Below are 144179 nucleotides of genomic sequence, written 5' to 3'. Positions count from 1 at the left end.
CTTCACGGACATGTTCCTGACATCATCATGTAACTGCACCCACGCTGAGCGTGTGTCCTAATTTGCGGACACTGTCCGGTTCCCCAACATTTTAAAAGAACTTATTCAGACAATCCAAATTATTTAACAGTAAATATTCAGCATTGCACATGTCCCAGACAATGACCCTGGCTTTCCACATACTTTTTGTAACTTTTTGAACCTTTTTGGGTGTTCGATCTGTTCGCGAAGCGCACCCCTCCACCCCTATAAAAGGCCACACCCCAGAGCTGATCTTCATTGTACTTCTGGCTAATGCAGATTGACTTTTGCTGCCTTTGCTTTTCTTGCTGAGATTATCTCATCAACCCTGATGGCATCCATGGCTGCTGTTGCTACATCTGCCTCAGTACTACCCCCAAATCCTCCACCACCACCACCTCCCCAAGGGCCTGCAGAGGGGAACACGCGTGAGGATGTAGAGAACGAGGATGAAGAGGATGAAGAGAATGAGGTCGAGGAACTCCCTAATACCAGCACTCGCCGGGAGTCTTGGGTGTGGCGGTTGTTTACCGTTCATGATAACGTACCAAAAGGATGTGCGAACAAGGTCACCTGCAACCAGTGCAAAATGATGCTGAGTTGTGTGAGACGTGGTTCGTACAGCTTTGGTACGACATCCATGAAGCGACACCTAACGTTGTTCCACAGTGCGGACATTCGCAAGGTTGTACTTTGTGATAAATGTAGTAGGTTGAGTTCCTCTACAGCATCCTCCATTTCTGCTCCTCTCACCACAAGAGACACTCCTGTGGGAGAGCGCATCCCTCCAGCTGCTTCACAGGCCATTCGCGATGCTGTTTACCCTTACCTTTTGAGGGTCTCAATTTTGTGTATGTACTACGACGCAGTACTCTGCAGGGGGGAGAGTCTTCGAAGTGCTTTCAAGACTACAGTCACGGAGCACCAGAAGACCTGCTACCTACCTAAGTAAGGCCCACCCTACATCTTCCTCTCTCCACCTGCCCTTTCTTATCCCCGTGGTTGGTGTCCCTTTCTTACCCTCCTTTCCCCTCCTCTCCTAGTGTGTTGTGTGTAAAAAAACAAAAGAAATATAAAACAACAAAAATCCAACAAAAAAGGCTCTTTTCAGAGCCGCCTTTCACAGTTTAAAAATAGAAGTGGCAAATGAACAGTGCAGGGCCCTGTGCATTTTTTGGAAGTCCGCGGACAGTCCTAGGACATATACAATTTTAGGGTGCTGCCCTAGGAAAACCAAAGCACTTTTCTCTGGTAGGCAGTGGTGGCTCTGAAAAGAGTATTTTGGCGGTGTTTTTGTGTGTTTGAAAAACTTGAAATTGTCAACATCTACTTCAAAATAGCATGTGCTGCAAACTCTCATCTCAGAACAGGTTATCATGCCATGTTATTTCTGGAGAGGAGCACCTGCTACCTTTTTTGAAATATTTGGAAGGAACTTGGGGTTGGTCACCCTGAGTTACCTGGGGGCAACCAAACGTGGACTCCCTGCTCACTGTGCTCAGAGAGGCACAGCTTCACCTCACTGATGAGGCCCAACAAGGCTGAAACACGTGTATGGGGTTGCTGTTGGTACTCTTGTTCAGAGAGGAATTGCCATAGCATTTCGGTGCTGGACTGCTCATGTGGGCGGGACAAAGACTGATATGCAAATGGGTATTTCCCATCTGTGAAAGGTACAGTGAGCAAAAAGCGTGTGCTGCAAACTCTCATCTCAGAACAGGTTATCGTGCCATGTTCTTTCTGGAGAGGAGCGCCTGCTACCTTTTTGGAAATACTTCAAAATAGATGACTATAATTCCAAAAAAGGTTGCAATGCATTTTCTCAGAAAAATCTGATTGCCAGCATAAGTAAGATGGACTCCATCTCTGCGAAAAATATATGTGCTGCGAAACATAATATTTTCATTGAGAAAAGAGGACATGCCAACATCTCTTAGAAAGGCACAAACAGTCTTATTGACATTGCGCCTCGCTTTCTCCATTTGTGGACCAAATAAAGAAGAACGCAGCCACATTTGTCTTTGTGCAATACGAGAAAAAATTACTTGGGAATTTGGAAACATGTCCATGACCTTCTCAAGTCCTTCTTTCATTGCAAATTGCAAAGAAATTCCAGACACATGTCCTAAACTGTTCCTTCCACAATGAAATATAATTATGTCTGGATGATGCTCTGTCTCTAAAGTAGCACAGAGAGGTACCAAGTCAAGCCACTTCATTCCACGCACTCCATGCCAGTGCACTTCCACATGAGGAAATCCAAGATCTGCAGCTACTCCACAGCGTTCTGCATGCACCTCCAACCAATGTATCCATGAATCTCCCAAAATCCAGATAATCTGTTTTCGGAAACACACAGCCATACCTATCTGTTCTTCTCTCAGGAAAAAGACGTTCTGACAAAATCTCCCCTTACACAACACACCCAGTAAACTTTACTGACCAATCCGTTCCTCCGCTCATTCTCATTTGCATGCCTCTCCACCCTAAAATCCATGTTTGTAATACGCATGTCCGCAGACTACCGCCATGTCCGCGGAGATATCGAAAATCTGAGCGTGATGAATGTACATTTAAATAGTGTGCCCCATTTCCCCTTTGAGGTGGGCTCTGAAAAGAGCCTTTTTTTGTTTTTATTGCAGATGCCTGACAGACACCTGTTGTTTTGTATTTTTTGGGGGGTTTTTTCTTCTTACTTTACAACTAAAATCTTCACATAACCTTCTCCAAAGCAACCCGTACATTCCAAAACAGCGTGGCATTTCCCAAAAAAGATAAAGAAAGGCCATCTTCTTCAAAATAAACTGCATTACGCGAATCAATATTCTCATTATTACAAAAAAACATACCAGCTCTAAGCATGAACGCACACATGCCTCTATTGATTGCACACCTAGCAATGTTTTGCTGAGGACAAAAAACAGAACTATTGTCCCATATTGCCCTAGGTAGTAATCCAGAAAAAATTACTTTCGCATTTGGAAGGATGTTCATTACTGCTTGAACCAACTGTTCCAAATATGCCAACAAGGTAGGGGCACTGACGTAGCCCAAATGGAAAGCACCTTAGTGCATAACTACCAGATGGGGACTGTTCATCCTGCGCATATTTTCGCAGTCTTGCAGAATTCGCTCTACATTGCAATCAGGCACAGCGCTCCACACCACCTCCACTCCTTGAACATCGACATTTTTTGCCACATGCCTGCATTGAGCATAGTGCTGTAAACCATGGACAAACATATCTCCGAGCACCAACACCCTGACTTTCTCCACCTCTGCCATCTTCACTACACACACTCACTTCCTACACAAATCCACAACATCAACATCTGATTGGCCGATCCCCACAGTCCCCTTTCCATACTGGATTTGCTGGAAAACCCCAGATGTGGCACGCAGTACCCGCAGACAGCCGCGGTGTCCACGCGGCACGTAACACTTAGCCAGCCCTTCTACCCTTTCCACATCACTCTCGATGCTATTCCCTCATTGGATACAGCTAAGCAGTCACACAACCATCCACCAATCACATCCAAGACCTCTACATCTAACTCCATCATCAGAGTTCCGCACTTCAAATGTACTGTTGATCACTCTGAGTACAAGTCTCATATCATTGGAAAGCACCTACTACAAAAACTACTCTACAAGTCCACAAGATTTCTACTTACAGCTGCATTCATATCCACATGCATGAATGCAAACTACAGGTATGCATATTTTATTCACAGTACATGTACAAGTGTTATGAATCCATATAAAAAAGTAATGCCACTAAACCTGCATAGCCTATACATACATGCCAACCTTCCCAATTTAAGTGCGAGACTCCCAATTTTTTAGTGAAAAATCGCTCAATATTTTACTGTCTCCCACATAACCTATACATACATGCCAACCCTCCCGATTTAGGCATGAAACCCCCGATTTTTCATTGAAAAATCACACTATTTTTGACTGTCTCCCGCCTAAATGAATGCTAATCCCAATGCAATCCTATGAGAAAAATAAATGTTCCCGATTGCTGTGGTGAAATCTCCCTCTCAGGTGCTCCCAATTTTTCCCATCTACTATAATCAACTGTCACTTCCAAACCTGTCTGCTATCTACAACACACCTTTAAAAAACCAAGTGAATTTCATGCACTTAAAATTCTACTCATTTGCAAAGCATGTTGAACTAACATATTGTAAATAAAATATAAAGGCTGCACATAGTCAAATGAGATTCATGCATATACTATGTTCAGATATCAAACAAGAATGCTACCACAAAAACATAAAAATCAACGTCTACATTAACATCAGTGCTATAATCACTCGTAGACTTACATAAAGTTAGACAAACATTGCAATATCTAAAAGACAGTAATGAATACGACAAAGAAATAAATATTGAAGAAAACTTAAGGGAAACAACTGAAATAATTCAAGTGTCACCAGAAACTGGTCAATTTGTACTTCTAGATCCTGCTACAGTATCCAATATTTTAGACCATTATACAATTCATCCATTACACTCTAATGACACCATAGATGATGCACTAGAAACGTACCAAATGCGACAAACCAAACGATCACCAATCAGCATATGGGAAAAAAGTATAGAAGCACGTGCTTTTCCTCTACTCTTTCCTACTGGCAAAGGAGGAAGGTACGATGATAGATCCACTCAGATAACAGCATCAGAATACCACTCGTTACGAATGTATTCTGAAGATCCCAGATTTAGACAAAATGTGGAATACATATTCCACCTACTCTTTGAAAGTGAACTAGCAACGCTATGTTATGGAGTGGCACACATATTGAATTCTGGAACCCACTTTCAAAATATGTCAGCTACGCAATTAATACCAAAAGTGCAAGAAAAAGATGAGGTTTTACAATCAAGCATTACAAATATGTTAGCAAACATGCGTGGTACAAAAGAGTACTGGTTCCGACGTCACAGAGATGTACGTTGTATGATAAGAAACCTTGGCCCACCCACTTGGTTTGTTACATTAAGTTGTGCAGAATATGCATGGGAAGATTTACATGATTTCCTACGCATATCAAACAAAAACAAAACAAACATAGATATACTAACACCTGGAGAACTTTTCTCTCTAGATCCTGTAAATGTTTCAAGATATTTCCATCATCGTTTCATTGCTATGCTACAGTTTATTTGTAATAAAACTGTTCCTCCCATCGGAGAAGTGCAACACTTCTTTTGGAGAAAAGAATATCAAGCCAGATCCACATGCTTTTATGGATTAAAGATGCTCCTAAATTTGGTCAACACAGTGATTCCACTGTTTTACAGTTTATCGAAAAATATATCACTTGTGAAATTCCATCGAAAGCAACAAATAGTGATCTTCATGCACACATTGTACAATTTCAAAGACACAAATCTGGCAAATATTGTCGTTGCAAATACAAAAACAAATGGAAATACTACACCAAATGCCGCTTTGGTTTTCCTAGACCAGTTACAGTAACAGGTGAAGTGAACAACTTCATGTCTTCATTTAGACATAGGGCCTCATTACAACCCTGGCGGAGTGGGTTTACGCCAGCGTTATTCGCGGCGGACCCGTCCGCCCTACTACGAGTTCCCGTAGCGCCATGGAGCGTTTTCCGCCTGGTTTTTCCGGGCGGAGAAATCCATGGCGCTACGGGACCTTGTTGTTAATTACGCCACCGTATTTTACGGTGGCGTAATTAACGCCTTCCCCACTCCCATTATACCCTATGGGGCAAAAATGGGAATGGGGAAGGGTAAAATGGGGGATGGGGATTTACCGCCCCGCCAAGGTCGGAATGGGGCGGAAAATCCGCCAACCCCCATGGCGCTATCGGCAGCTTTCCGCCGTGCTCCATGGTGCATTTTGCACCGCGATTTCCGCCAGGGTCATAATGAGGGCCATAGTGTTAAAGGTAAATCACCTAAGAACACGTATTACATAAAAAGAACAGAAGAATCAAAATATATCACTGATTACAATGCAATCATTGCCCTCTTATGGAATGCAAACATAGATATGCAGTACATTGCAGACAATTCCACTGCAGTTGCACGATATGTTACAGCCTACTTAACAAAAGCAGAAAAAACAGAGCTTCAAGACCCCTGAAATGACCTATCATCAGAAAAAACACTATATCAGAAATTGTGCATCTTAGGCATAAAAATGCTCTCTCATAGAGAATGTGGCTCCTATGAAGCTGCAGATCTTTTAACCAGTACTGCTTTGTATGGAAAATTTGAAAATGTAGTATGGCTAAGTCTTGGTCCTGCTAAATCTAGAAAAAGAGTTCTCAAATCATATGAGGACATAGAAACAATAGCCAAAAATGACCCCAACAGCCAAGACATTTTGAAAAACAATGTACTAGACACATACTACCCGAACAGGAGTACAACTTTGGAAACCATGTGTCTATACCACATAGCCCAAAACTTCACATACAAAAATAATATAAAACCCGATGAAAAAAAAGGTAGATATAGAGTGACAGATTGTGAAGGCAGCTTAGTGAAACTTACCAAATGAAGCTTAATTAATCATATCAAATTGTCATTAAAAACTCCTCAACAGAAAGAACTATATTACATGTCTCTGCTACAACTTTTTAAACCATGGAGAAAAGAAAGAAGAAGAGATACTAGAAAACAATGACTCCTATGAAGACACTTTCAAAGCAAATGAAAGCACTATCACTGATATAAACTTTACGCAGTACAAAACAATGTTGCCCAATGAACAGCAACACAAAGAAGAACTCCAGGCCCAACTAGATAAGGACACTGCCGACAGTAGTCAACCTTCTGTAACAGGAAGTCAAGAACCACTTGGACAGCCACTAATAGCAAATGAGGCAGAATTAGCTATGACAGAAGTAGAGAACACCATGTGTCACTATGAAGAAGATACAGAAGACTTAACTGTACTACAATCAAAACTGAACAAAGAGCAGTGCACTATTTTTCAAGAAGTAACAAAAGAAATTGCACATGGTTTGAAACATGAAAATAAAGAATGTACCTGCCAAAATTTAAAAAAAAACCTATACTACTATATGTCAGTGGTGAAGCTGGTTCAGGCAAAACATTCTTAATCAAAATCATCAGCAAGTTCTTTCAACAATTGACAAACAACAAACTGTCAGCTGTTGTAACTGCCCCACAGGTTTAGCTGCCTACAACATAGGTGGTGTCACTTTACACCGGTTACTACTCCTTCCAGTAAAACACCAAAACAAATTCAATATTACAAACTTTCTACAGAAGCTGCAATGGAACTCCACAGAGTGTTAAAACAAATGAAAATGCTACTAATAGATGAAGTGAGCATGGTCTCCAACCTAATGTTTGCTTTGATTCACCTCAGATTGCAAGAAGTACTTAAAACAAACTCCGAAGAGCTTGTTGGAGGAAAACACATTATTGTTTTCAGAGATCTTCTTCAATTGACACCAGTGAAAGGTGAACCTATTTTTAAAACCTTAGGACACAAACTCTGCCGTAAAACTGTTGGCAGCATAAGAAATGTCAACCTTTGGCAACATTTCCAATGCAGAGAATTAACAGAAAACATGCGCCAATCTGCAGACCTCACTTACGCCAACGTTTTAAAAAGCATTAGAGTTGGTGTACTATCTCAAGAAGCATAATAAATATTAGAAACCCGGCACATCCATACACTTTATGGCCATAACTCATATGCTACTGATGTTATGGAACAATTAGTGCACGAAAATGTCAATTGTATGTCCTTAATGCCAACTCTTGCAAGCTGTTCCAAATTCAATGAAACAATGTTGAAAAAAGAAATGCAACCAATAATTGAAATGTGCTACACAGACAAACTGGACCTACATGGTATGACACTACCCATGTCTCAACAAGCCACAACAAGAGTAAATATCATAGACAATTCTATCTCCAACACAGCTGCTTTGGAGAAAATATTAAAATTATCCTTAAACTGTAGAGTAATGCTTAAACGTAACCTTGATGTGGAGCAAGGACTAGTTAATGGAGCACTGGGTACAATTGTTGGCTTTCAAACTTACCCACGTGACAACAACATTCAGTTTGTCAATATTCTCTTTGACAAACTTTCAGAAGTAAAAAGGAACGGGCGCTCAACAGCTCGATTCCTTCTCTTCAAAGACATTTATGTAAGCAGAGAACGATTTTCTCTAACTCTAGCATACTCAGTCACCATTCATAAATCACAAGGTTTTACCCTAGACAAAGCATTGATAGATATTGATAACACAGTCTTTAAAGAAGGCATGAGCTACGTAGCACTATCACGCTTACGTACACTTGACGCTCTATTTTTAATCAACTTTGATGCAAGTAAAGTAAATGCTGATATTCCTTGCATTTTGGAATACAATAGACTGCGTTCAGTATACACCCCCATCTAAAAACATATCCTGTTCCACAAAAAGGAAAACTTTGTAAAAGTAAACTAATTAAAACAGAAATGCAACAGGATCTGACTGCAAATCCGCCAAAGAGAATAAAATAAGCTAATACTTCTTCAATTACCACAACCAAAGAAGAACCTATTACTGAAAGTAACTCAGGTACTTCTTCCAAGAAGCAACACACACTCCAAAAAAATGACTTGGACACCGAACTATCTGGTCGATTCAAATTTTCAAACATAACTGTTTATATGTAGCAATGAATATTCTATTTCAATTGCCACCAATTGTTGACAACATTTACCTGCACAGTACAGACCAATTGTGTTTGCAAATGTTGGTACTTCATAGAAACGCAAAAAACAATCCTGACAACATGTATAGTGTTCATGGAATAAGACAAGAATTGGACTACTGTGCTGGAATGGTGAAATTCACTATAAATTCACAAGACGATCCACAAGAATTTCTAATGTACTTACTACAAGTACTGGAAAACAAAAACATACCTATAAATGAAATTTTCCAGATTTCATACATGTGGAAACATACATGCACTCTCTGCAACAATGTGACACAGGAACAAATCCCTAATGAGCGCTTCATGTATGTATCCATACCTAATTGTGAATCCGTTCCATTTCAGCAACTTGTACAATATGCAAACCATGGTAGATTATGTACTACCTGCAATTCAGATAATCGCTTCACCTTACTAATACAAACACATAGTAAATATGTAATACTAATGCTTCTAGGTTACAATGAAGATGGTACCAAAAACAACTGCAAGTTGACTGGATTCACACATGGTCAAGTATCACTTGGTAAGAAAGCCTTCACAACAATAGGTATAATCTACCACGCAGGAACCACAACCAATTCAGGTCACTACACTGCATATATAAAAAAGAAATGTGGATGGTTCGAATGTAATGATAGTACCATTACTCGAAAGCAGAGATTATCAGCAATTCTTACAAACGCTTAATTAATCTTCTGAAAACCAAAATTTAATAACTAATCTTTACTTAAACATTAACTAAACTTCCATTAAAAAACTATAAACTGTTAGACTACGCCAACAGGTATCTAACTGCCCCAAGATTCTATAACAACCAAACAGATAAATCAATACCACTAAATTATAACAAGAAATAAACAGTTAGAATATGCCAACAGGTATCTAACTGCCCCAAGATTTTGCAACAACCAAGTAGATAAATCAATACCACTAAATTATAACAAAAAACAGACAGTTAGAATATGCCAACAGATATCTAACTGCTCCAAAAATCTGCAACAAGCCAACAGATAGAACATTAGCCAGAAACAACAAGTGAACACTGAAAACAAACAAATAGACTGTAGCATAACAAAAAAAGTTTTTTTTTAATTCAACATGGATTTTTTTTTCCACAGACCCAATGATTTCAAAAACAAACACAGAAACTGAGCAAATTGCACAGTACACTGGTTTGTAAACTACTAAATATGAGGGTCGAAAAAAACCTGAAATGTCTATTATGCAATGTAATAAGTCTTTATAAAATACATACACTAACATGCTCTTTTCTTTTATCACAGAAATTGAAAAAGAATATGTGCTCCAGTTACCCAACTCATGAAAAAATATATCCAATCTCAAAAAATCAAACAGTAAGTATGTTCTAATAGAACGCATACATACTGCTGCATAACAGAACCATTGAAGAAAACATCTAACCGTACACCACAATGCAAAATGTTCACTTCCATTGATATGTTATACTACAGTGCTTGTTAGCAAACTCTACAATCTTAATGACAAGAAGTAGCCAAAACTTAACATACAAACTATACAAATCAAACAGTACAGAAACTGTAGATTTGCAAACATTTGATAGATATTCGATTCTATGGGTGTGATCTATGGGTGTGATATGCTGCGGTGGTTGTGGCCGTGCCTAGAGTCTTGGGTGTATGGCCTACAGCCTACGGCCTGCGGCCATGCACCCAAGACTCTAGGCCCTGGCAACAAACGTCGCAGCATATCACACCCACAGATCACACCCATAGAATCAAACATTTTAACTGTCTATATGGGCCCACCCATATCACACTTTCTGCAAAGTTTCATGAGAATTCATCCAGGGAGAGCGAAGTTATAAGCCACCCATGTTGGCTTATAACTTCAGTGCATATAACTTCAGTCTTGGGTGCATGGCCTTTGGCCATGCACCCAAGACTCTAGGTCCTGCTCACAACCACCACAGCATATCACACCCATGGTGGTTTATAACTTCAGTACTTATAACTTCGGTCTTGGGTGCATGGCCGAAGACTCTAGGCCCTGCCTACAACCACCACAGCATACCACACCCATGGTAACTTATAACTTCGGTGGTTATAACTTCGGTCTTGGGTGCATGGCCTTTGGCCATGCACCCAAGACTCTAGACTCTAGGCCCTGGCCACAACCACCGCAGCATATCACACCCATAGAATCAAACATTTTGACTGTCTATATGGGCCCACCCATATCACACTTTCTGCAAAGTTTCGTGAGAATTCATCCAGGGAGAGCGAAGTTATAAGCCACCCATGTTGGCTTATAACTTCAGTGCATATAACTTCTGCCTTGGGTGCATGGCCTTTGGCCATGCACCCAAGACTCTAGGTCCTGGCCACAACCACCGCAGCATATCACACCCATGGTGGCTTATAACTTCAGTACTTATAACTTCGGTTTTGGGTGCATGGCCTTCGGCCCGGTCATGCACCCAAGATTCTAGGCCCTGCCCACAACCACCGCAGAATACCACACCCATGGTGACTTATAACTTCAGTGCTTATAACTTCGGTCTTGGGTGCATGGCATTTGGCCATGCACCCAAGACTCTAGGCCCTGGCCACAACCACTGCAGCATATCACACCCATAGAATCAAACATTTTAACTGCGGCATATGGTCAATTTTTATGTCCGCTGACACTGCGCGTGTACCTAGAACAGTTTCAACTTGCCTGCGGACAGCACGGACGGGAATACTATCCTTAGGACACCCCTCATTTTCAGTAATTACTAACATCCCGGACAGTGCGGGCATGGCGAATACTTCAGTAGCACCTGCCACCTAAGCAAATACAGTATTTGACCCATCTCTTACTCCCCAAACCTCCCCAAGCACTCTTGCACACCAAAACATTTACTCCCCAAAACTGCATTTCACCTCTGTTCACTGCCACGCTGTCGGCGGATCCAAGATGGCGGGCGCATCGGAACAATCTGATGCACATCATGCCTCACTCCAGCCAATCGGCGGACACGTTGCGTGTCCGTGGACATGACGCGAGCCGATTAGCCAATCAGTGCCCTGCCCACGGAGCGAACAGGGATGTGTGTCCGCAGAGCGGACATATGATATGATATGATATGATATGGTATTTGTAACGCGCCTATACACAAGTGTTTCAAGGCGCGAGATAGATATCACTAATTTTTTTAGACCTACTTTTTGATCATTTAAAAAAAAATACTAGACAGATTTTCACCAAATTAACAAAAGCATGCTTTTGAGACCAATCCGCTGCTCCTGCTGCAAATTTGGTGAAAATCCATCCAGCGGTTTGGGCTGTAGGCGTGCGCAAAGTTTTTCCCCATTCACTCTATGGGAAAAAAATTAATTTTGGGACCCCCCTATAACTTTGCCCCCCCTGGACCAAACCTCACCAAACTTTGCAAAGAAATCCAGAGTGGGCCATATACTTTCTTTGCAGTTTCGTGAGGATTCGTCCAGAGAGAGCGAAGTTATAAGCTGCCTAAAAAGTGCTGTTCCTAATGGATTAGCAAGTTAACCATAACTACACGGCCACTACTGTGGCCGTGTAATATACATGTATTACACAAATAAAATATATATAATGTATTTTGTGTAAGACCTCACTCACATCCATACAATAGCATACTTACCGTAACGTTGCAGCATATACGACTAGATGTTTTTTAGGTAACACAAGTGATGTGTATTGGTACACTGTGACTGTGACCTGACTTTCACACGTATTGGGGTCTTATCTCACAGACACAATCAAGTCTTAGATATACACAACGGTGCAAACGTATGTATTTAATTGCAGCTATAATCCCGTGATGTCACTACAGGATAATGTCGAATTTCTCAAATCTAGATGAAGCACAGGAAATGGCCGTCAAACTATGGGTATTCTAGGCATGATTAAATGTTATCACTTATTTGGAGAGATGTATATTGTATATGGGGTAATGGGGCACTGCACAATTTAACACATAGCAATGTGATACATGGATTTAGCAATGGTCCTTTAGAGAAGTAGCTTACCGGTTAACGCATGAGTGGTGCACTTACATTGTATAGCAGTAAATACATATAACAAGAGACATCGGAGTAACAATGAGGAATTCGCTAAATGATTAAAAGCAAGCAGTAATGTAAGGTATGGGTGCTAGGACCGATTCAGATGGTCAAAAAACAAATAGTGTGGCACTTTCCTAATATTATTCACACTGTTTAAAGATGGCGGTACTGTTAAACAACCCTAACAGTGGATACCGCTAGAGCGGTACGTGGCCATGGCAAACAGTGTCAGCATTGCAGGATTGCCATGACAACGTATATACAAAAGAGCAAGCACGGCCGCGGAATCCCGCAAGGACAGAGCCAACGCGTGTGATAGAGAACACAGTTACGGTAAGCTACAACCAGAGATAACAGTAGACAAACTCACTTATGAACATTGCATCTTTTTTGAGCATCGCACCTTAACTAACACTTGCGAATGGACGAGGGGCTTTCATGTTTAGTGAATTAATGTGACGGCAGTTGGACATTTAGCTAACATATCGATGACACTTAATTAAGTCGACATCTAATATTACTGGCCTTAGAGATAATAGGGTAGATTGGATCTAACGAGGGAATGTGGCATTCGCCATGGGCACCATGAAATCGGAAATGATGTGCCTTCTAGATGCCGGTTATTAGAATGCTATCTGGCTACCTGTTGCAGCATCAATATAACGGAGACAGTCAACAATTCAGATGCCAACTGCTAGAAACCATAAAGCTCAAGAGTTTAAGTAGTAATATGTCTCTTTTATTTGTAGTTATGAAGGGATTTGACCCATGAATTACAGAGCATGAGTATTCAAACAAAACAATGAAATATGGTAAGGTACTTTAAACAAGTAAGAACAAATTAAGAATATTGACACAAAGTTTACTACAAACCAACTCAGTGTTCTGATGGTATATCTGTTCTTTTATTTTTCCCTCTCTTTCAATCCCCACCAATCCTTCCCAACACCCATCCACAATCTCTGTCAATCAAATGAAAATACGCTGGTACCATTACTATATGGATGTATGCACTTCATCTATATATACTAATCAATGAATGTGAATACTTTTGTATAATCTGAACCGAAAAAACATTTTTTGTTCTCATTATTATTTTTTTCTGTGTTGATTTTGTTGTGATCGCTGTAAAATATCTTTTTGTAATCCTTATTGGGTGATACCAATGTTGTTTGATGTAGATTTTGCCCTGATTTCATAAATGCAACTCTGCCAAAAAACGTGTCATCAGGAAGGGCACCATTTATAATGAGATGAAATAAAGATTTCGACATTCAACCATTCTGGCGCAGTTCTCCGGGAGTTTCCTTTTCTGCTCTGATACAAGGGTGACAAGGTTATACAAGGCTGGAAGAGTAGAAATACAGCTTTGGGGTAACTACTTGAAACAAGAAGGTGTACATGAAGCTCGGGAAAGGAGATGTGTACGTGTTAAAAGACTTATCTTTAATCTGTGGAATTGTACTGTTAAGGTAGAGAGAGAGAAGCAGTCTGGAAGCCAATACAGATTTTGTGGTAGCTGCAAGACAGATAGGAACGGCTAAGAGGCTGCCCGTTCTCATGATATAAGAAAGAAGAGTGCCTTGACTACCTGTAGAGGTGGAGGAGTCTTGTTTAAATTGCCTAAAATACTTTATAAGTATCAAGTTGTAGCAGACGTAGTAGAACTGTGGTTGTCTATAATTTTGTTAGAACATTATTATATGAATATCGTAGAAGCAGTAGTAGACTATGGGGCAAAGGTGCCTGCTCTCACGGTGTAATTGGCAGAAGGGAGTTGCTAAGAAGAGAGCAATCCCTCAGGAGAAGCATCCTGACATATTGTATTCAAGACGCTGCAGAAATTACAAGAAGAGGAGTTGTCATTAAGCAGAAGTGGTACTTTTATTCTGAACTCTATCCATTCTTTCCTGAAAGAAGGTTATCCAGGAATACCTTTAGTGCTGTTCTCTTTGTGGAACTTGGAATTCGAATATTTTCATCAAACAAAGAAGGAACTGTTACCAGTCCATTTTTGTTTGAATGAACTTGGGTTTGTTTCGAACTTTTCAAGAATTGATTTAAGACTTTCTCTTTCCTTGGGAGAAATTTACTTTGGACATTCCCGGGGAACATGATCTTCCCAGGACAAGTAGAATTCATCCAAGACACTTGTTATTTGGTAGTCTTTTATTTATGTTGTTTATGATTTGTTTTGACTATTCTGTTTTGTGTGAAGGCCATATTTTGCATGCTAGGTGATTTTCCCTTAGATCCTAGACTAGGTAGAGAATTCCCTGGTAGAGTAGGCTTAGTTAGGGTTTGTTTTCTTTTCTTTGTTAAAATAAAATGTCGAATACTGATAAAACGAGCAGTTGTCCGCCTCGCACTACTGACCCCTCACAATATGTTCCGAATCAACAGTAAAGGATATTTGTCTTTAAGTGTTACTTTATTGAGACCTCTGGAATCCAAACACGGGTCAACTCCATAGTATCGTTTTTGGCAACGAAGAATAACAATGCGCCTCCTGGCGCTCCGGACATTATCAAACTATCCCATAGATTGTTGTTAAGATAGGCACGTAATGAGGCTTTCTCATTCTCATATGCACTGTACTTATGACAGAAAGGAATCATGCTTCCAGGACTATGTTTATTGCACAATCCTCCGTTGTTATCTCTTGATCGTTAATAATCCAAGCAGTGGGTGGTGAAGTCAAGGTAGAGACTTGAATGCACTGTTCCAATCATAACAACAGGGTTTCAGCTTACCCATTCATGTAAGGAGTGTGATACTTAAGCCACGCTATACCCAGTATCACAGGATAATGCACAACAATTATGAGCTCAAATACTAGGGTTTCCTGGTGAGCGGCTACAATCATCACCAATGGTTCGGTATAATGAGTGAGCGGACCAGAAAGCAAGGGGCGGCCGTTGACTCTTTCTACAGTGGCCACTACGCTCCTAAGTACAGGAATCAAATCATGTTGATGGGCCAAGTCTTGGTGCATACATATCTTGCTGTTCCTGAATCAACAAAAGCAGGAACTTTCCATTTATCTGTGCCTAGATTGTTAGTAATCTCTACTAGAGGGACTATGAGATAATTACCAGATTAATCTGACTGTACTACCACGAAAATGGACCAGTAATGGACAATCGTACCTCTGGTCACCTTAGGATTGAGTGTTGTCATTTCCTGACCTCCCGGGTGTGGCACTAGGATAGCTGTGTACCAAATGATCCCTGGAGCCACAATACCTGCATTGACTCATTTGTACCAGTTTCAGGAGTACTTTCCTGTCTGTTGGAGGAAAAGGGTGGTGTGAAGGGTGATCTGTTACAGGTTTTTGCTCTCTCTGCCCCATGTTCATATATACAAAATTCAAGTTGCAAAACCAATGTAATCATTTTGTGTAGGAAAGCCAGTCTGGGAGCCAGGGCCAACTTATCCTTGAGCTCCTCCGAAAGTCCTCTTCAGAATAAGGAATATTGGACATCCACTGGCCATGTTGTTTCCGCAACTAATGCCTTAAACCTGGTTTCGTAAGACAAGGTGTCCTGTGGGCCTTGGCAACACTCAAGCAGGGTTTCTTGGGCAGAATAAGTGTGGTGGGGCCGTCCAAACATCCCTTTAAGTGCTGCCACAAACCCATTGAAGTAATCCAAAAGCGGACTTTTAGAATTAAAAAATGGTGTAGTGCATGAGAGAGAACTCTTAGTCATTTGTTGATTAATAACTGACCTTGCTTCTATTGGCAGGATGGCCTAGAGGTCTAAAGTTAAACTGGAACTTGCAGGAACCCATAAATTGTTGTGAACCTCATGTATTGCAATCATATGCTCCAATGCCAAGAGTGGCGGTGCAGGTTCATTATGTGTCAGCAGCCACTGTGTAACTGTCTTTTGTAAGGTGCCATTCTCCATCATGAGGGCTTGGACCTCAATGGTTAACCCTTGTACTGCGGTGACCAAATCCTGAAATGGATCTATTGCTGACTGAGTACGTTGGCACCTCAATCTATCAGCGACAGGCCTTACCTTTTCACGATGCTGGGGACCAGAGTGTGTGATGTAAGGTCTGTCCCTGCCTGAAGCCATTAGGAACTGAGTATAGGTGAAACACTCAAAAAAGAATGGCCCCAGTGGATGAAGGCTCAGATCTTGGACATTATGTTTGAGGAGAAAGCTGGAGTAAGAATTACATACAAGGTAAATGGATGGAGAAGACGAAGTCCAAGCAAACTGTAGCAAAATCCACCTGAAAGAAGAAGGCGGATGGGAAAAATGCTAGAAACAAAATAGGAGTAATCTAGGAAGGGCAGAAGAGAGGCGCTAGGAGCATGAATGTCTACTCAGGAAGAAGAGGGTTGAGACACAAAGTACTAGATCCATTGTAAAGCTTTTTTCTGGGTACGCATCTACATTGTGCGGCTGTGATGCAGCATCCAGCGGCATGCCGGTGCCATCTTGGAATGGGCTGGCGCACGCTGCAACAGAGATAGAGCTAGCATCGGCGGTGCAGAACCTGGAAAGTTGGTTCCACAAACTGCTGGAAAATTAATGTGGACTTCTGTGTCATTCTTTCATCACAAAGAGTATCCGCATTGACAACTTTCTTTTTCTTCTTACTCTTAGATTTCTTTTTTCCTCGGTTGGAGTAATTCTTCTGCAGTAGAATCGACCAGTATTGTACTATTTATCTTACACAAGAATTTCGTAGAATTACAGTTCTTGTTTAATGATGTGGATTTCATTTTTAATAAATCTTTGGCTGAGTTGGAGCACACCACCTCTTTACCTCTTTTGCTTTGGCAAAATGTAGAGTAGTTCTATTTCTCTGGAGAGATTAAATCCGAATCAGTTGTACGACTGCCCACCAATATTTCAGTTGTCTTAGCCTCTTCTATTCGCACTCTGATTTGCTTGGTAGGGGAGGGAGAAACCTTTTCATTATTTCTTCCATCTTGATTTTTGAAGGTTGATTGGGTTAAGACCCTTAACGCATCTACAACTTCTCTAAGCAATTTCAGAGACCTTGTTTGAGTGATCTTGCTTTGAGCCATGAAAAATCCTTCTATAAAGCACATTTTTTATGTATTCTTGTGAGCATGAATTTGTGATCTCTATGGTTATCTTTAATATTTTTGTATGGCTGGGAATTTAAGGCAACGTTAAGGGCATATAATGACGATGATCCCAAATTTCTCTGATGTTGGGAGGCATCAATTAAGTGAGGCTAAAAAAGAGGTGGCAGAGTAGATTGGTAATATGGTCTTGAGTCTTCACCTTTAGATTCTGGAAACAGGTTAGGAGACCTCTTAAGAGAGGCTGCTGCATCTGAGAGCATAGAGTTCACATAATATCTCGGTTCCTTAAAATATTTTCTCGAGGTAGTAGAATCATTAAGAAACATCTCAATTATTTCTGTGTCCTCAATTTCCTGATTCTACCTAAGTGTTTTGCCTACAGACAAAGTGGCCTCAGTAGGATTTTCAATAGTTGCCTCCTGACCAGAACTCAATGCTTCACCCTGCGCTGGTAATGATGTATCGATAACATCTTTTTTTTAAAATGTCATTTTGGTCGAGGCATTTGCAGAGGTTAGCACTTTTTTGGCAGGGAGGATGAGAATGTGGCATATAGGCGAACCAGAGTCACAGAAAGGATCACTGAGGAGGGCTTATATCAGGAAGCTGAAGAGGCAGAATAGAAGCAGTTTAGAAGGACTAGCTTTGTACAAAGATCATATATCATGGCTTTCATTACTGTCAGTGAAGGATTAGGAAAATGAATAACAAAATGATATAGTACTCACCCTATTAGAGCACTAATTTTCACTTTTTCTGTGTCTCCAAAATACTTAACTTTTCCCTCTCCACAAGGTTTTGCGATATCAACTGCAGGGACCTGTTGCTACGGACTGTAGCTGACAGCACTTGCCGTAGCCGCAACTTCCGGGCATCCTTCCCCGCTGGTGCAGGTTTTTGAAAGCCTGCTCATCCCCCTCAGAGTGCCACCTTGATCTCGGGTCGTCCAAAAACAATTCCTCGTAGAGAAAAGAGTCAGTGCAAAAAGACTGCACTTGCAATAGCGCACTTCTGGGCCACAATATCTCTGTGTCATATCAGATTGTTTGCCACCTTCTGGCTAAAGGGACGTGCCTGGAAAAACCTCAATTCCACCATGGTAAACTAGGTCCTGCTAGATGAGTCATACCCACAATCCATTCCTGACTGCCAGGCAAACTTTGGCACATTTGAATCAGGGCTTGGATTCCCTTTAAATCTACTTCACGCCTTTCACCATTCCATCAAGTGTTGTGGTTCACCACTGAACTAAGCGTGATCAGGTAAAGTACTAAAAGAGCAGAATTCCAGTGGGGCGGGGCATATTCTGCAGAAGCTCTCACCGTATGCAAGCTACAACGAAAATGATAAAACAGCTCAGGACAGATAGACTAAGTTGCTTTTTCCGTTTTCTTCTTTCGCATTCTCTTTACTTTGTGCATTTTCATCCAGTTCTCTTTACATTGCCATTGGCAATGGCTTTTTATTTGTTGATCCTATACTTAATACTGTGGCTGAGTGGGCACAGCAATGTTAATACTGTGCCTATATTGGTGGTTATAGTCATTCTCTGTTCTTTGTGCATTTCTTCTCTACATTGTACGCTAATGGAATGTGTTTATCGTTTTAACATATGCTTCATTTTGTTGCTACACTGTGGGTGGTTAATGACTCTTCATCTTTGCAACATCAGACTGGTAGATTGTGCCCTGATGAAGGACCTCTGTGGTCTGCAATGCTTTGGCCACAGCCATCTGTCCTGAGACAATAAAGGGCATTGATCACTTGTCTCAAATTCGTAAATATATATGCTGTGTTCAACCTTATGACTCACTATTGTACCCACAACATTCAGTACCGTTTCACCACTGAAGGTGGGTAGGGTGTGCTTCCCTCACTGCAGGCCTAAATAAACTATAACGTTGTGTAAACAGCTATTCTTACATTAGGTAACTTTGCTGTGCCCACTCACCACACAAATACTCAAAAAGAGCTATTTTCTATTCTTAACAAACATCCACACCCTAACACTCTAGGCTCACTGGCTTGCCCTTCCCTAGAGTTGTGTGAATCTCTGCCAGACTTCTTTGAGAAAACGCTTCAATCTTTTAGAGCTTCTATTATAATGCATATTCTGGCATGCCCCTGTGATGTATATTCAGCGACCTCTAAGTAACCTGCCCAGGCTTAATTCCCTTGCCACAGTCAATCCTGAAGATCGGGGGTATTGCCTTAATAAACTTAAATTTGCCTCCACTTAGACCCTTGCACTATTACGGTGTTTAAGCCATGTATTGTTCCAATTTGTAAAAACCTATTGCCTATTAATAATTCTTCTTTGATATGAGGCTCTGTACTGGTGGCCCTTAAAAAGGCCATTATCCGTCTGATTTGCAAGAAGCCTACATTGGAGCTTAATGTGCTGGTCAGCAATAGGACGATTTCACTTTAGACAGCCCCAGATCAACTGCTGGAATCCGGGGTTACTGTAGCAAAACAGAAAAGTCAGGGTTGCAAGCTTTTGAATTAATCATGTTTGGTCACACACCAAAATGGGTAGTCCAAAACATACTGCTAGGCCACATCCCTGCTGAAGGAAACCAAAAGCAATGATGGTGCAGAGGTCTGCCTAGAGAAATCCCAGAGAAATCACAGAGGTTGCGATTCATTCAAACCCTTCCAGACTCTTCCTCCCCTCTCCTCCTCACTCTCTCCACACAGCTCTAGGGTGCCCCCTTTTATACTTCAGTCCTGCTGGTAATTGGGTTTCTGAAGGCTACCATGGAGACACGTGATTGGCCTAGCCATGTGTTCGGAATGGGCCAGATGTCCCATGGTATCCCCATATGTAGCTAATAGTGTTGGCATTATGATTTTGAACTCCTGGCTTCACGGCTTGAGGACTGCAAATGTTGATATTCACATTTGCAGTTGTGGTGCATGCTAACATCCCTTCTCTCGCTCCACGGCTGGATGCCACAATCTCAATCTCTGCCCATGAATCATAGGTGCCCTGGCAAATCTGAACCAATGACGTCTGTCTCTTTCCTAAGAATTGAGGGGTTATGATTGGCCATAATAGCAAGGTCGTAGAGGCACTGTGGGATCCCAAGTATAGCTCTTCCATGGTTGTCTTCACTTAATTGGTGGCATTCCCTGACACCCAGAGTCCTTCTCACTCTACTTTCCGGCCCCAACAATGGTGCTCCATCACAGATGCCACACCCTGCCATAGTAGGAGGTGTAGTAGGTGCTGGCAGTGGGCTCTGGTGCAGCACAGATATTGCTCCACTAGGATAGGATAGTCTCGGGAGGATAGCTCAGGGGCAACACACTTCCCAGGGGCAAGACGACACAGAGCACAACAGGTACCCTTAGAAACCTCTGGGTATTATCATATCATAGTGATAACCATTTCCTACATGGCTGTACTTGGAATATAAAGTGACTTTTTTTACTCTGGTGAAGGCAGCCTAATGGCTATACTCAAACCGGGCCAGTACACCTCATGTGGCGGAGAGCACGGGAAATCTTCGGTGCAAAGAGGATGCTCAAAGCATCAGCGAGTATCCAAGATGCAGTCAGGCTTGATGCCGGTATAGGGTAGGTAGAATCTGTGGTTCAGAAGACACGTATTCTATGCATCACCCCTAAGTGCTACCTGGCAACTCAGCATGAACATATACTGTCGTGAGATTGTCTCCCATCAAGTGGCTGTTAATAAGATAGCAATAGACGTCCAGCACATTGGCGAGGCGGATATTTGATCAATGCCAAGATGCAGCCATGCTAATGGACGACCCGAGTGGCCAGCCTCACTAGAGACACTGCAGTAAGGTGTGGTATGGAGGAATGGGCGAAGGAGCAAAAGCAGCATCTGGACTTGCAGATTAGAAGAGTGGCACAAAATAAAAGGAAAGGAATATTGCTTGTCTGGTGGGTGCTGACCAACCTCGCCAATTCTCCATTCGAACTTCGGTCTACATGGAATGCACAGCAAGGCAAAGTACCTTGATAGCTATAATAGTTGTGCTCAAAGCTGGGCAATGCCTCTGAGGGTTATGGGGCGAACTCAAGATGAATGGCAACTGCATGAATGTTGTCTATTAGGGGGCTGTTAAGATATCAGTCAAAAAGAAAAGCAAAAGGAAGGCATAAAGCAGTGTCAAGTGGCTGTGATAATGCACGCTTCCGGTCTCTGTGAGAGAATAGGCGCCCCACCAGATACCTTATTTCAGTTAATAATGCATGGCTCACAATCCATTGGCTAAAAAAATGTAAAATGAAAATTAAACATGTTGTTACATAATAGCCAAAGGGGTTGTGAAATAAAAGTAAAAGAGCACCGTTTGCCTTGGATGAGGATGTGCCATTTAACAGGAAATGTGGTTATTGTGCCTGCCTTCACCAGTTACTTTACAAGAATTTTTTGCCTAGACGAAAATGAATTAGGTTATAATGCCTGACTGAGCAGTATGAATCAACTTAGAAAAAAGCCTGTACAAAATTAATTAAAGAAAATTAACAAATAAATAAAAGAATCAACTTTCAACCCAGGACACCCCGCGCACTTTGTGGACAGGTCATGCTTCCCCAGGCATGAAGACCGATGTTGAAAAGCAACGATACACCTAGTGACTATATGCTAGTGCATTCCTTGCACAGCTGCTTTGGCTGTATCTTCAAAATAGCTGTGATAGGTGCCAAATAAACAACCATATTGTTTGACAAAAAGAGTGATATGTCCACATTTCACTGTGAAGTACAATATGAAGAGACACTTTATATCTCTTTTTGGTTTTACATTTTCCATGATGGGTTGTCCTTGCTCACTGATCCTCTTCAGTGTTGTCTGGCCACTTCAGCGGGGGATGCCACCCATTAGCTGAGTGGCAGGCCCCTCCCTCGTCTAAGTGGCAGGCAGCATAATCCCCTGTGTGCTTTATTTACACATGGACTATGCTTCCTGCCTCTCTGGACATCTGACCCGCCACATGAACATGCCAACTGACAGGAGAGGATTTCTCCCCTCTCAGTCGTGGGGTCTACAGGGGAGGGCCATCCATTCCTCCAAAATGGTGCGGCTTGCGTGGAGCATATATGCAGGTAAGGTAAGGTAAGTGTTTTTTAATGTAATGTGTATGTATTTATGCATTTATGGATTGTAGGCATGTCTGTTAGTGTGTTTGTTTTTATGAATGCATGCATACAAGGAGTTGCATGAAGGATGTGTGAATGAGCGGATGAAAGTCTTGTTTGTGTGCGTGTTTGTGGGTCAACCCCCAGCCCCAAATTTAGTGGATCTTCTCAGCAGGGCCCCTAAATTATGGTTAATTGCTGCAGGGGGCATGGCATTTTTATTTCTGTTACCCTTGATGCACAGTACCATGCATCAAGGGTACAGCAAACATGATAAGTGAAGTTTTATTGCGTGGCTATCTAGCGAGGTATTAACGCTTATGTTTGCTTTGCCCTTGATGTAGTTACTATGCATCAAGTGTAAAGCAATCATAATAAGTGTAGTCACTGGCCTACATTCAATGTAGGGCAATCTAGCCAGGTCTGTGAGCCAGTAACTGTGCATCAAGGGTAAAGCAAACATGATAATCGTTATTAAGTGAATAGACTGACCTACATTAATAGTGCCCATCTGCATTTACTTTCTTAATGTGGCATGACATGTTTTACTTGCATTCAAGGGTAAAGCATTCATGATCATTGTTATTACATGTCAATCACAAAACCTCAGAAACCACTGAGGAAAAAAACTGGTCACTCTATTCGAGTAATTAACCTCTTCAATAGTATTCAAAAAGAATTCTGTACTTCAGGATACAGAGATATATTTTTACTGTACAGATAAAATAAACATCAACATCTTCCAAAACTGAAAAACCATATATTGTATTCATTTACATACAAATTTTAAGCTTCAATGAAAAAATTCGTATGGAGTGAATTTCCTCATTCACTGCATATGATGTTCACAGTTTTATACAATAGGTTGTATGGAGGAATATTTCTCAAAGATTTTTTTGGATGACACCTAGTCAACATAATACAGTAACATTTGTGTGTTGATCCCTCTTAATGCCACTTCATCTGTCTAGCTAGATATAATGGATACAATCAACACATTACACAACGCGTTTCTGGGTTCACAGACCCCTTCTTCAGGTGCAGCTGTTACTGATGACTTGAAACTGTTAAAGAAACAACAAGTAAACAAGTATAACTACTTGATACTACTAAGAATGAACACTCATTAATAAATCACAGTAATGTATTGAATTTACCAACCTTGCTGGACAGTATGACCCAATTCCAGGATAGATACGTTGAGCATTGCTGTAGGAAAAGGTCCTCCCTAATATGTAAAATATATCAAGTTTTCCCAATGTCATTTCCTGTGCAGTCAACTCACAGAAATTCAACATTCTGATTTATACTATCAATTGAGCCAACAGATTGGAAAAAAGGAATTGTTTTTGCCTACTTGTTCGACTTCAAATAAGTCCAATTGATCACGCTTGTATCAACTTAAATGTGCTTTTCCCCATCTGGCGAATCTGAAATTAATGTAGAACCCACTTCAAAATAAAGAAATGTCCACTGATACTTGTCACTAGATTCTAATATGAAGTGTATGCCCGATACACTAGGGTAAAGCATGCATGATAATTGTTATTGCATGGCTAGCTTGGACTATGGTGTCAGCGTGCATTTAGTTTCTTACTTTGGAATGACATGTTACTACTAGACTGGCTTACATTGATGGCTCAGTCTAGCCATATATTCTTTGTGTGTCATTGCAGTTTTTTGCATCAAGTTTTGTACACTGTCCTATCCTGGTATAGCCAACCTGGATATACTTTCTTTCTGTGACATAGCATTTTTCACTGGCTAGGAGTCCTTAAATGGTAAAATATGGCAATCACTATTAGGATCCATACTCGCAAGCTGGTTTTCAAAAAGTATAGTATCTGCTGGGAAATTAATAATTTCTTTCTTGAAGTAAATGGATACAAAGCAATCATTGAGCATAGGTAGTTGCATTGGTGGTAGGTACATACAAGGGAGGGATGAAAAATGTGAGAAAGTGCACAGAAATCACTGTTGGAGATAGTAGGATGTGTGGTGGAAGAAGCTATTGGGTTGGGGAAAGAGTTGTGTTGCCTGATTTGTACTTATGATCAGTCAGGCTCATTATGCTACAACACTTGCTAAGTTGTGTCCCATGGTTCCCGTGTTCCAGTAAGAGGCAAGGGGGGTCTGTAGAGTTCTGCTGGATCTCATTGAGCACTGGAGGTCACCACATACTTGGGTGCACCATGAGATGGACAGGTAGGAGCCTATACTCACCTTGACCCACCTTCCTTCCTTTGTATGGGGGATACAGTTATGTTGGTATCATGCACCTAGAATGCACCTGCTACCAAAATTACCCTTCAACTGAACATGATTTTTTTGTGAGAACGCACAGTATACAAATAACCGCTTCACTAATCGGAAAGTAAAATACAGTAGATGATTGACAGGATGATCTTTCTGATAGGTTTTCATTAGGCCTGTGAGACAATGAAAGTTCGTTGAGAAAGACCTACGAGTGCTGCAAGACATATTGGGATGCAAGAGTAGGACTTCTGCTAACGCCCGAGAGCGTGTGTGAAGGTAAAAATGTCTCAGCATTCCTAATCTATAATTATTGCTATTTTTGGCGGTTATGTTATGTTTTTAGTTTACAGAGTGCATGCTTATCAACAAACCACCTGTTAGCAATATTGAAAGATAACTGACGGAAGCAGTAGCGCACGTAGTTGGTCGAGTTTACTGTAACTCTACTGAAAGTGAGTAGTGCAGGGTTATGCTTTAAAATGAGAATTACAAGTTCCAGAATCCTCTAACTCCCTGAGGGACAGTGGCAAGGCATTGCACAAATGCGGGGCTGGGTACCACCATGCCCTGCCTCCGCACGTTTCATCTTACATCTAGGCGCATAGAGATGACTGTGTTATAGTGAATACCAAAGGCCCTGGTTGTTGCTTGCTCTATGGCATGACTCAGAAAGAGTTTTCAATGGGGTGAAAAACGCTTTGTAAATCTGGCCCAGAATGCTTTAAACTCATTTTAATGATACTGGCCACCTCAATATACGATTTAGGCAGGGACTACGAAGTGCACAGAGTTTGCATAGCCCAATCGGAACAGAACGGAAATATAACAAAATGTCGCCACCAGGATTCCTGACTGGCAGAAATTCAGATCTTTTTTTCAATCCCCCCAACCCCCCCTTAGACCACATATATATGTTGTGGGGGTATCGGATATAATACAAATACGGGAGAGCTTCAGGAGGTCTCCCCCCCACATATGTATGTGGTGTAAAGAGGGTTGAAAAACAAAAAAAACAAAAAAAGAGTCGCCTTTATCCGTTGTCGGACTTCTGGGGGGGTCGCAGTAATCACATAGATCCGACAGAACAAGTGCAAACCCTTCTGATGTCCTGTTTTCAGAGATGTTTTAATCTGCAGAACAATTATGTACATGGAGCAACATTATTAAAATGTAGTTTATATTCCAGATAACGATGTTAAAAAAAAGTGTGGAGGGATCTCTTAATTGCTACCCTAATTAATGAAATGATGGCATACACACTGGAAGTTTGGCAGAAGTGCTCAGGTATTGACTATGTAAAAAAATAATATTTAACAATATGCAAAGTTTGCCCTTTGTGGTCGTTCCTTAGAATATTAACAACACATTATGGTCGACAGATGTCAACATATTTAATCTTTTGTGACAAATCACCAGGTTCGTTATTTTTCTCACATGTTGACGCTAGGATCAATAGTATGATACGTGCCACGGTGTCCACGTTGGAGCTCATAAGGGTTCTTTGTAACCTGGTACTAATGAACTAACTTATTAACGGATGTTTCTTTTCCACCAACTGAAGAAAACGTGCGTCTTAATGAGCTGTTTGGGTTTACAATCATGACCTCAGTTGGTGGGTTTGGGAGCAGACGCTAATTATGAATGTGATAACATTGTAATTTCGAAAATGTCAAGGAGACATCTTATTAAGCCAAGATGGAAACAGCCAACTCTATAAGATTAATTCTATTGCAGCAGAAGTTTACATATTTCAAGTTTATGTTTTATTTTTTTTAAAGTGTCCACAGGGTATATGAAATGTATGGCAGTGCTTTACATGAAAGGCAGCCAACCCAATACCTCCAACTCCACAAACACACAACATTTGCAAACAAAGAAATGCAAAGCTAGGCATTGACTAAGTCTGCAGTCTTGGCTGTTGTATGGTAAAAACATGTTGTGAGTTCATGCACACTGGCACACTTAGGAAGAAATAGCACATGTCAATGGGAAAGGAGACAAGAGTGTGGGGAGTGGTGCGGGGGGGGCGACTGGATGCAAGAGTGGGGATTGATGAATGAATCAGAGAGAGGGAGGAGTAATTATGAGGATAGATGGCTGTGCAGGGGTATAGTGCTAGAGTCCTGAAAGAATGGTTTTGAAGATGGGTGCATGTAGAAAGAAAGGTTTGACACTGTGTTAGTCCAGTTCACACAATATCCACATTTCTATCCTATTATTGGAGTAACACTAAAATGATATCCTGATGTGATGCAGCGCCTTTCAAAGTCCCACAGACCTCTTCATCAGATTGTGTACACAGAATAAAACGAGCAGCAACATCTCCATACTGTACATTCCTTTAACAGAGAAACAACAGAAGAAAATCTTTATTGGCTGGTGGAAGAGAATGTATTAAATGCAGTCCTCAGACACCCCGCTACACCTACAGAATAATAAATAAGCAATCAGATCAGAGATATAATGGTGCACATTGAAAAACAATTCACAGTTCTAGCAATAATAAGAAATTACATTTTGAACAAGCAGGAGTTACTCACATAAGAAACTTGTTATCTAAGCATAGTGCTCCAAACATTTGGTCTTACACACTTAAGATTGCCATTATTACTGTTTTGTGTCCTCAGCCAGTCCCTTAGGGGGTCAGAACCATAGTGCCCCTCAGCTCTTGGTGGTATTGCAGGTTTGTCATCTAGCACTGTTGATGTGGTGGCCTTGATGGTCCAAGGTTCACAATTAGCCATAGTGTATAATACATCATTCTACTGAGTTGAGCTTTAATGCTCTTCTGTTTGTGGTATTCTATAGACCACCTTTCAAAACAATACCCAAAAGGTCCTCTAGTATGCACCCATCTTGTGTGCAGTATTGTCCACTGGTGTCTCTGTTTTGTATTGAAAGATGACGTCTCTATGTAGGGTAATTCTTTGAATTAATTTATTTGCGGTTGTACTTCCCTTGTACATGTACTATTTGGCTCTGATGGGTTCCTATGGCAGAATCTGTGCAGTGGTGTTGCAGGTTTTGCATCTCCTAACTTGCACGGGTATGTACATGTGATGTTTGTTATTGATCTGGTGGAAAAGCCCTTTTGGTCAAGGATTGAGCTAGATTTTCCTGTCGCTTGTATGCAATTAGGCAAGTTACTTTTAAAAGGTCTCTAATCCCAACATTCCGTGTCAATGTGTCTGTCTGAGTGACTCTTTTGCAAAGACGGATTTATGGAGTGTGGCTATTTGATTGTCTGTTGTCTACATGTAGGAACATATACATTGGTTCCGGATGGTCTGGCTGTAGATAGCTTGCCTGGCCTGGATGGAAATATTTCCTGTGCAGGGGTTCATGTCTGTGGGTTTTTTGAAGACAGAGGTTTCTTGGTGGCCATTCCTTAAAAATGTAATAGTGGCACATCTAGGAAGTGATGGCAGGTAGCAGTCTTGCAGTGCTGTTGGAGAGAGTTGAGGTCTGAATCCTGTGCTTATTGTGTGGCGCAGGCTCTGCAGTTTATTGCTATGGTCTGCAGACTTTTCGTGTGCTAAGTGCTCCATGGATTGACTTCGGAGCCTTTTAGCGTCATAAACGGAAGCAAGCGCGTAGGCGCGCTTATCTGGGAAGTGGCGGCAAGTAGCAGTCTTACACTGTGCGGATCAGAGGAGAGAGGTGAGATGTAAAAGGCAATCCTTGCCTGATATATTTTTACATTGTGGTGAGTGTGCATACATTGTGCTACCTTTCTTGCCTGAAGGATATCAACGATGCCCAATAATTAGAAAACAAAAGGCGGGCATATAACCTATGAAAAGCAAAAGGCATGCATGGGTACTTGAACGAATTAACAATAATGTGCCCCAGAGAGTTGCCTGAAATAGTGTCATGCAACACAATGGGAACCCATGAAAGACACAGTGTTAAATGTATAATTACTGCCTTTCTTCATGCAGAAGCAGAGTCACCCTTTCTTGGTGCAGAATATATTAAAAACACGGTTACGGCTGAGATAAATGTTATTTCTCCGTCTCCTAGGGGAAATATTGAACAGGATTGTTCAAATTTGGAAGATATTGAAGATAACTCTCTATTGGAACCATCTTTTTAATTACATGAGAGCATAGCTGCAGTGGGTGAGATACCAGTTCCACCAAATATAACCAACAAGGCTGGTGTAGAGATGAGCGTCTGATGAGCTAACAAGGGATCAGAATAACAGACCTTCTGCTTCCCCAAACCTTTTTCGATGATCAGACTCAGTGGAAGAATTGGTGGTAGGGGACTCAATAATGGAACCCTTTGTAGAAATACAATCCCTTATGACCCCCATCCAATTAGCAATGACAATTTTACTAAAATGATGTGGTAAAATTCATGAAAATATAAAAAAAACTGTGATACCCCTAAATACTGAATCTGCCCTCTGCCACACCTGAAGGCTTAAATGCCTTAACTAACAATGGGAGAGGAAGACCAGTAAACATTTTGTCAATTTCAGCAAGTGTTGCCGAAAATGTCAACTATAACCCGCCTATGCTCTTATTGGTAGATGCTAATTCGGCAGTATCTGAGTCCTCTGAGTTCTTTCTATCCCAAAAACAGAGAAGATTAGCACAGAGACAGCAGATGAGCCGCAATACTAAAAAGCTAATTCCAGTAAATCAGGAAACTGCTGCCGTCAATAAACCATCACACCCTACAGAAAAACCTTTTTAAAATAGCGAAAAAAAGGAGAGTCGTAAAAAGAAATGTCAGCCCAAGAATGCTGGAACATTAACTACTTTCCTTTTAAATGAGCATAAATCTGATATCAGCACCGAACTTGAAGTCGAAGTAGAGAAACTTGGGCGGGGGAGGGGGGAATATTATTGAAGCTAACTGTTATTAGCATTGAGTATTGCTCAACCCCTGAGTGCGCTAAATCTGATGCAAAAGTGACATGGATAGTGGGCCCTGAGAACAAAAAGGATATTAAAGGAATGGTGCGGTCAGAAATATTATTGTTACTATGTTTCCGCCATGTGTTTTTAACCATAAGTCGATCGATCGTAAAAACATTTCCTATGCACCTTACCAGAGTTTTCGGCTCTTGAACACAAGCAAAATCAGGTAGCAGGGCGCGGCCATTTTGTGATAATCTTATCACTTGCTGCATCGCCCTGGGTGACCTGCCTTTGCGGCACTAAATCATATCCCCCGCCCCTGAGCCTGACAACACTAGACGCGTACCGCCCATTTCACAACGCCAAAGCATGTCTCGTGTCAACATTCTCTGCGCTTCAGCTAATGACGTGTCGCCATGAAAATGGCCGGACGCCTCTTTCTTCAATAAGTATAAACAGACCGTTTCACAACACACAACAGCAGATTTTCTATTCCATTCCTCTCACTGTATTTCTTTGCGTATTCTGTGACTCTTTTCTGTGCTCTGGTCAGCTACCTTCGTTGCTTGTAGCCCGTGTGAACAGATACCAGTACATCGCTATAAATTATTTTCATTTGTTTACCAAACAATGGCAACAATAATACCCTACCAGTACGAGCCGAAGTATTCCGAGGAGGAATTACTGGAAAGAGAAAAATGCGGAAACGATGGGGCTTCGGACAACAGTTGGGAGGACAATTCAACAGATGAAGAGCCTGGGCCTAGTCACATTGACAGCGTCTCCACCTGGTGTACCTGCAATCGGTGCGCGCTAATGCCAACCGAGGAGGAGAACTGCTGCTGCCGAGAAAACTCTGGATGCTTGTCCTACATATCGGAAGGCAGGACATGGCCACAACGAGTTACCGAGGTGACAGTTTTTGATGGTGCTTATGCACAAACTTTGCGCAACAGTTCGCCCTCGTAATCCAGGTAACAAGTAAGTATACTCTGGTCGTGATGTCAATTAGGCCACTACTATTTCATGGTTGTCTCCTATATTCTTGTAACTTCAATATATCATTGTCATATCAATTTAGTCTTGTAATTTTCTAGTAATAGTCATATAAAAGTCGTTCAATATTGTGCAGTGTCTAGTTAGCATTTGTTCTGGCAAAAATGCCATTGGAAACAAGAATTGTTATTGACAACTAAGCTTTAATACACTTATCTTGGTCATTTAAAAACAGTTTGTATCTTTCTCTTTCACAGGTGGTACCGGCTGGTGGCCTATCGTTCTTTTACATGGTGGCTTCATGGGAGGCTTGGACACCGCGTTCGACGAGTAATACCCGCCTGTGTCGTTGGTGGCATTAGAGAAACTTTCCCCAGTGATAGCGGTCAGTACAGGGGATTTTCCCTCGCTGTGCTGCAACCAGACCTTTACAATGCATAGTAGTTTTGTGCCATCAAAATAAGAAACAAAATAAGACACAACATATTTTTTATCAATGGTTGTTTCAGTTTTTAAGTGAATGAAGTGTGTCTCCATTCAGCAGTGTTCTGGTGCCTTGTCTGCACGACCCAGGCCCATCCATCCCCCCTGCACTATAAAAGGCAGTTTGCACCAGTGGATGTGCACAGCCAAGGGGTGCTGTCAGGGGCGCGAACGGCCAAGGTGCCAAAGACCATGTACACTTCAAAGCTATCTTTCGCGCAGGGGTCATTGTTCACATGGCCTCCTCAGACCCTGTGTCTCCAGGCAGGCTCTCCTTCAAGCAGGCCACGCCCCTGCAATCCACATAAGTGTGTCTCCAATCAGCAGTGTTCCGGTGCCTTGTCTGCACGCCCCAGGCCCATCCATCACCCCTCCACTATCAAAGGCAGTTCGCATCAGTGGATGTGCGCAGCCAAGGGGTGCTGTCAGGGGCACAAACGGCCAAGGTGCCAAAGACCATGTACACTTCAAAGCTATCTTTCGTACAGGGGTCATTGTTCACATGGCCTCCTCAGACCCTGTGTCTCCAGGCAGGCCCCCCTTGAAGCAGGCCGCACCCCTGCAATCCACATAATACCACAACATATACATGTCATTAATTCACAAACACACCCCTTTTTGTAATTCTTTATAAACCACTTGATATTTATCATGAGAACATCTTTGAGCACTGCAATTCAACTCATGAACGTGCTACCTGAGAACCCTGGTGACCGATGCTAATCTGCTCGTCGTCGTGCTATCTGTGAACTTCTGAGACCGCTTCGAGTCAACTCGTAAAGTGCTACCTGTGAACATCTCCCTGTTCTCCTGCCACTAACTACTCTGCTTGCTGAATCTAACTGTTTGTTGGTCAAGGTAAGGGCATGTATCCTAACCATAACTCCTTAATTTGTAAATTTCTATCTATTTTGAAGTAACGTACTCAGTAGTGCTATGTTCATTGGTCTCATTGCTATTGACTTGAGTTTTTTTGTTATGTTATCGATATATCAATTTTCATCAGTGTCAATTGGCATCTAATTGCCTCCTTCGCGGACCGTGTCTATAATATAAGCATGTTTCCTTTTCATGCACGATAGTACATTCAAGGGACGAGTAACATGTTCTGATTTTCGTCACATCAATGAATTGTTTGTGAAAATTATCCTTTAATACAACTGCCCACGCTGCACTGGTTTTGCTGTGGTGCCCAAAAGAAAGCGTGCATTGAACAATGTATGGTCTAATTCCTTCTTTCTCACATTTTTATGCAAAATAAATTTCGAATATTGTTGACCTTTATTTTGCAGAATTTACAAAAATGCCTGCAGGTTTGATTTTCGGTTGCCCTTCAAAGACCCATGACAAATCTGAAGGCACTACAATGCATGTATTTCCTTAAAACTGTAGATCGAATAAGAGAATGGGTCAGATATTGCGGATATCCACCGGCAGAGCTTGAAAGTAGAGTCAAAAAAGTCTTGGAGGACAAGAGGGGTGATCGATACCGCATCTGCAGCCTGCACTTTACCCCGAATATGTAAGACACATTCATGTACACAAAGAAGAATCAACTGAGAACGACTCAAAAATTGCTCCCAAATGCTATTCCGACTTTATTCGTTCACATGCCACCACAGGTGAGTCATGCTTCCGGATTTAGCTTTAGGCCTTGCGGTAGTGTGCAGGTAACCAAATGGATTGATTGGTATTTTAGGTGTAAATGTCACTTATAATACTTTCGATATTTATATGATTGTATAGCTTTTTAAAGAATGACCATTTTGCTAAACATCAGTCCTTGTTTTTAGAACACTCATTGAAAATTGATTTATGGGCACAGATAACTATGCTATATTATGCATTTACATAAGCATAATTTTCTCGTATTCAGTCTCCTTACATGCCATTTTTTAATATTAGCATTTCTAAATCAAATAATACTTTCCCTTTACAACTCCATGACTATCCACCGAATATGAAGCATCAAGATTCAACATCCATGTCTTGCCTGGAGTCATCAACCACTTTGAGAGCGTATCAGGTAATCTTACTTACATATTCTGTTCCAGAATTGTTTTATGCATGGAATTTGAGATAATCTGATCATATTTACGTATCGTGTCATTCGTTTACACAATGATTCATTCGTGGTTTGCTATTGATATGTACCTTTGTCCACGTCCCAATGTGTGTGTTCAATTTCCAATATTTTCATCCTTATTAATTCAAGTACTGTATTTTAGGGAGATGCTGAAGCATCCACTACAATTACATTATCCCTTGTAGTTGATCCAGAGCCAGAGGTATGCGTACTGACAGTTACATCGAATCAGATTATCTGATCATATTTACGTATCGTGTCATTCGTTTTTACAATGTTTCATTCGTGGTTTGCTATTGATATAAACCTTTGTCGTCTTTTCAAAGTGTGTGTTCAGTTTCCAATATTTTAATCCATACTAATGCAAGTACTGTGTTTCAGGGAGATGCTGGAGCGTCCTCTACAATTACAACATCCCTTGTAGTTGATGCAGATGTATGGATGTTGACAGTTCCATCGATTGAGATAATCTGATAATATTTAGATATCGTGTAATTCTTTTATACAATGGTTCATTTGTGGTTTGCTATTTATATGTACCTTTGTCGCCTTTCAAAAGTGTGTGTTCAATTTCCGATATTTTCATCCTTGTTAATGCAAGTACTGTGTTTCAGGGAGATGCTGAAGTGTCCACTACAATTACAACATCCCTTGTATTTAATCCGGATGTATGGGTACTGACAGTCCCATCGAACGAGATAATCTGATCATATTTACATATCGTGTAATTGTTTTACCCAATGTTTCATTTGTGGTTTGCTATTGATATGTACCTTTGTCATCGCCCCAAAGTGTTTGTTCATTTTCCAGTATTTTACTCCATACTAATGCAAGTACTGTGTTTCAGGGAGTTGCTTGAGCGTCCTCTACAATTACATCCTCCCTTGTAGTCGATCCGGAGCCAGACCTTGTAGTCGATCCGGAGCCAGAGGTACTGATAAAACCCTCTAATGAAAGAAAGTCGGTCTAATTTTACGTGTAATGCAAATGACTTATTTAGAATGGATACTCTTTTCTAGGGATGTTTACAAGATCAGTATATTGAATGGGAGGCATGCAGATCCGAGTCAGTACACCAGCTTGCTGATGGTGATGTTAGAGTAAAGAAGGTTTTAAACAAAAAAAAAAAATAAGGTTAGTTATAAACAGTTTATATTTTTAGCAATTGTTTTGTGCTGAGGCCTTCATTATATGCTTTTTTAATGTAAATTGTACGATATTGTATGTTGGATTGACAATGAACATCCCTTTTCCTATCTGTCCTGTAGTTGCCCGATGGAGTACGGACTATGCAGACACAGACAGGTGTCACAAATGAGAGATGCTGCTTGCCAATCTGTTTTCACCATGGAGGAACTATTAATTGAGGTGCAGCGTGTTCAGAGTCGAGATACCTTTTACAATGGCCAGAAAATGAATTTAATGTGACCGGCGAATCCAGCAAAGTGTTTTTGGACCATTGCTACAATGCGACTGCTCCTCCAGATGAAGATGAAACTGAATGTATAGAAGATAGTTTTACATTACTCGCAGAGCACTTGACACAAAAGACACCCGCCAAAAAGATGCCCCCCAAAAAGCAGTCGATATTGATGTTTTCTCCTATCCATGGTCAAGTAACAGATGTTGAAATGACAGAGACTGAAGCATCAACACTATCGACCGACGAACTAGACAAAGATATCAACTATAGTATGTCCAGTTTGGCTGATATGTCCACAACGGTTCAGTCTGAAACAACAGTGATGCAGGATGACAGTGTAATAAAAGAGGCCAAATACATAGTATTTGACAGCAGCTTGATGGAGATTGTAAAGATGTTGAAATGTGTGCATTCAGTGAATGGGGATGTATGTGGGAATCCATTGGTGAATATGACTCATCTAACACAAGGAAGTAACCTCAAAATACATGCCACCTCTCAAAAGTTACATAAAACATTTTCATGGTCCGCTCAAACGATGTTGGGGAAACTGCCAGCTGGCAATCTACTGTGTGCAGCAGCTTTACTTTTCAGTCGCTCTAGGAAGTTATCCAGTTTCTTTCAGTTTGTGGGACTCCATTTCATTTCTAAAACGCAGTACTACAAATACCAACGTGATTATCTATTCCCTGCCATTAGAGAAGCTTGGAACATTGAACATTTGTCTATTCAAAGTACATTCTCCGACAAACGGTTCAGGCTAGCCGGCGATTGACAGTGTGACAGCCCCGGATTTTCTGCTAAGTACTGCACATACCATTTTCAGGACATGGAAAGTAAGAAAATATTGAGTTCGGGGGTCGTGCAGGTGTCCGAATGTAAATCCTCAGTGGCCATGGATAAACTTGGTTTTATAAAATCACAGGAATATCTACAATCAAAGGGATTGCAAATCGACCTCATAGCCACAGACAGACACGTTTCAATAGCCAAGACAATGAGAGAGCAGTTTCCAACTATTAAACATCAATTTGATGTATGGCATGTTGCCAAATCAATCAATAAAAAAATCTCAGCTGAGGGAAAAAAAAATGTTTGGAAAGTATTTCACAGTGGTCCCAGTCTTTCAGCAACCATCTTTGGTGGAGCTCCAAAACATGTGATGGGTCTGTGCAAATTCTACTGGAAAAATGGTGGTCACTAATGCACCACTGTTCCAACATTCACCACTGGACAGAAAACCACCATTTCCACCAATGTGAACATGGCCCTTTGTCCCCAGAGCAGGCACGGAAGAAGAAGTGTTTGATTCCATCTACACCTCCACACAAAGACCTTGAGAAGATTGTGTTTTATAAAACTCTATTAAGAAATCTGAAGGGACTCACAGAATTCTGTCACCCAGGAGATTTGGAGGTGTTCCACAATATGTGCCTAAAGTACAGGCCAAAGAGATTGCATTTCGGCATCGGAGGCATGAAATATAGGACATTACTATCGGTATTAGCGCATAACGAGAATGTAGGCCGTGAACAATCTAGGACTACAGGAAACCTAGGGATGCTTCGCTACACTATGGCCTTTACGAAAAGACGCAAGTAATGGGTGGTCAAACCAGTATATGAGGAAATGGAATTCGATTTTGTGAAATATCTTATTATTAATGTCGTAGAGATGCATACTCATGGAACTGCGCGCAAATCTGTTCGGAGCACACATACATTGTCACAAAACATTGCCAACGTGCCATGTCCACCCAAGCAGAGCTCGTTTAACAGTTCAAATCCCGGTACAAATGACTACCATCTGTTTTTATTTTTGCCAAAATTTTTTTTTTTATAAAGTGTCCAAATAAATGAAATCTATCCTCTTAGTCCTTTTAAAAAAAAAAATTGTACAATTATTACGATTGACATACAATGTAACAGTGCTTTCACATTTCACAGTTTAGTTGAGCTACTGTGGGACCTTCATTTATCGTGTTAGTGCCAGATGGATAACAGTGTGTAAGAATCTTTGGGTTTTGGCAGTTGCCTTGCCATACATAGCCCCAAACAGCTGAATATTTGCTCGTCACACAAAAGGGATGAGACCTAGGCTACATAAGCTAATAGGCACGCAAGAAGTACTGACTGTGAAAACATGCCATGGGGTAGGAGGCCGTGACATAAGCAGAGGTGGGCCTATTACTAGACACACTTTGACTCTGTTTTTGTGTTTAATCGACTATAATTTTGGAGTAGGGCGCATTCTGTCATTGGCAAGTTTCCCCTACCCCTCAGCAGCGCCACGAACAGCGAGCAGTGACAGCCCCCAATTTTTTCCTCCAGGGCCCGTGCCTCAAAATTCAAGTTCTCATGGATGCGTTGACACAGGATGTTGCAAACTACGAATGTATGTTCATTGTGAGTGAAGGTCACCAGCTTAGAATTTTTGCTTGGGAGCTGGGGAGGCCCACACGTCGCACACACAGTATAAGGTTCTATTGTTTTTTGACCTTGAGAGACATGGACCATTCCGAAAGGGATTGAATTGAAGGAGGGGTGTAATAAGGTAATATATGATAAGGTTGTCCATTCCAAAACTGGACCTAGTTACATGTAAGTTCATTTTATGAAAAATCGTTGACACGAACAGAGTCTGCATTGTGGTCTGCATTACGCCGAGAGAATGGAAATGCTGAATATAATGTAAGTTTCTCTTTAGACGATTTTATACCAGAACTAGTCCAAATACGAATAGCTGACCGTTATTGCTGGGTTACATTGGCCCTCATTACAACACCGGCGCTAAACCATGGCGCTATTAGCACTTTGGTTGCTGCCGGTATTGTAACGAGTCCGCCATGGTGAAATGGGGAAGTACCACCCCATTCTAAGGTTGGCGGGGCGGTACTTCCCCATTTCAACATGGCCGTTTCCCATTCCCATTTTTGCCCCATAGGGCATAATGGGAATGGGGAAAGGCGGTAATTACGGTACCGCAAATTGCGGTACCGTAATTATCGCCAGGGTCCCTTTGCGGGTCCCTGCAATAACGGCTGGTTCCAGCCGCCGTTATGGGAATTGGGCGCTAAGGGATTACCGGTACAGGTACCTTTACCGGTACCGGTAATCCCTTAGCGCCAGGGTTGTAATGACCCCCATTGTACTTGTTCGTTCTGTGTGGCATATTGCAATGATGTGCTGGTACAACCTTTGTGTACTGGTCTTTCTACCGGGCACATGGGCAGGCCAGCATCGACACACATGTAGACCACCACTCGTTTCCCCCTGGTTCAACACTAATAAATCATTACATTATGTGTGCACCTCAAATTGTTGCCTCAGTTTACGCATTACGTTTAGAGGTAAACATACTCCATTGCACTACCCTTGGAAGCAAAAGCAAATAGCGAAGTACTTTGATATTCCACCTTGTATTCTCTCGGTTAACATTGTGTCACCTCTGCACTAATAGATAAAATGATTAATTGTAATAAAGATCGGCTACTGAGACACATTTCTATTTTTATGTTTTGCAAACAGGTACATCCTGCCATTCTGCGATTGTCATCTATTCCAGACCCCAACCCACGGATTCTTCAACCGCCAGCTGCAGCTACATGTAAATCACTGGATTTACTTGACTATTTTTTGGGACGATCGACAAGGGCCAATATGCCCTTACGCTGTACCAGCGATTAGGAGTAACCTAACAGCCTTTACGGTTGTCTAGTGCCAAGTTGATGCACCAGCCTTGCAAATCACTGTGCAACCAAAGTGCTTCATTTACCCAAAACGAACACCCTGTGTACCAAAAAGGAACAGCGCGTGACTCACAATAAACATTTGCGGATTTGCGGATCGAGAGCAAAGAAAAAAGTCCCATTTTGATTGAATATGTCAGACACCAAATGTTCTCAAAACATGTAATGTGACATAAATGTACTTTACCAATTGTTCAGTCTTGCTGTTTCCTTTTAAAGTACAGTTTCATATTCCTAATTGTGACGCGCTGTGCTGTGAGACATGTGTGTTGTTTTTCGGGTTCTGCGGCAAGTCGCGTAGGTGACGACTGTGCTCGTTTGGCTACGCTGCCCAGGAACGTCAGGGAGAGAGGTGGAGAATATCAATGATTTGGTTATGTCAGGCTCAGGGGCGGGGGTATGATTTAGTGCTGCAAAGGCAGGTCACCCAGGTCACCCAGGGCGATGCGGCAAGTGATAAGATTATCACAAGATGGCCGCACCCTGCTGCCTGATTTCATTTGTGTTCAAGAGATGAAAACTCTGGTAAGGTGCATAGGAAATATTTGTACGATCGATCGACTGATGGTTAAAAACATATGGCCGAACCATAGGGACAATAATATGTCTGACCACACCATTCCTTTAAGGCCGAAGAAGACAGCAAGACATGTAGTATGAAACAACTACATTTACTAAATAGAGACTAAAGGGTCAACCGCTCGGACGTGCTGTATTTATTACAACAGATTCACCCTCTACAGGTTCTGAAGTCCGATGACTGAGTTCGTTGAATCACTTCAGTGTGCAAACTCGAATGTCACTGCAGCAGTAGTGATACAGCCGCTATGATTCGGGAGAATTGTGACAACATATTAAGGATGGGTGTTGAGTTGGAAATTGATGAGGATGCACATGATCCTTTTGACCTTAATAGTGGCATCACGCTTTTAAGAAGTGGCTTATGTCCTACTAGTGAGAAAGAGATAATGACTGCTGGAGGTGCATCATTGGAAGAAGTAAAATGAGTACTAAAGTGGTTCACGATTTCACTACCTACATTAGAGCTATCGATAATGTCTTGGAACACCAGGGGGTATAGCCGTCTTCTTGGTGCTAAGAAATCGTTGAAACTGCTGCTTGAAAACCACATTTTCATGTTGCAGGAATGTTGGTTACTATACAAATGGTATATAGATGGTGATCAGGTTTTTCAGACTTTGGCAAAGAAGGGGGAATGTGGTAGACCCTTTGGGGGCATGTTGGTTGATATATGGGTTTTTTATTCTGTCCAAAGATGAAATATTTCACAATGTGAGGATAACATTGAAGCAGTTGAGGTGGGAGGGCTGGGCCCAGAAGGAAGTGGGAGGTTGTTAGTGCTAAATATCTACGACCCGCCGGGCGGCGCACTAACTAAGGCTATATTTGACTATCTGAGATACTGACGAATTGGATTATGGGGGACAATGGCGATTACGTATTACTTGAGGGCGACATAAATGCCTGCTGTGTTTGTGACTATGAATACGAGGAGACGATGGCAGTGCAAAGGAAAAGTACCATGCTACAGAATACTCCAAATGAACAGGGAAGAGCTTGGATCAGTTTCTTAAATTAATGGGAGTTAAGAATGTTAAATGGCCGCATATGGAAGATTTCCCAGGGCAATATAAGTGGGCTCTTGGTGACAAGAAAGCTACGTTCGAATTCTTTTGTGTGAATTGTGATTTATTACATTTAGTTAAAAGGATGTCTATCCAGTCTGATAACCCTAGTGATCACGCTACGCTCTCAATTTCCATTGCCAATGGTAAGGTGTGTTGTGCTCAGGAGAAAATAGGAGCTGTAAATGTTAATCATGTGGGAAATTGTATTTCCTGGTCAAATGAGGACCTTAGGAGAGCCTGTAGGTTTATGGGTGACCTTGGCCTGGAGATATATCAACAATTAGAATCTCTAGATATGAATGAGATAGAGAACTGTCAGAGGATATTTTCTATTGTAGTAGCATTACATGGAGTGATAAGTTTAGAATGCAAAGTAAAAAAAAGGCAATGATGTATGATAAGACTATTAGAGACCATAAGAGACACACGCACAGAGACATTCGTCATGTCAAATCGAGTATAATAGATGCTACTGGTGCCCACCTAATTATTACGATAATAAAAAACAAATATAAAAATGTAGTTAGAAATGCAGCATGGCAAAAGATGGTCAGCACTCTAAAATCACGGGATACCAAAGGCATATGGCAACTTTTGGGGGAAGCTAAAGGAAACAAATAGAAGAATCTTAAATTCAACAAATGGTGTAAATATTTAAGACTAAACTTCCAGCATGTTGAAGGCATTAAAATAATTGAACGTAATCTCGTAACATATGCTGCTACTGTGCAAATAGAATGAGATGAAATAATATGGAAGATTGGGCAATTAAAAGCATTGAAAGCACCAGGTCCCAATGGTCTAGCCAGTGTTGTTTTAAAGAAAGACCCTGAAAGGTGGACTACAATTATTGAGATTCTGTTCCGAAAGGTACTTCAAGAAGGAAATATACCCAGGTCATGGAGAACGGCAATCCTGGTGCCTATTTATATGAAGGGCGCCCGTAGTGATCATGGGAACTATAGACTTTTTTCTATGCTGGATATAACAGGGGAAATGTTTGCATCATTTGTACAGGATAAACCCTATCAATGGGTTGATACAGGACAACTCCTAGATAGGTTCCAAACATGCTTTAGGGAAGGGTCTACAACAATGGATAATCTGAGATTAATGGATCTATCAAATGAAAGAGCAAGGGTGAAATAGAATCTGGGGCTTTATGCTCTTTTTATAGATTTTTGAACAGCCTTTGACTCGATAACCAGAGTCGTACTCTGGCAAAAACGTGTATCTTAATGATTTCCAGACTATATTCAGCATTTTTTTTAAATTACTATGTAGCAACATCACTGTGCAGGTAAGGTTGGATGGCGTTGGGATCAGCGACAGGCCCTGTATTGACCAGTAGGGGGATTGTTGTGTACTCCGTACACCAAGTACGCATGCGCGGGCAGCCACGGGGCTCGCGCATGCGCATTAGTTTAATAAAGGCGGTGCCCGGCAGTTCGCGCCGGAGACCGGAGCCATCACACGTCTCCGGCGTGTAGTCCTTGCATGCATGGGTGCGTGTGATTGTGTGCGTGTGTAACGGCTGGAGGCCGACTCCAGCACATACAAAATTGGCGACGAGGCGGGATCGGACCTGTTCTTCCCGTTTCCGACGACACCGGCGAAACGAAGCACAACTCCGCAGTCGCGGACCCGCTCTAACAGTTGGCGGCCATTATGAGTGCTCACTTACGACGACACACGCAGTGGTTGCGGCTCGTGCGCCATCTGCCCGCTGGAAGCAGTTGCAGTAATTTTTGGACACTTCACAGCCCAGCTGAACCAGGGCTGTGACATCAAAAGGAAAAAAAAAAGAGGCAGAAGAGCCAACAGGTAAACTCTGCCACAGTTGGGAGTTGGATCATCCGTCAGCCTGCCAAGACAATACAGTGAGTACCTATCGTGATGGGTGAAGAAACCGATGATGAGGGCGCCGTTGCCCCAATACCCCGCAGAGTGCGCACCACTTTGGCTCCCATGCCCGAATTTGATACTACGGGGCCCCCATTTAAACTTGGCCCAAAATGGCTCACATGGGTCAAAAGACTGGAAATGATGTTCAGAGCCTCAGGGGAGACTGAAGACGAAGCAAAGATCGCCATCATGATGTACTCTGCAGGCACTGAAGTCCAGAAAGTATATGACTCCCTTGACATTCCTGTGGCAACGTATGACGCTGTCAAGCAAGCACTTCGGGATCACTTCCTACCATTGGCCAATGTTGACTTCGACAGGTTTGTCATGGGGGCAGAAAAACAACGAAGCGAAGAGTCACTGGACCAGTTTTGTGCCCGTTTGAGACACCTAGCGAGCTCCTGCAGGTGGGTCAATGAAGAGGAAATGGTCCGCAACCAACTGCTGCAAGGTTGCTGCTCAGGAAAACTGAGGAGACAAGTCCTGAGGGAACCAGGGCTGACCCTCTGGCAAATCCTGGACATGGGAAGAGTGTATGAGCTGGCGGAGGCCAGAGGATCGAAAATGGACGCGGCCACACATTCCAAGAATGAGGAGGAGGCTCTAGCAGTCGGACGGTTCACACCTGGGAAGGCCAGATGGACACCGAAGAAGGGTGAAGGACCCACGACTTCAGGTACACCTCAGTCGTGCTCCTACTGTGGATATGACCTCCCACACAGGGGCGAAAGCTCAGCCAAATCACGAACATGCGGCAGGTGTGGGATACCGGGGCATTACGCAAGGATGTGTAGGGCCGCCATGCCCGTAGCAGCAAGCAGAGGACCAGAGAGGGCCGGTAGAGGAGGCGCTTGCACGGCAAGGGGCATATCCTCCCTTGAACAGGACGTGCACGGCCTAAACATTGCCGAAGAAGAGGAAGAAGAGGAGGAAGAAGTTTTCTTCATTTCCAGCATTGCAAATGTCCCCGGCACCAGACGAAGGCCCATATGTACTGTGGACATTGGAGAGATTCCCACCCCAGTCCTCATTGACACGGGAGCTTCAGTCTGTGTACTGGCGGACAGACATTACAACGCACTGGCAGGCCCACCCACCCTGTCGCCCTCCAAAGCCCAGATATACACTTTTGGTGAAGATACCCCGCTACCCATCCAAGTGGTATTTGCAGCCCCAGTGACCCATGGTCAAAACAGCATCAAAGCGAGGTTTTTTGTAACCAACGTCAGTCCGCACTCTCTTTTAAGCTGCGCAGCATCTGAAGCACTCGACCTGGTTCATTTCACGTTTGCTGTATATCACACAGATCTGGACAGCCTGCTGACACGCTTTGAGAAGCTCTTCAGGGGCATAGGGAAACTGAAGGCGGAGCCACTGAGGCTCCACATTGACGAGTCAGTCAGACCAACAGCGCTGAAACATCGTCGCATACCGTTTCATCTGAGGGCTCAGGTGGAAAAGGAGCTACAAGACCTGGTGGAACGAGATATCATTGAAAAGATGGAAGGGCCCAACCCGTGGGTCTCTCCCATTGTAGTGGCTCCAAAGCCCAAACAGCCTGGGGCTGTATGCATTTGGGTGGACATGAGACTTCCAAATCTAGCCATAAAAAGAGAACGTCATCTTACTCCCACTCTGGACGACATCGTTGGTGAACTTCAGGGTGCGAAATTCTTTTCGAAACTAGACCTGAGAGCGGGTTATCACCAGTTGGAGCTCCACCCTGAGTCTAGATATATTACAACCTTTACTACACACGAAGGACTGTACCAATATAAAAGGCTCAGTTTTGGAATTTCCTCGCCGGCAGAAGTCTTCCAAAATGCCATCTGGGGGGCTCTGTCCGGACTAAAAGGAGTAATAAACATGTCAGACAACATCCTAGTCTTTGCCAAATCTGAAGCTGAGCACATCAAGCGCCTGGAAAACACTTTTCAAAGGCTCCACAACCTTGGCCTGACGCTGCACCAAGAAAAGTGCGAATTCCTGAAGGACAGCCTGGAATTTTTTGGATTTGTCTTCCATGCGGGAGGCATATCCCCTGACCCTGAGAAGGTGAGAGACATTCGAGAAGCGTCACCTCCCACGTCCCCGGCAGAAGTCCGCAGTTTCTTAGGGATGGTGAACTTCTGTGGGCGGTTTATTCGAGACTTAGCATCTCTCTCCGAACCCCTGAGAGCACTCACGAGGAACAAAGTGGCATGGACGTGGACCGGCAAGGAACAGAGAGCATTCACGGCCATCAAGGACGCCCTGTCTGAACAAGACACCATGGCGTATTTCAACCCAGCCCGGGAGTCCGAAATCATAGTGGACGCCAGTCCAGTGGGACTTGGGGCGGTTCTCGTGCAGGCGGATCGACAGGGATCCATTCGACCCGTTGCATACGCCAGCAAGGCTCTGACAGACACAGAGAGAAGATATTCCCAAATTGAACGCGAAGCCCTCGCAATACTATGGGGCTGTAAACATTTTAGATTATATATTCTGGGGAAACCAGTTGTTGTGGTAACGGACCACAAACCCCACCTACCCATCCTGGCTGGCGCTTCGTCCAAACCGCCACCTCGGATAGAGAGGTGGATGCTATCCCTCATGGAGTACGGGGTGAAACTGGTATACCGCCCAGGCACGCACAACCCTGCAGACTATTTGTCTCGCCACCCCGGCACAGGAAGACCCAGAGACACTACGGAGGTTGCAAACTGTACGGACACCATTCACATGGTTGTTGAGTCGGCGCTTCCCATTGCTTTGACAAGACAGGAAATTGCCAGCGAATCGAACTCGGACGAGGCGTTTCTGAGAGTAAAGGGGGCGGTAGCCACAGGAGCATGGCGGGAACTCCTTCTGAATAATGCCCGAAGAAACGCAGAAACGCAAAGGGACCTACAATTGCTCTGGGGCGCACGACACAAGCTGTCCGTGACTGCCGATGGTCTCCTGCTGAGAGGGCACCGGATTGTGATCCCCAGGTCACTCGTGCCGAAGGTCCTTCAGTTGGCGCACAACAGACACCAAGGGATGACCAGAATGAAGGCACGTCTCAGACTCAAAGTGTGGTTCCCTGAATCGGAAAAGAAAGTGGAAGAGTATGTAAGGGCCTGCATCCCGTGCCAAGCAACGAGCCCGGCGGAGAAGGGACCCCCGATTCAGTCCATGGCAAGGAGCGATTCACCCTGGGGAACAGAACATGCCGACTTTGGCTCAACCGGAAGAGGACTACACTTCCTAGCAGTGACTGACCAATGGTCCCGATATCCAGAGGTGGAACTGGTCGAGTCCCAGGCCACCGATCACACCACCCTGGCCTTGGACAAGATATTTGCTACCCATGGTTTTCCCCTTGAGTTATGTTCGGACAACGGGTCACCTTTCCAAGGACAATCATTTGCTCGATACTGCGAAGAGAGAGGCATAAAACACCGAAAGGTCACCCCACTTTGGCCAAGAGCCAATGGAGAAGTGGAGCGCTTCATGCGGACACTAAACAAGGTGTTTCGCATATCTGAAAATGGTGTGGAAGACCTCCGACGGAATTTGGTTGAATTCCTCCGGGAGTATCGCACAACACTGCATCGATCAACTGGAATAGCACCGGCTGAGGCACTTTTCAAGAGGATCCCAAGGGGACTCATACCGGAGTCAGAGGGGAGACAACCAGGAGTGATCGACAATGACCAAGTACAACTAGAAAGGTCATGGAGGAATGAAAATGAAACAGCGCGGAGGAGACTGCCAGAAAAACAGATTGCGGTTGGGGATACCGTGTTGGTACGAAATAGAAGAGCAGAAGGGAAGCTGTCGACAACGTATGAGACCCAACCACTGGGAGTAACACACGTGAAAGGTACAATGGTCACCGCCGCCAATGCCAGAGGAACTGTCACCAGAAACGTGTAGTTTTTCAAGCGCATCAAGGCCGCGAGTGACGAGGAAACAGCCGAACAAGTCCCGGAACAAGGGGAAGAAACAAGGGTGGAAGAAGCCACCCCAACTGCAGATCATGAGACATCGGAGGCCCCTAGTGACGGGGCAACCCGGTACCCGAGCAGGGCCGGACGACGACTTCCCCAGAGGTTCAGAGACTTCATCATGGACCCTGCACCATAGGTGGGAAAGGTGTCGTTGCAAATCCGAAGAAGGAACCAGGTTGTACTTCTGCAGTCCGTTGTTAATTGTTAGTGTTTCTGCAATGAAGTGTTAATTGTTTATTTCCGGGGAAAAGGAGGGATGTTGTGTACTGCGTACACCAAGTACGCATGCGCGGGCAGCCACGGGGCTCGCGCATGCGCATTAGTTTAATAAAGGCGGTGCCCAGCAGTTCACGCCGGAGACCGGAGCCATCACACGTCTCCGGCGTGTAGTCCTTGCATGCATGGGTGCGTGTGATTGTGTGCGTGTGTAACGGCTGGAGGCCGACTCCAGCACATACAAAAGGGATCAGGCAGGGTTATGTCCTGGCCCCCCTTGCTCTTCAATTTGTACTTAGCAGATTTACCCAAATGTCTGAATGCGGTCTCGAATTGTCTGCCAAACTTTGACGCCTAGAATATTATGGGCCTCATTACGAGCATGGAGGTAATCAAAAAAGGAAGGCGGAATGGTAATACCAGCATCGAGTACCAGTCCGGGCCATTACGAGCCATAAAACCCGGCATTACCCCACCGCCTGTACCGTGCCCCTTCTTACCGGCATGCGCGCGTCCACACACCCATCGTGGCAGCAATACCGGGATGCCGCTAACAGGAGGACATCACAAGTAACGCAGGCATGCACCTACCGGCATCCCGGATGGCGTTAAATAGGGCCTGGATGATGGCGGTACTACAGGCATTGCAGATCACCCGTAAATAGCAACCTGCTGTGTACCCAACTGCCACAGGTGCACACAATCACCAGAGGTGGAGGCAATCGAGCCTGTCCAAGCACAAAAGCAGCACACCCACACACCACAACCCTTCCTACACCAAAATGAACCCACTTGCTGTTGTAATCCTGGGACTGGAGGACATGCCTGCACTGCTACACCAGCAACAACAACAACAACAACAGGCAGCACAGAGGAGACACAGGAGGAGGAGGAGAAGGAGGGTGAGACAGGCCCAGCAAGTCTCACCAGTGCAGCCAGTGATACCACATAGGCAGCCACCAATCCCTCGCATCAGAGCCAGTCCATTCATCTTAACCCCTGTGCATATCCACACCCTGTACCAGTTGGTCCGGGACACCATCACCACCATAGTGGACATGATACACGATGACATCATCAGCCTGATAGAAATTCGCACTGCCATCCCCCCTCTACTGAAGGTAGTGTCTGTGCTCCACTTCCTGGCCACAGGCACTACCAGCACACAGTGGGCCAGCGGCATGGCATATCACAACCACTCTTTTCACGCATGCTGACCCAAGTGCTGGATGCCCTCCTGAAGCACGCAAGCATCCACATATCCCTACCACGGACTGGCCAGGAGCTTGCTGACACTAAAGTTGGCTTCCATGCACTGGCAGGCATGCCCAATTGCGTCGGTGCCCTCGACTGCACCCATGTAGAATTGGTGGTCCCTCATGCCATTGAGGTGGTGTACCGCAATCATAAGCAATACCACTCTATCAATGTGCAGATGTTATGTGACTCCAGCAAGATCATCACACATTGATGCCATGGTGCTGCGTAACTCCTCGCTACCCCGCTACATGGAGCGACATGCTGGATGACGTGCCTGGCTGCTCGGTAAATTGCCTGACAGGTCCATGGCAGTGCAGTGGGGGGTGAGATTGTTGGGGGGATGCATACTCCACCTGGGTGAGAATAGGGTGGATGCCTACTCTACCTGGGTGAGATTGGGGGGATGCATACTCCAGCTGGGTGTGATTGGGGGAATGCATACTCCACCTGGGTGAGATTGGGGTGGATGCATACTCCACCTGGGTGAGATTGGGGGGGCATAATCCACCTAGGTGAGATTGGGGGGGGGATGCATACTCCACCTGGGTGAGATTGGGGGGATGCATACTCCACCTGGGTGAGATTGGGTGGTGAGTAGACAATGCACATACAGCAAAACACTGTTGCACTGAACATCCGAACCTGAAAATGACACATCAATGCCATACATAAGACCAGTGCTGCACAGCAATGACAATATGCCAGAGGTACAAGCAGGCCACCATGGGAATGTCAAGCGATGGATGACAAAACATGATTACACCTGTGTCAATGCCGCTAGTGGGAATACATACAGAGCAATATACATCGACAATATGGGTGGAAAAACATTGTTACGCATCTACAGTACATCTGCATCAGCATGCAAGTGAACACCCTGCATCATCTGGACAACGCAATCCACACCAGCAGACCATAATACAGCACACATTGCGTCAAATGAACCTGTGTGTATACATCCAGGACATGTGCATGTCAACACCAAATAGCTGCAGAGCCATGGCAGTGATTTCTAAAGGTGTCAGGCCAGATATTGACTTACACATACCTCATTGTGCTCACATGCAGGTGATGGTGGCTATTCCTTGAAGCCGTGGCTACTTACCCCTGTACGGAACCCGCAGAACAGGCACGAAGAGGAGGGCAATCGGGTTCATACCCATACCCGTGTTGTGATTGAGCAGACCTTTGGCCTGTTGAAGGCACGGTTCCGCTGCCTCAGCAGGTCTGGTGTAGCACTCCTTTACGGGCCTGAGAAGGTGGCTGTGAACCCGCTGTGAGAAACGCAAATCACCATGGTCTGTGCCATGCTGCACAACATGTGCATCCGGCGAAACGTACCACTGCCACCTGACATTGACCTGCATGCACTGGGTGAGGATGACGATGATGATGGAGGAGATGCAGCACCCCTGCCAGTTCACGATGCACAAGATGGCCGTGCTGTGCACCAATCACTGATTGACGATTTCTTCTGAACCACAGGGATGCTGATGGTTCTGTGTTAGTACTACACTAGGCACTGGGATTGTGTGCATATGGACACAGGATGTGTGGGGAGTTGGGCACTGTGCACTGTCATGAATTGAATAAACACACACACATGAAATGATCAATGTCCACTCATGCTAAGATTTTGAACACAACGGGTGTACTGGATATTTAACATTATTGAACTTGAACCCTCCTCCTCACACACACCCTTCCCTTCCCCCAAACCCAACATCCCCAACACCACCTCCTGCCTCCCCCCACCCCCAACACCCCTAACACTACTTCCCCCCTCCCCCCAAAACCCCCTACACCACCTCCCCCCTCACCCATTGTCATCCCACACATGATGTGCCAATCATGATTTTCCCCAGGTGCCAGTGAGCACATGCAGGGTGGACCTGCTAATTGCAGCCTCTCTTTGGGTCTGGGGGCAGCATGTCTGTGTGGCGTGCGCTGTGCCTGGTCATGCGCACAGGGCTTGCGGGAGTCGAGCTGGCAGGTGTGGTGGATGGGGTAGAGGTGGATGCCTGTGCGACCGTCGGTGCAGGTTGTTGCTGCTGCAAATGTTCAACAATCCTGCCAAGGTCCTGTGTTACTGCAGCTAAACTGTCTCAGATGACCATGGTGATGGTGTTCATGGCTATGATGTTAGCCACATTTGCTTTGCGTTTCTCACAGCGGGTCCCCCTCTGCCACATACTGCCGGACCAGCTCGATCATGCCATCCTGGCGGGCCTCAACCCTCTTCAAGCAGGCCTCCATGCTAGTGGTGGCTGTGGAGGTGGACGGTGCAGTGGCAGGGTGGGCCAATGCTGGACTGTCCTCTGATGTGGATGACAGATGTGGACTCCCCAGTACTACGGCATGTTCTTGCATGGGGCTGACTGTTGTGCCCTGTGTGGAGTGCAGGGGGGTGGGCTGGGGGCTTGGGGCATGAGGACATGCCACATGGAGGTTGTTGTCCATGTCTAAATATTCCTCGGCGTGGCCCTCCACATCGCTGAGGGGGGCAGTGGCAGCCACCTCCCCTATGGAACTGGTGGCAGCAGACTGCCTGTGCAACAGTTGACAACTCTGTTGTGGCTGTGTCGTCGGCTGGTGTCTCACATGTTATCTCCTTCTCTGCTGGCCTGCCCTGTACTGCTGGTGCTGGCCTGTGTTGCAGTCTGGGCATTGGTGTCGCCACGGAGGTAGAAGGTCCAGTGCCTTCTTGACTGGCCCTGGATCCCTTGGAGGATGTTGTGGCCTTTGGGGCAGGCTCCTGGCCTTCACTTCTGCATCTGTGCCTGTGGGAGAACAAGAGATGCAGGGCATCAGTGATGGTGGTACGTGCAAGATGTATGATTTGGTGCTGTTCAGTAGTTCACGTTTCATGCATTGCATTCTTGTACGTGTGACGCACAGGGTAGTTGCAATGGTGGTGGGCCATATTGGCATATGTCGTGGACTCTCCTTTCTGGACTGATGTGTACTATGTGGCATACCGTTGTATTGCAGTTTGCGTGATGTGTGACATGTGATTTCTTCCTGTGTGTTGGGTGTCTGTTGGTAATGGGATTGCCATGCCGCATGCATATCATTGAGACAGGGTTTGGGCCACCATCTGGACATGGATCTGTATATGTGTGTATGATGGACCATGCATTGACTTGGTTCACTTTAACATCTGTTGTGCTACGTCATGCTTTGGTTCTCTGTGGTTTGTGGGGATACTCACCTCCATCTGCCGATGATGGCGCACCCATCTCCATATCTCCGAAGCCCTCGATAGATTCCATATTGATCGTGGTGCTACATGTCTCCTCCCATCGTGACAGTTTGGTGGGTGAGTGGTCCCCGCTGCCTGTTGCCATGGCCTCCCTGCGGTTGGCAGACAGTATGTTGCGAACCCGGAGACGTAGATCGTCCCACCTTTTTTTGCAGTCCTTCACCGTGCAGGTGGTGGTGCCAACCACAGTACCTTCCTTGCCACCTCCTCCCATATTTCTTTTTTGTGCAGTTGGGCTGCATGCTTTAGGTAATTGGCAAAGACCACATTGGCATGGGCTACCAGCGTGTCCACTAGCATATTCAGCTCCTCATCCGAGAAGCGCTTCTTGCTCATGCAGGTGGTGGACATTCGAGTAGCCTTGGACATTATTGCTTGATTGGGCCTGCTCTCCACTCTGTGCCAGTGCTGTGTTCGGAGGGGGTATCAGCGGGTTCTGTGATGGCGCTATCGGAGGTTTGGAGGGTCTTTAGCAGCATGGCAGTGCAGCCATTACCGGCATGGGCGTTCGCGTCCTCGCGCTCTCATAATCAGCCGCTATTTGCGGTGTTGAGAGAACACGTTCGCGCTAATAACACCATGCCAGTAATGACTGTGTTTTTACCGCGATTGTCGTAATGAGGCCCTATGTGTCTGTCATGCACTGATGACCTTATGATTCTCGACCACATGTTCTCTGGCTTTGCAAGATCCGCCAGGGAAATGTGGAGGTATGCAGAAGAGAATCACTTGATCATCAACAGGGGAAATATGCAAAATGTTATTTACAAGTGGGAGGATCTCGAGACCAAGATTGGTGGTCACTGGTGGAGACAGTGATCATGCCAACTGTTGCAAGTATTTGGTAGTCGAAATCAGCATGAGACAGGATTTTCTCACTGTATTGCTGCAAGGCGGAGAAAGACGATTCAAGTAACAGCACTAGTGGCCAAATTTACTAAAAGAATAGGGGGGTTAAACCTAGTGGGCGCTATTCGCCTATATAAGCAGTGCTTCTGCCCAGCCATTTTGTATGTCTTGGAAAGCTTATTTTTGTATGATATGACATGGTTACAAGAGGCAGAGGGTAGTTTCTGGAAAACTCTGTTGGGTCTACAACAGTGGGTTCCCATGGAGATACTGCGACTCAAATTGGGTCTTATCTCTCTGGAAGCTACTCTTATGCTGAAGCGAGGCATTAAGGCTGTGACAAACCCAACAGGCCCTCTGTTGTGCTGGCTAGGATTGGAAAGGAAATCCAGTGGGTGTGCAGCAGTTCATGCCAAGTCTATCATCAAATTATTTGAAACTATATGTTGGCGACCTGAATGGGATGCAAATAACTAAAGTAATTTTGACCACTTAGCGACATTGAAATCATATTCGCATGTTACAGCAATGATGTACCATTAATAAAAAGCCCCAATCATATTTGCTATTATGTCCTTCCCACGGGTGCAAACGTTTATACTTTTAATGCAAATACATCTCCTCCCATTATCAACTATAACTGGCCCAGCTTTGAAGTTACCGCCTGACAAAAGGAACTGTTGTTTATGTCAGAAGCAAAATATCCCTGAAACGGCCAAACATGTGCTGGCCGAATGCAGTGTAATGGACGCTATTTATATACGCCATTTGGGAACTTTTGTACATGCGCTAGATTCCATCAAAGGCACCTTTTTGGACTTGTTGTCTAAATTCTAAAAATAATAGAATGCACCTCACACTTTATAAGGTCTGTTTGAGTGTGACACCCTAAGTTGGTTTAAAATTAGTTACATGTGTTTAAATGCACTAAACTGAATTTTAAGCATTTGTTATGAAATTTAAGATTTTAGATGATTTTATGGTACATAAATGAATGAATATTAATGTGATTGGTATGGAAAGCTAATACTTAATTGTTTATGTGAATGTTATGAATTAAGGATTTGTGTTTTAAGGAATGTTATTGTATTTATACTGTGTTTAATGTATGTGAAATGTTCTGATGAACTATACCATATTAAATGGAGAAAAATCATAGTGGCATCCAGGACGTGTATGCTCTTCTTGGAGTATTCCATGTTGACCTTAACTCAGTGGTGTAAGGTATTTTGCAATTCATGGAATTTGTTAATGGAGGTTGAGGTCCGTCATGAAAGGTTTTGAAAATTGACCTGCCATTATTTTGCCCGTGTCCATTCCCAGCTTTTGTAGATGTGTTACCATGGAAGAAAGAAACATTTGTGTGAGTCTGAACCCTGTAAGGTCTGTGGTTGCCTTGATTGTGATGTCCATCTGGCTAGTGTTCTTTTGCAGGAATCTCTGGCAGTCAGCTATTCTGTCTTCATATGGAGAATTGGAATAAAGTGAGAAGGCTTGGATAGGAATCTATTTGGTGGTTTGGATTCTAGCTCACAACTCGTCCTGTCTGTCACTAGAGATGTTCAAATGGATTCCATATATCTAAATATGGCTTCAGGTAAAGAATTGACCCCAGAGATGATCTGGATGCCTGACATTTATTTTGTCTGTGCCATTGTGAGCATACAAAATATTGCAGGGTTTGGATTGGTTGGTGTCAGATGTTGGAGCTCTTCTTCAATACTGCTTGCCTGGATGTGTTAATGTGTCCTATATATGTGTTGTACTCCATGGTAGGATCATCATGGAGATCTAGGTAATAATGTATGTCAATAGGTTGTCTGTTTGCCTGCCTTTTTGATTTCTATGTTGTCTGTGACCACAAAAGCACCACCCTTGTCTCTGGGTTTTATTATGATGTCATTGTTTGTTTGGCATGTTCTTATTACCCTTCTCTCTTGGGAAGTAAGGATCTGTTTAGTTATCTCTTGTTTGTTGATAGCTCCGATCTTCCATGTTTTCTGAGACTGTTGATGTAGGTTTCAAGTTCCAGGCTGCGTCCAATTGGAGGTGTCCAGTTTCAACATTTTTTTTATGCTGTCATAATCTGCGGCAGAACTTTGTTTCTTGTTCTGCACAAGGAAATATTCCCTGAGACCTTAACATAGTATGTAGTCTTCAATTGCTCAGCAAAGTGGATTTTTTCCTGGCTGTGGCAGGTCATCAGCTCCTTGAAGTATAGGGAATGCTCAACATGCTTAAGTCCATTCTGGAAGAGGTTGCTAACTGATAGTTTATATGTGGGGAAGTATCCCATTGGGTATTAGTGTTGGCGCTGTACGGTTTCAAGTCAGGGAGTGTTCTGAGACTTCTCTGTCCATGAAAAGAAACTTTCTTTGTTTCCTATGCTTAAGAATTACTAGATGAGTATCTGCTCTTTGATAGTTCTGACCAGAAGTGCAATTCCACAAGATCATGATCCGATGAGACATGAAGCATACATATGCAAGGTTAGGAAATGCAAAACCTGCCAATACATCTGCATCTCTGCCATAACAACCCTGAAGAATACAACAGCACCTATATGAGGGACATACAACTGCAACACATTCAGTATTTGTATACCTCATTAAATCCATGAAATGTCCTCAAGGACTTTCCAGGAATGATATCAAATAATGAATCTACATAGATACACTGTCTTGTACTGCAAAACAGAAACACCAATGATCAACACTTCACACAGGATGCAGACACACTGCAGGACCTGTCGGTGATGGGGTTGCAATGTGGCCTCTTCAATACCACACACAGAAGAATGTGGGAGCAAAAATACTTGAAAATGCTCAACCTAGGGTACAGAGATCTGAACATATATATATATATGATTAATGGACACTATGACCAACATTGACCCTGGTGCCATCAGGTAAACCTCATGAACAGTGACAGGTGACAAAGCTGCCAGAACCGCCAATTGCTGTGGGACACTATTGTGCAGAACCATTAATAGAATGGGTGAGGACACATGGCACCAACAACAACACTGTTAGATATCTAAGCTCAAAATGATTGCCACAATTTCTTGAGAAAGAGACATTTTGAGGTAACAATGGACATTACAACTTGAAGACATTGTGAAACACTTTTTGATTACCCAAATAATATGCAAGCTAGTAAACATTAATAACTGAACACTACCTGTTGCACAGAGGATGACAAACATGGACACTTTACTATGACTTGATGTTTCAGTGTACAGAGTGGTGCAAACTGTCATTCCTATTTGTAACTAGGCATTGAATTCACCGCAATTAATTGCAGTGGTTGAGCTGCCAGGGAGAAATAGACAAACATTGCTTTTGGAAAAACTGTAAAGTTGTGTGTAGTAATAAAATGTTCTTGCCTACCTTTTGGATTCTGAGTGAGATAAATGCAAACAGCACATCATCCTTTCTGGTCATGGGTTTTAAATCTTTTATTTTAAGATTCCCCTATTGTGCTGGAATGTTTTTCCAAATTAACTGGTTCTCACTTTCAGGTAACTTGCACTAAATTTCACAAACACATAACGGGCAATTCTCTTAACCTCCTTTTCATCTCAAACTCTCTCTCATCAACTAACGCTAATCTTAAGCCATCTCTTTTGGACCACTCCATTGTATCCAGCACTGTTATCTTTCCACCCTCTAACCTTTCCTTCCCACCTACCACTCCCATTTCCAAGAGAAAATTGAAACCCTCTGCTATTCCTCCCTTCCTCTGTGACCTTCAACTCTTACTCTCTTCATTCTCTCCTTATTCTTCCTCCACTGACATTGCTTTCTCCACCTTCCAGACCCTACTCTTCTTACTTCTCACTCCTAACTTTCACCCCTAAATCCCAGCATCCTTAACATTGGGTCTCCCCATTCAAATGCGGTCTACACACTGACATGTGATGAGTCCTGCTCAGATGGAGACACTCCTATTGTCATGAGGACCTGCAACGATACCACTCTGTCCTTGATTAGGTCAAGTCTTCTCTTGATAGTGCTAAAAGGGATTTCTACCTTTCTCTCATTGAAAAACACTCCAACCGGCCTGGTTGACTCCACAGCACCCTAAACTCATCCTTTTTCCTCCTAAACCCACAACTATTAACTCTACTATTTCAGCTAGTGACCTTGCTGAATAATTCGCTTCCAAAATTAGGGAATCTACCCTCACCCTCTATCATTTTCTATCACACACTTCAGTCATTCATACCAACACCGAGGACGTCATTGCACTGCTGATGTAAGCTAACCACTCCTGTGCCCCATCAGAACCTCTTGTACCACAGCTTGTCAGACCTATTGCCCCTCTAGTGACCTGTCACCTCACTGATCTCTTCAACTTGTCCTTTGACTCTGCCTGTTTTCGATATAATTTCAAAACAACCATGATCATCCCTCTCCTGAAAAAGCAAGGTGCTGATATAAACCTGCTGACCAACCTTCGACTTGTGTCACTTCTTACTCACTACTCTAAGGTGTTGGAAAGAGTTGTATTAAACTGCCTTAGTAACATTTTTGACATGCACAATCTTTGTGATTCCCTGCAAGCTGTTTCCACTCCTGCCACTCTACTGAAACTGTGCCGATGAACATCTACAACATTATTGCATCTGCTAAACATTACAACATATCCTGTATCCTAATCCTCCTTGACTTATCTGCTGCGTTTGATACCATCAATCATGCTGATCTCCCCAATACTCTCTCAATGCTTGTTATTCATAATCAAGAACTTGACTGGATCGAGTCATACCTGGCACCTCATTAATTCTCTGTTTCCTGGAACAGCAACTCCTATTAACTCACTCCTTTTAATGTTGGTTTTCTGCAAGGCTCTGTGTTATGTCCCCTCTTTTTTACACTGTACACATCTGCTCTCGGGGCACTCATCTCCTCCTTAGAATTCACATAGTAACTCTGCAGATGACACCCAAATATGTTTCTCCTTTCGTGAAATCTCAACTGACCTATCTCGAAAAATCACTGACTTTCTCTCTGCTAGTTAACACTGGATGGCCTCACACTCTCTTATGTTGAACACCTCCAAAATAGATGTGTTTTTTGTTTTTGTTTGTTTATTTTGGTTTATTTCAAACCTTTAACAATTAGTCGTTAGACAAATGACATTTACAAAGACAACAAAGAAAAGAGAAAGAAAAACTAGTTGACCAATACTCTCTCTCCCCCTAACATCTTATACAATATTTAAAATCTAAACATTTCCTAATATATTACACATATAATAATGTACATAAGCCGTACCAAAATGAAAAGATTGAAAAAGGTAAACCGAAAAGTTAAAAGAAAGTTCAAGAAAAGGAAAGGGGATTCAACAATAAACATATTACAGTCATGAACAGTAAACAAAAATCATACCAACCCCATTATCTATTCAGACTTCCAGTACACAGCAATAACCTTCTTCTTCCCAACCCAAGGTTAGCATTGACTCTCCAGTGGTAGTCCATTAAGGTATTTTATTATCGCAAAAATGACCAAGTAACTTTCTCCCTTCAGAAAATGTAACCACCAATCATCAATCCCCAAAGTTGGTGCAGACTAAATTATATGGCCCAAGAACACTTTGCGCAGATCGGTCCATCCTACACAAGTCAGTAAGTGCTTTAAAAATGCCGGTTCTTCAGATTACAGACTGAATCTACAGTGCCACAAACCCTCCCCCATTTGTTTCCGGGCCACTACAATTTCACGGATAGGATATAACTTTAAGTGCATTCTCAAGAAGCACCCACGAACGAAAGGGCAGGGGAACATCCTCAAATATTTTGGCACTTCCTTTAATGACTTGCATTCCAAGATATAGGGCCTCATTACACGGTAGGCGGTGTAAATTACCGGCACTGCCTTGGAGGAAAGGGGAATTACCGCCCTATTCCAAGGTTGGCGGGGCGGTAATTCCCCCTTCCTCCATTGCCCTTCCCCATTCCCATTTTTGCCCCATAGGGCATAATGGGAATGGGGAAGGTGCTAATTACGGTACCGCAAATTGCGGTACCGTAATTAGCACCCTGGTCCCTTTGTGGGTCCCTACTTTAACGGCTGGTGTAGACCAGCCGTTAATGTTGGGTCCCGCAGAGGGACCTCGTAGTAAGGCGGTAACGGTTAATGGTCACCGGTACCATTACCGGTGCCCGTTGACCCTTACCGCCTTCCGTGTAATGAGGCCCATAGTCTTTCATAAGACTTAACTTATTCCTTCTTACTTGAAAGAAACCATTTATTTTTTATCAATGCCGGATTGGCCACTAAAGATTCAACAGAACAATCAAACTGTGTCAAACAATAAATGTACTTGGTCTTCAATGCACCAAGGAGACCCACATCTGCCCCTCCTCGATGCCTCCCAAAATAGATAACTGGGGAACCGACCAAGCTTATAAGGACTTTCGATACACAGAAAGGGATTTCCACAGGGAAACTGCATACAGAGATGAGAGGCCAAATTCAAAATGGACATAAGCTATCGGCAAACCCCTAGGTAAGCCCAAATTTCTTTTTGAAAATGCCCCCTCCAAGATTTCCCAGAGTTGCCATCTAAGATTTAAACCGGTTTCCACTCCGTAGGATAGGATTGGGATTACTTTATGGTTTTAAAATATAATCAGAGGTTGCATAGAGAATTTACCAAATCGCTGTTGGAGAAGCAGACCTTGGGCTGTGAGATTTTTAAGATTTATTTGTAAATGATTTGCCCAAGGAGTTGCCGCGACACTCTGATTAACACGGACTCCTACATAGATAATGGAGTTTACAAGTTCCAGCGGATGTTGGTTTCTGAAACTTTTGCCATCTGTTTCCCCCATTAAATTCCCAATTTTAGATTTTTTCGCAATAACTTGCAAGTCATTAAGGGACATGTACGCCTGCAGAGCATCCAAGACACTGGAGACCTATTGAAGTTCTATCAGTCAACAACAAGTCATCCGCATAGATCATCCATGAGTGTGGTGTCCTATTAATTCTCAGGTGGAAGCCCTGTACAATCCTCTGTGTCTCCACTATATCAGAGATATAGAGGTTGAAGAGACTAGGGGCCAATGCACAACCCTCGATTAGCCCCAATCTCCCTAGATAACACTCCCTGGCTATCCAAGCGGACCGGCATGATAGAATCTGAATAGAGTGCTCCCATAGGTTCCAACAGCTCCTCAGGGCAATTCCAGCCCCGGAGCTTCGACCATAAGCGCTCCTGACTCACGCTGTCTAAAGCTTGCTCTAGATCCACAAAGGTGACATATAGCTTATACTTGCCCCTAATGGCCTGGAGTTTTAGGTGGTTCAGTAGAAACATATTCAATCCTGTACCAATACCTCTGACAAAACCTGTCTGTCTGGGATCTTGATGTTCTGAGTCATTAGCCCATCTTGACAGACGTTTTAAAAAGATAAACGCAAAAAAAATCCCAGACTGTCAAGAAAGGCTATGTGTCATGAACCACCGGACACGTCCCTTCTAGACTTTGTGGTCCCTGACCCATAGGGGACTGAACTCAGCAGTACTCCCAACATAGCAGCTGAATGTGAAACGCTGTTTGCCAGTCTCCGCGTTGTACGCTCTGCGTTCTACAAAGCAGACACGCCCCCGCAGCCTTGCTCATCTCAACGCTACCGCTTGCAGTAGTCAGACGTGTGCTGCCGTAGTTCGTACAGCGATTTCCACTGATTCCTGGTTCCCGGTCCCCTAATTTTCCCCCTCCTTCATCCTCCCCTTTTTGTCCTCACCTTGCATTACTGGGTTTCCTTTGCACTCGCCTTCCGAGTGCGCTCCTCGCCATTTCCTGGACTTTTTTCCCGGACATATGAACGCTCCCTGGAGATGGAACACGAACAGCACGCTGGAAACCGAGGACCCACGCACAGGGTTATACAAGACCCGAACGGTGCAAAAGAAGACTTCATCGAAGAACTCGAACAAACAACACAGACAGGTGAGAAGGGGGGAAACCTGTGACACTATGGGCCGGTAGTTAACCGGATCGGTTCTTTCCCCCTCTTGAAAATATGGACAATTATGGCCCTCTTACAAGTGGACGGTATATGTTTCCCCTGCAGAATCTTACAAAAGAGGGTGTAAGCTAATTCTGACCATTGATCAGGAGCCTTCTTCAACTCATAATTTGAAAGTCCGTCCGGATAAGGGGCCCTGGACATGGAAAGTTTCAGAATAGTCTCTCAGCCTTCAGATTTTTGCAGCTTCCAGCCCCATTCCCTTTTTCTCCCTAGATGTTGTGGCATGGGTTTAATTGTCTTGTTATTGTTATTGTTATTGTTATTGTGCTTATACCGTGCCAAAGCCCATAGGCATCCAGGCGCCGAGAGAAACAGAGTACAGTGAGCAAAAAGAATACCGCAGGGGTTTACTCTAATTAAAAAGATGCGTTTTTAATTGTTTTCGAAGGCAAGAAGATCTGTTGTCTAGCGCAGGGATGCAGTCAATGCATTCCATGCCTTAGCTCCCTGGGTGTAAAAGGTTCTTCCAGAGCCTCGAGAGCGTTTCACCCGGTGCTGTACCAAAAGATAGCCTTCAGCCGACCTGAGGTTTTTTTTAGACTGATAAATGCTAATGACATCCTTAAGGTAAGCAGGAGCACTACCAAAGATGCATTTATGGCATATAGTTATCAATTTAAATTGAATTTTGCTTTCCACAGGAAGCCAATGCACTTTTTTTCTAGCTGCAGTAGTGGGTTCTGAGCGCTTCATTTGAAAAATGATGCGAATAGCTTTGTTTTGTATTTTTTGTAACTCCTGGATTTCTGCTTTACCTGCACCGCCTAGAAGTGCGTTGCAGCAATCTACACGTGGTAAGATGACAGCTCTCACGAGTTTAATACGGTTTTCAACCGAGACTAGTGGTGCAACTTGTCTGAGCACTTTAAGATGATAATTAGTGCTGGTGGTAATGGCTGCAACATGTGCTTCACAGTCTAAACTGTTTTCCATGAATGTGCCCAAGGTTTTTACTTTCTGCACGGTGTTAATGAAAGTACCATCTTCCTAAAACCAGTATACTCCTGGCCCAACTTGATTTGTGCCTGACGTGGGCCAAAGATCATGAGCTCCGTCTTTGTAGCGTTCAGACACAGCCAGTTAGTGGACATCCACTGTTTTATCAGTTGATAAACCGCATTTACTGTAAGTTGATCCGTGTCATAATCGCCAGTAATGTTGAGAACTGCAAGTCATCGGCATATTTACAAAAAAAGGTCTGGAAAAGATCTAATTCGTAACAGAGAGGAAAAATATAGATGTTAAATAACAGTGGGGAAAGACATGCCCCCTGGGGCACTCCACACGTTATGATTTGTGACCCAGAGGAACTGTCCCCCCAATGCACCTGTAACCTCCAGGAATGCTCTCAACCAGGCTATGGCATTATCGGAGAGGCCCCCAGCAGTCTGCATTCTGTCAAGCAAGATTTTGTGGTCTAGCAAGTCGAAGGCTGCTGATAAATCCAACAACATCAGCAGCCCTGACTTGCTATCTTCCAGTGTAGAAAGCATATATGTCTGCAGGTCCAGAAGGGCACTCTCTGTGCCATGATGGCCTCTGAACCCTGACAGCTTAACATGTAAGATGCCAGCCATCTGGACGTGGGCCTGTAGCTGGATAGTTGCTATCTTGTCTATTAGCTTAAGGAAGAACAGGGTGATGGTGATTGGCCTTAGGTTTGCTGCGTCAGAGGGATCAAGGCCCACTTTTTTTAGCAGCAGTGAAACTGCTACATTCTTTATTGATTGAGGAATGACACCTGTTCGAAAGGAGGCATTTGCAAATCTACAAAGAAAAGGCGCGAAAAGTTCCTTATGTTCCAAAATGAGTTTGGATGGAAGCAGTTCGCCAGGGCAATTAGTGGGGTGCATAGACTTAAGGATTTTCAAAATATCAGCAGCAGTAGACTCTCTAAAGGTAAAACCTGCAGCAGAACCTGATCGAGTATCCCTGCTAGATGTAGAAGCTGGCTGAGTTTGTGGCAATTCTATACAAGTATGATGTGTCTCGGTAAGTACTGGAATAGGCATTTGTGTAGGCGACAGGGCTGCTAGTGCTTCTAGTTTAATTTTGTCTTGGGCTTTTAATAGTTTGTCTGCGAAAGCCTTCTGTACCCGTTCGCAGTCATCATCTGTCGGTTTTATAGGAAGACAACAAGCAGTGGGTTTCTCCCAGGATCTAAAAAGGCGAAAGAGTTCCTTTGTCTCATCTCCAGCTAAGCTAATTTGGTTGTTGTAAAAGGTTTTCTTAGCCTCAACAATTTCTGCTTTATACTGTTTCTCTTTCTGTTTCCAATCTAACAGATTAGTAGTGGATCTATCTTTGTGCCAGGTGTGTTCGGCCTGCCTTTTGCTCGCTCTGAGTTCTGCCAGTGAAGGGGAGAACCATTTGTGGCGATTTGGTAAATCTCTAACCAGTTTGTCTTTCATTGGTGCAAATTTATCGAGCATTTCAGTAATCTCCTGATTATAGTTATTTATAAGCATCTCCGGATCATCAGAGTCTTATCCATAAGGAGTAGGTCAAAGTGTTCCATCCATTGTTGTTCACAAACAGAGAGTTATGTAGAGCTGCCTGGGGCATTCCCACCTTGCTGATCTATTCCCAGTGAATCTAGAATGTTCTTTTATTTAAGATTGCCAGCATATTCGCCCCATCCTCTTTCATACAACGGCCCTCATTCCGAGTAGGGCGGCAAGGGATACCGGACACCTGTAAGGAGACCGGTGCTGGTAATCCCTTACCGCCATACTATGAGGTCCCTTAGCGGGTCCCTTCTTAACGCCTGGTCTGACCAGGCGTTAAGGACAGGACCAGGTAAGGGACCAGGGCGCAAATAACGGGCTTGGCATACGCGGGCCCATTATTTGTGCCCTCCCCATTCCCATTGAGCCCTTTTGGGGCTCAATGGGAATGGGGAATGGTTTGGTGAATGGGGACTTACCAGTCCCGCCAAGGTCGGACTAGACCGGTAAGTCCCCATTGCACCAAACCGGACACGGTACCGTTATTGGTGGCGGTCATGGCGCAAATAGCGCCATGACTACCACCAACCTCGGAATGAGGGCCAATGTGCTCTAAAACTTTTCAACCAGTTTTTGTTTTGCTGCTGGCGTTTTCTTTTCCTGGCTACACGACTAATCAGAGGGAGGTCTCTCAAAGCCTTCAAATCAGCTCTATACTTTTTGCGTTCAGCAACTAATATGTTGCTGAATTTATGCTTCCGGAGAAAATATGGTCTAGGTCCTGATCTCTGGACCAGGGTGTATTCAGCCAATAGCTGGACATTATTTAAAGACCCCTCGTTAGTCTCCACTCTCAATTGCATCAGAGAGGAGATTTCCAACACATTCCATCTAGGGATCATTAGCGCGAAAAGAGTTATGTCAAGAGCCCATTCTTTATTGGATCATGGAATACCAGGGGCTTTGTCCATCTTATGAATGATGATGTTATGGACTAGTTGCAATATGATGTTCTTTTGTTGCAAGGAACGTGGTTGTGTGAGACCCCATCTGTGAAAGTTACATCCCATTTTTGAACCCAGCAGTAAAAGGTTGCATCGATGGAATCTTCTGATGCAAACTTTGGCCGTGAATGTCGGGTGAAAAGGCAGACTCATTCAGGGAGGGTTCTCTAGAATCTGATGTTGAGTCCTGCAGGATAGCCGACACTGGCAAGGACCTCCCTATATCTGCAATCACCAGAACCTCGTCATCCAAGAACGAGGGATTACCCCCTGTGCCCCCCCACATCTTTCCCGGACCGTAGGATACTTCCATCTTCTTCCCCGGGGTCCAACCCTTCCCTTTGATCCACAGCTCACCTTGTTTTCTTGGAAAGTGTGCTCTCCATCCTGCTTTCAGCACAGGGGCGCATTGATTGATGCAGGCTCGTTGCTGCCTAGTTACTTCACTGGCAAGAGTCCGACAGGTAAGTATAATGAGTCTTTTGAACAGTTCTCTAACTTCGTTCCTTTCCTTCCTTAGATGATGGCCTGCGTCCCAGGATGGCGACATGCTGCTGAGATGAGTAGCGCTGAAGGTGAGTGAGAGCACGATGCGCGATGTGACCCTTTTCGTATTTGTATTGAACTGAGTTCTTTTTCTGTGTCTTTTAGGTGCCGCAACGTTTTCAGCGTGGATGCCGGTTATGAAGAAGAAATGCGGTGAGTAAGCGCGGTATGCAGCGCCTCTAGATGTTTCCACGCTAACCTGGAGTGTCTTTTCCCTCTTGCAGATGGATAGAAGTTCCAGAGACAGAGTTCCCCCAGACCGGCTGGGATTCAGGTAAGCGTTTGAAGCTCGTACAGTCTTTAAAAATAAGCTAAGATTTGCTGAATGCTTACTAATGCCTTTTTTTCTGTTCTTTTCCTTTTTCCTTAGGAAGCGGCGTGCCGGGATGGGAATGACACCGCCGAAGATGCCCGCAGAACAGAAGGAGTGATGAATGATGGGCAGAAGCGCTGCAAGGTAAGGCTGTTCCTAACGGTGTTCTTGTTCTTGCAGGAGCTGAGGGCAGAAGAAAGATGCAGGCCTACTGGAGACCGATCCGGACACGGTGAGTGTCACGCTGCAGGGGCAGGAAACGCAAAGCACATTTCTCAGCCTGGGCATGGCTTAAATAGTCTCTGGGTATCCCAGGTGTCTCTGGGCTGAACCACACCCAAAAGAGTAGATTACACATGCAGTTCTGGGAACCAAAAGATGTTGGGGATCCATCATGTCCCCATCAATGCACTATAAGTCCAATCCCCAATGTTATCCTATGGGAGTAAGTGAGTCTGGTGCCACAAGCGCCAAGTCTGACTCCAAGTGGGTCTTTGGAGGGATGGAGAGTCCCTTGGGGGCCATGTAGGTGAACGTGGCCTGGCTCCAGCCTGACATCTTGGAGGGCTGGGGACATGAGGGGCAGGAATCATGACATTGAGCTAGATAATTATGTGTGTCCAGTTAGCTTTACTACTCAAAGATGCTTGAATGACGGTGATGTCCTGTGACAGACGGAAGGTCAACATGGAGCTGGATAGAGGTTTTGGAGTTGCCAATGTTCCCTCTTCAGTATTCATAAAGTTTTTGTCCATCACATTGTTCACAGCCTCAGATCTAAGCTCCTCCCGGGATGGAGATTCATCTACCATTAACACAGTCTTCTGGCAAGTTCCCAATGAAATTGATCCAGGCGCTGCCACACCCCGCTCACTCAGGCTCCTGGCAAAATACACCATGATCTCCTTAAGCAAAGGGGTGGGGCTGCTGCCCCATCAAGTCCCTACCCACTCGCCTGTTAGGCAGGTTAGATGTCAAAGTTCCTAGACTTGCCCTAAAGATCTCACCCGTCGAATGTGGAGGGGACTCATCCCTCAACTCTGCAGTGAGCATTTCCTCATCAGTGATTTCCAAACCTAACGGCATAACCCGGGAAGCCATAGAACCCCAACACCGAAAATGCTGTTTGATAGTAGTTCCCCGTATAATGGTGTTACAGCATGCCATCAAAGGGATGGGTATAGGTGTGAGTGTTGATGCAAACGGACATGGGGCTGCCATCTGCAAGGGGGGTGAAGTGCAGGATGGCACGCCCAGGCAGGACATGGCAAGCAATGGTGCTGATGAAACAGCAGTCTCAGCTTTGGAACGCGTTTCAAATCAGGTGCGACCGCACAGCGTATCCCCAGCTGACTCAGTCATGACCGTGCAGCGAGGTGCTGATTCTTCTCTGTGTCAGCCATTCTCTTGGCATGAACTGCTGTAAACTGCTTTTAATCAGCTTACTCTGCTTTGCTCTGCAGTACAGAGGATTTTTAACTCCTCCTTCAATAGATATGAAAAACAGACTGCTGGCAAAGTCTGTAGCACAGTACCAACGCCACTCGATCCTCCTGTAAACTGCTTTTACTCAGCTTACTCGGCTTCTCTCCATGGTACAGAGGGTTTTTAACCCTGTCTTCTCCAGTAGATAGGAAAAACAGACTGCTGGCAAATTCTGTAGCACAGCATCAATGCCACTCGATCCTCCTGTAAACTGCTTTTACTCAGTTTACTGCGCTATCGTTTCGTGGTACAGAGGTTTTTTAACCCCTCCTTCTCCAGTAGATAGGAAAAACAGACTGCTGGCAAAGTCTGTAGCTGTCATGCGCTACACTCGGATTCCCTCTTGGCGGCTATGGTGCTCCTGGAAATATTGCCGCCATTAGAATGTGCCGCTGTCTTCCCTTTCCTTCCTGGTTGCACATTCTAGTCTTTTTCTATTTACTGTCCTGTGTCCGTATTTAGCCACGCCCCGTTCTGCAGTTTGGCGCGTTGCAACCCCTTAGCTTTTGCCTCTGGGTTAACACGCTAGTTTATGCTCTCTTTCCTCCTGCCTTTTCATGGTTTCTCACAGTTTTCCTCCTACGGGTCCCAGCCCGCTCTCTCTCGCTTGCTCAGTTCCCGCTTCTGCCTTATTTTCTTTGCTCCGGTGTTGTCCTTGGTTCCCTACCTTACCCCCTTCTGTTTCCTATCTCTCTCTCCTTTGGGCTCGCCGCCCCCTCGGCTCTCTCTGCCACTTCGATTTCCCTGTTGTCTGCGCTCCGTGGGGCTGATTCTTTATGTCCAGCCCTGCGGCGCTGCTTGCTCCTGCCTTTGCTCCACCGTCCGGTTCCGGCTTTGTGGGACTTTCTGCTCCCGCACTTGGCTGCATCCCTTCGGTCAGCTGTTCCACTTTATCCAGTTGGCGCTTGTGGAGAAAGAGTGCCTTTGACGTTTATCCATCCTTTTTCCATCTGGACTCATACCGCTGTATTCCTTCCTTCTTCATACGAACCTCTTGATGACAACATCCTGGGTCTTGGGAACTGGATCCAACTCGAACAGACTCCCCGGGTGAAGCGTAACATCTCTTGGATTATTAGAGAGGTTTTTTCAGCTTCAAGCTTTTTCCTCTCACTGGCGCTCTCGGAAGGGGGTCCTTTGTTTGTCTTGTTTACCAAGGCGGCAGAGTGGCTTCTTTCCATGGGAGGCTGTATCTCCTCAGTAAAAAGAAACATAAAGGTCGGAGAAAGAAGAACAGACCACAGGATTCTACACCCGAAGACACAGGTAGAAACCTTGGCATCATCTACAACTCTTCACACACATTCTCTATCTCCAGCTCTAAAACTGCAATGGTGGCTCACCTCAACCTCCCAAATATCAGGAACATCAGGCATCTCTTCCCTTCAAAACCAATAAGCATCTTCTAAACACTCTTGTCTTCTCTAAACTGGCTACTGTGCCAGTTTCCTCTTTGGTCTTCCAAACTATGCATTCAGTCCACTTGACAAGATTATTAACTTGGCTACCAGTACTCTGTTTGAACTCCCTCTCTTCACCTCTACTTCGTCCTATTGCCAGAAGGCTGTCTTGCTAACTATGGAAAACAGGAAAACAGGGTCAAATTCAAATTGATACTACTAGTGCATAAATCTAGCCACAGCAAGGCACCACCACATCTATCATCATCTATTAACCCCTACATCCCCTCTTGAAGCTTTTGCTCTGCCTCCTCCACTACACTTGTGGCACCTCACTCACTCTGATTCCTCTCACTTCTGCTCTTTCACTCATCTTGTTCTGCTTACTTGGAACTCCTTCTTCTCTCCAATTTGAAACAGTCCACGTCAATGTATTCAAAAGCAAATTGAAAGCCCACCTCCTCTTGACAAACCTCTCCAGCCTTACTACTTAATCCTTGCCTCATCGCTAACCGGAGTCTTCTCTCTCTTCCCCCCCCCCCCACACCAGCTCTTACTAGTTTGAGGTCACAGCTCATGCTTAGCTGGCTATATTGTCTATCCGCTGACACTTACTTGTCCTATGTTTGTCCACCATATTGTTCTCAGTATATGTCCAATATACCTATTTTCAAAACCTGTCATCATGCCACTCAATCTCTCACAATTATAAGAGGCTCTCTGCCTCCTATTTATTTGCTATATAACCTTTTGTGTGCTCCTTTGTGACCAAAACAGCTTGTTTCTATGTATGTATGCACATACATAAATAACTTATACTTTCCTAGCACTAGAATTATGAATTATTTTGTAATGTGCGCCATTCAGCCTGTCCCCTTCCATAATGTATTGCTCTGTAGATATGGTTGGTGTCCAGGGACTGTATTCCATGCACATTCTTCCTGCAACCAATGGATTTTAAGTAAATGTTTGCCCCAAATTATTTCCATGTAAAAGTAATATCCAACAGTGATTTTGTATGCTTGTATTATTCTGTGACTGCTATCTGATGAAGAAGTCCATTGGACATTGAAAGCTAATGTGTTGTACTATCCAGCAATTACATTTTCATTGGATTTTGTGTGACAGCAGGTGAATGAATAAAGGATTGAGGGCATGTGATGGCAGGAGGCTATATGGATGCATACATGCATAAGTGTGATATGGTTGAATGGATTATTGAATGATCATATAGGGATGGATAACCGAGTGTGAGGGTGGGAGGATCCCTGAGAATGTGAGGATGGATGATTTAAGGACTATGAGGGCAGTAGTCTGAAGCCCACAGGAAGGAACAGTGCATCATGTTACCTCATGGTTCATTGTTCAGCAGCAATGATGCTTGAGTATGCTGGAAACAGGCTTGGCACGGACATATGGACAGTCTGGGACATGACCCAATTTGTGAAGGTCTTTCAGCTTCAGTCCAACATTCCAGTGTTCACACTTTGGATTTGAGGCGAGAGAGATGGGGTTGCTTCCGCTGCTCGTTCCAATAGCCGCCCTGGCATAGGATGTACACAGTCAACACTGTTGTCTCCAACATTCACAGTGCCAAACACAGATTTTGCCAGTGAGGGCAAGGGGCTCCTTAAAGCAGTGGTCGAAGTGGGTGGGAGGGGTCGGGAGCAGTGCTCCTCTACTTCTTTTAATTAAGTTTTACCGTTCCTTTACTTTTATTTTTAAAAGACACAGCTCCAGAATTGTTTTGTTTTAAAACCTGCTGGGAAGACTGCTCTTTGTGACTCGAACCTCCTGCCTGACTCTGCTTGAGTCTTTCTACAAGCTCTGTACTGGTGGGTGGACCCACAGTACAAACACTGCCTGCACCGCGGAGAGGCCGCAGAGTGACGGAGAGTGACAGTCCTGCACGTGCTGCGAAGACTGCTCTTTGTGATTTTAACCTCCTGCCTGACTCTGCTTGAGTCTTTCTACTAGCTCTGTACTGCTGGGTGGACCCACAGTACAAACACTGCCTGCAACCGTGGAGCGGCCGCGGAGTGACAGAGATTGACAGTCCTGCACCTGCTGGGAAGACTGCTCTTTGTGACTTGAACCTCCTGCCTGACTCTGTTTGAATCTTTCTACTAGCTCTGTACTGGTGGGTAGACCCACAGTACAAACACTGCCTGAAACCGCGGAGCGACCGCGGAGTGACGGAGAGTGATAGTCCTGCAGTCCTGGCAGGCAGGGCTTGCAGGGTTACAATGCGCCTCACTCCCATCTCTCCGGCCCAAGAAGAGGGCAAAGGAGGCCATCTGAGAAGTGCCCGCCCATGAGTAACAACGGATTAAAAGATGATGGAAGAAAGCACAAAACCAAAAAATGGCCACCAACCAACATGAACACTGAGAGGTAAAACTTTGATTCCTGCACTAGAATTAGATCCCAATTTGTCATTGACACTAATCTGCGTAGATCTGCATTCGATGCTGGGTGAATCCCCGGTTGGTGTGGCAGCTTTTGAGGATTCAGAGGCGTCTGCAGCCCGCGTCTGCCCGGCCTTGCCTGATCCGAGTCCCCAGCCTCTGCGTTCTCCTCTGTTGTTCCCAGAAGGGGGGCCGCTGTGTGGAGCGGCAGGCGGGGCCTCTTCGAGCACAGAGCCGGGAGCAGGCTTGAGGCGCAGCAACGTGGCAGGGACTGCGCCCCCGGGTCCCCGGTCTCAGCGTTCTGCTCCGTCGTTCCCTGAGGGGGGCCGCGGTGTGGAGCGGCAGGCGGGGCCCCTTCGAGTACAGAGCCGGGAGCAGGCTCGGGGTGCAGTGATGTGGCAGGGAGTGCGCCCCCGGAGGGGTCACCACCAGGATGGCTAGCACTGGGGGGCCCGGGCCCAGACACCTGAAAGAAATGAGCCTGCAAATGCCACCAGGGATGCCCAGAAAGCCAGATTGCTGCAATTGCATACCCCGGTGCTGCTGCCGGACGAGTACTTGGTCCTGCCCCTTTCACAATCCTTAACCATCAAGGCGCTGGTACATACAGAGCATGCGGCAGTGGCAGAACCTGAAAGGCAGCCACGACAGACTATTCAACCATTGGGTTCAGCCACTTCAAACTTGGATGAGAACACCACAAAGAAAGACACTTTGAACAAAAAAAAGCGACAAAGAAATCCAGACTTTATAGGGTCTGAGGATTACAAAAAAAGACTGCCTCTACCTACCAAAGGGTTGAGCAGGGAAAACAAACTACAGAACCAGAGACTTAAAATAGGCATCCAAGCAGCACCAGAGAGCAAATGATTGGCACCCCAAACTGCAAAAAAGAGTAACAGAGCCCTTGACAGACGCAAAAGCCTAAGAGATGTTTTCAATATTAGACCTTACGCAAAAAACCTTCGTAGAGAGGAACTTACTGACGCAGAAATCCTTGAGGCACTTTATGAATTTTTGCCTTTCTCAAAACAACAACGAATCGAGGGCGATTCAAAACATACCAATGTGCCATCTAACAAAGACAGAGAAAAAATAACTCAGACATCCAATACATCAGATCAACCTAGAGACAGTCTGCCCAGTCTCCCTATTTTGCCTCCCACCACCACAGTGACCGATGAGACGCCAACAATGCAAATAGGGCTGCCTTCATTGCAGCTTGGTGCAAATCCAGTACCATAAAGACGCCAAAACAAGTGGCAACTACTAGGACGTCAGCCGATGTTTTGAAGGAAATGCCTCTGGAACATGAGAAACCTGCTACTTCAGAGGCTCCATTTGTGCCGGACAAACTCATGAGAGATCGAGCTGAAATTTTCCAACCGCGCAGAGAACATGGTATGATAGGGGGAGCTGGAGTTAACTAGCCTTTGCAAAAAAATAGATCACAAAGGAGTGGAAGCCCGACGCACGACAAAGTGAACCTTCAGAGACCATGCCGTGAACATGTCCCCTGGGACCTCCTAAACGTGGCCGCAAACTGATGAAACTTGCTGGAACCACATAGAACATCCAGCTCTCAATGGCCAGCATCTTCTCCACTCTGGATTGACTCACCTTTGAAAGGTGGACACCATCTCCCTACAGATCCAAACCAGGGGGCTACTCCGACAAAGAAATCGGACATTCTCTCGCTAATGTCGACTGTAACGATTGCGTTAGCACCGTTTATGAAGCAGTCAGTGATGCCTTGATCTATACAGGCCATGATGCATGGCAAGCCCATCGTTTGGAGGCCTACATCATGTCCTTGGGCAACAAAGAAAAAAGACTGCCTCCGACTCAGGAGCCGCCATTAAAGCAGAAACCAGTGTTACAGGAACAACCCACATCACCTGTGACCACTAAAGTGGTAGTGTCTCAAACAACAACGATGATCGACCTAACAGTGGGCCCTAAAGGAAAATCTCCCCTTAGAAATGAAAAGAAAAATCTGAAAAAACCAGAGAGGTTCATGAAGACCAACGTGCTGGAACCAGTCTTTATACTTAATCGGCCCCTCAAGGACCCTCTTAAAGAAACAAGAAAAATGGCAAATCAAACTCGTGCAGGGGGGATGATATGTGCTCTAGAAGAAATCATAACGGTGGATACAACTACAGTTTCTTCAAACTCACCAATAACAATGGACCAATTTTTAAAGAACGACGACCTGATGAACATGAGTCTACACCTTGATGACAAATCGACCTCGGAAGAGAGGGCTGTAAAGGAGCACAGGCCGCCCCAGGAACAAGTTAGACAGACCAAAACTCTTGTCCGAAATAAGGTGCGTGAGGAAGAAAAAGCAAACCACTCTCAAGAAGATAAAGAAAGAAAACCAAAAGGGAGAGAGAATGGAAACAACACGCTTGGACACCTCGCAGAATGATTTTGTAAACCAAGGGCTTCGAGGGAGAACAAAACCACACAAAAACCTAGGGACAACACGAGACATTAGCACGTGAGACCTCCAAAGCCACTCTCGTCGCACAGAGACAATAAAAATAGTTCTAAAACTTATAGGGCCTCATTATGAGTCAGGCGTTAAGGGGTTTACGGCGCCGTAAACGGCGCTGACCCTTAACGCCTGATTACAAGGTCCCTTAGCGCCATGGTGAGTTTAACGCCTGCTTTTTGCAGGCGTTAAAATCCATGGCGCTAAGTGACCTTGGAGATAATTACGGCACCGTAATTTACGGTGGCGTAATTATCTCCTTCCCCACTCCCATTATGCCTATGGGGCAAAAATGGGAATGGGGAAGGGTAAATGGGAAATGGGGATTTACCGCCCCACTCACCTTGGAATGGGGCGGTAAATCCGCCAACCACCATGGCGTAAACATAGTTTACGCCATGGCGGTAAAGGTACGACCCAGGCGGTAACTTACCGCCTGGGTCGTAATGAGGCACATAGAGTGTCATCTAATCGCCGGAATCTCCATAACAGTCCAGCAAAGATTCATTACATGTCAAAAACGGAAATCTACAATAAGGTCTCTAAGAAAAAGGACGCCACTAGATGGATTCTAAAGTTGGAGCAAGTCGAGGAAAATGACGATGAAGTCATCCTCAATCGAAGATCAGTGCTAGCCTTATTTAGCTATATTCCAAACCTGCAACGCCTAAAATCAGAGGATCTACTCACCGTGGACCTGAGCCAAAGAAATGAGGAAGCCTTAGCACACTTGTACAACGCACATCGTCAACAGTAAAACACCAACTAAGAGAGGAAACTAAAAGCCTACTAAAAATGGGCTACGATCTCACTGAATCCACCAGAGTGATGAACACAGTCAACTTTACAGCTTTAAGCCAAGAAAATGATCAACATATACGCGATCGTAAAAGAACGTTGGAGGCCCAAAACAAGTTTTTTACAGTAAACAAAAAAAACAGTGCTCCTAGGAAAGCAAGAGAACGTCGCAGGATGGAATATTCAAAGTCCATTTCTAAAGGGCGAAGCAGAAGCGTCACTCCACTACCCGACAAAAACAGGGTAAGCAGTGTGAAGAGCCATAAACGGGCCCCTTCTCCTGTCCATCGAGAAACTAAAAGAACACCCAGTCAAGTCACACTTGGAAAACAGGATACTGGCGAAAACCTTGCCAAAAAATTCTCTACACAAAGCCTGTGGTCCTGGCTACCGAAAGCCTTGTCGACGCAGCAAAAAAGATAGCATTCCCGATTACTGAGCATAGCAAACAAGTGAACACAATCCCAAACAAGTAAACGAAGCAAATTAGGCTATGCTCATGGAACACAAGGGGCCACGCACATTTGACAGCTCTGAGCGACATAAAATTGGGTGATTATGACATCCTATGCCTACAAGAGACCTGGCTGATAGAGCGTCCATCATTAGACGGTTATGAAATCTTCTTATCTCCAGCAAAAAAGGGACCCTTGGGCCGCCCCTCATCGGGAATATTGACGGCCGTTGTGGTTGTGGAATATCTTCTGCAGAAATGCTAATAAGAAATCTATCCCTATTCATGATTAAGGCAGCATGGACACATACAGATTACAATAGAACAAGGGAAACAAAGACAATGATCATCATCATGAATCATGAATACATATTGGAACCCAGCAGTACCGGCCAATTTCTTGGGATGATCGAAAGCACTATAAATGAGGCGACTGCAGCAGATCTGGCTCCGCATTTGCTGATATGTGGAGATATTAACTCGACATGCAAATTTAGAACTGGGGTAGTCTCCTCAACCAAGAAGGCTTTGGCAGCAGATCTAAGAGGAGCCGCGTGGACAAACCTAATGACATCACGGGAGCTACATAACATAGACGAGATGCTACCAAATGAAAACACTCTGCCCACGTGGGAACGGAAATCATCAAGAGCAGCAATTGACTACATATTCGCAACGGGCCAGTTAGCACGAATCATAACTACGTTTGAGGTGATACGAACTGCTGCAAGTGACCATAATTTGCTGAGCATCACCTGGCTAGCAAAGCTCACTACAACTACGATATCCATCCTGCATTTGGAGACAAATAACCAAGGTTCAAGACTAAAAATGTCAGCCGCCACAATAATTGATTTGAAGATCAAATACTTGGCTCAAGACTACGCAGAAGCTTCAAGACAGATCCATTATTTACCTTTACTCTTGATCTACAAAAAGACACAGCACAAACAAAATCTTGTAGGACCAAAAAGACACGTGTACGATACAATCTTGGTGGATAAAAGAAAAGAACTAAGAAAAGTAAAGAGAGAAGCTAAATTCTTAAGGTCAGCAAGGGCAAACCTGGTAGTGACAGAGGCCACGCAAAGATAAAAAACATGGCTCAAAAACCATCGTATTGCGCTGTACCAACAAGACACAGAAAACATTTAATGAGCCATAAGTGGCAATATAAGCAGAGAATTTTGGTCTCTTTTGAACTCGACCAGACCACAGAAGAACAGAAGAATTGTTGATACTCACCAGCATAGGACAAGCAATCTGGGTCAACTTCTTGAAAACTTTGTTTCAACACCTGAAGAATAGCCCAATACCAAATCAGTTTTTGGAGTCGCCAGAATGGGCCTGCTTTGATGATAAAGAAGAGAAAACCTTGGTGATCAGGAAACTCAAGAATTCCAGAGCACCAAAGCCCGATGGAATCACGAGCATTGACCTGAAGGCATATCCGGCGGAATGGGCAGACCTCTTGAGCAAAATATTCCGAAGATAGGCAGAGCTGAAATCAGTCCATTGTGGAAATCAGCAATGGTGGTGCCAATCTTTAAAAAAGGAAAAAAGAGCTATCCGGCCAACTACCGACCGATTGTCGTACTGGACTGCATTGGAAAGGTGTTTGGGTCCATGCTCCTAAATAAATCCCAGCGATGGGCAAAAGCGGCTCTGTGTGAGGACTACCTGCAAACAGGTTTTAAGAAAGACCTAGGAACAACAGTTAACATCCTGACGATAAACATCCTGAAGAACAAGATCTTGGAAGGGGGTCCACGGATATTTATTCCCTTCGCGGTCCTCACCCAGGCATTTGACCGTGTGGACAGGTCGCTCCTCTGGGAGAAATTAGCGGCTTGGAACTGCCCTACTTCGCTACTGGAACCAAATAAAGCCTTGTATACTAATACAAATATGAGAGTGCGACTGAACCATCAAGGGCTACTCTCTGCAGAAATTCCCACCCTAGGAGGAGTAAAGCAGGAAAGCCCATTGGCACCGGCTTTGTTCTTGGCCTTCATTGGAGACATCAAAGATTCAGACACAGAGATATGTTGTTTCCCTCCAAAAATTGGTAAAACCCCCATAAATAGGCTTTTGTATGTGGACGACCTGATCCTCCTCGATTACACACCGATAGGTTTGCAACATCAGTTCTGCAACCCACAGAAATTTATGGCAAACAACAACTTGGAGATCAACGAAAACAAAAACAAATTCATGATTGTGTCTGCAGGAACAAAAAGAAGAGAAAAAATAAAACTGGGATGGATGGCAGACTTATAGAAAAAGTATGCAAGTTCAGATACTTAGGAGTGGTACTTTGTAAACTCTACAAACGAGATAGCCATGCAAAAATTTCTGAAAGAAAAAAACAAAGAATTGGCGGCACAAGGATGCACAATCAACAAGAAATTTGGCTGCTTTTCACTGATTCCCGTGCTGAACTTTTATAAAATGGAAGTGGTACCAGCGCTGACTTACGGAGCAGACGCAATGCCTAACATACCAACGTCACTGTGGCCCAAACTGGAGGCTCTGTTCTGGAGAAAGGTGCTTGGTCTTCCAAACTGCACTTCTATAGTCTGCATTAGAAAATAACTCAGCCTGCTATCCCTTGAGGCCACGGTAAAGCGGAACACTTTGATGCTTTTTCGAAAATGCAGGATGTCCCAAAAACCTTCAATCTACAATCTTATCTTGCAAGAAAGTCTGGGTTCAAGCTGTAAGATGCTAAATCGCTGGACAAAACAGAACTTAGAAACTTGGATGAAGAGGTACTCCACACTAATCCGGTGAAAGTTTTGAACAGAGTAAAAGAGCATGATTGGATCGTGACAGGTGAAGCTGCAGCCGCCAACAAATTGACCCGACATCTACCAAACAATCCCAGGAAACCGAACAAATTGCAACCATTCATAAAGAAGTTTCCCTCAAAACAGGCTTGAAATCTTCTACTGAGAGCAAGATTTAACCTACTACATACAAATTAAATCTTAACCATCCGGGGGCTGGCAGCCACCAATGGGTGCCGTTTATGTGACTCGCCACAAGTGCTAGAGTCTATTTGCCATTTACTTCTCTCTTGTTCTGGTACATCGATCATAAGACACACATTCTCCGATTTTGCATTGAGATATGAGGATTTATGCTGGTCGAAAATGATGGTGGAAGACAAAACCTAGTGGCTATTGGCCACAAATAGAATTCTTCAACACATAGACAATCCTCTCCTCTCAGCAAAACAGCCAGCACATGCGCAATTGCAATAGACAATGTGACACAGTTTTTTTTCTTCCTTTTAGATATACATCAAAGACTTACTTGCTACTTTTGTAAAAATCTATTTCATTAAATACAAATAAAAAATTAAAGCAAATAAAAAAAAGTGTAGGAAGAAGTTGAATGGTGCGCTTTTAGTGCACTGCACAGGACGTTTCCTTAAAGAGCAGGCGCATGTGTTTTTTTTTTTTTTATTGTGCATGGGAGGGGGGGTGGCGATGAGGTCTGTGGGGAGCGGTGCAGGCCAGCAGGGAACATAGTTCCACTACTTCTTTTCGTACACTTCGATCACTGCCTGAAAGCAACCAGCATTCTACAGGATTCACGGTTAATGGATCGAGTGGACATTTTTTGTGAAGGAGAATATATTGGTGAATGGCCGAAAATAGTGAGAGAGCCTTAAGAAATGTAAGATTCCCTCTGAGCATTTTCTAGCAACTAATTGGTTGAAATAGTGCATTTTGCATCACAAGTCTGAGATCAATGGATTAAAATGCCATCCAGGTTACAATTGTTTAGTAGGAAAACATGTCAAACAAATACCAATAAACATCTGGTCCGCAAACCAAAAGCACACAGGGACATTTTACAGCATTTTCATGATTCTTGTCGACAGACACACACGCACGCACGCACGCACGCACACGCACATGCCCATTCAAGCACTCTTTTAAATACATAAGTTCTCTTTCACAGATTGATCAGTCTTCTCTCCTGTCTGCTGCAGGTTTCATGAAGTAATTACTACAAAGACGTGGGACCAGCCAGGATCTGAACTTAATGCATCTCTTATTAAGCACTTAATACCGGAGACCTGACTCAAAGTGCAGGACGGGATTTCAACCTGTGTTGCCAGTCAGTCAAACACACTTTTATTCGGCATAAAACCTTTAAGTGAAACACAACTTAAAATATATGCGAAGGCATGGAATACAAAGATCAAAAACAAGGGCTATAAACTATCAATAGTCTAAAATACATTACACAAAAGGGTTTTCGAAAGTAAAAACTGTGTAAAAAGTCAGATCACAATTATTCAGTTCGAGCCAGGTGAATCCTGTAACGACAATTAATTGCTTAAGTCTTGCAATAGCGACAGGTACTACTATCTAAAGAGCAGGACAGAACCCCTATATTTGATAGTTCCAAAATCACTCTTTTGCGAGGAGAGCCAAACTCACGGCCTCACCGTTTTACACCGAAGTTTCACACCAGGTATCATTAGCTATATTATGATTATCTGTTACAAAAGTTTGATTTTTTACTATAGCTATACTCATATGACTCTTTGAAATTAGCAAGTTCATTACCCATGATTTCTAAGAAGACCACGTATGTTACCTCGAGATAAGAGACCAGGTTTCCACATAGTTAAGTGGTAGTAGCAATGACAAATATAGATACAAGATTACATAAATGTGTTATTTGAATTCCCGTAGTGGCATTTTTCAGGGTCTTCGATTATTGGAGCCACACTCGATGCGTATACCTTGCTGTTGCAAAGATAACATGCGGTCGCATTCACTGTCTTAAAAACATCACGGCTTCATCAACATGGCAAATCCCCACTTCCTTCAGAACAGGTTTCAAGTAGGAGCCCCTCAATTTCATTGTATTGGGGGAAATCAGCATGTAGTGAGTGATGGTCTCATTGGCCGGCCTTCACATAGGACACAGACCCGAGCCATTATCAATCCATGATTTTGTGAAAAAAGCTGTTTGCCAGATCCCCACCCAATCTCAGGCAGACGTACAGTGATCGTTCGTATGGAGGATTTATTACATCAAGGTGGATGTAATTATCAACCTGTGTTGCTCTGCACTGTCTTGCATCCAAGACAAATGCATTGACGCGGAACTATCCTACCAGCCCTGAATTAAGTTGCCTTGCAACCAATGGGTTAAATTGAGTGAAGCATGTGTAGCTCATGAAGGGGACACCAACCCCAATTTAATTGTGTATGTATGTTTTTGAAATCTGCCTCGTAAAATGGAAGATGGAAGGGGCATCAGGATGTGAAGGGTGATTCCATGGGAAGCAGCCACTGCCCTACCCTCTCCTGGTTCTGCCAGGGACATCAGTCCTTCAAAATAGTAGGATGCCGGAAGTGACATCACACACCTGATGATATCACAGGAAATTACAGAACTTGATGTCTGACCCTGGTGACTTCACTGGAAGTGGAATCCTGTAACCATGGCAATATGATGGAAGTGGCATCAGAAATGAATAATAAACACGCCTACAATAAATGTAAGAGCAATAAAATAACTAATACTACTAACCCAGACAAAAGTCTATTTCAATTTTCATCCCTGTTTTAATTACAGTGCTCCCTCAGTAATAAGTGCCCTAAAGATATACATGGGTGCATATAAAATATCTATCATAGGTCAGGTACAGCCTAATATGAGCACTTACTGCCATCTTATGTCAGATGAAGCCTTGCACGTCAATTTTGATCATAACATGCTAAACAGAGCATCACATGCCCAAGCACTGCTACAGGGTGCAAAGTGCCGCCTCACAAAGTGCCACCTTATGCCAGGTAAAGCCTCATAAACCAAGCATATTTATCAATAGCAAGTTACACTCTTATAAGACCAATGCCTGTGATTATATGTCAAATGCAACCTCAATCGCCCAACTACTGCCATTTTATGACAGGTGAATCCTGAAATGCTAGGTAAATTATTTCACTTGCTTATTTTTTTATAGAGCAACTGTACTGAATCACTTCCAGATGATGTAAATTATACCGGTTAAGGAACATCAGATATATACGATTTAGAGTGCTTTGTGCAGGATCACACTAACTGGTGAAGCAAGTATAAGGGTCCAGGTACCCAGGCATCCCAGGATCCAATGTATCCAACAGAGAACATCTCCTCCCAACCCATCTTTAGTTTTACACCAACATAATGTGGTGTCAGCCTTGTTTTCTTTCATGAACAGGACCAATCGTTTGCACTGAATTAAGTGGATTTGCATAGCGCCAAACCACCTTTGAAATCAACCTAAAAATATACATGAAATCCTAATCAAATTATGTTGGGCAAAGCAAATATGATGTATTCTCTTGTTTCTGTATCATGCTTGCTGACACCTTTTTTCTACATTTTATCACTGTGTAAAATAACAGATCTTCTTGTTATTCCACTTGGGGGTATTAAATTAATATAAGAAGGATGAAAGTTGATTCAGCCCTACAGAGATTCCAACCAGTAATGGGCTGCAGGAAGAAGAGAGTTACTAGTAGCAAGCACTTAACTCGCGGATCTATTGCCATACCGTAATACACACCGCATAAAAAGAAGATAATTACACGGCCTGCGGTAGCGGCTGTGTAGTTATGGTTAAGTTGCTCAACTCAGAGGAAGAGCACTTTTTGGGCGGATTATAACTTTGCTACCCTTAGACGAATCCTTACCAAACTCTGCAAACAGAGTATATGACCCGCTCTGAATTATTTTGATAAGTTTGGTGAGGCTTCATCAAGGGGAGGCAAACTTATAGGGGGGGTCCCAAAATATTTTTTATTTCCATAGACACAATGGAATTAAAGATTTTGCTCATGCCTACAGCCTAAACCGATGGATGGATTTTCACCAAATTTGCAGCAGGAGCGGCAGCTTGATCCCGAATGCGTGCTTTTGTAAATTTGGTGTAAATCTGTCTAGTAGTTTTCTTTAAAACAGGCAAAAAGCAGGTTAAAAGAATATGGTATCTGAGTTCGGTCCGTGGACTCACTTCCCTCTTCAGTCCGCGGATGGGCATTCGATTGGCCTAGAGGGTGACGTGATGTCCGCGGACATCGGACACGCCCAGTGATTGGATGGTGAAAAGCATGAAGTGCGTCAGATTTTTGGAAATTCCCGCCATGTTGGATTCGAGGACAGCGCAGGTGTCCGCGGACATCGCAGTAAAAACATATTAAAAAACACAACATGGCATTTGTCAAACTTATCACACAATATCTGGGGAGGTGAGGGGTGATGAGGATGGGATGGGAAATGGGCGTAAGAAGCCAATAAATAGGCGTTTTTCATCCCTGAAGTCTGCGAACAGTCCAGATTTTCGGTACAGTTATGTGATGTTCACGAACACTTCAGATGTTCGGGGACATCTATGCCTATTTCTGCATTACACGGTTGGTGAAAAGCAGTTTTTGGATGGCTTATAACTTTGGCGGCACTCAATGTTATTCTATTCTGGACCCGATTCTGGATATTTCTGCAAAGTTTGGTGGGATTCTGTCAAGAGGGGTCAAAATTAGAGGGGGGGGGCAACATATTGTGAAGACTTGTAAATGTGGGGCCATTTGATGAATCTCTACAAAGGTTTGCAAAAACATTTTAGATCTATATATAAATGTTTTTGTAAAGTTTAGTGGGATTTCGTTTAGAGGGGGCTAAATTAGAGGGAGGGTCTCAACATTTTTAAATGGCTTATAACTTTGTTGCCGTTTGACAAATGTGGACAAATGTTTCCAGAAAGATTATAGACCCAACCTTGAATGTTTGTGTAAAGTCTGAATGGGTCTTGTCAAGTAGGGGCTAAGTTATGTGACTATTGTATGTACATACATTTTGACACTTTTGAAAAAATAAAGCATGGGCGGATTTCCAGCAAACCCATGTAAGGAGCATTGGCAAGGACCTGAAAGCATAGTTTTGCAAATGTGCTCGTCTTTTATTTTTTGACAAGTGTCATAATGTAGGTGCAAAAAATAGTGATATACTTTGGGCATAGCCTGTGGCCATGGGCAGTGGTCAGATTGTCTGGGTCATAGCATAAGGTCAATACCTGTACAATTTGGCTACTGGCCATGACCACGAGGGATGGCAAATGGGGTTAAAGTGGCCATGTCCACCTGGTCCCGGCTATGTGGTAAAGTTATTTGAAAGTGGGGTAGGGTTGAAAGGGAAAAAAAATTGTGCTTGTGGTAATATGGTCATAGGGTTCTCTCTTCGCCTTCTGCAGGCTGCCATGGAAAGGGGAGAGGGGCTCTGTATGGAGCCCCACCTCCCCTTTCCATGGTGGCCATCTTGGAAAATAATTTTCCTTCCTACAGCAGGATTGCATAGGAAGAAAAATCCTTTATTTCTTTTAGCACCCCGGGTTACCGCTTTGCGAACCTGGGGTGCTAATGGTCTTCATACCTCATTGCATGGGCTGGAATGGGGGACGAACGCCACATTAAGCCCCCTAGCATAACACAAAATGCTAATGATATATTATGATATGATATAATTTGATATGATACTCTATTTATATAGCGCCTATACACAATGTGTTTCAAAGCGCTTCAAGGCAAGGGAGGGAACAAGGGAAAATACAATGACAATCTTACAGGCCATGAACAGTAAGGATGTGAAATTAACTATAGCACTCGGCCTGACAACATTTCAGAAAGTGCAAGAGCTAAGACACAGATAAGGAAGGGAGGGGGAGAGTGGCAAGAAAATGGAAACAGACAGGCGACGCCCGTACTAGGCCTGGCAACATTTCTGGTAGAGCCGGAGAAAAACAAAAGGTGAGGGAGAGGGGTGCAGAAAAGGAGGGGAGGAACAAAACAAGCGACTATCGTACTAGGCCTGACGACATTTCAGATAGTGCTGTAGAGGTTGGGGGAACAATAAAGGGGAGGGGGTAGGAGACAGACGAGGTTGCCATCATACTAGGTCATGGGACAATTCTTAAAGAGTAAGTGCATAGAAGAAAGTAAGGGGAGGAGGGGGTAGATAGGGAAAGGGAGAAAGGGAGAGGAGGAGAGAACAGAGAGTAAGCAGTCAAAAAGAGTGGAGAAGCAAGAGGGGAGAGTGAATACAATTGCAGAAGTCAGTAGTAACACATAATGTTGCAAGCCAGGATACAAGATGAAGATGGGAACAGCATGATTCAGGGCCACCATGAGTACAAGATGCATAGGAAGTCCAGCATGAGGGTTGAGAAAGGGTGACGCACTGTGAATCAATGAAGTCCATTAAAGTCAAATCCAGCATTGGCCACAAGACGGGGATAGTGAAACCAGAATGTATCAGGACATACTCCTGCCGATGTAGGCTGGAGGGGGTAGAGGGGCAGGAGGGTAGAAGAATTAAGCAAAACAGGCAACACCTGTGTGCAAGAAGGGAGGAGGGCACAAGGGAACATCGCGGGGGGACTAAAGGTGGTGGGGATGGCCTGTGGGGACAGAGGGAGTAAACACATGTTGGTGCATGCTTACCTGCTGTCTGAGCAAAGGTCGGCCCTGGGTCCTCCTGGTCCGAACAAGTCCAAACAGGAATTGTCCTTTTCTTTGTCAGCCCTTCGCTTTGGACGCCCGGGTGAGAGACAACCTTGATCTAAGAGTTAAGAGCAGAAAGGAAGAGGCAGGGCTAAGAAGGTGGGTGATGCTTAGGCCAGGTGACCTACATCCACTTGCACCTGCTCTTCTTTTGCAAAGGAAAAGAGGCTGGAGGGCCCCTTTAAGTAGGGATAAAAAGCGGCAAACTGGAAGGCGCAATGTAGGCTGGGCTTAGGCCAGGTGACCTAGATCCACTTTCACCTGCTCCCCATCTGCAAAGCAAAAGAGTCTGGAGGGCTCCTTAAGAAGGTAAAAAGAGCTGCAACCTGGAAGGCGGCAGGTAGGCAGGGCTTAGGCCAGGTGATCTAGATCCACTTGCACCTGCTCCCCATCTGCAAAGGAAAAGAGGCTGGAGTGCTCCTTAGTAGGGAAAAAGAGCACCAACCGGGAAGGTACCAGGTGGGCGGGGCTTGGAAATGTTGGAAAATCCTATTGAGTCTATGGGCCTCATCACGAGTCGGGCTGTAACGCCGGCCCAAAAAGTGCTGGCATTATTAGCCCTACTGCCAAACCCACCGGTGCTATTAGCGCTGGATTACGGGTTTGGCAGAACGGGTATTGCCCATTCCCCATTGAGCCCATTCAGGAATTCCCCATTCCCCATTGGGCTCAATGGGGAAATGTTGTGCTTTTAGCGCCAGCGGATATCCTGCCGGCGGTATGAGCGCAAAATGTTGGCGGATTTGGCGGACCCTTAAATCCGATGGTAACAGCGCTACCGCCGGATTTAAGGATTACCGCCAAACTCGTGATGAGGCCCTATGTACTTTACTGAGAAATGTAAAGTAGCTGCAGTCTATACGTTTTTTCTTTGTTCTATTTTTTAACAGTGAAAGATGGTTCCTAAAGGTACCTTCATTTTGCTGTTGTTTGATGTATTTTTTTTACAGGAGAGGTTAGAACGTAAGGTGGGGAGGGAAATGAGGGAAGAGGCACCAAGCACTAATATGGAGGGGCAGGTGGACAGGGGAAGATGTTGCGCGTGTGTTACTTGTAAGGTCGTGGGCAGTGTTTCACATGCTTCTTGATTACAGCTTCCTAAGCACTTCAAAATTGCTTCCCCTTGTAGAGTGGTGTGGTGCATTATATGCAGAGGACTGCTGTCTTCGAAAGATATGGATCAACAGCCTCTTTTATCGCTTGCAAGGTAGCTGCAGGGATTTTGTGTCCCACAGAAGTAGGCTGTGTGGTTACAGTATTGGTTGAGGAAGATGAGGTGGCGGAAGACAGCCTACTACTTGCTAAGAAAGCAACAACCTTTCTGAGGGCATTGCAGTGGTTGGATTTGGTGTGGCGGCGCATGGAGGTGGTCCCTTAGGAGTACTGCCCAGGTAGGCCGTGACCGAGTACAAAGTTGCACTAAGTGCGTTTAACTTTGGTAGCTTTAGCCTTTGGTACATTCCCAACAATGGTAAAGAACTGCCACACCCATGATTCTCTCTGGGTGCTAGAGGTAGGCACTTCCTCTGCCTCATGTTCTTGGTCATCATCATTGTCTTTGGAAGTACTGCGCTTTTGTTTTGTAGGTCTTCCAGCTGGTGGTGGTGGTGGTGGCTCTTGGGGAGGAGGGATGGCATTAGCTGATTCCATTTCTAAGATAAATATCAGTTTTGCTAATATTCTTCCAAGTATGTGCTTTCTACTAGATTGTTAATGGATAATGTGTAAGTTTAGGTGTAGGAGTTGTGCAAGGGTACATTTTCAGCTTGCACGTTCCTAGATTGGTGGAAAATGCAGTTCCGACTGTCCTCCAAGCACGGACCTGATCACGAAATGCGGTTGCGTTTGCGGACACATCCTCATGCCACGCTCCAGTGCATGGTCACGTGGCACTGTCCGGAAGGTCCGTGATGACGTCATACTTTTTGCGGACATCAATGAACGCAAAAACTGTGGAAAAAGTGTTGGGTTTTTTTTCACCTGCATTTTTTCTTTTAATAGACCTTTGGGTTTTTCCTTATTTCTATCAAGCATTGAATGGTTTTAAATTGTTGTAAAAGGTTTTGTAAACCAAATACAATATTAATAAAAAAACAAAAAAGTATAGAAGTGATATGTTGCTAGAAGGTGGGAAATGACAGAGTTTTAAGGTGAAACTTTGTAAATCGGACAAGTTTGCTATATTGTGGTAAGTGATGCACTGGTAAATATCTGTGAAATTCACTGAAAAAACGTTGTTAAAGGGAAGTTATGGTTACAAGTAAACCGAAAAACCTCAGAAATTCGGCAGTTATGGTAAGCTAAGCAACCATAACTCGTGCCACCACCGTACACTGCTAATACTAACACTCAGGACATCAAAGATGGCATCACAAATGTAATTGATGACATCACTCATGACATCACATGTAAAATTATTTTTGATAAAAAGTCCCTACAAGGGGTTGTGTTTATAATGTTGGTAACAAGATGTCAGGGGTGATTGGGAGAGCTATCATGAACTACTTAATCTATTAAAGAATGTACTCCTCTAAACAACTTTGTATTGGAATGTTGTTGTTAATACAGGAACCTAGTCATACATAAACATAGGCAATGGCTGCAGCATGCACCATAGAAGTACAACATTTATAATCTTGTAATTTTGGATAGGACAATAATGAATGCTACCTTATCAGAGTTTTGAGTAATGTTAAACATGTAATAACTAGCTAACAGTTCAAGACTTACTACACACTTGTGCTAGTACAAACAATACATATGAAGACCCACAATGCATACAAATCAAAGGCTGATACAGGGAAACTAAAGTAAGCAAGATAGAAACAGCATCATCAGAAAATGTTAATAACATTAAAGTTTATCTTCATGTATGCAAATGAACTGTGTGTTTGAGGCCTGCTTATTGCTCGATGGATATGCACCATGAGCTGAGACCAAACCCAAGGAAAGTACTTTATGAAAATATGACAAGGTTAACATCTAGATATATGGCACCTTTTGAATTTTAATATTCTGACTGTCAGTGAACAAAACCACCTGGCCTAGATATGTCAGTGAACAAAAACAAGTGGCCCAGATATGTGATGTCATCAGTGATGTCAGCAATGACATTTGTGACGTCGTCTTTGATGTCCTGGGTGTTAGTCTTAGCAGTGCACAGTGGGGGTGTGGGTTATGGTTGCTTAGCCTACCATAATTTACAGAATTTCTGAGGTTTTTCGGTTCGGTTCGGTTGTAACCATAACATCCCTTTAACAACGTTTTTTCATTGAATTTCTATATATAAATAAGTACAGAGCAATAAGGGATTAACAAAGGTTACAGTGAAGAGACACATGGAATTGACACACACACACACACAAACACACACACACACGTGCCGTTTTGGAAAATGTTTACTTTCCTTAGGCCAGTGAATCACACATGCTCGTAGTGTGAAACCCAAGATGATTCAGGCCAACAAAGTGTTTCATCACTTACATGTAAGTTTCATAGTCAGTAGTCCAGGTGCTGCATAGTCTTTTCCAGGTGTACAAAGAGAATTGCAGTGGTAGAAGCTGGTACCCCCGGTTGCCCATAATTGATGTCCATGCCTCCATTGTTATTTGGGCAAGGACATAGTTTGGGAAGAGGACAGAGCAAAACATGGATTGCAGGGAGAATTCCAGGAAAAGGCTGGACCTGGAAGATTACACACAAATACATATAAAGGTGAGGGTGTTACACAACACATCTGTATTTTTTGTAACACTTAGACCACACCACAAATCCTAATATTTGTTATTTTTTACCAAACATTGCAGCCTAAGTATACAGCAAGATTACTTGACAGAAGTTGGAACCAATTTACCACTCAAGCAGACCCCAAAGCCTCAATCTACTCCCTACAGAATTTCGACTAATCAGCCTCAATGTGCCATGTATGGGACCTAGGTATTGACACTGTTCAAATGTAGACAGGACATATAATATATGAAGCGTGCATGAAGCAAAACATTTCTGCGAAGCCAAATTGAATATGCATCATATCTATTTTGGAAAACAATGTAGCTTAATGTTTATTGCTAAAGGAATAATATGTTCAGAGCTCCCAAGGTACCCACATCAAGTGACGGTGGTCCATAGATTTCTGCTGTTGTATTTGCTTCCTGGACAATTATAAGTAAAGCACTACAAATCCCAAAATGCAAAGCAAAAACCAGGACTAAATGAGCCAATCCATCTGACATAGAGCCTTTCAAGTACTCGGCACATGCAAAATACTCTCTGTGGTTATGGTCAAACCCTTATTAAGCATAAAACATATGGCCTCTAACTGAGGCATCATGACGCTGAAACACGTGGGACATTGAGGAACCGAGCAGAAAGAGATCCGAGAAACCCCCCTTCCCTAGCCACCAACCCTCGACTCATAAATAAAAGGAATAAAAATGTCTTTATTTTATGACGGAAGTCCAAAGGTCTCTCAATCCCCGACTGGAAATAAAAGACTTTACAATTTGAATTTTATGTACAAACCAAAATACTCCAAGAGATAGTAAGGAACTGAAGTAGGAGAATGGGAAAACACCCTCCCCCAAGTCTCATCCAGACCATGGCCTAGGGGATCAAGGCCCAAGCACCCCCCACGAGAGGAGTTTGAACAATTCCCTTCCTTACCAGATGACAAAGTATCCTGCTTCAAAAGCATACACATACAAGGAGCATGCCCACTAGCACGCCCTGGTCAAGCTGACGCCTGCGCCATGGACCAGCTCGATTAGACACCAACCACGAAAATCATCATCGTTAGAGATGCCATGACGACATAGCCAACAGACAAGAACACACGTGCCACCATGCACACCGGTCACTCACACACCAACCCACACGAAGAATATGATCAGTGCTATGACTTAGCAGACTGACATACCCACGGACATGCAAAGACACCTGAAGAGCTCGTGTATATGCTTGCTGATGCTTTCTCGCTGCCTATCTCTATGAAGACGTCACCATGTATACCTAATGCTGCGTATAAAACTCTGTCACCCCGCGACCTCCATAATATGGATTATGTACTGCCACCCATGAACTAGGCCCACGTAGGCTGCAAGCAAGAGTCCCCAGGCAGGAGCCTCGCAAACGAAAATCCTCCCAGAATGAAAATGCAAGTGCTGGCCATGCAGAACGAGTCCCCAACGAGAGCTCATAGCCAAGGCCATGATATTGTAACCCACATGCTGCGCTCCCAGCGCCAAGGTTATACCTGCCGGTGCCAAGCCATAAGAGCCGAAAAACACAAATCTAATACTCACAATTCTGCTCCAGCTACGGTCTCCCCACACGTGACCAAGCTGAACTGAAAAGATGCCAAGCTCACGAGACAGAAAGCTGGCAGGGTCCCACGTCTGGGACACAGTTTGCAACAACGAAGCAGCAAGTTGGACACCTACAGCGATGGGAAAGAAATGCTCACCAGCCCGTAAGCAGACCTGTCCATTGTCCGCCACAAACACATCGTTGCACGCTGTTGCTAACATCAGGTATACCGCGAGCTGGGAACGGCGATGGTCCCAGGCTTGGGGGCTCGCAGAAGAACCAATCAGAATACAGGGGGCTCATCACTGATGCCATTACTCTTAGCCAATCACCAAGGGTCCCCTTGTAACAATTCCGATGTAGCAACTGTTAGGGACAGCCCAAGTGTACCACCTGACCCGTCCTTATACACTAACATTTCCTCCCATAGGGTACCTATACTAACCCTACCACTCGGGGAAACAACCCGAAGTGGAGATAGTTTTTGTGCTGATTTTCCCAGGTGACGCAAGTAACGCGTCATACTGCTGTAAAAAGGGCCTGCGAGCCCCACTAACGACGATAGCCTCTCCGGATGCACATTGTCTGAGCGTATCCCTGCCATTACTCTAATAAACAGCAGTTGTTAGCTTGCATTTGGGTGTGTCTCATACTCCTTTTGTGACATAGGAGGAGTAGGGGACTCCCCAGCCCGGGATGTCCACGGATGGCTCTGCCGGACCCCGGGAAAATCACCTCGACAGAACCTCAAGTGAAAAAAGCATACACTGGAGGCATGCGATATTTGACTGTCCAATGATATTAAAGAGTCGATCCAGAAGCCTAGATTCTTGGCTTTTTGCACCTGCAATGGACATTGCCCTAAAGAAGGGGGCCAGATTGTTGCCACCTGACTGGACGCTTCCAATTTCTGAAGGAAAGTATCAAAGGTCATAAGTGTTTGCATGTTTACAACCCCTTAGTTTAACGTTGTGAAAAAGAGCACATTCCAGCCTGAATCCTTTATTCATTTCTATGTCAATAAATAAACTCCCTTCCAAACACACCACTGTGAATGCCTCTCATTTGGGAATCTGACTCAGAAAAAGACATTGCTCAGGTGGCTCTGGCCCAAGGTAATGGATGAATGATCCCATGCAGCAAAGCTGCCCTACACCTGAAGTCAGCATTGATGCTGCAGGACAGCCCACTCTGTTTAATGGTTAACCTGCCTATTACATCCCTTTCCACTGAACCGCCCCTAACGACATACACGCCTGCACGCCATTACCCTTTCACAACCTCCTGCGCATGGGTAATTGGGGATGGCTTCGCTGATGCGTAAAGTGGCCTGTCTGCTTCTGAGGGGCCTCACATGAGAGACCACTGGTGGACAGGATAAGCGGTGTATATTCATGTATGCCACGCAGTGGCAAGAAACACAGGAGCCGGTATGGAGGGATAACATGCTTTATTCATTTCGCCGGGCGAACTGCCTGCAATGTAGGCTTTCCAGTGAGCATGCGCGCTCTTCTCCGCATCCCATTGGTCAGCGGAGCTTCCTGGCTTCATTAATCGTGTCCTCTCCGGGACACTTCATGGCCCAACACTGGAGTATCATAGCCCAAGTGTGTGGGGGAAAACAGCCTAATCTGGCAACCAGAGTACGTAATATAGATATGCACTTTTCCAAATGTGGGACTGGCACACGGAGGTGGGACCAGTTGCATTCTTATGAATAGAGTGACAAAAGCATTCATCCAATGAATGTGTGTCCGACCCTGTCATGTATAAATCAGGCACCACCCAGATTGGATCAAAACTCAACAGCAAACCAAAGGGTGCTGCATCTCTACCCGATTCCAAAAGTAAACACTACTTAGGAATATCTCTACCAGGTTGACTTTGCCATCTTTTAGCCAAAACTAACAAACAACATCCACCCTTCAAACCACGAAAACCTTGGAGAATCACAGCCTATTCAAAGTACCTGGCCACAGATTTTCAAGGCTTCCATGAGTGGCAAATATTTGGCTATTTGTTGAATGGCAGCAGGCAGGCGGATGTTGCAGAAAACCCCTACATCAGCGAAGGGCCACTTTGATGCTAAGTCCCTCTAAAAATATATAAAAAGAGTCCTGATTATATGATGCTAATGATATATGTGTGATATATTTCTTATTTATAATAAATGTTGCATCACAGAATATCCTTTCACAGATACGCAATAACTCGTAAATTTGATCTGCTTTTTTGCCATTAAATTAGTTACAAGATAAGAGTTTCACACTCTGCGGAAATAGAATAGCATTTCATGTTTAAAATAGAAGCGTTGCAGAGTTGTTTAAGCTAAAAGCCTTTTTTTACCAATTTTCAAGTACTCTCAACACACTTGTGACATAGCAGTTATTTTTCAGTGGGCCATGCACGCGTCAGCACTTACTTTGAAAATTGGAGAGAAAAAAGTGAACTATTGTGCACTTTGCAGTACTTTATGGTGCTTTTTCTTATAATGCATCTAAATGCACTACTGCTTCTGCTCCCTAGCATTAATGGCAGCTTTTAGGCAGCAAGGCTGCTCCTTTTGTTTGTTTTTCCTATATCCTTATACAGTAATTAAGTCAGAACAGTTCATTGGGTTTAATTGGAGCTCACAAGCGGAGAGATTGATCAACTGGACTTGAACATATTGTTGCAATAAATCAAAGTAGGTAGTTAAGTGAAGATGGTAGAAAAGGGCACTGATCTCGTGTGTACAGCCTTGGTGCTCTCCCAGGTCTCTCCCACCCAGATGAGCCTCTAGTAAGACTTGGATACTCTCAGCAGATCATAATGCTAATCTATGTATGCTCGATTTCTCTGCCCCTGCATAGCCCATGCTTTGACAGTGCATGCTAAGGACCTCACATGATTGTTCACACACCACCTGCAGTGCTGGCTTGAAGCCTCCCAGGGTCTAAGCAGGAAGGCCCCCACATGCTCTAATGTAAAGAGGTCACCAGCCAGGGGGTGTCCAGAGATAAACCAATGAATGATCTTGACCACAGGAGGAGGTGAGAGGCTGGGGGTCTCATTGGAGTCCTGGGGGAGACCCTTGTGTAGCAGGTGAATGACTGCAATGTAATGTTTTTACAAACTTGATGTTCTTAATGGAAGGGAGTGTATTAATTTCAGACACCAATAGGATGGTTAACATTTCTTTACAGGGAGGTCGCGCCTATAGTCCTATATTGGTCATCTTAATCATTGTGTTTTCTCTCCCAGACATGTTCATTGTTGTATTGTGAGCTCGCATATATCCAGCATGGTGCACTGCTAACAGTGGAAGTGGCGAGATGTGTGTATGTGAAGTCTACAGGGCACATGGGATAGTGTCTGCATGTGATATTTAAACTAGTACAAATTAGACTTTACCGAGTTTGCCCATGAAGAATTACAGGACATGTAATGGTCACACAAAGTGAGGTTTCCCTTTGAAGTCTTACTTGATGGTCACTTATGCGGTAATTAATTGTGGGCATTCCCTTTCTATTTAAGCACTCTTACAGTCATTGGGTGAACATTCCCATCACTCTAGAGTTGATTTCTTTCTCCATTTTAGGGCCTTTTCTCATCACTTTAACTTGAGTGCTGGATCTTCTATCTTGGTCTCCAATATTTGCCTTCTCTGGATTTTACTTTTTGTTTATTTGCAGTATTTCCTGCAGTCGGTGCAGGCTCACTGTATGGATTAGTACATGTGTGTGTGTGTGAGTGTGCGAACAAATGCCAGATACCATTATATACTCCATTTAATACCCATAAACACGTATAGGATCTGTTCTACTCACCAAGACCGAACAAGAGGGCACTTAGAAGCGCTAATGTTCTTGGAGGCCCTCACTTCTGGCTCTCTGATTTGGGCCCATGCCCTAACTAGGTTCCCATTGTCAAAGGTCTCTAAGTTAAATGTGATAGAACTCTATCCATTACCATCCAAATCTATCAGGTGTCTTCTTCCTGTACCTATGCTACTCCTGTGCTTATCCAGACCCATCTTGAATGTGCCAACTCACTTCATCCGGGTCTCACTGCCTGCTGTCTCAAGAAACTCCAGGTCATCTGGAACTCTTCAACTTGTCTCATGTGGCCTATCTGGTTACACCACCCTAGCTCTCAAGAAACAAGGTGTCATATTCAAGACTCTTGCATAGTCTACTTTTGCTCTCTGACACTAAGCCACCTGATTTCTACCTCCTCCCCTTTGCTGTTTGACACCAAGCCAGGAATCTTTTCTTGGACACTCAGTCACTATTTCCCATCATGTCACCTTTGCTTCATTGGTCATACTCTCTTAATTGGTCCCAGATATGAATCTGTTCAGCTGGGAAGACAGCCTTTTTCCATTATCTCCATTTTCTCTGGAATTCTCTACTTCAGTCCCACAGAACCACCCATACTTTTTATATTTTTGCAGATAACTCAAAGCAGAGCTCTTCTATCTGTTTTTACCAGTTAGGACCATTTGTCTCTCTCCTCCAGGGTTAGCACCAACAATACTTGTGGTGGATGAGTGCTTTATAAAAAGACAATTATGGAAAAATAACTTGAAGAGAATGGTTTCTTAATTATTTAGAGATTTGGAGGGCTTGCACTGACAAATATGGGCCCACAAAGCAACGAAATACTCCTCATTCATCATGGATTCAATTCAAGGTTGGCATAAACACAAGATGCTGCATTTTTCTCTTGCTGCTTTTTGACTGGGATCTGTCAAGGGTTGGCTTCTCTGATTTTGGACTGTTTCATTTGTCCTTTTCGTTTACTCTTTCTGATTGAGCTTTCAGGACTTGCTTCTACTTAAGATACATTCTACATTGTGTGTGTTGTATGCATTTATATATTTATTAATGTATTTATTCCTTTGGGTGTATAAAGTGCTTTCACCAAAGCACTGAACTAAATTAATAAGCAGGCACACAAATACAGTAATTTTCCAAACTGACAAGTTGAGGCACAAAACCCATAAAAAGAGGAGGCCAGAAGGTGAGCTTTAAGAGAAATGCAAAAAGAGGAAAAAGTGGCAGCAGAACAAACAGATAAAGGAAGGGTGTTGCAAAGTTTTGGCTCAATAAGTGCAAATGAGCGAAAGTGAAACCGACCACAAAACCGAACCGGGAACAGTCAGAAGAAATAGAGACGAAGAACAAAAAGTATGAGTTGGGTCCATAGAGTGGAATCAAAGAGAAAAGGTAGAAAGGGACATGACCAATGATGCATTTAAAACAATACACAAAACAATGAAACTGGACATGGATGATGTTAGAAAAGATTCTTCTTTTTGATGCTTTCCCTCCACAGACCTAAATGATACACCCTTCCTTTTTCTATTTATTTTGCACCTTTCCTGACTTTTGAAGGTAAGTGAAGTATTTTTGCTCAATTTACCTTACTAAGCCCCTCTGTTTTGGGGTTACTGATCAATCCCTATCGCTAACTGTGGAGGAGATCTATGTTCTCCACAGTAATGTTTTGCCTGCACACATCCCCTTAAGTGAAGTGCAGTAGGGAACATGTGTATCCTTATAACTGTTTTTAGCTACTTTATGGTTTGGATCTGGATTGCCCCTTTTGGGGTTGGACCAAGCCTGATCTGCACATGTTCTTTTCCCTTTTCTTATGGCTTGGTAGGTGAAGAACGATGGTCTGGAGGTTTGCCCAGAGCAATGCCAGATTAATTTTAAACCTTCCAGCCACCACCCCTTTTGTTTTGCTATAGTCACCCTGTAAAGACTGGAGAGGGGTACCTGTACTTGTGTCCTCTATATGGTTGGTACAAAGGCACAGTGCACCCCAGCCAAGGTTCTCTATATGGTAGCTTGGACCAGCAACCAAGGCTTAAGCACTCAGGAGGTGATGCAGGCAGGTTCTTAAGTACAGTGAGTCTCCAAGCCCCACAAAGGAATGTCCACACACTATGTTAGGTGATAACACAGCTTATTTATGTACGATAAGGTTCAGAAATATTTATACATATAAACAATAACACCTTGTACGCAGGCAATTCTATTCAAAGAATGGCAAATATATATGCGCTATGTGGTTCCACACAATGCTATAATTCAGTAATAAATGCACCAACTGCAGACAGTTTTAAATACGAATGTGAATTCTTAAGTGAGGTGTAACTAGATACACAATTCTGTGTGAGGATCCCCCACCTGGGCAACCTTTAATGGAAATGTTAGGGAGGAACTTATCTTGTCTTTTACAGCCCAGTTAAAAAAATGTCAATAACCCTATACTTTCTTCTCAAAGGTTCTACCACCCCAAAGTACCTGAGAGGCCACAGGAGACGAATCTGGGACCCCTGGATGACTCCCGAGGCTACAAGATGCTCATCCTCATCACAATACTTATGGTGCTTTGTCAGACAAGTGGCAGAGTTTCTCAGTTTCACTCAACACTTCCATTTAAGGATGGACCCCACCCCCCTTGGAAGAAGGAGGTACTGGGATGTGGAGTCCAAGAAGAAAAAGGGAACCAAAGTCTTTCTGATGTGCATCAGTGTTGCTCTTCGCGGTGATCTCCGTTGGTGGACGATTTCTCTAACTGTAGAAGTCCTGGGAAGCTGAAACATGCTGTGGACCCCTTCAAAACTTAGCAGATGAGAATAAGATCCTATGGGACTTTCGATGACTTTTAGCGGGCCCGAATGGTGCATAGGCCACTTTTGGTGTTGGGTTTGGGAATATCAAGTTTTTTCTGACTTTCGGTTCTTCGGTGCTGCAGCCGGAGCATGGACATCTGGATGGCTTCAGGGGAAATGGCGTCAACCACTGGAGTGGACCACAGACCCTCACCAAGTCTGGAACCTCAGAGCAGGTTTGTTGAATCCTGGTGGCAGGAAACCCACCAGCAGACCTTTCTCTGCACTCAGCGACTGTGGACCGTCTCAGGTGGGAGCAAGTGGTCAGTGATGATGGCAAGGATGTCCCTTGACATATTTTTTAGCAGTTTGCAACTTTGGGTGTCAAGCAGCACTATGCTAGGGTACCCCCTCTTGTGGTTTGTAGGCACCAACAGGCTTCCACTGGTCACAAATGCTCCTCTGGACCCTGGGTGACAACAGTGCACATTTTCGACTCGAGATGTCCAGAAACTCCTCTTCAGGACTCAGTAAGATCCCTTCTTCGGAAGGAAGGCACTCAGGATTGGCTTCCAGGGTGCTTCGGATAAAGAGCAGCAAGTTGCACGATGGTCCCTCATAGCTCGGGGAGAGGTCTCCTAAACAGGTGCTCTCTGGATCAGTCCTTGGAAGATCACAACAGCTTTTGGATTACACAAAGAAAATGCAGTAGCAGACTTCTCCTCCAGCTGGTCTTCAAGGAACAGCTTCTTCTTGCTCCAGCTTCAACTGCAGCTTCTGAATAAATTGGTGAGTGAGAGGTCCCCTGTTATACACATTTGGTCCCCATTCACTCGGGCTGAGCAGGGCTCAGTCAACCAATCACACCGAAGGACATTCATGCAGGCAGCCAATCAGGCTCACAGGCATTCAGGCATTCAGGCCTTCAGGCCATTCACTCTACCCAGGCACCCATAACAAAAAATCTGGATTGGGTAAAGCATCCAGCCTTTCAGAACACTACATGAAATTCATGACAGTTTCAGTCAGGGCTGATTCAGGCCTTGTGTCACACACATAAACCATAAAGCCATAAAACACAAAATGTGAGTTCACTTCAGACACCATTCATACAGGTCCCACCCTAAGGGTGTACCCACAACACACAGCTCCTGGGAAGGCTGCAGTTGGGCTGACAGGAGGCAACCCCAGAGCCATACATGGTATTTCCTCCCAATAGCCAGTCAGGAGGAAGAAAATGAGTCAGGGCTTCCCAGGCCTTTGGGAAACAAAGTAAAAGGCAATAGAAACCAAAAGGTCACAGTGGCCATCTTGCCTTTCTTCAGGAATCCATTGATTCCTACGGCAGGGCGTGGGTGTCCCAAAAATGGAGGACACACAGAGTCACTGACAAGTCAGCATGTAGCTGCCACCAGCCCATACCCTGCTATGTGGGCAACACAGAGGTGCCCCAAAACACACAAAGAGTACCAAGGTGTACCCCCACCCATGAGTGCCATACGGGTATCCCATAGGTGTTGTTCAACAAAAGGAAAACATGAAGAGCTGCACTGCCAGAGGTACAGGCTGGACCTCAGTGGAAGAACACATAGAGAAAACACACACAGAGAAATGGTAGGACAAGGACTAGGAGGCCATGTCCCTCCTAAAGGCATTTCAAGCATCACATCCCTCAGACTGAGATTAGGGCAACTGATCTCCCACGAGACTGTTACCCTCACCCAGATGGTCAACATAACTTCTGGAAAGGCCATCTGTGTTGTCATGACTCTTCCCTGGCCTATGCTCAATGGTGAAGTCTAGCCCTTGCAGGCTAATGGACCACCTGAGCAGTTTTGGGTTTTTACCCTTCGTCTGCGTAAGCCACTTTAAGGGTTTATGGTCAGTTTGGACCTTAAAGGCAGACCTTTATATGCTTGTCAACCTGCTTGATCACAAATAAATGTTTCAATTCTGCTGATAGCAGTTATTAGGAAATTAAACTGTGGGTTAATTGGGGCCAGCTTTTGATGTTGACTATGTGGGCAGCAATTCCCCCACCCTCACGCCGAATATAACAAAACTACCACCCCAACCATTTTTTTAAAGGATTTGCAAAAGTCATACGATTTACAGCCAGCTTTAAATATATAACATCTTGGCAACAGTAACTCAACCTGCTGAGCTACCCTTGTAGCCTTCTATCATAGGACATGTTTATGGCTCCCTTAATGTGTTAAAAATCACTGCATTATGTTAGGGGTTTTGTCTAAAGGGTATTACATAATTTAGGTAGTATTTAGACTCATGGTAAAATATCAGTAGCGTGGTAGCACAGTGTATTTAGAGTAATGCCATATATGATGAGACAAGTCTTCCTCTTCTTTATATTTGTATTCTGTTTAGGGTTGACTGTAATTACAAACTACTGGACTTCGCACTTACACAGACAGAACAGCTATGTTTCCCGTTACTTTTTTTATGAAACTGGACTTCCGTCTTGGACGGGTCTGCTCAGCTACCAGCATGCACAGCTGAGACACACACACATGCATCATAGGTTTTCTAGCTTGCTAGCTGGTTCTCCAACCTTTACCTCCTACCACATGAGTTAAATATTTTACCGCCTTTGGGTGCACTATGACACTTTCTTATTATTTCCTCTCTTTTAAAAAAATCCACATAGACACAAAAATAAAACCACACTGATTAGTTTTTTTTACAAATGATTTTCTTTATTTTAGAATGTAAAATAGATTTTGCAATTCGCATGTAAAAAAAATGAACCTTCCAGCAGTAGATACATGAGTCACCTTTGTTCACAATGAAAACATTCATTTTTTCTTACCAAGACCTTCAAAATGTATGCGGTTACAGAGTGTACTTGTCTAAGAGAAAAGATAAGAGGCACACAGCACAAAACATGTAAACCTTTCCCTTCATCACACTACAGTCATACCCCATTACACATGCGAAAGAAAGACAACAAATACTTTGTCAAAAATAACCATCTAACCCTGACTGCCTAGCTGACGGGAAATGCAAATACCATCATCTGCACACTCCTCAAATTTTCACCATACTCACTTCTAATGTGTTGAATATCTGTGCTGAAGGAACCCCTCTCAGGACCGTCTTATCTGCAAGCAGAATGTTGCAAATGTCGCAGCTTTTGGAAGCCCAGTGAAAGCCAGCGACCTCAGTTTGACACTTCAGACTGCTGCCTGGTATCTTGCTCTCTCTCTGCGCAGCTTAGCTATGCCCTCCATGCACAGCACAGCTGTCGGCTGCACTTCATCTCTTCATCTCCGCAAAATGATGAAAGCTTATACCCCTATTGTGGCTAGATTTATACCATAGGCCTGTGAATCTTTACTGACCCTGCCTCTCTCTTTTCCTGACGTTTCCTGTCAACCCATCTCCCTTCTGGAATCATGGCATTTCCCTCTCCCAACATCCCAGCTCCTGAGCCTACTTGTATCAACTTTGCTTCCTGCAGCACACAATGCCCTTCTGAATGGAAAAACAGCCAATGCATTTTGTACGCTCGTTTACTTCTACTGAACGAAAAACAGAATTTGCAGTCTAAACCATTTTGCACTGCAATGTTAAAGGGTACATTAATTCATTACTGGGGAAAGGTTATTTAATGGGAAATTGTTAGTTGATTATATTAGGCGTTAGCGTATTCAGTGCAAACTGACAGATGGTCAATTCACTATAACATGGAACATTTTTAAATGTGCAATACTTCAATTGGCTGTCTTTGCATTCATTTCACTGCCTCCATTGAAAGTCCAGTTTACTGTCCCTATGACACCAATGCATTATCTTTCCCTACAATTAACAAAAGTGCATTCCATGTACGTGACTTCAAAGTCAACAGTATTTAATCTCCTGCTGCACTGACCCTGTGCATAGATTCATGTATGGTGTACCAGTGGCAGCTTCTCCATAATGGGCAGGGGGCACCTACCCACGGGCACCCTCACCCATTATGGTGGAGCCAAGGAGACAGCCCAGTTTAAACACTTAGCACTCCTCGGCTGGCTTGAACTGTTAAAGGAAAACGGGCTTTCCATTTAACAGTTCTGTTCCCCAGCCTTGCATATCAAAAGCCAGGGCATTTTGCTTCCCCAACATTGCATGGCCCATTGGGGATGCTAGCTGAGGAACTGTATGTTTGAATGTGCAATGGGAAGTGCTATTGTGCCCGCTCGCACATATATAGCGGACCACTTCGTCATCAGCGCTCCAGCTCTTGCATGCAGGTGCATGAGCCAGGAAGCACTCTTTGCTTCCTGCTTCCTGTTCATGCTACGTGGAAGGTGGAGCATTGGGAGGGAACATCAGCTTTATGTTAATTTAAATATGTGTATTTATGTCTGTGTGCTTGTGGCGTTTGTAATGAGTGAGTTTACGGTGATGGGTGTGCGTGTGAATGAGCGTCTGCATGCTGCATGTGAAGGTTGTGTGAATGTGTGTGCACGTGTGTTTGTACTGGGACATGGAGCTTATTTTGACAGGAGGGGGGTTGTGTATCAGCCAAAATGAGCTGCCCATGGAGGCCCAGACGGTCAGGCATGGTATTCTTTTTACTGCCCCTCTATGATAGATGCCTAGTAAAAAATACCATGTGTACTCCTTGGGCCCCCCAGCATCTCTCATGCACACATAATCACATTGTGTGTGTGCAAGGTGCTGGGTGAACCAGAGGGCAGGCATGGCATTTTTACTGGGACCTCTATGATAAAGCAAGCATGACAAGTGTATTTATGTAGCTAAACTGGCATTTTAATGCAGCCAATCTAGCCATTTCTTAATGGGGCATGCCTTTTGTATTGGGCATTGTTGATAAAGCATGCATGCTAAATATTATTATGTGGCTAGATTGGCATTTTGGTGCAGCCAGTCTAGCCATTTCTTACTGTGGCATGATAGTTTTTAGTGGGCATCTTTGATATAAAGCAAGCATGATACGTTTTGTTATATAGCTAGAATGACATTTTAATGCAGCCAGTTTGGACATATTTTCATACCGTGGCAGAGTATTTTTAATGGTAAATCCAAATGGAGTTCTTATAGGGGATACTGGCATATTTTGACAGAACACGCATGGACATGATTTTTTATAGTATCATTACTGTCATTATGCATAAAGAAAACATGAATATGTACTTAATTGGGTATACTAGCATATTTTGGTGCCGCCAGCATGGAAATGTACGGGTGCAGCCAGTGTGAGAATATTCTTATACTGGCATATATTGTTGGCAAAAGCAACCTGAAAATGTGTTGCAGAAATGCTCCTCTGCACTGTTGGTGACTTGCATCTATTGGATTTTTTCATGCATTACAGTACAAAACCAATTGCAAATTGTTTGGCATTTTACCCAATTTTTTCACCATTTTAAGCCATTATTTAAAAATAATTCTCAGGGTAGGAAGCCCCCAACACCTCTTAATTGTTTCAGGCTCCCTCATTATGCTACATCACACTTGCATATTTGGGGGACATTGTTATGCCCCTCCAATTAAAGAATTCACCACCACTGTGGTGTGCAGCCAGAAACTGACAACTGTGAACAATTCTATGGAGAAAAGTGCAATTCCTGCAACCATTGCCGAAGAGCCATGGGAGCAGTTGTCTCCTTTCCCCCTGAACCTGGGGTCTCTATGTAATATTTCATCTGTTAGACAGACTGTCCTTGACTATCATTTGAAACTGAGGTATGAGGGATATCTCTTCTATTAAACTGACTGTTTTTGACTAGCTATTATTTAAAGCTGAGTCGGAAGTGATATCTCTTCTGCTAAATACCACCTCGAACTACACATTATTTGAAGCTGTCCTGGGAGTGATGTCTGCTTGAAGTAAAAGAATGCAGTCCCTTGCTGACTGCTAGGGCATTTTTGCAACTGTTGAACATGAATTAACTTTTTAGGATGAATATTAACTTGATGCAAAACATTTATTGCATTAAACCTATTCTGAACATGCTTAATTACATGTTTTTTAACCAGATTGGTAAAAAATAGTTAAACCAGTTTGGCGTATTGACCCTTATTTGGTGTGCAACCATCTTGTTGTATGTTTGTCCCCGGTTTGCCCCCCAATATAGTGACACCACTGCTAAGTTCCCTACCCTTGAGTTGCTTACTGATAAAAACGATGGGCTGTTCTCTCCTTTTGTAGTCTAAATGAGACAAGACAGCTCCACTTTCAGTGTTACAGGTATCAGTTTGCACAATAAAGAGTTTGCTGTAGTCAGGGACACACATGAGAGGTGCCCTGCAGAGACTTTCCTTCAAGCCAACAAAGGCTCTTCGACAGTCTTCACTCATATGAACCTTCTCAGGCTGCTTGGGTGACATCTTGAGAACTTTCTTGTTTTGGTTTGCATATATTTAGAGCCCATGTGCCAGGGTCGCTATTTCTCCCCTGCACCTCAAACACTAATACAAACACTTTCACAAGGGAGTGTGGTGCATACCCCAATACTCAGCTGGACAATCAGGACACATGGACTTGGGGACCACCACTCCATCAACGACCTTAGAGGACTACCAGGCAGTGATGCGGGTGGCAAACACTGATGGCCACTTGAAGAAAGTGGTGGAAGGTGGCCCTTGTGGCAGAAACAAAGAAACTGGCCCTGCAAGGTCCGTCTTCATGATGGGGAGCTGCAACTTCATGGAAATGCTTCTTGTTCCATACGCTGAGTATCTGCAAAGTTCCAAGGCTCAACTCAGGACAGTGACTGTTTCCAGAACGTCTGGCTAGCCCACAGATTGGTTCTGGGCCTGCTCCGAGCATTTCCAGTAGCTGGATCATCAAGCAGAAGGTTAGGACTTGTTCCCTCTGGTCCAGGGGTTGAAGCTCTGATGAAGGTCTTCTTGAGATCTGCAGAGAGACACAGTCTGCCTGGGCAAGTCAAGAAAGGGCAGCTGGTGATCTTCCAACAATGAGTTCTGGTTCTTTAGTGGGATGCTCTTCCACATAGGGGTCTTGGTTTCAGCGATGATCTGCAGAAAGACTTCAGGAGCCCCCCTCTTATCCTGAATCCAGCCTGGAGATTACTCCAGCCCACCAATGGCAAGGATATGTACCATTCAAACGTGGCAGGGGCTGTCTAATCAGGACTGCCTCTGGCCACTGCATCTGCCAAGCAATAGACACATTCTGCCATGAATGTGTACTGGGTCCAAACATACCCAGACCCCATATCCGGTCACTCACTGGCCACCACTTTGCCAGTGAATGCTGGAGCATTCTCATGGAAAGGGCTTATCATACATGGAAAGTCCAGCCACTCCAAGGCAGGCAGAATATCAAACTACAAGATCACCAAAGGACAGGTGAAAATCTCATGGCATGGCTATTTTAGAGCATATGGTCTCGAATTGGCATTAAGCGGTAAAATGCAAGAGGGCATAATACTATAAAATGAAAATACAATAAAAGTATCTGTTGTCACCACGCATCAAAACAAAAGGGGTGATGGCTGGAAGGCTTAGAATTAATCTTAACCTCTAGCATTGCTCTGGATGACCCTCTAGACCATCGCTCTTTTCCTGCCAAGCCATTACAAAAGGGGAAAGACCATATGCAAATCAGGATTGGTGCCACCCCAAAAGGGACAGTCCAGCCCAAACTCTTTGGTCACATCCCTTCTGCACGAATCCATAAGCATCCCCAAACATGTTTCGGTCATGGTGGGCCTCATCAGTGAGGAGAAGCTTGGGTCTCTAGGCCCAACAGCCATGGGAGCTGCATCTGGGCATACCCATCCCACTCGGCATGACTACAGCAAAAACAAAAGGGGTGATATCTGGAAAGTTGATATTGATATTGATATTTTATTTCTATAGTGCTCGTACACAAGTGTTTCAGAGCGCGACAAGGCAAGGGAGGGGAACAGGGGAGAACAAAACAGCTACCTTACTAGGCCCAATTACATTGAGAATGCACAAGTGCATGGGAGAGGGGGGGAGTGCATGGAAGGTGGGAGAAGTGTAAAGTGCAGAGCAAAGGAGAAACAGATACATAATAATAAATAAATAATAAAGGCAACAAACACTGGTAGTGCAGCCAGCAATTGCCAAGTGCTGGGTTTAAGGCAGCAGACAGGGTAGGTCTGATAAGTGCAGGAAGAAAAAAGGGGGGACTGTATGGGTACAGAAACAGACCCCAGTGCAAGGGGTGGCCCAGAGGCAGTGCGGGAGGGTGGCAGGGTGAGCAGGTACCTGTGCCTGGAGGACAGAGGGTGGCCAGGTGCACAGTGCCAAGAGAGATCAGTGTCACACCCCTGCGGAGACCATGGTCACTGTGGCATAGATGGTCTATTAGACGGATTGCGGCCATCTTTACTCCCAAGATGGCCGCCGCTACAGATGGTGTGGGTCTAGACTTACACAATGGCCGCGCGGTGGTAGGACCGCCCCCCGACTCCGGAGCCGGTTCATCAGTTCCTGCGGACAACGCGCGGATGCGTTGCTACTCTTCAACAACAACGCTTCGTGAGTTCGATACTAGGATCTATTTACTTACTCGTTTGTTTGTTATTCCTTCTGTGTAACTCTACCCGTTTCACTCACCTGTTTCCAGACTTGAATCCTTCTCTCAACTCTTGCACGACATCCAAGACTCGAGTGGATTTCCCCTGCCTCACTCGTTACGAGCTTAACCTCACTGATCGGTTCGCTAGTGAGACTCCCTCCCTGGCGTGCGGTACGTGAGAATTGATATTCAGTCCCTAGTATATCCGGGGGTTAGAAAGAGACCAGAATTGACACATGATATTATCTTACCTATACAGAAGCAGGGATATGCAGGTTCCGATCCGCAGCATTGAGATATGAGAACCATTCTCTTACTGGGACGTCCTCGAGGTCACTCCTGTCCGCGTCTCATCAGAAGACCTGCAATATAGCTTGATAGGTGGTACCCCCCTTCCAATCAGGTACTTCTCTTTTCCTCAACCCATATTCTGCCTTCTAGTTTCCCTGCTTCAACTTACCACTTTCCTCTGTCTTTATTCAGACGGCTTCGCTTCAGCGGATATTCTGGGTACCAAGAACCTCTCCGGACAGACGACATCTATCCTTCGACACAGGGTTTTCTTCCCCAGAGGGTTTCCCTGGAGTCCTTCCCCTCCTTAATATTTGTATTTGAGGCGGAGGAAGGGTCTCAGGGAGGCACTCATTCTCTACCCCTGTGGGAAACCATTTCCGAAGAAGGACACAAAGGAGGGAGAACGACTGGTGTGTCTCTAAAGTAACCTTTCGGTTATTCAACCTTCTCGTGATTAGTCAAATTATTACAGTTAGCAACGCCCGAAAAATAATACTGGGGCTTCCCAGGTGCTGAACGGTTGCCTTAGAGAACTCGATAGTTCTAGGAGATACCATGGACGCAGCCCAACAGCAGCAATTGGTTGCTGCAGTCCAGTCTTTGACTGCGGAAGTCCAGGCATTAAAGCAGGAAAATGCCTTTTTGAGACAACAGGTTGGAAGGGTACCTAGTTGTTCAGAATTACCTCCCGGTCCCATTCCAGGGGGTTTATATGATGGGAATCCCCACAAACTTAAAGCCTTTATCGAAGCATGTACTGTCCAGTTTACATTTAAAACGGCCTTCTTTCAGAATGATCGTGACAAGGTGGGACATATGATAGCCAACTTGACGGGACCGGCATTGGCATGGGCTACACCACTGGTTGTGACAAACAACGCTCTACTAGACTCCTATCCCGCCTTTCTGAACAGTCTTAGGTCCATGTTTAGTAGACAAGAGATCACTGTTTCTTCCCAAGAGCAGTTATTAGACTTCAAACAGGGATCACAGGATCTACTGTCATATATCACCTCTTTTAAACAGCTTGCTGCTGGAACCTCTTGGGCTGATGATGCTCTGATAACACTATTTCGTAGGGGTTTGAATGAGGAACTTAAAGACGAGGTGTCTAGGGTGTCTCGACCTCCCAACCTAGCGGAAATGATTACATTAGTGATGCAGATGGACTACCGTCTACAGGAAAGGATCAGAGAACGACGTCGAAATCGTTCTGTGAGGCCATTGACTATGCATCCTTCTAGTCCTATGAAAACCCCAATTGATGAACCTATGCAGATAGGAATCACAAGAGGAAGAGGTAGACTCACCTTGGAAGAACGTAATCGACGGAGGGCTAAAGGCTTGTGTATGTATTGTGGGTCCAAAGACCACCCAGTACAGGATTGCCCCATCACCCCTTCCAAACAACAGGGAAACGCTTCCTCCCAACCGCAAGGGGAACCGCGGCTAGGGAGCCAATAACAGGTTCCTCATCCATGTCAGTAACTTCTCAAGTCACAGACACTCCAGATCCTCCCATGATTGTCATACAGGTTTCAATGGAATGGGGTACCTCCGAGCCAATTTTGGTTCCCGCATTGATTGATTGCGGAGCTGCGGGGAATTTTGTAGACACCATTTGGAAGAATGACAAGAATATACCATGCTCCCTTAAGACCATTGCTGTTCCAGTAGAATCTGTTGATGGAAGTCCTTTGACTTCCGGTCCTATCCGGGAACAAACAAGACCTATTCAAATGAAGATTGCTTCTCATCAAGAGACCATCGTATTCGATGTCATTCGCACAGCACATTATCCCTTGATATTGGGTTTACCGTGGCTTAGAGCCCATAATCCATACATCAATTGGAAGGCCGGCACAATTTTTCTAGGATCTGAACATTGCCTTACTCATTGCCTTTCTGGTGGAGCGTTGGGGTTCTGTTGTACACACTCCGTCCAAGAAAGGAATCGCACTACTTCGATGTTACATAACATCCAGGAGATCCCTCCTGACTACCAAGAATTTCAAGTAGTATTTTCCAATTCAGAGTTCGCTGAATTACCTCCCCATCGTAGAGATGATTGCGCCCTAGAACTAGATCCGGGTGTTCCAATCCCTTTTGGGCGCATGTATATACTATCAGCTCGTGAACGAGAAGTCCTAAAGGAGTATCTCCAGAAGCATTTACATAACGGCCTCATTCAGGAATCCAATTCTCCTGCCGGCGCCTCACTGTTCTTTATCCCTAAGAAGGATTCGACAGAACTCAGACCATGTGTAGACTATCGAGGTTTGAACAAGATCACCACTCCGGATCGCTATCCGATGCCATTAATCCCAGATATTCTTGAGGCAGTAAAGGGCGCCAAGATATTTACCAAGCTAGACCTACGCGGAGCTTACCATCTTATCCGAATCCGCGCAGGGGATGAATGGAAAACCGCCTTTCGTACTCCCTTGGGCCACTATGAATACAAAGTGATGCCATTCGGACTTTCCAATGCACCAGCTGTTTTCCAGCGTTTTATGGATCACATATTCTCGGATATCCTTCTACATACCGTCATAGTCTATTTGGACGACATACTGGTCTTTTCAGTTTCCATGTCGGACCATATCCGACATGTGAAGGAAGTATTGCAGAGACTGGAGGAGAATCATCTTTTTTGTAAATTAGACAAGTGTGAATTCCACAAGGATAGAGTGGCTTATTTGGGTTATATACTATCCGCCGAAGGAGTTGCCATGGATCCCAGAAAAGTCTCTGCAATAACGGAATGGCCAGTTCCACTGTGTGTTAAAGATCTGCAGAGATTCTTAGGATTCGCCAACTTTTATAGGCGTTTCATTCCCCACTATTCGGAGAAGATTCTCCCTATGACGGCTCTCCTTAAGAAGAAAGCAAGGTTCCTTTGGTCAGACAGGGCTCAAATAGCCTTTGGGAGTCTCAAGGAAGAATTCACCAAGGAACCTATACTCCTGACCCCTGACCAAAACAAGAAGTTCATTGTAGAATCGGACGCCTCTCATCATGCTGTAGGTGCCGTTCTACTGCAAGAAAATGAACAAGGAGACGAGTGTCCTGTGGCCTATCTATCTAAGACACTCTCCCCGTCGGAGATCAATTACTCGGTCCTCGAAAAGGAATTATTAGCTATTAAGAGAGCCTTTGAGGAGTGGCGACATCTGTTGCTAGGGGCCAAACATGCCATCGAAGTACGAACCGATCACAGCAATCTCCGAGCCTTACAATACTCCCAAACACGAAATAGTCGCCAAGCTCGTTGGGCCCATTTTTTTTCACCCTATGATATCATCTTCTCCTTCATACCAGGAAGAGTTAACCTCAAGGCAGATGCATTATCTAGAAAGGATTACAACTCTACCACTCCTTTCCGTTCCGAACCTTTGTTTCCCAAAGCCAGATTTTTGCAGGAAATCACCACCTTTCTTCAACTAGTAGCTATGGATACCTCTCGATTTATACAGACCAATCCTCAGTTTGCCGCTCTCTGGAGGCTCAACTCATCTCAAGGATGCTTCTATAGAAACAAACGGTTATTCATTCCCTCCGAAGAATTAGGAAAAGTGGTACTTCAACTCTGTCATGATTCTCCAATGGCAGGACATCGCGGTATGGCTAATACCAAGGAATTGATTCAACGCCATTTTTGGTGGCCAAAGATGAGCAGAGACATCAGAGACTATGTATCCGCATGTGCCATGTGTTTACAAACAAAGACCCCTCGATCTGCCCCAGTGGTTCTCCTATCGTTGATGCCGATTCCTGATCGACCCTGGCAGATAATTTCGACTGATTTTATAGTCGAACTCCCTATCTCGGATGGTTGTACAGTAATCATGGTTACAATCGACTACTTTACGAAGATGGCACACTTTATTCCTCTACCTTGCATTCCCACTGCAGCTCAGATGGCGAAAGTTTTCCTTTCACGGATCTTCACGCTCCATGGGCTCCCAGAAACTATCATCTCCGATCGTGGTTCTCAATATACTTCAGGTTATTGGCAACAGATATGTAAGAGCCTCAAAATCTCCCGAGCATTGAGTTCTGGCTTCCACCCTCAAACTAACGGCCAGACGGAACGGCTGAACCAGACATTGGAGGGCTATTTGCGCTGCTACATCTCTGCTTCACAGGACAACTGGGTTTCTCTATTACCATTGGCAGAGTTTGCCTACAACAACTCCCGGCATTCCGCTCTGGGTTCCAGTCCTTTTTTTTGCTCATATGGATTTCACCCTTCTTGTTTTCCTACTGGCCTTCCTTCTTCGTCACGGTTTCCAGATGTGGATAACCTACTTCAAGTCATCCAGACGGGTCATTTGGCGGCCAAATCTTCGCTACTTGAGGCTCAGGCAAGAGTCAAACGGTTTGCGGACAAGCACCGTTCTCCAGCGCCCTCCTTGAAGGCGGGTGATTTGGTATGGCTGGCCTCTCGTTTCTTACCACGGCATCTGGTCCCGTCCAAGCTGTCTCCTAAATATTTCGGACCTTTTCCCATTCTACGGAAGTTGGGTTGCTCTGCCTTCAAGATCAGGCTTCCCCCTTCTTGGTCTCGGATTCATCCCGTGTTTCATGTGTCCCAGCTGAAGAAAGATGTGTGTGATCGATTTTCGAGATTAAGGAATACTCACCCTCCTCCGGTGTCTACCCCGTCGGGTCCTGAATATGAGGTGGCGGATATTTGTGACTCTCGCATCTTTCGAGGTCGCCTTCAGTTTTTGATTGACTGGCAGGGTTATTCCCCTGCTGACCGTTCCTGGGAACCTGCCTCTGCAGTGCATGCACCTGCTCTTATTCGCCGATTCTTCCGTAATCATCCGGGGAAGCCGGGGTCCCCTGCCCTTCGGAGGGGGCATACTGTCACGCCCCTGCGGAGACCATGGTCACTGTGGCATAGATGGTCTATTAGACGGATTGCGGCCATCTTTACTCCCAAGATGGCCGCCGGTACAGATGGTGTGGGTCTAGACTTACACAATGGCCGCGCGGTGGTAGGACCGCCCCCCGACTCCGGAGCCGGTTCATCAGTTCCTGCGGACAACGCGCGGATGCGTTGCTACTCTTCAACAACAACGCTTCGTGAGTTCGATACTAGGATCTATTTACTTACTCGTTTGTTTGTTATTCCTTCTGTGTAACTCTACCCGTTTCACTCACCTGTTTCCAGACTTGAATCCTTCTCTCAACTCTTGCACGACATCCAAGACTCGAGTGGATTTCCCCTGCCTCACTCGTTACGAGCTTAACCTCACTGATCGGTTCGCTAGTGAGACTCCCTCCCTGGCGTGCGGTACGTGAGAATTGATATTCAGTCCCTAGTATATCCGGGGGTTAGAAAGAGACCAGAATTGACACATGATATTATCTTACCTATACAGAAGCAGGGATATGCAGGTTCCGATCCGCAGCATTGAGATATGAGAACCATTCTCTTACTGGGACGTCCTCGAGGTCACTCCTGTCCGCGTCTCATCAGAAGACCTGCAATATAGCTTGATAGGTGGTACCCCCCTTCCAATCAGGTACTTCTCTTTTCCTCAACCCATATTCTGCCTTCTAGTTTCCCTGCTTCAACTTACCACTTTCCTCTGTCTTTATTCAGACGGCTTCGCTTCAGCGGATATTCTGGGTACCAAGAACCTCTCCGGACAGACGACATCTATCCAGTAGCCTTCGACACAGGGTTTTCTTCCCCAGAGGGTTTCCCTGGAGTCCTTCCCCTCCTTAATATTTGTATTTGAGGCGGAGGAAGGGTCTCAGGGAGGCACTCATTCTCTACCCCTGTGGGAAACCATTTCCGAAGAAGGACACAAAGGAGGGAGAACGACTGGTGTTTCTCTAAGGTAACCTTTCGGTTATTCAACCTTCTCGTGATTAGTCAAATTATTACAGTTAGCAACGCCCGAAAAATAATACTGGGGCTTCCCAGGTGCTGAACGGTTGCCTTAGAGAACTCGATAGTTCTAGGAGATACCATGGACGCAGCCCAACAGCAGCAATTGGTTGCTGCAGTCCAGTCTTTGACTGCGGAAGTCCAGGCATTAAAGCAGGAAAATGCCTTTTTGAGACAACAGGTTGGAAGGGTACCTAGTTGTTCAGAATTACCTCCCGGTCCCATTCCAGGGGGTTTATATGATGGGAATCCCCACAAACTTAAAGCCTTTATCGAAGCATGTACTGTCCAGTTTACATTTAAAACGGCCTTCTTTCAGAATGATCGTGACAAGGTGGGACATATGATAGCCAACTTGACGGGACCGGCATTGGCATGGGCTACACCACTGGTTGTGACAAACAACGCTCTACTAGACTCCTATCCCGCCTTTCTGAACAGTCTTAGGTCCATGTTTAGTAGACAAGAGATCACTGTTTCTTCCCAAGAGCAGTTATTAGACTTCAAACAGGGATCACAGGATCTACTGTCATATATCACCTCTTTTAAACAGCTTGCTGCTGGAACCTCTTGGGCTGATGATGCTCTGATAACACTATTTCGTAGGGGTTTGAATGAGGAACTTAAAGACGAGGTGTCTAGGGTGTCTCGACCTCCCAACCTAGCGGAAATGATTACATTAGTGATGCAGATGGACTACCGTCTACAGGAAAGGATCAGAGAACGACGTCGAAATCGTTCTGTGAGGCCATTGACTATGCATCCTTCTAGTCCTATGAAAACCCCAATTGATGAACCTATGCAGATAGGAATCACAAGAGGAAGAGGTAGACTCACCTTGGAAGAACGTAATCGACGGAGGGCTAAAGGCTTGTGTATGTATTGTGGGTCCAAAGACCACCCAGTACAGGATTGCCCCATCACCCCTTCCAAACAACAGGGAAACGCTTCCTCCCAACCGCAAGGGGAACCGCGGCTAGGGAGCCAATAACAGGTTCCTCATCCATGTCAGTAACTTCTCAAGTCACAGACACTCCAGATCCTCCCATGATTGTCATACAGGTTTCAATGGAATGGGGTACCTCCGAGCCAATTTTGGTTCCCGCATTGATTGATTGCGGAGCTGCGGGGAATTTTGTAGACACCATTTGGAAGAATGACAAGAATATACCATGCTCCCTTAAGACCATTGCTGTTCCAGTAGAATCTGTTGATGGAAGTCCTTTGACTTCCGGTCCTATCCGGGAACAAACAAGACCTATTCAAATGAAGATTGCTTCTCATCAAGAGACCATCGTATTCGATGTCATTCGCACAGCACATTATCCCTTGATATTGGGTTTACCGTGGCTTAGAGCCCATAATCCATACATCAATTGGAAGGCCGGCACAATTTTTCTAGGATCTGAACATTGCCTTACTCATTGCCTTTCTGGTGGAGCGTTGGGGTTCTGTTGTACACACTCCGTCCAAGAAAGGAATCGCACTACTTCGATGTTACATAACATCCAGGAGATCCCTCCTGACTACCAAGAATTTCAAGTAGTATTTTCCAATTCAGAGTTCGCTGAATTACCTCCCCATCGTAGAGATGATTGCGCCCTAGAACTAGATCCGGGTGTTCCAATCCCTTTTGGGCGCATGTATATACTATCAGCTCGTGAACGAGAAGTCCTAAAGGAGTATCTCCAGAAGCATTTACATAACGGCCTCATTCAGGAATCCAATTCTCCTGCCGGCGCCTCACTGTTCTTTATCCCTAAGAAGGATTCGACAGAACTCAGACCATGTGTAGACTATCGAGGTTTGAACAAGATCACCACTCCGGATCGCTATCCGATGCCATTAATCCCAGATATTCTTGAGGCAGTAAAGGGCGCCAAGATATTTACCAAGCTAGACCTACGCGGAGCTTACCATCTTATCCGAATCCGCGCAGGGGATGAATGGAAAACCGCCTTTCGTACTCCCTTGGGCCACTATGAATACAAAGTGATGCCATTCGGACTTTCCAATGCACCAGCTGTTTTCCAGCGTTTTATGGATCACATATTCTCGGATATCCTTCTACATACCGTCATAGTCTATTTGGACGACATACTGGTCTTTTCAGTTTCCATGTCGGACCATATCCGACATGTGAAGGAAGTATTGCAGAGACTGGAGGAGAATCATCTTTTTTGTAAATTAGACAAGTGTGAATTCCACAAGGATAGAGTGGCTTATTTGGGTTATATACTATCCGCCGAAGGAGTTGCCATGGATCCCAGAAAAGTCTCTGCAATAACGGAATGGCCAGTTCCACTGTGTGTTAAAGATCTGCAGAGATTCTTAGGATTCGCCAACTTTTATAGGCGTTTCATTCCCCACTATTCGGAGAAGATTCTCCCTATGACGGCTCTCCTTAAGAAGAAAGCAAGGTTCCTTTGGTCAGACAGGGCTCAAATAGCCTTTGGGAGTCTCAAGGAAGAATTCACCAAGGAACCTATACTCCTGACCCCTGACCAAAACAAGAAGTTCATTGTAGAATCGGACGCCTCTCATCATGCTGTAGGTGCCGTTCTACTGCAAGAAAATGAACAAGGAGACGAGTGTCCTGTGGCCTATCTATCTAAGACACTCTCCCCGTCGGAGATCAATTACTCGGTCCTCGAAAAGGAATTATTAGCTATTAAGAGAGCCTTTGAGGAGTGGCGACATCTGTTGCTAGGGGCCAAACATGCCATCGAAGTACGAACCGATCACAGCAATCTCCGAGCCTTACAATACTCCCAAACACGAAATAGTCGCCAAGCTCGTTGGGCCCATTTTTTTTCACCCTATGATATCATCTTCTCCTTCATACCAGGAAGAGTTAACCTCAAGGCAGATGCATTATCTAGAAAGGATTACAACTCTACCACTCCTTTCCGTTCCGAACCTTTGTTTCCCAAAGCCAGATTTTTGCAGGAAATCACCACCTTTCTTCAACTAGTAGCTATGGATACCTCTCGATTTATACAGACCAATCCTCAGTTTGCCGCTCTCTGGAGGCTCAACTCATCTCAAGGATGCTTCTATAGAAACAAACGGTTATTCATTCCCTCCGAAGAATTAGGAAAAGTGGTACTTCAACTCTGTCATGATTCTCCAATGGCAGGACATCGCGGTATGGCTAATACCAAGGAATTGATTCAACGCCATTTTTGGTGGCCAAAGATGAGCAGAGACATCAGAGACTATGTATCCGCATGTGCCATGTGTTTACAAACAAAGACCCCTCGATCTGCCCCAGTGGTTCTCCTATCGTTGATGCCGATTCCTGATCGACCCTGGCAGATAATTTCGACTGATTTTATAGTCGAACTCCCTATCTCGGATGGTTGTACAGTAATCATGGTTACAATCGACTACTTTACGAAGATGGCACACTTTATTCCTCTACCTTGCATTCCCACTGCAGCTCAGATGGCGAAAGTTTTCCTTTCACGGATCTTCACGCTCCATGGGCTCCCAGAAACTATCATCTCCGATCGTGGTCCTCAATATACTTCACGTTATTGGCAACAGATATGTAAGAGCCTCAAAATCTCCCGAGCATTGAGTTCTGGCTTCCACCCTCAAACTAACGGCCAGACGGAACGGCTGAACCAGACATTGGAGGGCTATTTGCGCTGCTACATCTCTGCTTCACAGGACAACTGGGTTTCTCTATTACCATTGGCAGAGTTTGCCTACAACAACTCCCGGCATTCCGCTCTGGGTTCCAGTCCTTTTTTTTGCTCATATGGATTTCACCCTTCTTGTTTTCCTACTGGCCTTCCTTCTTCGTCACGGTTTCCAGATGTGGATAACCTACTTCAAGTCATCCAGACGGGTCATTTGGCGGCCAAATCTTCGCTACTTGAGGCTCAGGCAAGAGTCAAACGGTTTGCGGACAAGCACCGTTCTCCAGCGCCCTCCTTGAAGGCGGGTGATTTGGTATGGCTGGCCTCTCGTTTCTTACCACGGCATCTGGTCCCGTCCAAGCTGTCTCCTAAATATTTCGGACCTTTTCCCATTCTACGGAAGTTGGGTTGCTCTGCCTTCAAGATCAGGCTTCCCCCTTCTTGGTCTCGGATTCATCCCGTGTTTCATGTGTCCCAGCTGAAGAAAGATGTGTGTGATCGATTTTCGAGATTAAGGAATACTCACCCTCCTCCGGTGTCTACCCCGTCGGGTCCTGAATATGAGGTGGCGGATATTTGTGACTCTCGCATCTTTCGAGGTCGCCTTCAGTTTTTGATTGACTGGCAGGGTTATTCCCCTGCTGACCGTTCCTGGGAACCTGCCTCTGCAGTGCATGCACCTGCTCTTATTCGCCGATTCTTCCGTAATCATCCGGGGAAGCCGGGGTCCCCTGCCCTTCGGAGGGGGCATACTGTCACGCCCCTGCGGAGACCATGGTCACTGTGGCATAGATGGTCTATTAGACGGATTGCGGCCATCTTTACTCCCAAGATGGCCGCCGGTACAGATGGTGTGGGTCTAGACTTACACAATGGCCGCGCGGTGGTAGGACCGCCCCCCGACTCCGGAGCCGGTTCATCAGTTCCTGCGGACAACGCGCGGATGCGTTGCTACTCTTCAACAACAACGCTTCGTGAGTTCGATACTAGGATCTATTTACTTACTCGTTTGTTTGTTATTCCTTCTGTGTAACTCTACCCGTTTCACTCACCTGTTTCCAGACTTGAATCCTTCTCTCAACTCTTGCACGACATCCAAGACTCGAGTGGATTTCCCCTGCCTCACTCGTTACGAGCTTAACCTCACTGATCGGTTCGCTAGTGAGACTCCCTCCCTGGCGTGCGGTACGTGAGAATTGATATTCAGTCCCTAGTATATCCGGGGGTTAGAAAGAGACCAGAATTGACACATGATATTATCTTACCTATACAGAAGCAGGGATATGCAGGTTCCGATCCGCAGCATTGAGATATGAGAACCATTCTCTTACTGGGACGTCCTCGAGGTCACTCCTGTCCGCGTCTCATCAGAAGACCTGCAATATAGCTTGATAGGTGGTACCCCCCTTCCAATCAGGTACTTCTCTTTTCCTCAACCCATATTCTGCCTTCTAGTTTCCCTGCTTCAACTTACCACTTTCCTCTGTCTTTATTCAGACGGCTTCGCTTCAGCGGATATTCTGGGTACCAAGAACCTCTCCGGACAGACGACATCTATCCAGTAGCCTTCGACACAGGGTTTTCTTCCCCAGAGGGTTTCCCTGGAGTCCTTCCCCTCCTTAATATTTGTATTTGAGGCGGAGGAAGGGTCTCAGGGAGGCACTCATTCTCTACCCCTGTGGGAAACCATTTCCGAAGAAGGACACAAAGGAGGGAGAACGACTGGTGTTTCTCTAAGGTAACCTTTCGGTTATTCAACCTTCTCGTGATTAGTCAAATTATTACAATCAGATCAGCAGGGGAAATGGGAAGCGAAGGCAGAAGCAAAGAGGAAGGTCGTGAGGTCTTTCCGGAACAGGAGATAGTTCTCCTCAAGTTTTAGAGTGGCAGGGAGGCTTTTCCAGAGGGAGGTCCCAGCCGAAGACCGAGATCTAACCCCAGATCGTTTTTTCGAAAAACGACTGACCCTGAGGAAGTTAGAGGTGGAGGAGCGAAGAGCTCGACAGGGGAGGTATTTGCGGAGGGATAGTTGAAGGTATTTTGGACCCAGGCCCCAGAAAGCCTTGTGGAAAATGCAGAGGGTTTTGAATTTAATCCTTGCCTCCACTGGGAGCCAATGGAGAGATTTCAGAGCTGCCGAGATATGATCCCAGGGCTTGAGACCAAGGACAATTCTCTCAGTCCTGTTCTGGATTAGTAGCAGAGGGTGGAGAGTAGAGGCAGGTAGATTTAGAAAGAGGCTGTTACAATAGTCCAACCTAGAGAGAACCAGAGCTTGGGAGACCCTGAGCTTCTGGGGGAATGAGAGGAAAGCCAGAGTACCTCTGAGGAGGTGCAGTAGGAAGTTTGACTTGCTAACGACATCAGAGATGTGGGCAGAGAAGGAAAGTGTGTGACTCTGAGGTTCTCGCAGGTGGGGGTAGGAGGAGGGCCGGGGGAGGCCGGCCAGAGAGTGAGGGAAAAGGATGGTGAAGGTGTGCTGATGAGTAGGATCTCTGTCTTGCTGGTATTCAGTTAAAGATCATTGGCGGTACACCAATCTTGAATGGCAGTTAGGCAATCCGAGATGAGAGAGGGAGAGGAGGTGGGCGAGGGCAGCCTGAAAATGAGTTGACTGTCATCAGCATAGCACTGGAAATTTGAACAGAAAATTGCAATGCAGTGGCCGAGAGTTGCCAGGTATTGGTTGAGGAGCCAGGGCGAGAGGTTAGACCCCTGGGGAACACCACAGGTAGAGAGGAAGATAGATGATAGGAAGGATCCAAGTTGGACCTGGGAGGGTCGATCAGAGAGGAAAGACACCTCCTGATTAATAGGGTGATTTATCAGACTTTGAATGATCAAAATTATAGAATTATTATTTAGAATTATTTAGAATTAATCTTAACCTCTGGCATTTTTCTGGGCAACCCTCCAGACCATTGTTCTGTTCCTGAAAAGCCATTACAAAAGAGGAAAGAACATGTGCAATTATGCTTTGTCCCACCTCAAAAGGGGCAGTCTAGCCTGAACGACTTGGTCATATCCCTACTGCACATGACCCCAAGCATCCCCAAACATGTTTCGACCTTGTTGGGCCTCATCAATGAGGAGTAGCTTGGGTATCTAGGCCCAGCAGACACAGGAGCCACATCTGGGCATACTCGTCCCACTCAGGTGACTATGGCAAAACAAAAGGCTGGTAGGTTTAGAATTAATGTTAACCTATGGCATTGCTCTGGGCAACCCTCCAGACTGTTGTTCATCACCTGCCAAGCCATTACAAAAGGGGAAAGACCATATGTAAATCAGGCTTGGTCCCACCCCAAAAGGGGCAGTCCAGCCCAAACTGCTTGGTCACATTCCTTCTGCATGAGACCACAAGCATCTCCAAACATGTTTCAACCTCGTTGGACCTCATCAGAGAGGACTAGCTTGGTTCTCTATGCCTAGCAGGCACGGAACCCACGTCTAGGCAAACCCGTCCCACTCAGTGTGTGTGATGCTGAAAATGCCTCTAGGAGACCTCTCCCCGAGCTACGAGGGACCATTGTGCAACTTGGTGCTCTTCCTTCAAAGTACCCATGAAGCCAGTCCTGTGTGCCTGCCATCCGGTGAAGGGGTCTTTGTGAGTCCTGAAGAGGAGTGCCCAGAAATCTCTAGTCAAAGTCCATTGGTGTCACCCAGGGTCTGGAGGAGCTTTTGTGACTGCTGGAAGCCTGTTGCTGCCTACCACCCAGAAAAGGGGGCACACTGGAATAATGCTGTTTGACACCCGGAGCTGGGAACATTCCAAACTGGCAAGGAATACTTCAAGGGACATCCTTGTCATCATCACTGACCACTTTTTCCCACCGGAGAAGGTCCAGGGATGCTGAGTGCAGAGGAAGGTCTGCTGGTGTGTTTCCTGCCACCAGAATCCAGCAAAGACATCCCAAGGGTCCAGACTTGGTGAGGGTCCGTGATCCACTCCAGTGGTCGAGTCCAGGTTGCCCGAAGCCGTCCATACATCTGTGCTGTGGCTGCAGCACCAAAGAACCAAATGTCAGAAAACTGCATAAATTCCGAAACCTGACACAAAAAGTGACCTTTGCATCTGTCACCGCCAGAAGTCATCGAAGGTCCACAAGGATCTTATTCCCCAGTTGCCAAGACTTTAAGGAGCCCACAGCAAGTTTAAGCTTCCCAGGATTCTACAGTTGGAGAAATCATGGACCAACAGAGACCACAGCAAAGAGCAAAACTGCTGCACTTCAGAAAGACTTCGGTTCCCTTTTTCTTCATGGACTCCACATCCCAGTGGCTCCTTCTTCCAAGGGGGGTCCATCTTTGAAGGGAAGGGTCGAGTAAAACCGAGAAATTCTTTGACTTCGCCTGCTAAGGCACCAAAGGTACAGTGACAAGGAAGAGCATCTTCTAGGCTCAGGAGTCATCCAGGGGCCCAGATTTGTCTTGGATCCTGCTCTCCTGTGGCCTCACAGGTACTTTGGGGTGGCAGAACCTTTGAGAAGAAAGTAGAGAGTTATTAAACATTTTTGGACTGGGCTGTAAAAGACAAGATAAGTTACTCCCTAACATTTACATTACAGGTTGCCCAGGTGGGGGGATCTTCACACAGAATTGTGTATCTAGTCAGGAGGTGTCGGCAACGTGCCGTAATAATCTGCTGCAGATTTGCTTTTTCAAATTATCATCATTTGATTTGTCACTAGCGCTACAAAAAAAATGCAAAAAGACCCAGTAAATACTAGTAGGTATCGTCTGTTTTATTAAAGAGACAAGAAACTGTTATCGTATGAGAACCCTAACTAGGGGGATGATCTCCCCTTGTATTGCTATTCTGGTGATACAGTATTGGGTCTTTTTACATGTTTGTAGCACTCTGTCAAATCGGATGATGGTAATTTGAAAATGCGAATTTGCAGCAGTTTATTACGGCACGTTGCCGGCACCTCCTGATTAATAGTGTGATTTATCAGACTTTAAATGTCAAAATTACTTTGTACAAACAATATAAGAAATGGTAACTTGCAAATGTAACAATATAGCAAGAATAAGATTAACTCTACATAATACTAATAGCTCATTGAAACATCTTTTCTTTTTCTATAATATCACAGTCTACACCTTGTATTTAAGAACCCCTGATGAAGAGCATTCCTGCTCGAAACGCGTTGGGTACCTCATTAAAAGAAAAAACATTTTGGAGAACAAAAGAATGCATTGTATACGTTTGTCTATTCTTTACCTGTCTTTGTGCAATTGCAAAATCATACTTACGAGTCAACACCATAAAAGCAGACTATGGGCCTCATTACGACCCAGGCGGTAAGTTACCGCCTGGGCCGTGACTTTACCACCATGGCGTAAACTATGTTTACGCCATGGTGGTTGGCGGACTTACCGCCCCATTCCGACCTTGGCGGGGCGGTAAGTCCCCAATCCCCATTTACCCTTCCCCATTCCCATTTTTGCCCCATAGGGCATAATGGGAGTGGGGAAGGCGTTAATTACGCCACCGTAAATTACGGTGGCGTAATTAACTCCATGGTCCCTTAGCGCCATGGATTTTAACACCTGGTGTTAAAAGCTCCATGGCGCTAAGGGACCTCGTACTCAGGCGGTAAGGGTCGGCGCTGTTTACGCTGCCGTAAACCCCTTACCGCCTGGGTCGTAATGAGGCCCTATGCTTGAGAAGTGAATTTATAACTTTTCTTTAAATGGTTTGGTTGTATTCCAGCCAGAGACAGTGTGCAGGGGACGGGAGTTCACACATCTTGGGAACTTTCTTGTGTTGCTCTGAATGTCCAGCTGTCCAGTGTCCAGAACTGGTCCAATGGAGTCTGGAACTTCGAACTAGCCGGTGCCAAAAACCTGATGCATAAAGCGACCTCTGCACTTGTGCAGCTTCCTAAAAGAGACTCATAGCATCCTGTGAAAACTTAGAATGGGACCTGTGATTCAAGGGCATGAGCCCCCTGCTTTTCTAGCTAAGGAAGGACTTTTTAAGGTTTTAGCTAATTTTTACGTTTTTGTATGGTGTTTGCTAACCCCTTTATTTTCAACCTATACGTTTTCAAAGTATTTATCACTTACATGGTTCTATTTCTTTATTTACTTGGTTTGCTGCACCAACAGTATTATTGTGAAGGTGTGTATAGTAGTATTGAATGTTTAAGTGGGTTACTTACCTGCGGTTTTTCATTGACATGGTTCTAAGGATCAAAGAAATAACAGCATTTTTACATTCTGCCTAACTTGAATTATTACGAGTGATCTTTGTGTGGTTAACTGAGCCCTTCACCACTCTCAGACCCTCCTAAATCTAAGCCTTGCTGCTCTTGCACACTACCCAGGTAGAACATTGCTAGACATTAGTGTCTTTCCCTGTTCATCAGAATAGGATGGCCTCTCAGAATCTATCCACAGGGTTGATTCTGACAATCCATCTTAACAGGTGGGAAAAGGGATTTATTGATGTGAAACCAGAGATGGAAAATATGAGAGTGGCGAAGAAGCAGGTAGAGGGAAACAGCAGAATGAAAGGCCGATTGCAGCAGTGCATGGGTGTAGGCAGGTAAACCAATAAGAAGACAAGAACAATTATTAAGACATGCCAAAACACCAGAATAATAGTTCTAGCTGCAGACAAAGAAAGAGAAGAGTGAATCTTGTGAATATTCATATTAACTGGATCAGGCAAGAATAGAGCTATGATGAGAGATAGAGATGGATCAAATGAGGCACCTATAAGAGGATCAGGGGGGAAATATATATAAGGGGTAGGACAGTCATAAGGAGAAAGGGTGGCAAGAAATTAGGAGCTTGGTCTTTGAGTAAATTAAGATGAAGAGAGTGAGTGATCATCCAGAGTTTGCCTGTTGATAAGCAGTCTGAGCGGGAAGATTGGAGAGAGTCAGAGCAAGATGAACATGAGAACAAAATCAGTTCAGCACAGAAATCACAAGTGGCAATGACAAACAAAATATTCGATAATGTCAGAGGAATGAAGAACAACGAGAAAAGTAGGGGGAAAAGTCCCAAACCGTGCAGAACCCCAAAGAATAACTTAAGAGACCAATAGCAGTGCCCCAATGCTCCAGATAACATTTCAAAGTGAGAGTATTTTACTTCCTTTTTTTCAATTTGGAATTACAATGATATTTAGGAAGTATTTTGAGTGGGGGGTATTTTTAGTTAAGTAACAATACACTTTAACTCGGAACTGTTTGTTTGGTAAGCTATGTTTCTTTGCACGTAGTATTTCATACACATAAAAAGATAACTTTTTACTGAAAAGTTCCTCTTTAGATCCGGCAGGAATAATAGTAGAGCTCCTTCCTGTGGCTCTTCTCTGCTGATATAGGCATAACCATAGAGTTGTGTCGGTGGAAGCAGAGCGACAGGTTCCTAAGTGTCTGTTGTTTTCCATTTTCTTGTTGAGAGTATTTCTCCTCACTTTTTTTTATTTATGGGGATTATTTGCCGTTTTTTAGGAAGAAAAAGTGTCTGGTATGCTGCGTATCTGTAGGGCTGTTTGTGACTTATGACGGCACAAATACATTTCCCATCTAAAGCACTACTTACAGAATGCAGCTTATTTTTGGGAGAATCTTAAATATTATTGCTCTACACAAAATTTGCCAGCAGTACTTTTCTGCAGTATAGAAAAACAATTAATATTCTGAGATGCCTACACCGGAAAAGGTTTACAGGTTAAAATGGGCACTGATTAATGCTCCCCTGGCCCCTTCGTCATTATACCTTTATCATTAACTTGTTTTCCTCACTGCTAGCAGGTTCACTGTAGCCACAAACCACAAAAAAGGTGGTCTCTTTGTGTCTCATCTGTTTCCTCCCCACTTATTTATTTGTATGTAACTACGTAAGCCTGTTTGTAACAGCACCACAATGCCCTTGGGCTGTGTGTGCGCTTTATAAAGGCAAATAAATAAATAAATGCTTGGTCAGTGGTAGGTAATACAAGATTCATTGTTGATTATATTTTGTTTTAGAAATTAGACATACATTTTGTAGGGAAGGGGTATATTACACACCTTATTGGGAGACAGGCACACAATATATATCTTAGGTCTTACTTATAACTTGCGCCGCCTCTTTTCTGTCTCCAAACCTCGCTCTCCATGGTTCAAGAACGTCCCAGTGAGCCCCACTGGGAAGGTGGTGATGGTAGGAGAAATCAGAAGGTTAGGGAAGGATCCCCAAATACCTCTAACGGAGGAAAAAACATGGTTATAGTAACTAGCACAGAAAAGAAAAGGCAGACAGAAATGTGCCACCTGTGGAGGTGAAGGACAGTTTCGCACAGTGTGCAGGAACGCACCACCAGAAAGACTAGGACACACATCGCCCACTGAATGAAGGAGATACACGACATACAGAAGCAGCGAATATAGGCCAAAAGGGGACGCCATAGTCAACCAGGTGGAGAAGGAAGTAGACCACACAGCAGGAGAGCACGCCTGTCACCAGAATGGCGAGAACACTGCCACCCCAGAAGACATGTACGGTACATTGAGGTGCAATCACACTCAAGCAGCAAATTCGGGTCATTGAACGAAGATGGCAGAAAGAAAGGTTATGTGTGGGCACTAGGGAATGACGCTGCGAAAGAACACAGTCCAATGCTACTAATGCAAGTTAATGGCACACCAGCTGAGTTCCTCATAGACAATGGTGTGACAGTAAATGTGCTGAGTGAAGAAGATTACAACAACATGCCACACCCCCCAAAGCTAAAAGCATCCAAGGTCGATTTATACCCCTATGGATCAACCACTCCGTTACCATGCAGAGGGGTCATCACAGCAGAATGTTCATATAAATCTCACTCGGCTCGAATTCAGCTGCATGTTTGGAAGACTGAAACAAAAAGTGGATGCATCCTCAGTTTACCCACCGCAATGGTATGGGTCTAGTTCATATACTGTAGCAAACAATGGCACATAAATAAATGGAAGTGGACGCCACCATAGAAATGACATTCCCAACACTATTTAATTGACTGCAAATAACGAGGATGCAAAGTCAAACTACATATAGATCCATCTGTGAATCTAGTTGCCTAACACTACATGGGCATATCATTCAACATTCAAAGGGAAGTAGAGATAGAGATCAGTAAATTACTGGACCAAGACATCATGTAGCCAGTGACAGGGCCCACCCGGGGGGGGGGGTATCCCCCATAGTGCCCATACCAAAAAAGATAGCAGATGGACCAATACGACTATGCATGGATATGAGGAGGGCAAACAAAGTCATACAAAGGTAGAGACACCAAGCACCAAGAATATCTGACATGATACACCTCTTATATGGAGCAACAATATTCTCCAAGCTGGATTTAAATAAGGGGTATCACCAGCTAAAGCTCAGCACTGACTCATGATATATCACCACATTCCTGACACACCTGAGCCTTTTCAGATACAAATATTTAAGTTTTGGCTGTCTCACCCACAGCTGAGAACTTTCAGGAGGAGATACATAAGTTAATACGACATATGCCAAACAGCTTAAACTACAGCAATGCTATCTTAGTCTTTGGCAAGACAATGGAGGAACATGACGCCACAATGTGTCACGTCTGTATGTCCCTTGACGAACTCACCTCACACTAAACAAAGCCAAGTGTGAATTCTGGAAGAAAACCCTCAAATTCTTCCGACACATTTTCTCAGAGAAACGCATGTGCCCCGACCCAGATAAGGTTGAGGCACTCAACAAGGCCCCACGGCCAGCAAATGTATCCGACCTGAGGTCCTTCTTGGGTCTGGCGAGTTATTGCTCCAGATATCTCCCTGACTATGCTACATTTAGTGCACCATTAAGGGATCTGATGCATAGAAAACAAGACTTCAAATGGACACCAGCATGTCAGCGTTTGAACAAATCCGTGCGGGCAAATCAAAGGCTGAAAAGGAAACAGAAGTCACCATGGATGCTAGCCCAGTCAGGCTAGGTGCCAATGTACTGCAACAGAACTCCAAAACACTTCACTCCCGCATCATAGTTGCTTACCCCAGTCATACCCTGTCATGTACTGAATAGGTGTACTCCCAAGCAGAAAAGGAATGCCTTGCAGTGGTGTGGGAATGCAAACATTTCTACCTATTCTTACATGGCAATGAATTCACAATACCAACATATCACCAAGCCCTTCTTATTTTATATGGAAACCCCTAAAGCCTGCATGTCTCCCAGAATAAACAGATGGGGTCTGCAACAATAAGATTACTAATTCAAAATCCAACACAGACCAGGGAAGTGTGACTACCTGTCGCATCATCCAAACAAGGCTAATGTTACAATTCCTTCAATTGCTGATACAAACATCAATTACGTAATTCACCAGATGACACCATTACCCATCAACTGGACAACACTCCAGAAAGAGTCCAAACAAGATCAAGCCCTAGCTACCATGGCGCAATGCGTAAGCGATGGAAAGATGAAACATGCCATGTACATGGTAAAAAATGTGGACAAACTGGTACTGAAAAATCTCAATTTGACAGAATATCACATCCTCCTATAAGGGTGTAGAAAGGTAGTACCAAGGACCCTGCAACAACAAATGATGGAGCTGGCCCACGAAGGGCATCGAGGGATAGTATCCAGCAAATTACTTTTAAGGCAAAAGATCTGGTTTCCCAAGATGGATACTTGTATTGATATGTGTATGGATGTGAATTGAATTCTTTCACCTCCAAATGTATGACAAATAGAATTTTTATGTGGTATCTTCTTTTGCCTTATCCTTCATCTAATCGAAGTTTCTCATCCTGGTCCCTTAGTTTATGTAAGATACCAGTACTTTCCAGGTACGGCCAGGATTGTGATTGAACCTGGGGTCCCTCTTTTTTGTTTGGTGGTTCCTAAAATGGATGCCATGATCGAGGACATGGTACGAACATGTGCCACCTGCTGCATGGTGGTACCTCCCGCACGCCCACGCCCACTGCAAATGTCACCACTACCGGGAGGTATATGGGAAGAAATAGCTGTTTATTTGTTTGACCCACCAGAGACAGTTCTTTTGGGCTGACAGTATTAGATGAACACTCACGATTTCCTGAGGCACAGCTAATTTCATCGACAGCAGCCACGAGTGTCAACCCAGCACTTGACCAGATATTGACAGCCTATGGAATTCCAACAGTTCTCAAATCGGACAACGGTCTGCCGTTCACCAGCCAAGACTTTGAAAATGTCCCCAAATACATGGGTTTTAGACACCGAAGAATCATGCCCCTGTGGCCACAAGCTAATTGCATCGTGAAGCGGTTCATGATCAATGTAAAGAGGGCTTTGCAAGTCATTCACATCAATCACCAACCCCTGGAATAGACCCTATGCCAGTCGCTATGCGATTACAGATACACGCCACACAGAACCACAGGGGCATGCCGAGCAGAACTAATGTTTGGCCGTAGTGTGCGAACACAGTTGCCACAGACAATCTGAGGACACTCAGCATAGAGCACAATACAGCGATCTACAAGAAGGTGACTGTGTACTATTACAACCGTCCTGACAAATGAAAGAAGAGTCTACATTCAGACCTTGCCCGCTGACGGTGTTGCACAAACAAGACACCAGGACTCACATAAAACCGAATATACTGATAGAAGAAATGGGGTAGGACCTCATACTCTATATTTAAGAAAGGGGGAGATGTAGTGTGGAGATGCAGTGTCTTGCATAGTTTTACTTGTTAAGAGGGTGCGACTACAGGGGAAGGGGTGGGAACGGAAGTGACAGCAAGGGGCACGGGGAAACGCAATGTGATAATAAAGTTGATCGTGAATAGACGTGCCTTAGCCATTAACATTCTTGGTGCGTGAGGCCCACTCATTTGTCTCAACGACCTCGGCGAACACGACACATACCTTTCGCTTTTTCAGGTATGTGCCATCTGACGGTAAGATTTGGAAACAATAAGTTTCCTGATGTGAGACTAGGTACAGTGACAGAATTCTACAGCCTTTCCCCCGCCTCAGACTTTGCCTTTTTTACCTGATGAACCTTAAGAAGAGTTCTATTCCTTTTCATTTCGTCATCTGCACTTCAAAGAAATAATCATTTGAGCCTCTGTTGCTCCAGGGTGCGCGCACAGCTTTCTTTTGAGTCTCCGGCTGTCATGGACTATTTTCAAAGCTTGATCATGCGTGTTTTCTCAGCCTTCAACAGCTGTTTCCATGGGGAAAAAAACATGTTCTGTTCCTCCATCATCTTTACTCTTTGATTTTATTAAAGGAGAGTTCCAGGACTTTTTTTTTTATTGTCCCTATGGTTCGGCCATGTGTTTTTAAGCATAAATCGGTAGATGGTAGAAAACTTTCCTATGGACCTTACCCGACTTTTCGTCCATTATCGCACTCGAAATCAGCCGCCATTTTCTGGTAATCCTATCATTTCCCCCCATCGCCCTGGCTCACCTGCTTTTGCGGCACTAAATCAAATCCCCCGCCCCTGAGCCTGACATCAGCAGACGCGTACCGCCCATTTCCCAACGCCAAAGCACGTTTCGTGTCAACAATCGCTGCGCCTCAGCTAATGAAGTGTCGCCATGGAAATGGCAGGACGCCTCTTTCCTCAATAAGTATAAACACACCGTTTCACAACACACAGCAGCAGATTTTCGATTCCATTACTCTCGCTGTGTTACTTTGAGTATTCTGTGACTCGTTTCTGTGCTCTGGTCAGCTACCTTCGCCGCTTCTAGGCCTTGTGAACACCTGTACCATCTCTGTAAATTATTTTACTTTCTTTACCACACAATGGCTACAATAATGCCGTTTATGTACGAGCCCGAGTACACCGAGGAAGAACTACTGGAAAGGCAAGCACGCGAAAACGATGGGGATTCGGACGGCAGTTGGGAGGACCAGTCAACGGATGAAGAGCCTGGACCATGTCGCATGGACGGCGTCTCCACCTGGTGCACGTGCAATCGGTGCGAGCTAATGCCAACTGAGGAGGAGAACTGCTGCTGCCGTGAAAATTCCGGGTGCTTGGCCTACATTTCGGAAGGGCGAGCCAAGTCCGCAATGCATCACCGAGCTGCCAGAGTTCAGGGAAGCCTGCCTCTCACGGACCGTGTTGAGGATGATGATGGTGCTTATGCACGAACTTTGCGGCACTGTTCGTCCGCGTAATCCGAGTAACGAGTAAGTATACTCTGGTTGTGATGTCAGTGATGCCACTACTATTTCATGGTCGTCTCCCACATATAAAACTACATCTACATATCATTCGAATGCATGTAAATTGGTTCCATGTTGTGCATTTTCTAGAATTTTTTTCAAAGCAGAATGACATTTTTTACCTGAATCGACAGTGATAAGAAAGTTGTCATTTTAATACAGTTTGCATCTTTCATTTTCACAGGTGGTACAGGCTGGTGGCCTATCGTTGCTTCACTTGGTGGCTTCACGGGAGGCTCGGACACCGCGTTCGGAGAGTAATACCTGCCTGTGCGGTACTTGCCATTAGACAACATTTCCCCAGCGACAGTGGACAATACCGCGGATTTTCCCTGGATGTGCTGCAACCGCAACTTTACAATGTGTAATGTTTATTATTTATGTTCAATTGAAATTAAGATCTAAAATAAAACCCAACATATATTTTAACAATGGTTGTTTTGATTTTTTAAATGAATCTAGTGTGTCTCCATTGAATAGTCTTCCTGTGCCTTGTCTTGTCACACCACATGTCTCCGGCCAGCATCCTCCCTCACGCTGGCCGCCCACCTTCAATCCACATAACCGTTGAACCCATATGCAGCAGACATACATATGTTATTTTGCGGGTTGGCATCAAGCCTCCCGGCCTTGCCTCCTCCTCCAAAAATACTTACCACAACACTTTGTTGAAGCGTTGGCAATAAAAGGAAGGCCGTTGGATTTTATTGATACAAAACATGGTTATAGGTAAATAATCAATATGGTTGATCATAATAAATCATCCTTTTGGGCACCGGGTACAGAGATGACCCCCCTTTGGCCCGTGCCGCCTTGCCACCACAGGCCAGCCTGCTGCTGACTAACTGCCTAGGGATCCAGGGTCTCCAGGGTGAACTGCACCCATATATTCTCCTGGGAGGGTGAGGTATTTATAAACTCACCCCCCTGCCTTCCATGTACTAGATCCTGCAGCCTGCCTCTTACATGCAGTTAGATGGCCTCTCCTTGGTGAGGCCCTGCGGCAAACGAGTCTTGTCTGCACGACCACCGCCCCAATCCACCCCCCGCCCTATCAAAGGCAGTTCGCACCGGGGTACTTGCGCTGGCAAGTGGAGCTGTCAGGGAGCGATAAAGGCCAAGAGGTGCCAAAGACCATGTACACTTCAAAGTGGTCTATAGAGCATGGGTTGTTGTTCCCATGTCTACCTCCAGACCCCGTGTCTCCTGCCAAGCATCCCCCTCACGCTGGACGGCCCCCCTGCAATCCACATAAGTGTGTCTCCATTCACGAGTCTTCCTGTGTCTTGTCTGCACGACCACCGCCCCAATCCACCCCCCGCCCTATCAAAGGCAGTTCGCACCGGGGTACTTGCGCTGGCAAGTGGAGCTGTCAGGGAGCGATAAAGGCCAAGAGGTGCCAAAGACCATGTACACTTCAAAGTGGTCTATAGAGCATGGGTTGTTGTTCCCATGTCTACCTCCAGACCCCGTGTCTCCTGCCAAGCATCCCCCTCACGCTGGACGGCCCCCCTGCAATCCACATAAGTGTGTCTCCATTCACGAGTCTTCCTGTGTCTTGTCTGCACGACCACCGCCCCAATCCACCCCCCGCCCTATCAAAGGCAGTTCGCACCGGGGTACTTGCGCTGGCAAGTGGAGCTGTCAGGGAGCGATAAAGGCCAAGAGGTGCCAAAGACCATGTACACTTCAAAGTGGTCTATAGAGCATGGGTTGTTGTTCCCATGTCTACCGCCAGACCCCGTGTCTCCTGCCAAGCATCCCCCCTCACGCTGGACGGCCCCCTGCAAACCGCATAATGCCACGACATATACACGTCATTCATTCACAAACACACCCCTGTTTCGAATTCTTTATAACCCACTTCATATTTATAATGAGAACTTCTTTGCACTTTGCTAGTCAACCCGTGAAGGTGCTGGTTATCTGCTCTTCGTCTCTGTGAACTTCCGTGACCACTTCGAGGAAACTCGTCAGTTTGCAACCTGTGAACTGCTCCCTGTTCTACGACAAGAAACTACTCTGATCCCTGCATCTAACTGTTTGCTCGTCAAGGTAAGGCCATGTACCATACTCATTTAGCGTCCAATTTCTTTTCGTTCAAGACAGTACATGCAAGGGACTAGTCACATGTTCTGAGTTTAGTCAAATTATTTTTCTATTTTTTTAAAGTTATTCAAATACTTATCCGCATGTGAATAACGTGTATAGTTCCAAGAACCAAAACATACCTTGCATTGAACCTTTTATGTGTCATTTAATTTTTTAACACATTGGTATTCATAGAGAATTGTTGATCTTTACTTTTCAGAACTTTCCACAATGCCTGCCTGTTCCATTGGCGGTTGCCCTTCGAAGACCCATAATAAATCTGAGGGTACTATAATGCATGTTTTCCCTAAGACAATAGATCAGATAAGAGAATGGGTCCGATATTGCGGATATCCACCCTCTGAGCTTGAAAGTAGAGTCCTAGAAGTCTTTGCGGACAAGAGTTGTGATCGATACCGCATCTGCAGCAGGCACTTTACCTCTGACATGTACTCCACATCATTGCTAATAAAGAAGAACACACGACGAGCGAGGCGAAAATTGCTCTCAACCGCTATTCCCACTCTATTCGTCCACATCCCTCCACTGGTGAGTCAAGTTTACGTATTTATCTCTCGGCCTTGCGGTAGTGTGTAGCATTAGCTAACAATAATTTCCCCATTTATGTATCCACTCAATATGAAGGCGGAAGATTCTCCATCCGTGTCGTTATTGCAGTCATCAGCCACTTCAAGCGCCTATCGGGTAATCTTACTTGGCTATTCTGCCACTGACTTGTTTTAGGCATGTAAATCAATAGTTTTAATTTATCGTGTAATTTTTTACCTAATGGTACACCCTTGTACTCGTCCTCTAGTCTTTGTTTTCAGTTATAATTATTGTTATCCAAAATAATTCAAGTACTGTCTTTCAGGGAGATGCTGAGGAGTCCAACGTACTGACGACTACCGTTGATGTCACTCAGATGCTCGAGGTACGTTTCAGGACAGTTCCATCGATGGAGATCATCAGATCTTGCATTCTTGTAGCGTGATTGTTACACACAATGTTTCTTTCGTTTTTAGCCATTGATATGTCCTTCTGTCGTCGCCCTCCTATGTGTCTTCTTTTTTCAATATTGTGTTTCATTACTAATGAAAGTCCTATGTTTCAGGGAGTCGATGGAGCATTAGTCCAAGAAGAAGGGGGAGCGTGCAGTTACGGGTCGGCGCAACAGCTTGCAGAAGTGTGCACCGCAGTCACATCGTCCCTTGATGTTCTTATGCATTTCGAGGTATGGATACTGACAGCTCGATCAAGCGAGATCATATGACTTGATTACATCCGCTATACTTCCTTCTTTATTAACGCAAGTACTATGTTTCAGGGAGATGACGGAGCTTCTTCTACAAGAACATCACCCCTAGTAGTTGATGCAGAATTCTGGGTGGTGACACTTCCAACGATCGAGCAAATCGAATCATATTTAGATATCCATTATTTATTTTAGACAACTGATCATTTGTGCAGGTCTATTTAGATGAGCCGTTCACGCCTGCACAAACTTTCTGTTCTTTTTATCAAAATAGAAAACCATACTAATGCAATTACTGTGTTTCAGGGAGTCACTGAAGCATCATCTTCAATAATATCATCAATGGAAGTCTATGAGGAGCCCGAGGTATGGATCTTGACAGTTCCTTCTAACTAGATCAACAATGCGTGAATAATTGTCATTTGAATGTTCTACACAAAGCGTTCATTCGTGTTTTGCTATTGAGATGTATGTGGGTATTGGTCCCCAAGTACATTTTGTGTTTTCGATATTATTATACATACTAATGAAAGTTCTATGTTTCAGGGAGTCGATGGAGCGTCAGTGCGTGATGGATGTGCTTATCAGGAAAACATAGTCGTTGCAGCGCAAGAGGAAGTGGAGACATGCACACACGAGTCGGAGCAACAGCGTCCTGATGTTGAAGTTCGAGGCAAGAAAGTTTCAAAGAAAAGAAAGCAAAAGAAGGTTAGTGTCCTGGTCACTATATTATGTTGTTTTTCACTGTTAATAGTTCAATACTGTAAGTTGTGTTTAAACTGAACACCCCTTTTCCAATCTGTCCTCTAGTTGCGAGTGGGTGTACGAACTAGATCTACACAGACAGTGAAGCGAACGAGAGATGTTGCTTGTCAAACCTTTTGGCAGGGACTTGAGACTGGAGAAGCATCGTGCCAATGGGAAGAATATGAAGTGATTGACAACGGAGCTATACCACCACCAGCCATTGATAGTGAATGTCCTCCTGGTGGTTCGGATGCAGTCGGAGATCAATTCACAGAATCCACACCCGCAAAAACTAAGACCGCGAGAAAGTTGAAGAAATTGTTTTATTCACCCATCGCCGGAGAAGGAACAGATGTTGCAATGGAAGAGAATGAAGTAGACGACAATGAAACACCATCAATATCACTGAACATAGCGGAAGACGATATCAGAGATTCTACCTTTCATGTGAGTGACATGTCCTCAACGTTACAGGCCGAACCAGCTGGGATGCAGAGTGACAGTATAAGGAAAGAGGCCAAATTCATTGTATTCGATAGTTGTTTGATTGATATTATTATTCGGATTAAATGTGGGCATTTGGTAGGTGGGGAAGTATGTGGGGAGCCATTGATTAATGTGACTCGTGCAATTCGAGGCACTAACCTTAAAATACATGCCACCTGTACAAAATATCATCCTTTCACATGGTCTGCACAACCTATGCTGGGACAACTGCCAGCAGGCAATCTACTTTGTGCAGCGGCTGCACTTTTTAGTGGTTCAAGTTTTAAAAAATTAGAGTCTTTCTTTCAGTTTGTGGGAATCCATTTCATTGCGAAAACTCAGTTCTACAAATACCAAACCGATTATCTATTTCCAGCCATTAGCGAAGCTTGGAGAATGGAAAAAATGTCTATTGATAGTACATTCGCGGGCAAACGGTTCAGGCTAGCCGGTGATGGACAGTGCGACAGCCCAGGATTTTCAGCCAAGTACTGCACCTACCACTTTCAGGACATGGAAAGTAAGAAAATTGTTAGTTCGGTGGTCGTGCAGGTGTCACAAAGTACATCCTCAGTGGCCATGGAGAAAGTTGGCTTTGTAGCATCATTGCAAGAACTACAATCGCGGGGAATGGTGATCGACCTGATAGCCACGGACAGACACGTTTCAATTGCCAAGACAATGAGAGAACAGTACAAAAATATAAATCACCAATTTGACGTTTGGCATCTTGCAAAATCAATCAATAAAAAATTGTCGGCTGCAGGTAAAAAAAAAGAATTGCAAGGTATTTCACAGTGGTCCAAGTCAATCAGCAACCATCTTTGGTGGAGCTCAAAAACATGTCGAGGGTCGTTGGAAATTCTACTGGAAAAATGGCGGTCAGTAATGCCACACTGTACAAACGTTCATCGATGGAACACGAACCAACATTTCCACAATTGTGAACATGGCCATTTGTCCACAGAGGAGGCACGGAAGAAGAAGTGGTTGATTCCTTCATCACCCACTCACAAAGCTATTGAAAAGATTGTATTTGATAAAACTATAACAAAAGCTTTGAGTGGACTCACGGAATTCTGCCACACAGGAGATTTGGAGGTGTTCCACAATATGTGCCTAAAGTACAGGCCAAAACGATTGCATTTTGGCATGGAGGGCATGATAAATCGGACTCTTTTAGCGGTCTTGGCACATAACCATAATGTTGGCCGTCAACAAAGTAGGACGACCGGAACTTTAGGGACGCTTCGCTACAATAAGGCCTTCACTAAAAGAAGTAAACAATGGGTGATCAAACCAGTGTTTGAGGATATGCAATATGAGTTTATTGAGAAACTTATTGTTGACGTCCTAGATAGGCACATAAATGGAATTGTGAACGAACCTGTGCAGGGGACAACTGCATTGCCACCCAACATTGCCTCTGTTCCATGTCCACCTAAAGAAGAACTCATTGAGAAATACACATCACGGTTTAAATGATTGTAATTTGATTGTCTGTTCTCTCGAGTCTCCTCATGTCGCAGGCCCATTGAATATGTGTATCTATCCAACCTTGTTCATTTGCGCATTAAATTAAACCAAACAGTAATATAAATCATTTTTCAAAAAATATAGAATGTCTCCGTATTTATGGTTCTGTGGGGCTGCAAAGCACGCAGACAAAATGCAAAGATAGAGTGTAAATTTCAAGTCCTGTGAGAATGCCTTACACTGAATGTAGCTAACTAGGAATGTGTGCTCGTTCAAAGTGAAGGTCAGCTGCTTTGATTTTTTCTCGGGTGCCAGAATGGCCCACGACTCAGTATAAGGTTCTATTGTTATTTGACCTTGACAGGCCGGGACCACGTAAGAAACGATAATGAATATAATTTCAGAAACGAAAGCCATTTCATGTTCGTTCATTAGAAGAAATAACGTCGGCATAGAAGGAGTGGTATTTCGGGGCTGCCCTACGCACAGACACAATGGAAAATGCAAATATAATGTAAGTAACTCTTTAGATGAGTTTATACCGCAATTTAATTACTATACAGTAGCTTTAAAGACGGGTTAAGTTGTACTTGTTCGTTCTATGTGGCATATTGTTTTGTACCGCGCACTATCTTGGGGAGAACCGTCTCCTTTTACGGAAGCACCTCAAAACCTTTGCTTCTGCTTTCTCTCTCCCTCTCCCCTGCTACAACTGGTCCACTGTCTGCGATCTCGGTCCTGGGCCCTTCCACTCTCCACCTGCACTCCCTGTCAACCCCTGCACTGAGGGACTGTCTCAGTATCCTACAGCCCCCCCTTGACGTTTAAAACCCAGTTGCACTGTCCTAGCTATGAAATAATTTCCCGACCGAATATATAAAATGAATAATTTTAATGAAGATCTGATGGTGAGACTAATTTAATTTTTTATGTTTTTCAAACAGGTACTTCACCCATTATTGTCTGTGTCACGAGTACCAGACACCGGCGGATGGCTTTTATAACCGCCAGTTGCTTCTCCGCGTGAACAACGTTACCACCCTGACCATTTTATGGGACGATCGCCAAGTACAAGTATGCCCTTACGCGGTCATAACGGCTAGATGCAACATACAGACCGTTGTGGTGGCCTAGTGCCTCGTCGTTGGAACAGCCATGCGATTATCAGTGCGACCGAAGAGCTTATTTTATCGTAAACCAACACCCTGTGTACTGCACACGAACATCGCTTGCCTCAAGACGAACTATTTTGGATCGAGAGCAAATAAAAATGAAAATCGCTGAATATTCTCTAAACATTTGATGTCCAATAAATGTACTTTGCCAAATGTACAATCTTGCAGTTTGCTTTTAAACCACAGTTTCATATTCCGAATTGTGGCGCTGTATTGTGAGATGATCTAAGACCCTGTGTACAGCAAAGGAACATCGCGTGCCTCAAAACGAACTTTTTGGAACGTGAGCAAATAAAAATGAAAATCGCTGAATATTCTCTAAACATTTGATGTCAAATAAATGTACTTTACCAAATTTACAATCGTGCGGTTTGATTTAAAAGTACAGTTTCATAATGCGAATTGTGGCGCGCTGTGCTGTGTGAGCTGATCTGTGTTGATTTCCGGGTTCTGTGTGGAGTCGCGTAGAAGACGCCTGGGCGCGTTTGCCTACGCAGCACAGTCACGTCACGGATAGAGGCGGGGAATATGAATGTTTTGATAAAGTCTGTTTCAGGGGCGGGGGATTTGATTTAGTGCCGCAAAAGCAGGTGAGCCAGGGCGATGCGGCAAGTGATAGGATTATCAGAAAATGGCGGCTGATTTCGAGTGCGTTAATGGACGAAAAGTCGGGTAAGGTCCATAGGAAAGTTTTCTACGATCTACCGAGTTATGCTTAAAAACACATGGCCGAACCGTAGGGACAATAAAAAAAAAGTCCCGGAACTCTCCTTTAAGACACTCAACCTCAGTCGCTCGTAACTTTATCAAGATAGCATACGAAAATGACTGAAATATTTAAGATTTCAGATTGAATGAATAAAGTGATATTTTTGATACATTTTTGCAGAAATATGTAAATAATATTGCAGGTTCCTGAAAATGTGTCAACATAGATGCTCTCTATCTTCAAAAAACGTTCTTGAATGTTTCGTTTTGTCTTTTAGGTGGCGCTTTAGCACTACCTAGAAGCAGAAACGGTGGCTTTGGAGCAGAGATCAGAGGGAGTTTGGATTTGAGGAGGTAAACACAACTTCTGGGTGTTGTTTGTATTTGTACCCACCCTTTGACCACCATGCTAGCTCTATCGTGCAGTAACATCAAGCTTTGTGATGTTCATAGCCTGCCAGTGTGATATCTAAGCAGCCTTAGGATAGTTAACGGATTAATTGCAGCTGTAGATGAGCTTCTGGTTTATTAAAATGCTGCGACCCTGTGCGCCTTCATCCAGTGGCTTTATAAGCAATGTAGGCACTTCACTCGTGTACATTGTACTAATATCCTGTTAATAAAAGAGAATCGGCAAAGCCTGCAGTTTTGGTTTATGGAGGGATTTGTCAGCCACAGCCATCACATGCCCAGGTACTCAACCCATTTTCCAGCTGTTGTCATTTTATGGCCAGGTAGATACATTATGGCACTGCCTGCAATCTGCCTAACCCATACCTACACAAAAGCTCAAACTGTTGGCTTTGCCAATGCGTTTTACCTTAGTTGGTACCTATTGAAAGGGGATGGAGAACTCTTCTTGTTAGCCCATCATTGCGACACTGGTAGAGTTAGCAATTCTGAATGCATCTGTGCGGTTTAGCCAAATAATAAGTAATCAGAACAGTGATAGTAACTGCATGGGTGGCTTATATTGCATGTTCCACTGATGTTTCATGTGCTAGCATGTTTTCTGTTCTGAGCACGTTTCAGGAAAAATATATTATAATGCTAACATTACAGTTTAAATATGCCTTTAAAGCTGCCTTTGACCCCGATATAAATATATATCTTTCTTTTAGTTTCAATACGGTACATCAGTACCCGTATGCCTGGTTACCTAGGAGATCATAAAACATCTGCAACAATGAAAGACTTTATAAAAGACAGTTGATTAGCACTGGATACAATATAAAGCAATTATTATGGACAGAAAGATCATGCAACCAGCATTCACACAAACACGCACAGTTGCGCGCACACAGACACACACACCCACACACACCCACACATCGGCACATGCCTCCCCCTTTGTGCACCACATTCTTGTTCGTGTTTCATCCACTCTCGCCTCTCCTCCCTCATAATACTTGTTCTTCTCTTCTGCTTGTCTCTTACATGGATATCCTCCCTACTCTCCGGATGGCCTAGGCTCCTCTTACTACTCCAACATCATCTCTTCTCTCCACTCCCATCCCACAAGCTATCCCCTGCCCTTCAGATCATGTGGACCCTCCCTAGCCCCTGTGCAATCGTCTTCTCGCTCTCAGCCAACAAACTTGCCTCTGATGACTATTCAAAACTCTTCAGCTTCCCTTTCCACACTCCTTCTCCTCCATCTGCCTACCATCCATTACTTTGACTCCTTTCTCTCTACTATCCTTCTCAACTAACGAGCTGGAGCACATGCTCCATGCTGCCAACCCATTTTGTGCTCCAAGGGCAATCAGGGGCCTAGAACCCCTAAACCTCATTTACTCCACCCATTAATTTAACCTCTCCCTTGCCTCCTAGCCTTCTCTAGTTGCTACTAAATAGCTACTGTCCTATCCATCCTAAAAATAACCGTGCTAGCTACTGGTCTGCCCCTCTACTCACACACTACTAAAAATCCTAGTTCGTGAAGTGGTAAACTGCCCAACTATTTTCTTGGAAATTAGTGAACTCTGCAAGCCCCTCGATTCTGGGTTCCATGATAGGTTTTTTAATGGAAACTGCATTCACCCATGTCTCCAAATTCCCCACAAATTCCCACAACCACAAACTCTCCTCACTTTGTAGCCTCCATGTTCTCGCTGTTGTCTTCAACACCATTGGTTACTCTTATCTTCTATGCATGTCCTCTAACATTGGCATAAGTGATTCTGCCTTCGACTCGATCACCTTCTACTTATTGGATTGATCCTTCTCTGTCTCATAGAACACTGGGACCCCCGTTCCTACCGACTTCCACTGGGGGATCCACAGGGGTAATATCGTAGCCCACTTCTCTTTGCACTTTTCTTCTCCTCTCTCTGTAACATAATCTCTTACTTTGGCTCCCACCATCTCTTCGAAGTCAACACCCCAATCTTCTTCTCCTTCCAATACTCTAGCTCTGAGCTATCCCCCACATATCTAAATGTCTCTCTGTCATTCATTGAAGATGGCATTTAAGTGTCTAATGTGTAACACTTGCCTCCATGCCACACATATTCTTCCCTCCACTGTATACTTTCCCTGGAACTCCTCACCACATTTCCATGGCTTGTAACCTTGGGGTTCTCTTTGACAGCAATTTAAAGTTTTATCAATGTATTTCCTCTACTACTACAGCTTCCAGGATACACCTAGTGAACATGTGGAAGATCCATTCACACTGAACCTACCAGGATACTAAAACCTTAATTTCAACTCTTGTGCTTACGTGTCTAGATTACTGGTCTATCCTTTTTTTGGGCCTCCCTTTCTACTATTTTGTCTCCTGTACAAAAAACTCAGTGTCACTACTCACACCCTCTACAACCTTTCTGGTTCCTACCCTACATCTGCCAACTGGCTTCAAGAGTATGGCTCCCCATGCAACACCAGCCAATCTACAAATTGGTTTTCCTTGTATTCTGATCAATTCATTGGCTGTCCTACCTCTCCACCTGGCTAGCACTGTCTCCCTTCACACCACACATCTCATCCTGCATTCTGGCATCCTACTCAACCTGTCATATCCTTGTCCACTCTGTACTCCATCCTTCTTCGTCTCACCTCATGCTATTTATATACTTACTTGTATTATTCTGTGTAATACAAAACAACAAAAATATATTGCATGAAAGGTCTTTCATTTGGAGACCACAATGCAGTGGTACTGAATACTGCAAAACACACATCCCCCTCATTTCAAACCGCCAGCCTCATGTTTGTCCCCATGTGCAGGAAAAGCACCCCAAACCTGTAAACCCCTTTGTCTTCAACATGGCCATGTATTCACATCGTTCTCGGCCCCAGCTCAAAACATCTATTAATTGGCAGCGCAATGACCGGCTTCTGATTAAGAATCCTACCACTGTATCTCCTTAAGTTATCTTACTCGGTGCTCTCATTACACAGTGGCACAGAACTTAGTACTTACCCTTCTAAGATTCCCAGAACCAGCCTCCCTCACAATTCAGTCTCACCCTAAGTTGTACTGACTGCAGCAGGGCCACGATCATCCGTGTAGCACTCTTAAAATGATCAGTGCACCAAAGCATGAAGCAAAGGGATACTGCCAATGCCAATGACACAGAGGATAACCACTGCATCACCCACCGTGGAAATAGTTGAATTATGAGATCTAGTAAATGTGAAAAGGGACTAGTTCCAAATTTGAGAGACTTGGCATTCGACAGATATGAATACTCACACTCAGCACATCCAAATCTGTAAGAGGTGAATTAGTGGGTATGTATGTGATCTGATGGTCCAGGCGTGCAATAATATGCTATGGAAGGTAATCGGATCACTGATGCCATTCAAACATATTCATGAAAACCATTGTCAACCCGAAATAAGAATTTTCTCGAGAGTTATGTGTGATGCAGAAATCCCATGTGGAAAGTGGGTGGATACAAGGCTCCCACTTCCGAGCTCTCGGTTGGTGGTGTAGAGGGCATACTCATGGGTCGCCATACCCCCCGCGGTGTAGCCTAATCAAGAATTCTCCCGAACCTCCATATCAATGAAAACTAGTAATCTACAAATAACAGGTTTGGAGGCTGCTGCTGCTGCCATTTTGTCCATCCATTGCTGAGGTAGAGGGAAGGCTGTTTGACAGTGCCTACACATGCACCTCTGGGCAGCAGATAGGTCTGTTAGGATCGACCGACAGCAGTGTGTTGGAAACCCCATCAAGTCAGATAGGCTGATGCAATATATCTACTCTGGGTTCTCTTACAAGTCTGCTACCCTTATCTTTCCCATAGTAGCTAAGATATCAAAGATATGACCCCAGTATATGGCCAGTTTGGGACACCAACACTTGATGTGTACAATATCAGCCTCCGAGTCCCTCCACCTCTCGCATTTACTATGTTTGTCATCCGGCTGTACGCAGTCGCTGTGGGGAGGAGAGCCAACCATGAAACAACTTAATTTATGAAAATGTTGTCTGTGATTTCCTCATCTTTGCAGTATAGCAGGTCAGGGTTGCGTTCCACTGGCAGCCGCTGAAGGAGCGTTTCAGTTCATTTTCCCCTTTATATCTTAATGTAGTAATGTAGTTGATAATTTATCATAATGCTGTCTCCCTTTTGCGGGGAAGTAATTATGTACATGTATATAATGGTTAAGGGGTATGATGGAGTGTGGGTGGTCTGTGTAGGGGTAAAAGGGAAGGGGAAAGGGGGACATGGGGGCAACCCCCATAAATATTTTTTTAACAATTTGAAGTAATAGCAGCCAAGTAAATTACCACAAAGCAGTTAAATTAATTGTAATTACGTAGACCCCATAATATATGGCATCTACCACAGTGCAATAAGCATTGTAAATAATGTATTTTCTCTCGCCCCAGGTACTAATCTAAAACTGCAATCAGTGCAGGCCTCCCCCTACTTTTGCAGATTTCCTAGCTTTCTCTAGACATGCTTTCATATGTATGTGTTTACATCTTTGGGCCATCACAAGTGTCAAAATGGCAGTATCATGTCATTTCGCCAATTATGTTAATTGCACCTGAATTTACCATAAATATAAATTGCATGTTTCCTATTTCCACCTCCACCAAGGGCTCCTCTTCAGGGTGTGCGGTTGTCAATAGGATTGGACACAAATTAGAATATGAATTTGTCCGGATAATGAAAAAGGGCCACTCCCTGCCATTGCAACTCCTTGGAATGGGGCATCTGTTCCCCCTGGCATCCTGTTAAATTGTGTTCCCTCCCCCTGCTGTAGTTGTTTTTCACATTGCCCTTGGTGGTCAGCCCCATAAGGGACTTATTTAGACCCCCACGCCCAAATTGCAGTTGTCCCATTCCTTGAGACCCTTGGAATCCCTGCCCTGGAGGTGATGACCCATAATTAAATCCCATCCCGGGCATGTTCCTGCACTCCCTTGCGAAATGCCCCCATTTCCCGCAATACCAACACTGTGATGTTCCCAATCCTCCTCCCCGGGTCCCTATCCCCCCAAAACCTCCTGCTCTTGCTCCTCAAAATCCTCCTGTTCCCCTTGGTGCTCCTCCATACTGCCACTGTGGGTTGGGGTCCTGCCCCACCTCCCCATTGTCCCTCTCCTCCTTTGCCCCATAGTGCTGCAATTGTGGCATTCACAATTTGCTCAGTGTCTCCTGTCCTTTCCCCCTGAGCCGGTGCCGTCACTGGTACTTGGACAACAACCTTATTTAGTTTCTTTTCCACTAGTTTTGGCTTGTCCATTTGCCACTTCTGGGCTGTGTCCCTGTCCCACTCCTTGATTCTCTTACGATGGTGTACTATTATACTTTGTATCTCTGCCCACCCTTTGGCCTCAACTCCCACAATTTTATCTAGTGCCTTCTGGACCTCTTTTGGTAAACCCCTCTTTACGATAAAATAGACAAATGGTACTGTCTTAACTCTCCACATTTTCTGTAATTTAAGAATAAACCTTACTGGGTCTTCATCATCACCCATTGTGCACTGCATTCAAGAATGTAAGTCAGGGGTGCTTTAATCAAATAATTTGTGTCCATTTGAGGCCATGGCACATACTGCGCTACCCCTACTCCTTTATATATAAGAGGCATCTGCATATCTATTTTGTTTTCGACCCCTTTTTTCTTCGGATTTTGTACTATCATCATTAAATCTGGTATAAATCTTGGTGTGTCCCTTCTCACTGCCTCTTGTAGTAGGGGCGGATTTCTCGCAACCTCCTCTCCTTGATCTTCTTCTTGCCCTGCCTCTTCATTATTTCTGCCACCTTGATCTGGCCCTCCTTTTTCCATTGCTTGTTCTACTTGTTGTCCCAGGACCATCCATACCCTCTGCCTATTATATTTTTCAACACAAACATTTCTTATTGCCCCCCGTTTGTCACCCCTTGTACCACAGGGTTTGATCCAGACACTGGAACCTGGGAACCAGATACGAACATGGATGCCTCCCACATTTATGCAGTGACTACTCCTGCAAGACACTAACTGCACCATGCACCCCCATCGACCACTGGAAGTCCATGAGTTTCCACACAGCTTCCGGGTACAGGTCAGTGGCTGGACTGGCAGGGCTCACAGCCCTTCACTAATTGTTTTTATCAGAATTCCACCCAATGCATTCACTTTTTAACCTTCACCATATACCATGTGATCCCCTAGGAAAACACCTGGTACTCCACTCTAAGTGGACCCTTTTCTTCTTTTTCCCCAGGGAGACCTTCATTATTAAGGCCCCAGAAGAAGATTGAGAATAAATACCAATCGAAACGTCAGTGTCCCCCGTGGTGCCCCATTGCAAGACCACCTTCGAGGAACACACAGAACTATCTTTATTCTTTAAACAGACGTCGGACCAGTCTCTCTCGGTCTTGGACCAACCGCGGCTGGCCATCATTATTAAAAGTATTGTAAAAGAATTGAATTGCAAAATATAATACTGGATACCATTTTAATTAAAAGGTTATGTTTCAATATGAAGTAATATGACATATACCTCTATTCCATGCTTTTGCTAAAACATCAGGTGTTTCTGCATATTAGTTACACAGACTTGTGATAAATTGCCTTTTTACTGCTATAACACAGTTCTTTACCAAGTTTTTGATTGAAATTATGTGACGTTAAAACTCTGATGCTTGACTGTGCTTTGCATGCTTTACTCTTTTCCTATATCCTTTATTCTAATTGAATGTTTGTTTTTACAAAAAAGTTACAAGAAAAAGCCACTTAAGAAATAAAATAAGGCTACCTTAAAAAAAACCCAGATATTGTTAATGGTTGTTTTCTCATCCCATGCTCGGGATCTATGTACCTCTGCATGGGTTCTTCAGGAAGGTTGATTCATTTGCTGCCTTAAATTGTGTGCAGCACACAGAACTCAGGGAGGACAGGACCACCCAATGTGTACACAGGCCAAGATCACGATGGCATGTGTCATGCTGCACAATATGTGTATCAGACGGAATGTGCCACTGCCCCCTGACGTTGAAATGCAACCACCTGATGAGGATGATGATGGTGATGAGGGCGGAGGTGACGGGAATGCTGGTCTTGCAAGAGGCGATGCCCAGGAGGGACGCGATGTGTGACAGCATCTGATCAACCAAATATTCTGAGACACATGGTTTAACTCTGTAGGATGGATATGGGTATTAGTGCACTGGTGACTGTGGTGAAGCGCACAATGGACCCTGTCACCAATAAAGTACACATACACAATGACGAAGTCCAAGCCTCTGTTTTGACTAGTCACCAGTGTATTTAGGTATAAGGAGATGAAAAAGTGCATGTCCCCAACTATCCCACCACCCTTTCACCCACCCCTCCCCCCACAACACTCCCGAAACACCCTTTTCCCCTTCCCCCACAACACTCCCGAAACACCCTTTCCCCCCTCACCCCACAACGACTCCATGTGTGCCTTGCACAATGTTGGTGTCCTGCTGCACACGTGCCAGCTAGACCCTGCTGTCCCTAATTCCCATTGCCACCACCACCATTAGGAGGTTGGGATGATGTGTGCCTCGTGGTGCGCATGGAGCGGCGGACGGGGCTTGTCTGCTTTGAACTCGCAGATGATGAGGAGGCTGTCTGTCCCTGTGGTGGTGGTGGGAACTGGCGGACCATCGCGTCTGCTAGGCGCGTGAGGACCTGCCTCAGTTGGCCAATCTCCATGCACAGACTGTTGGTACAGGCTTCCATCGCCTCCCTCGACTGCCTAGCAGTCTCCGTGATCTCGCCCCTGAGACGGGCAGCCTCTTCCACATGCTGCCCAACCAGCACTGTAATGTCCTCCTGGCGCTGCCTGATGGTGGCCAGGTCATGGCCACTGTGGCCAGCTCGTGGTGTGGCTGCTGCGCCTACCTCTACGTCCCGGACATCAGGTGATGCCACCGGTGGGCTCCAGCACCCTCCCGTGTTCTCCTCGCCAGACTGGCCATGGACACTGGATCCTGGTATGGCCGTGGAGTTGCTTCTGGGCTTCCTGGGGGGCGTGGGGGTGTGCATTTGCATGGTGAACTCTATAGGGTCCTACACATCTGACAGCGGCGCTGTGGCTGCTGCCTCACCAGTAGAATTTGTGGCAGCGGAGGGTGGGCCCTCCATGGGTGTAAACTGTGGTGGGGGGTTCACATCAGTGGGTGTGGCAATTGTTGCTGGTGTAGACTGCGGTATTGGTGCAGTGGCGCTCTTGCGATGTTTGCCGCTCTGCAGGGGCTCACTCCTCCCTGTGCCCCTTGATGTGGTGGGGGTGTCCACTGTCTCCTGTACCCTGGGTTTTTTCTTGGCAGGGGGAGCCTGAGTCGCAGTGGCAGGTTCTTCGCTGTCTGTATGTGAGCCTATGGGGGACAAAGAGGGGGATGGCATTGGTGATGGTTCAACGTGCTTCATGCAGATTCAGTTCATCATGCTGTTCTCTGCATTGGGACTTCATTGGTGGGAATTCAGGTGATGGGGCTGTTGAGTGGGTCATCCATGCATGGGTCTGTGTGCCACTTGTCTGTGGCAATGCGCGCATGTGTGTGTGTTGGGGTGTGACACTCACATGGGCTGGGATGTGTGCATGTATGAATGTGGCCGCATCCATGAGGTGAATCTGGGCTCACATTTGGGGGGTGCCTCAACATTCACAGTGCATTGTTTCATGTGTACACTCACCTCCATCTGATGTAGTGGCCACACTATGCTCCCGACTCCCTCGATTGATTCGACGCCAATCGTGCTGGCGCAGGTCTCCTCCCACTCCTTCAATTTAATTGGTGAATCAGCGCCACCTCCTGTGGCCATGGCCAGATTGCGGTTTGCAGACAGTATGCTGCGGACCCAGAGGCGGAGATCGTCCCACCGCTTCCTGCACTCCCGAACGGTGCGGGTGGTGGTGCCCACCGCCCTCACTTTCAGGGTAACCTCTGCCCAGATGGCCTTCTTCTGGATCAGGGTCTCCCGCCGCATGTCGTTGGCAAATACCACATCAGAGTTTGCTGCAAGGGTCTCTGTCAGCATTATGAGTTCCTCGTTCGTAAACTTCTCTTTACGCTGGCGGTCAGTGTTTTTTTTATGGCCTTTGGCATGGTGAGGGGATCCTTGTGGCTTTGGGATGGCACAGTTGTCGATAAAGGTCCAGGGGGCAGAGGATGGCAATGGATTGTGTTTTTAAAGGCCACCACAACGGTCTGTATGTTGCATCTAGCCGTTATGACCGCGTAAGGGCATACTTGTACTTGGCGATCGTCCCATAAAATGGTCAGGGTGGTAACGTTGTTCACGCGGAGAAGCAACTGGCGGT

General features: G+C 44.6%; 1 long non-coding RNA gene across 1 annotated transcript; it reads left to right on the top strand.

Annotated features, from left to right (window-relative positions):
* The first annotated feature begins 25437 nt into the window (after positions 1–25437).
* Positions 25438–141551, top strand: LOC138452577 (uncharacterized). The gene is made up of 4 exons (XR_011260228.1): positions 25438–25554; positions 134699–134774; positions 140790–140942; positions 141105–141551. It is a non-coding gene; the product is annotated as an uncharacterized lncRNA (long non-coding RNA).
* Positions 141552–144179: the final 2628 nt, after the last annotated feature.

Source organism: Ambystoma mexicanum, chromosome 4p, assembly GCF_040938575.1.
Source record: "Ambystoma mexicanum isolate Mex_15411 chromosome 4p, UKY_AmexF1_1, whole genome shotgun sequence".
In the NCBI taxonomy this organism is placed as follows: Eukaryota; Metazoa; Chordata; class Amphibia; order Caudata; family Ambystomatidae; genus Ambystoma; species Ambystoma mexicanum.
The sequence above is the reverse complement of the archived record's forward strand: the minus strand, read 5'-3'. Positions and strand labels throughout refer to the sequence as shown.